Below are 144,179 nucleotides of genomic sequence, written 5' to 3'. Positions count from 1 at the left end.
AATATTATTTTAAGTTTTATTTATTTTTAATTTTTAAAATAAAATAAATTTATTTATTTTTTTCTTTTTTAATTATTTTATTTTAATTAATTAATTTATTTTTATATTTAAAATTCAATTTAATTTTTAAAAATTTTTTTAGTTTTATTTATTTTAACTTTTCTATTTTTTAAAAATAAATTGCCCCTTCCCTGTACCCCTCCCCTTCCCCTCCCCCTCCCCTGCCCCCCCTTCCCCTTGTTGCGTGCACAACAGGTGGGGGGTTAACCCCCCCTCCCCTCCCTCGTCCCCGCCCCTTCCCCTTTCCCTCCCCCCCACCCACCTGTCTCCCCTCCCTGCCTCCCTGCCTCCCCTCCCCCTCCCTGCCTCCCCTCCCCCTCGCCCTCCCTGCCTCCCCTCCCCTCCCTGCCTCCCCTCCCCCTCCCCTTCCCCCGCCCCTTCCTTGTACCCCCCCTCCCTGCCTCCCCTCCCCCTCCCCTTCCCCCGCCCCTTCCTTGTACCCCCTCCCTGCCTCCCCTCCCTGCCTCCCCTCCCCCTCCCCTTCCCTCGCCCCTTCCTTGTACCCCTCCCCTTCCTCTCCCGCTCCCGTGCCCCCCCTCCCCCCTGTTGCGTGCGCAACAGGTGGGTGGGGGGGGAATTTCCCCCTTAACCCCCCCTCCCCTCCCTTCCCCCTCCCGCGCCCCCTGCCCCTTCCCTTCTCGCGCCCCCGCCCCCCCTCCCCCCTATTGTATGTGTAAAGAATGAGGGAGAGAGATAGGAGACTCAAGTTCAGCTTTCTTCACAACACATAAAAGAGAGAGGACACAAGGTTGGAGGGTGAAGCCTTTCTTCACTTTTGCACACAACAACAATACAATAGAAGAGGGAAATACCCTATATGTCAAACCCTAGAATACGTGGTTCATATGTGAACCCAAACCAAAAACATACGTGGTAGTCTAACTACACCACGAGTACAACTGACATAGGCGGTGACATAAATGATAGTCATCCAGGAGATATATCGGGGATAGAGCTTGATATCTCAACACTCCCCCTCAAGCTCAAATCCATCTCACGTACACCAAGCAAGCTCCTAAATCTGCGAAGCTTCTCGGTACCCAATGCCTTCGTAAAAATATCAGCCACCTGCTCCTCAGTGCTGACATAGACAAGATCAATCTCACCAGCTAGAACCTTCTCTCTCACAAAGTGATAATGCACCTCAATGTGCTTCGTTCTAGCATGATAAACTGGGTTATTAGCAAGCATGATGTTGCTAATGTTGTCACAATGAATGACAACTGCTGCATGAATTGACTGTCCCATATCTGCAAGTAGCTTCCGTAACCAAGCTACCTCACATGCAGCCATTGCTGCACCCCTGTACTCAGCCTCTGTGCTCGACAAGGCAACTGTTGGCTGCTTCTTGCTGCTCCAACTGATGGCACCACTCCCAAGGGAAAACATAAAACCACTAGTAGATCTCCTGTCTGAGACACTACTAGCCCAGTCAGCATCTGTGTATCCATGTACCTGTAATGCACACCCAGCTTCATAAAACAGTCCATAATGCAATGTGGACTTCACATACCGTAGTATGCGCCTAGCCGCATCCAAATGTGGCTTCCTCGGTGCCTGCATAAACTGACTCACCAGCCCCACAACATAGCTCAAATCTGGTCTGGTTATAGTCATGTAAATCAAGCTACCTACTATGCGCCTGTACATAGTAATATCTTCAAGAAGCTCACCTGTCTCTGCATTGAGCTTCACATTCTGCTCCAATGGAACAGAAATAGGCTTACAGCCTGTCATCCCATATTTGGACAGCATGTCCAAACCATATTGCCTTTGCAACAGCCATATCCCACTCGGGGATCTAATAACCTCAATGCCCAAGAAGTAACGCAGCTCTCCCAAATCCTTCATCTCAAATTTCTGCTTCAACAGCAGCTTCACTTCATTAATGTCTGCATCACTATCACCTGTAATAATCAAGTCATCAACATAGATGACTATAAGCACAATCCCTCTGTTTGTCCTTTTCACATAAAGTGAAAAATCTAAATTGGAAATCTGAAATCCAATAGTGACAAGATATTGCCCTATCTTGTCTGACCATGCTCTCGGCGCCTGTTTTAAGCCATACAAGGCTTTGCGCAACCTGCATACAAAATCGGGGTGTGAATTATCCTCATAACCTTCTGGCTGCATCATATAAACCTCTTCCTGCAAATCACCATGCAAGAAGGCATTTTTCACATCCATCTGATGCAAAGACCATCCCTTTGCAGCAGCCATAGCAATTACTGCTCTCACGGTTGCCATCCTTGCAACTGGGCTGAAAGTTTCCTCATAGTCAATTCCATATGTCTGCGCAAAACCTTTGGCAACCAATCTTGCCTTGTACCTGCTAACAGACCCATCAGCATTGTGCTTTACTTTGTAAACCCACTTGCAGCCAATAGCCTTCTTATCATGAGGCAAAGGCATCAAATCCCAAGTGTGGTTTGCATCCAAGGCAGCCATCTCTTCATCCATAGCTGCTTCCCAATTTTTATGCCCTGCTGCATCCTCAAAACATGTGGGCTCTGGCTCCTCTAGAACCTTGACCATATAAGCATAGTGATGTGCTGTATACCCATCATATCTCAGCCTGTCAACTGGATACTTAATATGAGTGGACCTCCATACAACTGGATCAGTTGCAGGAGTCTTTAAATCATGCCTGCTTTTCCTTGCACCAGGTGTAACAACTGAAGGAATCCCAAGTTCCTCATCAAGGCTCATTTCAGAGCCACTTGACTCTCCATCAACATGAGAGCTACCAGCAGACACATCAAACACTGGAGCATGGTCCACTTTTTCTTTTCCCTTATGTGATACCTGCACAACACTATCAGGGCTACCATGTGACGATTCACTAGATCTCAATCTCCCTGTCCATGCATTAGATCCACTAGTAGAGGACTCTCTGGGTCCACTCAAGGCTTGAGATTGCTGTTCTGCATTTATTGTAGCATTCCCATTTCCTGCATCTGCATCTCCTACCATAACAGTTGGTGCATACCAGCTGCTCATTTCATAAAAAACAACATCTCTGCTCACTTGCATTTTGCGGGTGGAAGGGTTATAACAGCGATACCCTTTCTGGTGCAGAGCATATCCAATAAAGATGCATTTTTCTGCCTTTGGATCCAGCTTTGTTCTCTTCTCATCAGGAACATGAACATAAGCTATGCAACCAAATACCTTCAAGTGAGAAATATCTGGTTTTTGGCCTGTATACATTTCTTCAGGCGTCATGCCATGGACAGCTGCAGTGGGGGTTCTGTTCATAATATAAACAGCAGTTGCTACTGCTTCAGCCCAAAAATAATCAGGCATGTTTTTCTCATTTAGGATCGCCCGTCCTACTTCTGCAATCTGCCTGTTCTTCCTTTCTGCAACCCCATTCTGCTGAGGGGTAGACCTGCATGAGTACTTCCTTTGAATTCCCTGTTCTTTCAGATATTCACAAAATTCTTCTGAAAAGTACTCTCCCCCTCCATCAGATCTTAGCACTTTAATATGCACACCTTTCTCTTTTTCAACCATGGCCTTAAAAGCCTTGAAATGGCTGAACACTTCACTTTTGTGCTTCATAAAATAAATCCACACCTTCCTAGTGTAGTCATCAATAAACGTCACATAATAATGGCATCCACCAATAGAAGCAGTTTTGGTTGTCCAAACATCTGAATGGATCACTTCCAAAGGTCTTCTGCTCACCTTAGCATTTTTGGGAAATGCATGTCTGGCCTGCTTACCCATTTGGCATGCTTCACATACCTTTTGCATTCCCTCAACTCTGAATTTAGGCAAACCTGCAACAATGTTTTTTGTTTGCATAGATTTCAGCCTTTGTATATTCACGTGCCCAATGCGCTTGTGCCATATCTCAATATCTGCAATGACACCTCTCCCATGCGCAAACATAGCAGCTTTCACCTCAGGCATATCAACATCCAAGGTGAACATTCTGCCATTTTTGTTGCCTTTCGCAACCAAGCGGCACTTATTTTTCAAGTCCTCAACAAAGCATCCATCAAGATTAAATCTAACCTGCAGACCTTGCTCAACCATCTGGCCTACTGAAACTAGGTTCTTAGTGATTTTTGGAACATGAAGTACATCTGCCAAGTACTTCGTTTTGCCATCCTGCATAGCCAATGGCACTTTACCAACCTGCGTAATTGGGTGCGCAGTATCATCACCTGTTTCAACATAACCTGGCTTATCCAAATTTCTAACATCATGAAACCACTCACCATGACTGGTCATGTGGTTAGAGGCACCTGAATCAACATACCAAACATCATTGTAAGCTGCAGCATCTCCTGACATGGAGTTAACCATATGCTGCATCACAAAAAGGTGCTCATTTCTGTCGTCACCATGCCCACTTGATGATGCATAGTTGCTTTGCTGCAACTTCCCACTTTTGATGTCATTCTGCTTTTTATAGCATGTATTCTCCTTGTGTCCAGGCTTTCCACAATAATAGCATTCTGTGCTGCTATTTACTTGCTGGTTCCTTTGCCATGAACCACGGCCTCTTTGGCTCCCCCTGCCTCTAGAACTACCACGTCCTCCTCCATAGGACTGGTTTTCCTGTTGTTGCTGTTGGTTCTGATTTCCTGCACGGCCACCAAAACGGCCTCTTCCTCTACCCCTGCCTCTACCTGTATTCGAGTAAAAAGCAGTCTCTTGAGAAGTTGAGGTGGCTGAACCACCATTCCTTTGCTCTTCACTCAGCAAGAGAGCAATAAGTTCCTGAAAATCAGGAAATTTTTCACGGACTCCAATGGATGTCCGAAACTGTGCATAATCTTTCCCAAGACCATTCAAGGTCACGGACACTAAGTCCTCATCATCAACAGGTGCTCCAATGGAGGCAAGAGAATCTGCAAGGCCTTTCACCTTCAAGGAATACTCATTTATATTCAGATTTTTCCTTTGCACATTGTGCAACTCCTGCTTTAGCTGCATCTTTCATGCTTTGGTATTTGTGCTATACAGCTTCACCAATGTATCCCATGCCTCCTTAGGCGTCTCTACATCCTGTATATGCACAATCATAGAATCTGAAATGCTAACAGACAGCCAATACAGGCATTTTCTGGCTTTTTCATGCCATTCTTTAAAGGCCTTCAATTCAGCAGGAGTGGGAGCAGCACCCAAAACTGGTTCTGCAGTTTCACCACTGATGTAATCCCAAACTCCCTTTCCCATAAGGAAGTTTGTCATCCTGAACTTCCATGCTTGGAAGTTGTTCTTGTCAAGCTTCTCACTGACAATGGTAGACAGATTCTCAGACATTTTACAAATCACGAATTGCAACAGCAACCTGTAAACACAGCAAATGCCTCACAAGGGCAAATAGCAAAACTTCTACAAAAAGCCTCACAGGGGCAGATCTGCAACACTGACGAAAGTGGTATTTCACCACACAGTCACTTCCTAGTGATGATTTTGCATCAATAGGCAACAGGCATGAATCTGCAACTCCCAATATCTCTGCACACAGGCATACGATGCAATTTCTGTGGCACCTTTTCACCGACTAGCCGCGGCAGTGGTCGCACAGCGAAAAACAGGGCCTTTTTCTGAGTGCCTGCGAAGAACTTGCGCCTTCAAAACGGGCCCCGAAACGGCCTCAAATCAAAAAAATAAAGTCACCAAGGGCTTCGCCCTATCCCGCAACATATACTGCGCTCTCGCCACATCGCGAAGGGCCTCTCAATCTGAAACAGTGCACTCCTGCACTTCTGGCTGTGCTACCTGCAGAGATTTGCTCCCAAACTCGAAATAGGAAAGCAACACTGGTCCTCTTACTAGGACACCACAAACTTGGCTTGCTTTCTTGAGCTCCTTACCACGAACAAGGCTCTGATACCATGTAAAGAATGAGGGAGAGAGATAGGAGACTCAAGTTCAGCTTTCTTCACAACACACAAAAGAGAGAGGACACAAGGTTGGAGGGTGAAGCCTTTCTTCACTTTTGCACACAACAACAATACAATAGAAGAGGGAAATACCCTATATGTCAAACCCTAGAATACGTGGTTCATATGTGAACCCAAACCAAAAACATACGTGGTAGTCTAACTACACCACGAGTACAACTAACATAGGCGGTGACATAAATGATAGTCATCCAGGAGATATATCGGGGATAGAGCTTGATATCTCAATAGTATGTGCAAGGCAACAGGTGGGGGGGTTAACCCCGCCTCGACCGCTCCCCCTCCCTCACCCCTTTCCCTCCCCCGCGCCCTTGCCCCCCCTCCCTGCGCCCCCCTCCCTTCCACCTCCCCTGTGCCCCTCGCCCTCCCCCCCTCCCCGCCTCCCCTCCCCCTCCCCTGCCCCTCCCCCCCTGCCCCCTCCCCCTCCCCCTCCCCTCCCCTCCCCCTCCCCCGCGCCCCTCCCCTCCCCCCCCTCCTCGTCGTCTCACCCTCCCTCGTGCTCCTCGCCCTCCCCTCCCTCCCCCCTATTGCCCCCCCCACCTGTTGCACATGCAATAGGGGGGGCCCCCTCCTCGCCCCGCCCCCTCCCCCACCCTGCCCCGCCCCCTCCTGCTCCTCGTGCCCTCCCCCTCCCCCCGCCCCTTTCCCTCCCCCTCCCCTGTGCCCCTCCCCTCCCCCCCCTCCCCCGTGCCCCTCGCCCTCCCCTCCCTCCCCCCTGTTGCGCATGCAACAGGGGGGGCCCCCCCCTCCCCCTCCCCCTCCCCCTCCCCCTCCCCGCGCCCCTGCCCCTGCCCCCTCCCCTTCCCTTACCCCTGCCCCTCCCCCATGCCCCTCCCCTCCCTCCCCGTTGGCTTGACAGGGAGGGACGCAGGGGAGGAGAAGAGCCAACGGGGAGGGGGGGGAGGGGAGGGGCGCGGGGGAGGGGAAGGGGGCAGGGGAGAGGGAGGGGGGGCACGGGGGAGAGGAAGGGGGCGGGGCAAGGGCGGGGCAGGGCGGGGGAGGGGGAGGGGGAGGGGGGCACGGGGGAGGGAAAGGGGGCAGGGCAGGGGAGGGGGAGGGGAGGCGCGGGGGAGGGAAAAGGGGCGGGAAGGGAGGGACGGTGGGGAAAGGGAGCGAGGGGCCGTGGGGAGGGGGAGGGGGAGGGACGACAGGGAGGGAGGGGCCTGCGGGGAGGGGGAGGCGAAGGGAGAGGAAGGGAGGGGGAAGGGCCGACGGGGAGGGAGAGGGGAAGGGGAGGAGAGAAAGCCGAAGGAGGGAGGGGAGAAGCGGGAGGAGAGGGAAAGGGAGGGGGAGAGAGGAAGCGGGAGAAGAAGGGGGAGGAGAGGGGAAGGGAGGGGGAGGGGAGGGCAAGGGAGGGGAGGGAGGAGAGGGGAAGGGAGGGGAGAGAGGAAGCGGGAGAAGAGAGGATGGGAAGCAAGAGGGGACGGACGAGAGGGAGGGAGGGAGTACCTGGGTGGAGAGGTGGTGGAGCTCGAGGAAAGTTGTGAGAGAGAATGAGGAGAGTTGTGAGAGAGAATGAGGAGAAGTAGAGTTTTATAGGAAATGGGTATCTTTTAGGTCAAGTCAGCTTTTTTTAGTTTTTAAGGTTTTTGTAGTTCTTTTAGGTTTACTATAAGTAGAACATTCTTCATTCTCTCTTTCATTCAAAGATTATTCGTTTACACTCCATGCTTCTCAGGATTCTCAAAAATTTTCAAAATGTTGCAAGAGGTGAGTTCATTTCTAACCTATTGCGTACGCAAGAACTTCTAAGAATCAAGTTTTTATAAATTTGAATTTTTTTTCAAATCCGATCCTTTTCTCAAAAACTTGTGTGTACGCAACAACTTCAAAAAACCATTTTTGCATTAAATCTTTTTTTCCACAAATTTTCCTCTTTACCTCAAACTCTCACAACCTATTTTCAGAAATTTCTCTCCTAACCTATTATATTACAAATTTCTCTCTCAACCTCAAAATCACTCAAACCTCCCTACCTATTGCATACGCAACAACTTCAAAACAAAATTTAATCATAAATCTCTCCAAAAAACTCATTTAAAAAAAAAAAATCTATTACAAATTTCTCTCTCAACCTCAAAACCACTCAAACCCTACCTATTGCATACGCAACAACTTCAAAATAAAATTTAATCATAAATCTCTCCAAAAAGCTCATTTAAAAAAAAAAACAATCTATTACAAATTTCTCTCTCAACCTCAAAACCACTCAAACCTCCCTACCTATTGCGTATGCAACAACTTCAAAACAAAATTTAATCATAAATCTCTCCAAAAAACTCCTTTAAAAAAAAAACAATCTATTACACATTTCTCTCACAACCTCAAAACCACTCAAACCTCCCTACCTATTGCGTACGCAACAACTTCAAAATAAAAATTAATCATAAATCTCTCCAAAAAACTCTTCTCACGACACTTTATTACAAATTTCTCTCTCAATCTCAAAACCACTCAAACGTCCCTACCTATTGTGTACGCAACAACTTCAAAACAAAATTTAATCATAAATCTTTCCAAAAAACTCTTCTCACGACACTTTATTAAATAAGAAATCCATTTATAATATTTTTCCTCCATAATATAATAAATTTTTATTAACTAATGTTAAAATATAATTTTGCTAAAAATATATATTATTAATCTATAAATTAATATAAATATTATATAATTATTCTATATATAAATATATTTATTAAAAAAATATAACTTGAAAGGGAGGTCTTCTAGCATATGTGCTTTATATAATACTTATTCTTAAAACAATAAAGAATTACTGAATATATTGCTATTCTATACATTATTAACTTAAAAACTAATATAAATATAAATTAATTATTATATAAATTTAAATAAATATATAAATAATTAATATTATACATTAATAGCATTTAAAATTATGTAGATTATATACTAATAACCTTTTAATTTTAAAAAGTAGTCAATAAAAGAATTTAATTAATTTAAAAAATAAGAAAATATTAAATTTTACACACTTACTTTTAGCATGTATGCTTTTATTCCATGTGTATAATACTTGTTAGTTAGTCGAAGAATGAAAAATTAGATAATGTATTTATAAGGTAGGTATTTAAAACCATAGGATCTAGAAGAGGTTTAGCATACTTACTTATCTTTATTACTATGTGTAATACTTTGCAAAAACCTTAAACAAAGTTTAAGGCTTTGCACAAATCTACAGTATCATTGCATCTATATCATTTTTTTAGTTTAGCAACCACCAGATATCCATGGTATCCATGATATGGAATACATATTTCTTCTGAATATTTCTTATCACATACTTTTTCATTTCTTCTGATACACCATGCAGCATGAATGTAAGAAAATATGAATCGGTGTGCTTTTAGCCTATGTACTTGTCCCTAATCAGTAGGATACTTTGACTAGGTAGACTTATAACTACTTAAAGTAAAGCCTTTGCAAAGGATCGTACCTTCTGATACACCATGCAGCATGAATGTAAGAAAATATGAATCGGTGTGCTTTTAGCCTATGTGCTTGTCCCTAATCAGTAGGATACTTTGACTAGGTAGACTTATACTTACTTAAAGTAAAGCCTTTGCAAAGGATCGTACCTATAAACAAAACACTTTGGAAAGCATATAACATATAGTCTATATATATCTAAACTAAATACTTTAGAATGCATATTTTATATAGTCTATATATCTTAAATCTTACACCCTAAATCTTCAATCCTAAAGTTCCCTAAATCTTAGGTTGTACAATCTAAGCTCTTAAACTTATATAATAGTTATAATCCCTAAACCTTAAACCCTAACCCCTATAACTTAAATTCTAAAACCTAATTTTTAATTCTAAACCCTAGATTCTAGACTCTAAGCTCATGATCTTATATACTAAACCCTAAAACCTAAAACTAAATCCTAAATCCTAAACCCTAAAACAATAATCATAAACCCTAAATGCTAAATCCTAAACCCTAAACCCTAGATTTTAAACCCTAAACCCTAAACCCTAAAAACATAATCATAAACATGAAACCCTAAACACTAAATCTTAAATTCTAAGCCCTAAATCCTTAACCCTAAATACTAAACCCTAAACCCTAACCCTAAAATACAATCAAAATTTTATGATTTTTTTCAATTTGTGTAATAGGTTTGATATATCCTCCAAACTGTTGCAAGTCGAATAGGTTAATGGTGCACTCAACCTATTGCAAATATCAAGGAATTTTCTTGATTTGTGCAATAGGTTGGATATACCTCCCAACCTGTTGCTCAAATCGAGAATTTTTTTGATCATGTTGGGAGGTATATCCAACCTGTTGCACAAATCGAGAATTTTTTTGATTCGAGCAATAGGTTAGTGGTATATCCAACCTTGCACAAATCAAGAAAACTCCAGGGGGGTATATCCAACCTTGCACAAATCAAGAAAATTCTTGAGTTATAGGTTGGATATATTCCCCAACTGTATATCAAATTGTTGCACAAATAAGAAAAATTCTTGATTTGTGCAACAGGCTGGATATATCCCCCAACCTGTTGCTTGATATATCCAACCTGTTGCTCAAGCAACAGGTTGGGGGATATATCCAACCTGTTGCACAAATTAAAAAAATTCATTAAATTTTGGTAGTATTTTAGGGTTAAGGTTTAGGGTTTAGGATTTAAGATTTAGGGTTTAGGATTTAGAGTTTAGGGTTTAAGGTTTAGGATTTATTGTTTAGGAGTTTAGGATTTAGGGTTTAGGGTTTAGGAATTAAATGTTTAAAGTTTAGGATTTACAGTGGCTAAGATGTTTTGGTATTAATTATTTAAAGTTTAGGATGTAGGGTTTAGGTTTAATGCCTTCTCTGCTAGTTTTGATATAGAAGTTATTAAGTAATAATAAGCTCAATGATTATTTATTATGTTCATTTTGAGTTGCTAATCTATTTTTGTACATAAAACAGGTATTCACCCTAACAGAGGGTATGGATGTGGTGTTATATAAGAAGAATGAAGTGGTGGCTTTTGGACGAATTCATAGTCTTGATCCTATGAATGTGTGTCATTTCCAACGTTGTGGTGAGAGAAGATGTGTAGTGATAATCACCAACGTTGTAAATCCTGAAGTGCATTTAAAATATCCACATGGAGACTTTGAAACATTGGGAGATATCTTACAATGTGACATATTTGATATGCAAGCACACAGAATACTCTGGGACCAAGATGAAATTGTTCCAAAGACATACTTTCAAGATATCAAGAAAACTTATTTTGAGGGGGGAAAAAGTAGAGATGTTATCTTGCTCCGGAGAAGTTTTAGCAATTGGCAACTTTAAGGGCTATGCTCAGAGTTTTCTCTGTATAGTGGAGATCATTAAGTTGACTAGTGCAGGTGTCATTCAAAATGCAATGGATAGTACTTCACATTTAGATGTCCATAATACTACGTCTCAACTACAAGTTCATAGTACTTGTAAATGGGGGTTAGCTTTCTTGAAATCAAGTTTGCCCAAGACAGTTTCCTTCAATGTCATGGAAGACACAACGGAATATTATCAGAAGAAAAAAACTATAACACAAATGGGATCTAAATTGATAAGAAGCTATAGTAGTAATCAAGAGTATCATAGTGGCATGCTCACAGGTATTGAGGACATTATAGTAACAGATGTTGATGTAGAAAAGGTTTCTTGTGTTGCAAGTGACTCAAATATACTCACTGGTATAGAAGACTTGTCTTGTGTTGCAAGTGACTCGAATAGGCTCACTGGTATAGAAGACTTGTCATGTGTTGCAAGTGACTCGAACAGGCTCACTGGTATAGAAGACTTGTCCTGTGTTGCAAGTGACTCGAACAGACTCACTGGTATAGAAGACTTGTCTTGTGCTGCAAGTGACTCAAACATGCTTATTGATATAGAAGACTTGTCTTGTGTTGAGAATAATAAGATGGGACCACAAAGAAAAATACATGCAAAGATCGATGGGATAAGTGATGCAATAACAGGAATTGATGATATTAGTAACAATGATCATGATGTTACCACTCGAACACAAGGCAAAAGGAGCAGAGAATCTGAGACTTATCATGTTGTTTGTAATATGAACATGTCTACCAGATTGCCATTTCTAAGATATTATAAGGTATCAAATAATTCTCAAGCCCACACAGCATTTGATTATAAAGATGAAGATTCAAGGGAAATGTATTCGAGGTTTGATGGTCTTACAACTAGAAAACGCAAGACACTATTTACAAAAAGAAAGTATGTGAGTGTGAAGAGGCAAAGAATCATGGCATCAATTCCAGAACCAAAGAGACATGTAATGCTATCCAAGGAGAATATGGAAAGGATGCTTATGTGAGTTTGTTGCAAGAGACTTTGCATTAGAAAAGTTGGGAAAGATGATTGTGCACCCATACGCCTTGGTATTTGGAGTAAAACAGCGCCTAATAGACATAGCTATCTTCTTCAAGAGTTTTCATGCTTTCTTCATCAAGGCACTAATCAAGATTTGAGCACAAGACACTGTAAACCTAGATTGAAACCCATGGTTAATGGGAGACCCATTTGCAATCGAGGATATCAATGGTTAACTGGACTATCACATGGCACATACTGGACCATCTGGGTAGAGGTGAAAGAAAAAGTTATTCATACAATTCATGGAAATACTTACAAGCTTAAATGCCATGGAAGCATTGTAAATGCAACCGCAACATTAAAGCAAGTTCTCGAAGACCATGCATTACCGCAGCCTCATCTTCAACAAACAATGCTAGATGGATGTGTCGAATGCCAACAACATCTTCCTCTGGGAATGACAAAGAAGGTCGTCCTAGAAACTATCAATAAAACTTTACAAGACAGAGATGAGAGCATGATTTCACGATCAACCTTGTACAAAATTTGGCGTAGAGATTTTTGCCATGTCAAGACACCATCAAAGCAAAGGATGTCAAAATGTAAGACATGTGATGAATTAAAAAATGCCATTGAACATAGTAAATGTGAGCAGCAACGAGGAAGATATATTAAATGGCGATCAATCCATTTATGTCATGTGCAGGATGCTCGAACGTTGTATGCTTCTTGGAGAGAGGAAGCTATTTCACATGTCGATAAGTCCATGTGCATCACCATTGACGGCATGGACCAGAATACAACCACTTTGCCATGATATAGACGTATCCCACTGGCATTGGAGGGCAAATGTGGACTAAAAACACACTTGTGTGGAGTATTAGTACATGGATACCGAATCTTTTGTGATGTATGGATTGATAGTTTGCATGACCATGATAGTAACCAGGTTGTTACATCAATCATGAAAGCAATAAGAAAGGTCAGAGATGCTCACGGATGTTTGCCTCACATTGCGAATACAAGCTGATAATTGTTGGAGAGAGAAAAAGAATAAATATATATTTGCTTTATGCTCTATGCTGGTTGGTTTGAAAATATTTGAAGAAGTGGAAGTTGGCTTTCTTCTTATCGACCATACACATGAAGACATAGATCAAATCTTCAACGTTATCTTTGGTGAGTTGAAGGCAATGGATGTTTGACAATGGAGGATATGCTATTTCAAATTGGGAAAAAATTTGGAGGTTCTCGCAAGGAAGAATCAGAAGTGGCTATCTTAGAGAGGATGGTAGATTGGAGAGCATTCATAGAGCCACATTTACAAACAGGAGATGATGCCCTAATAGGACACACAAATCCACACTACTTTCGGTTTCACATGCATAACAATATTCCAGTGATGCAATGGAAGCACTACTCAGTAGATGGAGATCATTTATGGAGTGAGTCATATGCTTTATTACAACGAATAATTCCATTGGAGGAAACTAGATTTGTTCTTGCAAAAAACAAATCACTTGACATAGATGAAATGAAAGGCTTGAGAGCCTTCATTAGACATCTTTAAAGTATGATGCAGAAATATCCTGAGCAATCAACTAAGAATTTGGAGACAATTAAATCAACTGAAGCACTTATCCAATCTTTAGAAAGACAAGAAAACTTAATGAGCATTGAATACTATGAATCCTTTTGGCCGGAACAAGCTAGGTCACCAAGTTTTCCTTTGGATATAAATATGTTAATAGATATGGAGGAAGCAAAGGAATGCCTTTTACCTCGAAAATATTGTGGCAAGAAGGGAGACAAACCCTTACTAGAGTTTATACCATCTAATGAGATTGAAGAGGGTCTATTTGTTGCAGTTTGGGCATCTGATCCAGGTTCAGAGTTGGATGACCAAGGTGGCCCAATTTGGGTTGCAAAGGTTACTAAGATAGAAAGGGATGACAAGGGAACTCCTATAACATTTACAGCTTTATGGTATGAACCAAAGCCATTGAAAAATCTCCCGAGAAGATATACAATAAAACAACTCTATGAGGGATGCTTGTAAAAGAAACGTGAATGGGTTCCAAATAATGAGGGATTAACAAAGGTGGAAGTCAGTAGCATTATTCATTGCTGGAAATCGAGGACACGAAGTTTTAAAAAGAAGCATGGATATAATGTTGAAAAATGTATCACAATCCCTGATCCAAGTCGTGTCCATATTAAACATCATTTGGCAAGATTTGACCCATCAAGCGCAAATACATTACATGAATCTGATGACTCTGAACGAGATTCAGATGCATAAGATAAGGTTTTGTATGCTTTTTTCCATACAAATGGTGTATCTATACACCACCAATAAGATAATTTATTGTATGGTTTATTTTTCAAAAAAAGGGTGTATCTATACACCACTTATATATTGAATTCAACAAACTCTTTTTTTTCAAAAAAATATTGTATTTATACACCACTTATATGTTGAATTCAACAAACTCTTTTCATATGGTGTCATATTTTCACTTCATAGTATTAAAATTGAACTTGAGTTATGAGACTACTATTATTATTATTATAGTTATTGGATGGGGGCACCATGCATGAGTTTGGGAATTATAGCTTCACTGAGCCTTTTTTTTTTAAATTAGAGGTCACCACTTGACTTTTTAGCTTAATAAGGCCATATTTGTATATAAGTGACCCATTTAGTGCTCTAAAAAACCCAAATTTTTAGCTCACTAAAAGTGAAGTTGAGTGGAGAGGATATGCTCCAAAAAAAAGTCCAAACCAAGAGAGAAAGTCCAAAAATTTTGAATAGTGTGTTTAGTGTCTCAATCCTACTCAATGAGTAAATGAAAAGTAAGTAAATAAAAATATCACTCCTCTCTAACCAGTCAGTTGAGGGTAGCCAAAATTCCATAGTCATGGAAGAGTCCTTAGACCAATAGGTCAGGGACATTCGTAGAGTGTATTAAGTGCAAAATACTCGACTAGTTGGTCGAGGATATCAATCTCGAGTATCGAAAGAACAATCTTCTTATGAGAATAAACACTTCGAGCTTTTAACTAGATGATCTCTCCTAAATGGAGACTAATTGTGTAAATATCATATATGTGAAGAGGAACTACATCCTCTTGTAGACTTTCCATATCATGGGCAAGGGATGCGTACAATAATTTGATGTTGGTCCAAGCATCACGGCCTAGCAACCAAGGGAAGGGGTTGGTCCCATGGTCCCCGTGCCACAATCAGACCTAGAACTTAAATCAGTCGACCCAAGTATAGCCATTAGTCATAAGATTTTTCTTGTCTTACAATGGCCATACTAGTGTGTGTTTGTCCTATCAAACAACTATCCTACTATAGTACTAGACCCATTTTCAATGTCAAAATAAATCAATTGCAAACATCAGCTCTTGCCCTTTTCAAACACTTAATGAAAGTAATCCATTATTAACCAATCTCTTAGTACTGCCTAAGTGAGAATCATACCGTTCCTTCTAACAAAGTTACAAAGTAAAAGTCAATCTTTATACTCACATTCATGTCAAAACATTGCAAAAAGTACAACAATATTGATGGCTAGTGTCCAATAGAATGTTCAATCTTATTTAATAGTACTTGGAGATAATCCACTGTAGAGTATGCTTAGAAGTTGCCAACACCGTCTTCATGTCTTAGAATTTTCAATGCAAATCTGATGGAGAGGTATGCTGACTCACCTGCATCCATCCACAAACATAACACGTTAGAACATGTACACGATGAATTGTGGGACTGCAGGCTTCAATGCCAGCACACAGTTGTTATCCGTGTCACTCGACCTAGATTAGCATAATCAAATCCTGGCATTTTACTATTCAATAGTAATCAAAGGTGGGCAATTAAAGATATGAAGAAATGTATATAAAATGTTGGTGAAATCCAAGTAATAAGTGGGAATCTCGAATAAACCATAAATATGGGAGTTCCAACCAAGTCCAAGGGAATTCCCAAGGTCAAAAAATCCAAATATAACCTCCGTATACTTATACCTTTTCTTGATTCTCTCTCTCTCTCTCTCTCTCTCTCTCTCTCTCACTCACTCTCTCTTCTCGCTATCTCTCTCTCTCTCTCTCTCTCATCTCCCCCCCCCCTCACCTCTCTCTCTCTCTCTCTCCCCTTCTCCCTCCCCCCCCTCTCTCTCTCTCTCTCTCTCTCTCTCTCTCTTCTCTGTCCCCCCCTTCTCTCTCTCTCCCCCCGCTCTCTCTACTTCTCTCTCTCTCTCTCTCTCTCTCTCTCTCTCTCTCTCTCTCTCTCTCTCTCTCTCTCTCTCTCTCTCCCCCCCCATTGAACCCCCATCTCTCTGTGGATCCACAATGCTGTCTAGTCCCTGCGAGCCTGCCATGTGGTGTTCTTTTCCGTGCTTCTCTGTCTCTTCGTCGCGTTGCCATGTCACCTTCCGCGCCCACGTTCTGCCTTTGTGCCGTGTGGCGGACTGTCCCATCCCACCTACTAAAGACAATGCGTCTCGATCCCCGTGCATGACACGTGGCACGACGGGTAGTTTGCTTATCAGTCGTGGCACCACGTCACCATCGTTACGCCACCCACGTTGGGCCACATCATTGTCGTGATGGCTTGACAGTACTCTGCTATCGCTGACACATCGAAGGAAAATCAATAAAGATTCCTTCGTGCGTGACTACGCTCTCCCCTCCGGGGATCGGATTTGAATGGCATGTGCGATCGCGACACGTGGTGCGGTGTACGATGGCGCACCCTGCATTTATAATCTGAGCTAGCGGGCAACATCTGCGCAACACGTGGCGGAGGTCTACCCTTTGTGCCTGCTGGTCCGCCATCATTGCTTCCCGTCCGCGATCAATGTTGGTGCGCTGCTGAGTTTGGACTCTACTGAGCTCTTGGCCCATCTCCTACGCCCCTCACTGACGGTGCCCCCAGTGTACGCTCGTTCTGTGAGCCGTTATCACGTGTACTACCACATGGCAATTCGCCACTCGCCTCGAGAGGAAAGAACTTGTGTGTACCTTGATGAGCGAGCTTATGGAAAGACCCAACAAAAGGCATATGTAAAGGAAGACGCCCATACTAGAATATCTCCCGGACAAAAACCGAGATATAACAAAACCTAGAACCAAAAGGGCACTCGCTCAAAGAAGGATAAAGACGAATAAAGAAGGCCACTCACTCAAAGAAGGATAAAGATGAGTAGACGCTTGATCCACTAAATCAATCCATGTAAGCCACAAACTTAGAGTGTAAGTTCCACGAGCTTTGACAACTACTTGAAAGACCATAAGGACCAAGCACCACAACACCACTTCTAAGAGAAAGAAGTATCGCCTGCAATGTCAGATGTTCAAAACATTCGTCAAAATGGCTTAGAGGATATAGAGTCGTGTATCAACCGGAGCAACCAAGCAACCCAAATCAATAGAAAGGAATAGGAGTAGACATGGCATTTTTTGGAAGGAACAACTTAGCCATGATAGTCTAGAAGGAATCTTCATGCCCAACCTGCTCCCCTCCATGAACATCGGTCGTTGGCAAAGAGCTCAAACTTGGTGAAGCAAGGAAACTACACCCGACAAAAGGAGAAGCAAAAGAAGATATCCCACTACACTGAGAAGAGAGGGGAGCTTGAGCTAGCCCCACTGGAGCTACCACTTGTGGTGGACAAGAGAACACAAAGCATAGGTAGGGAATCCCCAAGCTCGACCACAGCAGATAGCTCCTCTTGATGATGGTTTCAACTACTTTTTTTGGTAAAAATAGACAAACACCTTGAGCAAAAGCATAGCAAACAAGACAACCGAGAAAACAAACACCAGCTGACAGTACATTAGGAAAAAAGGGAGCTCATTTTGGGGCCCTGTAAGAAATTCACTATTTTCTCTTTTCTCTCTCTACAAAAGCAAGAAAATATGGATACTTGCATGAGAAATGTCAATGTGAAAAGGAATAAATATATTCTTTCACATGCTTTACATTCAATGTTCATATAAGAGCAATACTTTTCTGTGCAAATTTCAAAAGTGCCAAATCGCATTTTGCTGCAAATCTCACTTTTCGGCCTTTTTTGGCCGTTTCTGGGCCTCCGGATGTCCGATTCCAGCGTTTCCAGTGCCGTTCTTGGGGTTTTGGGCCGTTCCGGACGCGTTTGCGGTGTCAGAATCTCTGAATTCTGCATAGAAAATAAATTTTTCAAAGATTCAAATCAGATCACCTCATTAATGTGACATGCTTCTACGAACATATAGTACTATTTCTTTTTCTTATTTTCATCTTCTTTTGTTGAATTTTCAACGTTACGTTGGCCCACTCCTGATTGGTTGAGAGCCTATTTTCTCTCTCTTCTAAAAGGCCCCAAAATGAGCTCCCTTTTTTCCTAATGAAACAATTGGGAGGAACAAAACATATCCACAAAGCTACTCTAATGGGGATGTATGCTCTAGGAAGCGCTGCCATGTAATAAGCTTCTACCACTCTTACATTATTTCTACCTACACCATTAAGCCTCCAAGCCTAAAACGTCTCAAATTAAGAAATATTTTTACCAATTTAAATGTTTAAATTAGTTCTTATACGCTTTGACCATTGATTAAAGTGAGATAACTTGAAAGAGCACAAAGAAGGTTAAATTAGACTCATATATACAAACATACTCATAAAAATAAACATAAAACCCAACCGCCGCACACACACATACTATCCCACTATCATTTATATGGCATGCCAAACCATAAGAGCATAAGTATATAAATCCCTAACCATATATAGATAAGAACATATATTTTTTTTTAATTTTTTTATTTATTTATTTATCCATACATAGCTATAATAAACAAGTAGAGCCACCTTAGCTTAAGAAAACCATTAAAAAATGGCTAACTTTTTGAGAAAACTATTAGAACTCTATCCACTGCGTTACATGCACACTCACCTATAAAATACAAAGATATGCACTTTGTATTCCCGATAACATCTATTGGACGCGTTTCATCTTTGTCCCATGCAATAAAACTTTTAATCATATATCATAAACCCTAGATCCTCAACCCTAACCCTAATCCTAACCCATAAACCCTTAAACCCTAAATCCTATCTAAACCCTAAACCCTTAATCATAAATCATAAACTCTAAATTACATACATGTATGTATATATATATATATATATATATATGTAACGTAAAGAGATCAAAACAAATCCGAATGGTATACTATGGATCAGGACTATGTTTTGTAGATGTATGCTCATCAAAATTGTAGTCGATATGTGATCCACCTTAATTTTTTCATGGAATAAGCAAGAAGAATTTGTTCATGATGGATCTTATGAGCAATCTATCTATCGTTAAGGTAGTAAGCATGAAAGTCCATTGAACTTTGCAAAAATTTTTATGGTGGAGTCTGATCAAGTCACAAACAAAAAATTTATCTAAATATGTGTGTGTGTGTGTGTGTGTGTGTGTGTGTGTGTAGACACACACACAACCATTTATTATATTTATATAAAGTTGCATATATAAAACTCTAACACACCTTAGAAAAAAGAAGATGGCCAAATGAAAGAGGAAGTAGCTATAAGCTTAAACCAAAATCAGATATACATTCTCCTACACACACACACACATATGTATGTATGTATGTATTAAAATAACGTAAAAGAAAGAAAAAATAATCCTTTATCTATAACATTTTTAAGAATACAAATTTAATTTAAAAATTTTGAAATACCATCTAGTTTGTTTACTCTACATCACAACAAATATGTAAATAAATAACTATCATCAAATATAAAAAATATCTATAATAAGAAACTCAATATATACTTAGATTTAACCAAAGAAATAATGAAATTCCATGCTAAATCCAAACAAAAACCATCAAGAGGCATATTTCTCGACCAAAAATACAAGCCCTTTAAGACACTAGAACAAAAATATAAATTAAATTATACATCTATATATATATATATATATATATATATATATATTTTTTTTTTTTTTTTTTTTTTTGAGCATGAAAGAGAAGCAAAAATAATGGAAGCAATGAATAAAGAAAATTCAACCCAAATAAAAGCAACCAAAAGAGAAACAACCATTAAAAACATCAACACGCCCCACTCACAAGGGAATTTTAAAGACGAGAAACCAACTAGATCAAGAACACACCAAGAACAAGCCCAAGCAGCATGCAAACCAAAGAAAGAGAGAGCAGAGGGAGAGCGGCTAGAAAGTGCAATTGGAAATGAGAGACATCCATACTAACTGCACATCTAAGTGCAGACGCAGCAAGAACCGCCTCCAAGAATAAAGGAACAAACGTGATCACCCTTGCTAAACATCAAACTTACAATACCAAAACAAAAAGCTGAAGACTGATCAGGTGATAGCAGAGACATGATATGCACTAAAGAAAAGTCCATGAAAAGAAAGAACTCATTTGTACCCTAACGAGCGAGCTCATGGAAAGACCCGACAAAAGGCATATGTAAAGGATGACTCCCACACTAGAATATCTCCTGTAGAAGCTAGAACCAAAAGGACACTCACCTGAACAAGCATGAAGATGAGTAGACGCATGATCCACCGAAGCCATCTATGTAAGCCACAAACGTAGAGTGAAGTGTCACAAGCTTTGACAAATACTTGAAACACCATAAGGGCCAAGCATCGCAACACCACCTCTAAGAGAGAGAAGGATCGGATGCAATGTTAGACTCTCCAAAACACTCACCAAAATGACTTGGAGGATATACAGTCGTGTATCAGCTAGAGCAACCAAGCACCCCAGATCAATAAAAAGGAATAGAAGTAGACATGGATTTACTGGAAGGAAAAACTTAGCCATGATAGTTTAAAAGGAAGCTTCATGCCTAACATGCTCCCCTCTATGACCATCACTGGCAAAGAGCTCAAATGTGGTGAAGGAAGGAAACTACACCCGACAAAAGGAGAAGCGAAAGAAGATATCCCACTACACCGAGAAGAGAGGGAGCTTGAGCTAGCCCCACTGGAGCTACCACTTGTGGTGGACAAGAGAACACAAAGCACTAGTAGGGAATGGCCAAGCTCGACCACAACAAAAAGCTCCTCTTGATGGTTTCAGCTGCCTTTGTCGATAATAATAGACGAATAGCTTGAGCAAAAGCAGACAACCGAGAAGACGAGCACCAGCTAACAGCAAAACAATCGGGAGGAATAGAACAAACAAGATCTGTATCCACAAAGTTACTCCAATGCGGATGTATGCTCTAGGACATGGTGCCATGCAATAAGCTTCTACCACCCTTACCACCCTTACATTATTTCTACCTACACCATTAAGCCTCCAAGCCTAAAACGTCTCAAATTAGGAAATATTTTTACTAATTTAAATGTTTAAATTAGTCCTTATACGCTTTGACCATTGATTAAAGTGAGATAACTTGAAAGAGCACAAAGAAGGTCAAATTAGACTCATATATACAAACATACTCATAAAAATAAACATAAAACTCAACCACCCAACACACACATACTATCCCACTATCAATTATATGGCATGCCAAACTATAAGAGCATAAGTAAATAAATCCCTAACCATATATACATAAGAACATATATATATATATATATCTAAACAAGTAGAGCCACCTTAGCTTAAGAAAACCATAAAAAAACGGCTAACTTTTTGAAAAAACCACTAGAACTCTATCCACCACTATACACACACACACACACCTATACATACATACATCCATATGTGTGTGTGTGTGTGTGTGTGTGTGTGTGTGTGTATACACACACACACACATACATACATATACATATATGTATATGTATATGTATGTATGTGTGTGTGTATACACACACACACACACACACACACACATATGTATATATACAAAATGTAAAGAGATCAAAACAAATTCGAATCGCATACTATCGGTTAGTATGACGGATAAGGACTATGTTTTGTAGATGTATGCTCATCAAAATTGTAGTCGATATGTGATCCACCTTAATTGTTTTGTGGAATAAGCAAGAAGAATTTGTTCAAGATGGATCTTATGAGTAATGTATCTATCGTTGAGGTAGTAAGCATGAAAGTCTATTGAACTTTGCAAAAATTCATAGGGTGGAGTCTGATCCATCACATGCTATGACACACATATGGTCGAGGTGGTCGTTTGTAGTTGCATTGCAGTCTCCACATTTTTTCTACATACCTTTTTGACGTTAGTACTAGCATGGTATGTGTTTTCAATTTTGATCTTGGCTTATGTGTGTGTGTATGGGGGGGGGGGGGAGGGGGGGCACGCGCGTGCATGCGTGATACATGCTTGCATGCCCGCCATCCATCCCTCATAATAGGCTACTTCAATTAGTTTGTATGTGTTGTGTTACATCATAATTTAACCACTTTAGGTGTCATTAGTGTCTACCTAATTCATGGTTATCCTGATGAGCCCCTATTTGCTTATTTAGTCTTGCTTTTGTTTTTTGTGGACTGGCGATGGTAAATTTCTCCAATCTTGATTTTTTCACTTTTTTTATCATTAAGTCTTAAGGATCCTTTGTGTATATTGGATTCCTTTGCCATCCACCCAAGGAAAGAGATTTGCGTTTTGGTCTCAACAAGGATTTTTTTGTCCTTGTTTTATGAATTCTTAGAACTGTACACATATTTTTGATGCCTTGACTAATGGTCTTGCATCATTCAAAAACCATATGATTAACGTCAACATTTTGATTTTTAAGGACTCGCAATCGATACGGGAATCTAGTTCATTTAACAAGAACCATGCTACGCGATCAAACCATAGACTGTATGATTTGCATGGGCATTGATGAGAAGCATATGGCTTCAAGAAAATATCTTCAAATAGCCCATACAAAACCTCACCTATGGTGAAAACAAAATAGTTAAGATGAATTGGTTACAGACAAGGTGGCTTCATGAATCTTATCTAATAGTGAGTACCAACTATTGAAGGAAAGAATGGTAGCCATAAGAACAATACTGGATATGGAGCATCCTTTTGAGACTTGTTCGATAATGATAACTTATTTGGTTTAAAGAGCCACAATTGGCATAATATATTTTTAATGGTATTATAATGTATGAATCATGTGAATATTATTGGGTCACCCTCATATTATTAGTTTTATCTCACCTACTTTTTTTTTGGTTACATATGGCAACATATTTTACCATTGGCCATCGAAGATTGCTTGAATGATGGTTCATATGAAGTCATTTATCAACTAGGAGCAATTGCAAGGTAAGTAAACATGCGTATACATTCGTATATTGTTTGCTTGTCTTACATTGATATATTCTACATTCATATATCATATTGGCTAACGTGCAAGTATTTGCATTGTACAAATGGGCAATTTTAAATGAATTAAGTCCACCTGAGTTTTGGAAAACGAGGCTGAACTGTATAGAGCTTTTATGGAGATAGAATTACCAACCAATTTGAGCACATACTAGTGCATCTTTTGGATGAGATGTCCCTTGTAGGCGTCGTTACTTGTCGTTGGATGTTCTTTTTTGAGAGACTTATGAAAGTCATCAAGGGATTTGTTCATCAAAGAGCACAACAGAAAGGGTCTACGACACAAGTACAGCTTGCTCATAAGTCTCTATTTTATGTCATTCTGATATCTGATCAATATAGGTCCTGAGATCTCCGTAAATATGAAATGATGAGGATGGCAAGAAGATAATAGGTGAGGTGTTGCAAGGTGACAAAATAGATATAAGATTATCTCATGAAAATCTTGAGAATATTTCCACATTTATATTATATACTTTGGAGAATATGCAAAGATGGATAGAGATAGGTTGTAGGAGAGAAAAAGCCTTAAATAAAGTTCGCAAAAGGGGTTGAAAGAAAGTAAGATATCCTTTAGACTTTGAGATACTTCCATGAAATTATTCTCTAGATTGGTCTCAAGATGTTATAAGCAAGGCATACTCTAAAAAACTAGAGATATCACTCAAATATGATTGGCATGTAAGTGAAATCACTTCTCTATCCATCCTTAATTTATTTGCATTCCATCTTGGAACTTACATTCACAAGAATTTTGATTGTCTTTGTACTATTACAAGTATGGGTCTATGGTGGTATATGGACCTACGATCATCACTTTCATTTCAATAATAAAGTGTTGCTAGTGTAAGAGATACAAATATAACTGGTGATTAGGTTAACTATGTTGGAGTATTGGAGCAAATAATTTAAGTGAACTATAGGCTTTTCAAGATGGTGCTACTAAAAGCACCATAGTCCAAGTGAACCGCAAGGGTCCCAATGCAATTGTTAGAAGGGGGAAAATGGTCTTTACGTTATTTATTCTTCAAAAATGCTTTGCTCATCTAATGGACCATTTGTGTTGCCTAAGCATTGTCAGCAAGCATTTTTCCACAAGGATCCACGTGTGGGTCTCTGGTCTGCCATGTGCACCTAGGATGGAGATGGCTTCATATTCTTTACTTTTAGCGGCTTCACTCAAGGTCTCAAAATTGGTATTCACTCCTAAGTTGCCATCCATAATATCTCCTAGAAAAGGTATCTATGGAATCCCATTTGTCCATTCACTTGGGTGACTTTTTCTTCAGAAAGTCCCTTCTCTCCAGTACCTGAAGAAGAGGGGCAATCTCAAAAGCCAAAGCCTAATCTGAAGTCTCTTATTTGGATATTTAAGCAGGAATGCAACCTGCCCCTAACCATGTGATTTAGCGCTACTAAACTTTCGCTTTTTGATGGTCCCCACTTCACATCCTTGTCAAGAGCACAAAGTAGTGGGTGAACATGGAAAGAAACGTCTCTTCTTCAAGGATTCTTTGCCAGAAGTAGTGTTTGGCCACGCATCGCCAAACACAGGTGAACCCCTGTATCAAGTGGCACCCTCTATTGAACAGCTGCACCTGAGTGCCAGCCCTCCACTGAACAGCTGCATCTGAGAATCCGTCACCTGTTCACATCACAGGTAATCTTTGAGAAGAGATGGGCAGACTGCAGCAGAGAGGACAGAGGGCAGGTGAAAGTTTGCAGAACTCACCAGAAGTTGCCACAACAGCTGCAACATCCTTTTTTATGAGGCTGCACCATAGACTGCCTAAGCATGCATCTTTTCCCCAAAAAGAATGAAAGAACCCCTTTGTGAGTGCATCAGTCCCCTGACATATAACCAATCTCTTGCATGCTCACATACCTGTCGCTTCCTTCTCAAAAGAACCAGGTTTCAAGACTAGATCTAGATTTGGCACATGCCCTTCCTGCTTCATGCGTGAACTAAAGATTTCAAGCATCTCTGAAATATCCTTACTTTGCTTGTTACCCACCACAAAATCACACAACTTGTTGTTCACCTCTATCAAAGCACTTGCAGGCTTTTTCTTTGCCCCTGCAAGCTTTCTCAGCTCATCTATTCTATATGCATCGTTCCACCTGCCAGTACTTGCATAAATGTTTGTCATGAGAACATATGAAGCAGCAGACTCTGGAATCATCTGAACAAGCTGCTGAAAGCATCTAAGTCCTAGTTCTACTTCCCCATAAGTTTTGCAGGCACTGAGCAAAGCTCTCCAGGCCTCTTCAGATGGAGGATGCCGCATCATTTCAAGAACTCTCTCTGCTTGATGCAAATCTCCTGATCGTGCAAGGAGATCAACCATGCAAATATAGTGATCTACTGTCGGTGCAATGCCATGTTCCTCTCTCATTGCCTTGAAATACTCTTGACCCTCAAATAACATGTGGGTATGGCTGCATGCAGTAAGAAGACACATGAATGTCTTGGCATCTGGCTTCACACCCTCTTCTTGCATGTCCTTAAAACACTGAACTACCATGTTTCCCTCATGGTTCATGCCATATCCTATTATCATTGCATTCCATGAGACAACGTCTCGATTTCGTAGCTTATAAAAGACTTCCTGTGCCTCTAAAATTGAGCCACATTTGGCATACATGTCAATCAAACTGCTGCTGATAAAAACATCTCTTTCAAATCCTTTTCCTGCAATCTCCATGTGTATTTGTCGCCCATTATCTATGGCTCCTATACTGCCACAAGCTTTCAAGACGCAAAGAAATGTGATACTGTTTGGAAAAACGCCTTCCAACTGCATCTGCTCAAAACATTTAAGCGCTTCCTGCCCAGGACCATGCTCCACATATCCTGCAATTAGTGCAGCCCATGACACAACATCTCGAATTGCTGACAGTGTGTTGAAGACTTCCTGTGCCTCTGAAAGTGAGCCACATTTGGCATACATGTCCACCAGCGTGTTACATACAAAAAGATCTCTTTCAAAGCCCTTTTGTGCAATTTCAGCATGTATTGCTCGGCCATTGTCTACCATTTTCAAGCTGCCACAAGCTTTCAAGATCCAAACAAAGGTGATAGCATCTGGAGGGATGCCCTCAAGTTGCATCTGCTCAAGACACTTCAGGGCTTCCTCACAAGGTCCATGTTCAGCAAATCCTGCAATTAGTGCAGTCCACAACACAACATCTCGGACTGGCAGCTTGTCAAACACTTCCCATGCAAGTGAAGGTGAGGCACATTTGGCATACATGTCAACCAAATTGCTGCCAACAGAAAGATCACTTTCCCATCCATTTTGTGCAATCGCAGCATGCATTTCCTGGCCCTGGCCTATAGCTCCTGTGCTGCCACAAGCTTTCAAGACAGAAACAAATGTAACAGCATTAGGAGAGACGCCCTCCAGTTGCATTTGCTCAAAACATTTCAACACTTCCTCCACAGGTCCATGTTCAGCACATCCAGCAATTAGTGCAGCCCATGATACAACATCCCGAACTGGCAGCTTGTCAAAGACCTCCCTTGCCTCCAAAAGTGAACCACATTTACCATACATGTCAACCAATGTGTTCCCAACAAAGAGATCACTTTCAAATCCCTTTTGAATAATCTCAGCATGCACTCCTCTGCCCTCACCTATGGCTCCTATGCTGCCACAAGCTTTCAAGACACAAAAACATGTGACAGCATTTGGAGAGATGTCTTCCATGTGCATCTGTTCAAAACAATTCAGTGCTTCCTCAGCAGGTCCATGTTCAGCATATCCTGCAATAAGCACATCCCATGACACAACGTCCCGAACTGGCTGCTTTTCAAAGACTTCTTGTGCCTCTGAAAGTGAGCCCCATTTGGCATACATGTTGACCAACATGTTTGCAACATAAAGATCCCTTTCCAATCCCTTTTGTGCAATCTCAGCATGTATTTCTCTGCCCTTGCCTATTGCTCCGATGCTGCAACAAGCTTTCAAGACACAAACAAACGTGACCGCATCAGGAGAGATGCCCTCCTGCTGCATCTGTTCAAGACATTTCAGTGCTTCCTCCCCAGGCCCATGTTCAGCATATCCAGTTATTAGTGCAGTCCATGTCACAGCATGTCGCACTGGCAGCTTGTAGAAAACTTCCCAAGCCTCTGAAAGTGAGCCACATTTTGCATACATGTCCACCAAAGCACTGCCAACAGAAAGCTCTCTTTGTAATCCTTTTCGTTCAATTTCAGTATGTATTTCTCGGCCCTTGCCTATGGCTCCTATGCTGCAACAAGCTTTCAAGAGACAAACAAATGTAAATGTATTTGGAGAGATGCGCTCCAGATGCATCTCTTCAAAACATTTCAGTGCTTCCTGACCAGGTCCACATTCAGCATATCCTGCAATTAATGCAGCCCACGACACATCATCTCGAACTGGCAGTTTGTCAAACACTTCCCGAGCCTCTGAAAGTGCACCACATTTGGCATACATGTTAACCAAAGTGTTGCCAACGTAACAATCCCTCTCAAATCCCTTTTGAACTATCACAGTATGTAGTTCTCGACCCTTATCTATGGCTCCTGTGCTGCCACAAGCTTTCAAGACACACAGAAACGTGACAGCATCTGGAGAGATGCCCTCAAGTTGCATCTGTTCTAGGCATTCCAGTGCTTCCTTACCAGGTCCATGATCAGCATACCCTGCAATTAGTGAATTCCATGGCACAAGATGGCGAACTGGCAGCTTACCAAAGACTTCTCGTGCCTCTGCAAGTGAGCCACATTTAGCATACATGTCAACCAAAGTTCCACCAACAAAAAGATATTTATCAAAACCCTTTTGTGCAATCTCAACATGAATCTCTCGGCCTCTTTTCACATCTTTGAGCCTAGCATAGGCCTTTAAGAGGGCCATAAGCGTATACCTGCTAGGATGTACACTGTCCTCTTGCATAATATGGTACAGGCTGACAGCATGCTGCATTTGTCCCGATTCTATGTACCCCAATATAAGAGAAGTCCATGAATGCTCATTCCGATAAACTAACCTGTTAAAGACCTGCTGAGCATCAGCCACACTTCCACATTCCACAAACATTGGTACAACGTAGTTCCCAAGAGCTCTATGAGCTTCCAGCCCAAATTTACAAATGTGTGCATGCACACGCCTGGCGTAAGATAGGTTTTTCTGCTTTCTGCACTCCTGCAAGATGCGGATGAAGTTCTCAACCAAAGGCAGGTCAGCCATGCGGTCCAATATTCTGAGCCTCCTGCAAGCTCAACATCTCCCAATCATTGCCATGTCCACTCACTAGTATTCAGCCTTGCACATGTGGGCGGACCCTGGCAGCTCTGCCAAGGCAGAGTCTCCAGACGGCTGTTCTTGTTTGCATGGCAGACAGACGGGCTTTCCCCCTTTTGAGCCTCCGTTGCTCGGGTTGCTTTCCTCCGTACTTTGATACCTTAAATCTGGAGCCTCTGGGTTTGTCTCTCCAAACTCTAAATTCCAGTTTAAGGCCCTGATCCAGAGGTTTACACATGTGAAACATTTCATTAGTTATTTATTAACGCCCATTTATTAAAGTCGTTACTGCCATGTAATTATTTACGTGATTCCAACCACTGAGATGAATTCGTGAAGTACCCTCGTAACAAATGATCTACTACATCTCCCTATCTGCAAGAAGAAGCACAATGAAAACCAACAGTGCTGTGGGCTAGGTTAAAAGTTTGATGACGACAAGGAATATGTATTCTGACCAGAAGCCGTTGCGCTTGAGGCAGTTCAAAAAGGGATAGCCGAAGGGTCCTACACCACATGACTCTTCTGCGCTGACCACCAGTTTGAGGATCAAGAACTTCGCGTGGTGACGAATTTATGATGCACTCCGTGGTACAATTCCGGCCCGCAAGCGAGACCTGTGCCCGTAAACATGAAGGAAGAGGCGAGATAATAGCGAAGGCGTACTCTGGGGGTCTCATCTTGAAACTGCAAGTCTAGAGAATGCGCAAATGCATTCCCTATGCTGCACGCTCCTGTGTTGCCTCAATGTGCCAGGGAGCTCGAAGTCCTGCCATTAGCTGTGGTAACCACAGAGCTACGGGAGCTCAGGCCTGCTGGTGTGTGTGCGCGTGTGAGTTCAACCCTGGCTACGTCCTGCCGCACCGCAATACCAAAAAAAAAAAAGATTAAATCATTCATAAGGCCTGCGTAAGATCAAAAAAGTAAACGAAAAGGAATCCACCGAAAATGGTGTGAAGGAAGAGCAGATAAAGGGGAGAGAGAGAACGGGGGTGTGGGAGAGAAGGTGGAGATGTGTGTAGGAGATAAAGAAGGGAAGAGAGAGAGAGAGAAAGTCAACCACTTTAAAGTCTCCATTCAAGTCCAATGAAGAAGAGCCAATAGGAAAAATGCACTTCAAGAAATGCCTAATTTCTGCTTTGCCAAAATCTCATTGTTGCTAAGGCTACCCTGAGGGCAGACCAAAAAACCAATTGAATTACGCGTGCTGAAGTTGTGCAAGTAGACCAATATGCATTCAGTGTTCCAGCAAAGCGTTTTTGAGGGAATGTGTTTGTCCAAATATGATCCAATGTGGATCTATGTATTGTAGTTGGGTCATGTATTAGTTGTTGCATGTTTTGATGCTCCATTACGTTCATTAGTTTTTGCATATTTGTTTATTTTATTCTATAGTCTATGTTAAAGTCTCCGACAATGTATGTGTGAAGGTTCAAGTATTTGAAAATGTGCTCTAGTAAGTTTGTAAGTGTGTTTGTATTTGCTTTTGGTGACTTATAAATATTTACTATAGCTGTTGTTTCGAAGAGTGGAGACTGGAAAATTGTTAGCAAGCATTCGATGCATTCTTGGAAGTAGAATTAATTGTCTATGAGGTCTAAGTCACTCTTGTAGTAAGTTGAGATTCCAAGACCTTTTTTCCCTACAATTTGTTTGAAGTTAGGAATGTTACTATTATCGTGTTGTTGCCCATGTATTTCTTGCAAGCATAGAGCTTTTGACACAATCAAATTTGTATTTGAAAGTATGTATTCTTTTTGCCTTTGGAATGTTCTTGTGTTCAAGGATGATGTTGTGCATGGTGTTGAGAAAGGTTTAAGTAGCCAAAGTTCCAAGCGGAAGTTGATTTCAGCCTTTCCATCTCCTATAGAACAGTTCTGTCAAGCTTTATGTATTTCATTTCCAATGGTTGGGTCATATAGAGATTGGCTGGGTCTCGAATACGTGACAAGGCTGTGTAAGCGAGACCATGCAATTTAATGCCAGTGGGGTCGAATCCCAAGGAGTCCATAGAAAGGCCTTGGGAACGATGAATTGTTCCTGCAACAGCAAAGGGAATTGATGTCTACAAATAGTGTTTAGTTGATTTTTCCCTATTTGGAGCTCGCGAGTGACTTGGAAGATTGGTCAGTTGCATTTGAGTAGAATGTTTGGTTCTCAACTCTAGTTTTTGCACCTATTTTTGAGTTTCTGAAGCGCACCCACATGATGTATGGTTTTTCATTTGTGCTTGAGTTCATGAATATTGTGTCTGCACCATTCACCATTATAAATGTTAAGGTTTCCTGAATAAAGTTTAACTATTGTACCAAGTTTTAATCGTAGTTTAGCATGTAGGCCACCTATGTTTTTTGGGTCACTTAGATTGTCTTACTACAAGTTTTATGCTTAATGTCAGTGGCCTTAAGAAAGTGTGGTTGAGCTTTCAGCAAATCGAAAACCTCTTTGTTGTGCTTGTCTTTCGCTGCATTTGTATAGAATAGGTGCGGGACTTCATGTTTGTTTGCTAAGAAATAGTGGTAGAGTGCATTTAAGTATGTTAAATCTTCTTGAGTGTGATTGGCAGTTCTGATGCGGTTCAAAATTTCAAGGAATTTGTTGTCATTTTGTCACATAGATGTCTTCAGTTCATAGTACTTTACGTGATCTTTCCATATGCAAGGTACCATGGACAACATAGTGGCCTTGTCAGAGGAGATCCACGCATCCTTCGTTGGGCTTGCTTGGCACAAATCCCTACAAAGAAGGACATCCATGCCGCCAAAAGGCTGCATGTGATTATGCTTTATTTCATGCATACGCATGTCAACAACAATGAAAGTGTTTTGCCCAATGAGGGAAACCTCATCAAAAACTATCAAGTCCAAGTTTTTGTAAAGTGTTGAGAGTTTTTGCAGAGTTTCAGCTACTTCCTCTTATTTTACATGTTTTCTTGTATTTGTGGGACTGAATTTCAAGTTTTGCAAGGTGGAGCCTTGACAAATCACAACATATGTGTTTGTCGACGAACTCCTCTATTTTGATGTTTGATGAAACTCGATATATTGGGGCTTCATTAATCCAAAGAAACCCATGATCATGTTGGCTACCGTGCTTTTGGAACTCTGACACGAAGTAAAATTCCAGTACTTTCCCCAGAAGTGAGGCATCTTGCTTCAGGATGTGCTTGAGAGCTTGGAATCTGTGGATATAGTATTGGGCTATTATTACAGGGACTTGACAGATTAAGTTCCTTTGTTTCAGGGCCTCATTGTAGTTTTGTTCTTCTAGCGAGTTATGTTTCACTTCTCCCAAACATTTCAACAGCAGCTCCCATAGTTTCTCTGCTACAGATAATGTTATAAAGAAAGTAGGAGGCAAAGAGTTTTTTTTTTGTTTCAAGTAGCATGCAAAGTCACGGTAGCCAATGTTAGAACGAAGAATTCTCTCCACATTAGTATTTTCCAATCTGTTCTTTGCTTTTAATGTTCACCCATGCAATTCGGCTTTTCGCATGTGCACCCATGTGGAAGATAAAATTTGACGCACTACTATTTTCCTTGTTTTGAAGAAGATATTTTCTATTGGCATGGCAAAGCGATGATCCTCATTAGTTAGTTCCCAACGTGCAACTTCTTGGTAGGGAATACGTTCCAGGATCTTGTAACAGTGTGGATGGCCATAGAAGATAGTAGAAAATGCTAGTTCCTTGCAGTGCTTGTCCTTGAAGATGCTTAATGTTGAGAATCGCTCAGAAGGAGCCATGCAATTACTTGATGTGCTGTGTAGATGCCATGCACTAGTGTGTCAGTCTCTGGCTCATCATACATTCCATTTGCAGTAGAGGATGCAACAGGTACTTCTTTTAATGGTTCCTTTTGCAAGTTTTCAATGTGTTCAATCCAAATGGAATTCAGTTGGACGTTGTTTTCCTTGTATAGAGGAGCTTGCAATAGCTCTTTTAATGCACGCATTTCAAGTGTAGGCCTTACTAACCCGCTCATGTAATTATGTGTGTATTCTAATTTTCTCTTAATGGAGACTATGGTTGTGGCACCATCAATGAGATGAATCTTGGTAGGACACGTTGCGCTCTATCAACATCAGCGAAAACATTCACATGCTACTGCTTAGGCCGTACTGGCCGTCGAAGCTAAGTTCTTGTAGTTGTCCATATGGAATTCTTATTGAGACAAGTTGTGCTTCAATATCATTCAATGTACTGATGAATTTTGTTTTTTGTGGTGGTAAAGTCATGTTCAAATGGCAATATATGGGGATGACATTGTTTTTTATATGTTTGAAGCACAAGGGACATAAACATTTTTGCCTTTGAGGGATCTTTTCTTGAGTAATGTTGTTCTCAAACAAAAAAGCGAACATAGTAGGATTTAGGGTTTTCAACTTCGAGAGAAATGTCAAAGTGTTGCAGCTCACACAAGCATGATGTGGTGAGTCATGTATTGCTTGCATGTACTTCTTCAAAGGTGTGGAAGTATCTAGGTAATGACAATGTCTGCCTATGTTCTCCATTAAAGCATCTTCCACTAGGAGGGATGTTCTTTTCTTAGTTTTGTTATGTGCTTCTCTAATTGTAGTTCCTTGGCTCGACTTTGAATCCAACATTTCTTGTGGAGGAGATACTTCTTTTTCAACGAGGAGGTCACATGTGTCATTTGCCTTTACAATATTGGCTTCTTTCATTCTATATACCTTCCTCACGATTGATTGAATGGGATAACATCCATTGCCGTTTGTCGCAATGGATATTGTTGCAATCTCTCTAGCACTTGCATTTGGGTTCTTTTGAAGAAGTAGGCAAAGGGCCATCTCATCATTCTTTTCCCAAGTGATATACGTTCTCTTACCAAGAAGTTGTAGCAAAGGAGATATTTGCATTGGAATGGTTATTTCATCGAGAGGATTGAATGGGTTGATATATTTTATAGAGGCACGACATGAAAGATTTTGTACATATTGGTTGATGTGCGACAAATTACTTGAAAAGAACAATACAATTGCTTTTATAGTTCAATCAAAGAACTATATATCAATGCTCTTGAAGTAGACACATTAGAAATCATTTTTGCAATGTTTTTTTTCCAAGAACTTTGATTATCTCAATCCACATCAATATCTTTTAAGGCGTTCCTTGGGCAATTGCTTGAGTAATTATTCCTTCCAATGCTTTTTATGAGCCTGTGAAGTATGGCTGTATTGTGTGGATTTTTAATGAGGAATTTCTCACTTGCAAGGATGCCTAAAGTGTTTACATTGAGGACCTCCTCTTTTTGAAAGGAGATTTCCATTGCAAATATGTTGTCGAACACAAAATTGAAGTACTTTTTTGGGTAACAAATTTCAACGAAGAGATTGCAATTTCTAAGTCTACAAAAGAAAAAAGCAACTTACTGCATTTCTAAGAAAATTGACAACAACTCAAATGATGCAAAAGAAATTATCTATTTTTCTTCAAGTACAAGCCTATTGGCTAACATCACATATTTGCCTCAAAGCCAATAATGTGTCCTGAAATGTTAACAGAGTGAAGGTTCTAGTACGTTTGCTGCAATGGAGCATAGAGCAAATACATAGAGTGCTTTCATTATGAAGCACTAAGAATGGAGCATCCAATGCTAGCACGCTGTCCACATGGCTGCCTCAAAGAAAAACAATGACCTACCATAGGATACTATCTTCCCGATCAAAGCTGGAGTCTGAGAAATAGGTTGCGCACAGTGGCAAGTGTAACAGAAAGGGCGACGATGGTCTCAACTCACGCGTGTACCAATGCAAACCTCACAAGAGTACTTCGCAAGCTGGGAGTTGAGGTTTGTGAATTCAAGTAGCCCAATAACCTACAAAAGAATATCAAAGGATTAGCAATGAACTAAAAAAGAAAATTTTCTTGGATAATGGAACACAACTTACCATATGCCCATAGCCAAGATTGCCAACTTGGGCAACAAACACTTGTGTAAGATCCTCCTTCTTGGGGCCGTCTGGTACGTTTGCTAAAATAGTGATGTAAGAAACATTCTTTAGCGTGTACATCACGATACCCTCCTCATTGTATTCTTCCACAAGGTGTGTGAAGAGGCCCTTTCGCTCAAACACAAAAGTAAGCTGCAAAAGAAGAAGTTTTAAAATTCGGTTTGGGCCATGAAAATAAAACTCCATGAAAAACTTATAGTACTTTACTTATTGCGGCTCGATCCTCGTTCCTTGGGCCATCCGTGATAATCAATTGATCGGCAATGCCACCATCCATGTCTATTTTGATGATCACGAATGATATAGTACCCATAGCCATATTAATTTGTTTTAATGACTTGCAATTCTTTGATGAAAGGCACATACTTTGCGAGCTTGTGGTCACTGAGAAGTGTGATGGTTCCCTCGAATGGCTTGCCTTCAAGACACTTGTTGTTGCATCTAAATGAATAGAATAGCAAGAGGTTCCTCCTTCACCGATGTTCTGCGTAAGGACAATGGCACCTTCTATCCTATAGAATCCATCCACTTCTAGTTTATCTTTGAATTGATCAACATAGGATTGTGGGACAACAAATGCCATTGTGTCGCAATTGTGCCTATTTGTGAAGTCCACCCTTAAGAAAATTGTGTACTCCGGATCCTTGGCTTTGTATGTCCCATATTTACCAGGAGTTTTCCTTCAAAAGCAAACCTATGGCTTATGCAGTCTGTAAGTCGCTATGTGTAGAGTAGTGGAAGTGAATTTGCTTGCTCAACACCATGTTTTTTGGCTTGTACTATGGCTTGCAAGTTTTGCTTGTCGTAATTAAATGGCAAGGGTTTCTCTTGGGTTGCCGATGCCACAACCATGGAATTTGCTTCATCTTCATTACTCTTCTTGCAAATTGATGACACTTTACTCGCTGCAATAGGTTTTAAAATGTCTCTTAAGTACAGGCTTGTGGATGTCTCGCATAATTAATTTATTGTAACACATAAATTTTTTTGTATTGATGTTGTCTTCTATTTGCATAGAATGCTTTGCATTTTAACTCACTATTCTATTTAAAAACTCATGGATGGGAAGTTTCTTTTAAAATGAAATTATGATTAACGAATTCTAAACTTAAACTTCTTTAAACTTTTACAAAACATTGTTTCTTTTCATAGTGAAAGCGCACAACAATAACTTTTAATTCATTGTACATGGGTAGCAAACAATTATCTAGAAGGTCAACCAATATGCTATACTCTAACCCTTACACAATGACTTAAGCATGACTATTCTTGCATAAAGAATTCACAAACATGTCACGAAATGCAAGACAAATATTTGAAGTAGATTATGTCGGCTCAATTATTGAGCGTACACGCAATATACAGAAACAAAACGCGATCGTCCTTCAAAACAACGTACTTGGAGCAAACATTATCGAGGTTGATTAGGCGAGTAACAGCAGACGGCCAAAATTATAACAGATGAATTGAAGACACGCTACTTGCCTTCTGACTCACCCTCCGTGGACGAACCTTGCGGAGGAACCCTTAGGTTTTCGGGGCATTGGATTCTCATCAATGTTTGCGTTACTCAAGCTAACATTCTCGCTTCCGCTTCATCCACACCTGCTCGCGCTGATGCTTCTCCCTAGAACGGAACGCCTGCTTGGCAGCATGGAAGGGCTTTTGGAGAGATCTTTAGCAAATTTGCTAATTGTGGATTGGGCCTGTAAGTGCGTCTATTTTGGGGCTTTTCCTGCAGCAGTAACCATAAGAGGAGTTGCATATGAAACGGCAAATTTCACACGGTCAAGACTCGCAGATTGGACTTGACGACTGTGCAAATGCAAATCATTAGGTAATCACACTAAACATGCACGACGCTCTGAAATGCAAAGCATCAGGCAATGAAACTAAAAACATGGACGCTAAAATAGGATAGACAGCATGTGGACGACTCTGAAATGCGAAGCGTCAAGCAATGAGACTAAAAACACGAACGCTAAAATAGGGCAGACAGCATGTTCATCTTTACTAACGTACCATCGAAAACTGTCTCGTCTACCTCTACCGTCCACTTCTTTTTCCTTTCCATACCATTTTTCCAATTCTCTTGAAACGATGGAAGAAAGTCAGAAGAGCAAGTATGACGACGAATTTAACAGGCTTCTAATCAAATAACACATGCTGGAGCTTAACAAAAGCAGAGCCAGCGATTTGTATCCCCATGCAAACATCTGTCTATCAGATTGCTTCTGGAAGCTTAAGAAACCTTGCAACAGAGCGCCTTTCATTCTATGCAAACGCAAAGAGAAGAGCACAAATCACGACGAATATCAAAAGTAGCAGAAGTAGAAACGGAAGTTGAAGTAGTAAGTTAGCACACCTCTGTCGAACGTATTGGTCTCCATATCCATGGCCTCTGGTATAGAATCGATATCTGCCATCGCAAAGAAGAAAAAAACATGCAGGGCAAACAAACAACGCAGGTTACCAACAAAAGACCTCGCTTTATAGCGATTTCCAGAGCCATCTACACTATGCCTCACGACGATAAAGATCAATACAATAGCTTTTGCCTTCAATGCAAAATCAATGCAAGAGAGGCTCAACCATGCAATTCTCTTCTCTGCGCCATCACAAACAGGCGCCACTATTGAAATACTCTACCAATTCCTTCAATATCAACCGCTCTGCATCCAAGAACGTACAAATTCGTCAACAAATTCTTTAATTCAATGAAGGAAGGGGCCCCTTCCACTTGGGTGAGTATTCGACTAAGGGCCCTTCTACAGGAGGCACCAATAACTTATTTACAAGTCATTGGGCAGCCAAATAATCAAAAATAACATGTTTTACCTTTCAAGAAAAGAACCATCACTATACCCTTCCCACAGTGAGGGGAGGCCAAAAACGAGAGCTCGTTGCTATCTGTCACCATGGATGGTCGTGTGTGTGCGTGAGGAATGTCAATGTGGCACACATCTTTATCTTTTCTTTTTTATCTTTAATAAGAGGACATGTGGCAGCTTAGAGAACAAAAGCTTGCCACATGTCACAAAGAAGGAGCTCCTAGATGGAGGCTTTGAGAACCGAGAGGAGATAGAAAGACAAGAGGCACGTTTTGGGTGGGGAGGAGGTGGAAAGACAAGGAAAATTTGGGAGGAAGAAGGATATGGAAGGTCAGGAAGGAGATGGGAGGTCTCACAGCCTTGGGCTAAGACTTAGCGAAAATTTCAAAAGCCAATCCAAGTTTTTGACGATTGATCACGATGAAATGAAATCTTGGAGATGATGCCAATCAATGTATGTACCAAAAGGAGTTTCAAATATTTCAAATATGCATTTGTTTAAAATGTGTTCTGAGAATATCTTTTAAGTTCTAATTCAAATAAAAATTTGAGATTAAAATCAAGGTATAAAGACTTCAAATCATAGAAAATAAATTCTAAATATAAGAATACCTTGCATCTCTTTCCTTGGGATTTATCACTTCTTTGCACGGTCTTCTGTTCTAAGTGATCTCTCATTTTTTCACTCACCTATGAATGATAAACAACAAGTAGTGTTGATGCCATTCGAAAGAATTATGTAAAGAATACAAGCATACAAAGTACTTGCTTTACTTTTAAAGGGTATTGCATAAACGAACACTTTTACCTTTCTCTTTCGTTCACTTTTTCTAGATATTTCATTCGTAGAATCAATCACATTCGATATTGGATCCTAAAAATATGACAAAATTAAATTAAAACTTGTCTAAAAAGAAGATGCTGATCACAATTGAATCAAAGAAAATAGCTTCAATCATAAGCATATCTAAAAGATAAAGGCAATTCATACCTTATCTTCATTTGTAGTGATGCCACCGTGAAGCATCTTAGAAAATGTCATCTCATTCATATCAGCATTCACTTCACCATAAGAATCCTGATATAATAATACTTTTTCATAATAGAAGAAAACTCATGATTGAAACTTACACACCTGATCAGAGTGATAATACTCAAACCCTTCGAATCTCTTCACCATGAACTTATCTATCTACACAAAAGAACATATGATTTTATTAAAGAAAACATTTTATATTCTTTATAAATGTAAAAACATATCTTTTATTGGAAATGCTTCAACAACCTCAGATGTTGGACATCCTTGTCCATAAAATTCTCCTCCAATAGAAACTGAATTTCCAATAGACTGCCAATGAATTGAATAATCCAAGTAAGATGTCACATAAATTACATGAAAAAGTATAATTTTTTACTAAAAGTAGAGAACCATTCAAGGTATTAATATAAACATACCTTCTCTGAAATTGGATTACGTGGAGACTCGTCAATACAAGGAGTAGTTGCTTGAGGCTCCATATATCTCTAAAAAGTTTCAAATAGACATACAAAATGTTATTAAACTCTTATATATCACTTTAAAATCCAAAGGAATGAGAACTTAGTTCAATTGGTATATGATATTCTTATTTTTTCTTGGAAAAACATATCTTTCAAATGCGTCAACAACCTGAGATATTGAATATCCTTGTTCATGAAATTCCCCTCTAATAGAAATAGAATCTCCAATAGACTGCTAAAGAGTTAAATAATCGAAGTAAGAAGTGGCATCTGTTTTCGAATTCCTTGAATGATGTTAACTTCATGTATCCTAGCTACATGCCTAAGATTGCCACATGATAGGAACTATCTTGGCTTTGCCCTGAACTACCATGTTCTTTGTCTTGATAACATTCCACGTCTCTTTGACAGACACACAAAACCACCAATCCTTCCATTCGTTGTCTTCCATCGAGACCTTCCATCTCTTTTCCTCAGGGTGAACCAGCTTTAGCCATGCTACTTTAACTTGATTTTGCGTGTGATCCACATCTCTGACAACGGCATACTTGAGATCATTTGGTGAGCATATTGTATCAAGATCAGACTTCAATAAAACAATATCATTCTCCTCTAGCCAAGGAGGAATACATCCAATGCAACCAGGCTAGATTAAACGTGTTCTCAATCCTATATCTTTTGTCTCATATGCAATGATACCACCTCCATGCTGTAGAGGAATAAACTTATGCAATAAAGAACTAATTGGCCTTATACAATTCTAGGTGTATGGCAAATATGCATTTTGTAGGACACTCATGCCAGTGGTGCCATCAACATCTAATCTTTCATATCCTCTTTCAACAACAATGCGTTGCCTATAGTAGTGTGCTCCAAAGAATAGTTACATGTCACCATTATGCTGAAACGAAAAAAACGATGCTATACACGCTTTCCAGTGTCCCACACTAGAGACTAATGTTGCATCCTCTTCAGACTTTACGATAACCTTATCTTCAATCTTATAAACCTCACCCTTGAACATAATTTTCTTGTATTTTGTTACTCTCTCAATCCCGAATTGAAGATTTTGCTCTACATACCTTCTTTCCTCACTTGTTGCGTATCTAACTTTTGGCTTCTTTCTTGCTATTACAATACCCTTTTGGGCAACGACTCTTTGGCAAGGATAGTCTTTCGCATGCAATGTGGCTAAACTCCATAAATGTTTTGCTTTTTCAATGGATGATACATGTATCAATCCTAATGAATGCCATTGAGGACAGTCATAACATCCATGTTTATCCACTAAATATCCATCTGGGACTGAAAGAACTCCATGAAACTCTTTCAACATACTTTGATGAGGAGACAACCTATCAGCATCTTGTTGAATATGTAGAAAGACCCATGTGAAAAATTTCCTTCGATGATAGTTTGCATATGAAATCTCATTGTCCTTATTGTTTGTTTTGATGCTAGCATATGTTGAGACCATACGCTCATATATGTAGCTCCAAAACCCATCGTGGTTGCCATGTCGCAAAATATCATCAAGAAATTCTCTGAAACCTACAACATGCTCTAATGGAGCTGAGTTTCTTCCAATCCACTCTTCTGATCTTACTCTCCAAGAAGCAAGCAATGCCCTCATAGTGTTTATGTCTTCTTGAGACCAGCCATTACTTCTAGTATAGTTATAAAAGGCATGAGCAATATCTATGATCAAGAGACCCAAATCATAGAATTTCTTAGGAATACCTTGGACTTCACTCAGGACATAAGGAAGACACCATTGTACGAACTTTTGTGTTTCCTCTGCCTTGTAACTCTCAAAATACTTGCTAGGAAACCTTGGCCATCGACCATATCGGATGGAATAAGATGTGGCCAATGTCATTCTATGAGTTGCTTCATCGATTTCTTTCTTCACTCTATTATCGATATCTCTCATTAAAGAGCTCATGTACTTTGAAAACATATTCAATGCTAGTATGTGCATACAATCGTACACAAGATCAAGAGATAAATCAAACCCATAAAGATCATATAATCTCCATAGACATGATCTACTTGAAAGACCAGCCTCTTTGAGAATGTCTTCACGTTGCATTTGAGTGCTTGCTCGCTCTGCAAGAAGCAATTCTCTCAACATATCTTTTGTGGACCTCTTGGCTGGAGCATATCTGAATTGGAATCTATTTTGGTCATAAAGGTATCGACTTGATCCTTCACATTCTAAAGTAGCTATAGGTTTATCTCTACGACAAAAAGCTTGGCCACCATCTTTAAAAGCTCCAATCTTACATTGAGCTGGATGATCACCAGTCACCATCATAAGCATAGCATGTGCTTTGAAGGTTTGGGAAAAAGAGCTATCATGCCCAAAAATTAAAGGCATTGGATAATTGAAATCTATATCAATTCCATCTATGAACAAACTTTCTAATTCATCTATCAAAGGTTTCATAAAAACATGAAACAGTTTGCTTGAGCTTCCTATAATTTTTTTGCAACTAAATGGAATGAACAAGACTGGTATTGCTCCAATTATGGACTTCTTTCCACAATTGAGAACCTTTATCTCGACGACGCCACAATTCTTCTGCGTTTTTCTTGATGTTTGGAACCCATCCCAGTGCAATAAGAGAGCAAAATTCCGTGGATCTCCCTATATATGTAAACAAAGACACATTTAGAGTACAACATTACGTGTAATCCTCGAACATAAATTAATGAGAGACCACACATAGTATAAATTAGGAAGATTTACCTTACAGAGTCTTTGGGGACCTTGTATCAGCTCGACAAGCCTTGCAAACAAATTTGTAAATTTTCTCACATTCTTTCCAACTCTCCAAAAGTGCTTCCAATTTAAGTGAAGATGGCCATGCTATGTAAGCTTGTTTGCAATACCCCTTCTCACATACCAATGGCAACTCAAACTCCGATTCTGGATCCCAAAACTCTTTAACACTTTTTCATTTACTGCCATCCCAAAACTCATCAATTCTAATATTTTCATTAGAATTGTTCGATACCAGCCATTTGTCTTTATTTTGCCACATTTCCAATAATTCGTGGCATAAAGATCTACTTTTCGTAAGTAGTTTCAATTGTTCACCAATCGAAATGTAGTCAAAACATAACATTTCCTTTCTAGGCACTGCACATTTCTCACACTTCTCACAACATGCTAAACAATCGCGCTTTAATTTTCTCTTTCTAGTAACATTTCTATTGCATTGGCATTCAACAATGTTACCACTATAAGCATCCTCTTTGCTTGGTAGATAGAGTATTGGAGCATGTATGGAATCCTCTTTCCCTTGACATATTCTATCTCTCTTTGATTCAACCATTCCAAGCCTTGTCAACATAGTAGTTAATTGCTCCCAACATGTGGGAACAGTTATTCCATTTAGACTTCCATCCCATGTTTCTGGAAGTTGGACCAATAGTTTACTCAGACTCGATCTTTTTATGCCTTCATGTGTTGTAGACCTAGGACCACCCATATCTCCAAATAGAATTTTAAGCATACTATCTTGAAACTCCACTGAAGCTTGATGTCCATCCCAAAGAGCTTGCAACTCAATCAATCTTTGTATGATTTTATCAGCGAGAGATAAATGGCTATCCTCTCCTAAAGCATCCATGTTATCCTCTTCATCATCCAACCTATCCTCTCCTAAAGCATCCATGTTATCCTCTTCATCATCCAACCTATCATGTTCATGCAAACCAAGATTTTCTGCAATAGTTTCAAATCGCTCATCAACTTGCATATGCCTTGCATAAGTTGACGGAGCGACCAAGCGACCACCATGGCAATAAGTTTCACATCTACACCATACCTACCTCTGTCGATTAGATGATTCAATGAGTTCTTCATTCACTACAGTATCATTGTCAATAGAGTTCTCCTCATTCACATTCCTCAAAATTGATGCGTGTAAGTTTCCAATGGAGTCTTGTTGCAAATGCACATAATACGTTCTCCAGCTCACATCTTGATAGCCAAGAGGTGAATGCCTACACCTATAATTGCATCTACATCTCCGTAGGCTATCATCTGTTGCCATCTGGAATAAGGCACATGAAATCATAAATAAAACACCCTAGAGAACAAACACTTACATAAGCTCAACAAAGTCCATCACAAGCATAGAGACATAGCATTTATAAGCATGTATAAACACATTTAAAATAAACACACATAGTAGGGTCCTAAGTATGGGCAACTAGTGCCAGTCGTATAGACGGCCTCCCAACAGATATCATCAAAGCAGCCTCATCCATGGTAAAACCGTAGGTAAGCCATTGTTGGCCATGCAAATGCACACCCTAGCAATGATTCCATGGATAAAGAAGGACTATACCCGTGAGATTTTGTCACTTCTGGTACTTAGCTCCCACACATAGGACCATAGATACGTGTCAGGCATAGCATAAGTGCATAGCATATCATAACATTTATAAACATGTATAAACACACATAAAATAAAAACACATAGAAGCATAAATAAAAGCATAAAGATTTTAAACATGAGCTTTATATTATACATTTAAAAACAAAAGCATTGTAACAATCGTAGAATTAAACACGAGCTTTATATTTATATACATTTTAAAACTAAATCTGTTCCAATCTACTTTGAAATTACATGCCTATTTTAAAATTACTTTAAAATTAAGGAAAAGTAAAGGCACACATGTAATTGCAAAGGTTTACTTTAGCATGAAGGCATAGAAGCATAGGCATGCCTTCACATAAGCATAATTTCCAAACAAGCATAGGCATATAAGCATTCACATTGGCATAGAAACATAGGCATAGAAGCATAGGCATGCCTTCACATAAGCATAATTTCTAGACAAGCATAGGCATATAAGCATTCACATTGGCATAGAAACATAGACATGCATAGGCAAATAGGCATTCACATAAAGCATGTAGAGACATAAGCAAATATAGGCATAGGCACACATGTAATTGCAAAGGTTTACTTTAGCATGATAGGCAAACAAGCATAGGCATATAAGCATTCACATTGGCATAGAAACATAGGCATAGAAGCATAGGCATGCCTTCACATAAGCATAATTTCCAGACAAGCACAGGCATATAAGCATTCACATTGGCATAGAAACATAGACATGCATAGGCAAATAGAAGCATAGGCAAATAGGCATTCACATAAAGCATGTAGAGACATAAGCAAATATAGGCATAGGCATACATAAACTTAAAGAATAGGCATACATAAAGCATAGACATAGGCATACATAAACTTAAAGAATAGGCATAAAGCAAATATGCATAGGCATAGGCAAATAGGCAAATAGGCATAGGCATTCACATAGGCATAGGCAAATAGGCATTCACATAGGTACTAAATTAAGGAAAAGTAAAGGCACGCATGTAATTGCAAAGGTTTACTTTAGCATGATAGGCATAGAAGCATAGGCATGCCTTCACATAAGCATAATTTCCAGACAAGCATAGGCATATAAGCATTCACATTGGCATAGAAACATAGGCAAATAGGCATTCACATAAAGCATGTAGAGACATAAGCAAGCGTAGACTAGCACATATAGAAACATAGGCAATGGCATTCACATAAAGCATAAAGAAAATAGAAGCATAGGCAAATATAAGGCATAGGCATAAAGCATATAGACATATAGAAGCATAGGCAAATAGGCATAAAGCATAAAGTAGGCATTCACATAAGCATATAGACATATAGAAGCATAGACATAGGCATACATAAACTTAAAGAATAGGCATAAAGCAAATATGCATAGGCAAATAGGCATAGGCATAGGCAAATAGGCAAATAGGCATAGGCATTCACATAGGCATAGGCAAATATGCATAGGCAAATAGGCATAGGCATAGGCATTCACATAGGCATAGGCAAATAGGCAAATAGGCATAGGCATTCACATATGTACTAAATTAAGGAAAAGTAAAGGCACGCATGTAATTGCAAAGGTTTACTTTAGCATGATAGGCATAGAAGCATAGGCATGCCTACACATAGAAACATAATGCAAAGATATAGAAGCATATAGAATTATATAAATATAGAAGAATAAAAATGTACAAGCATATTATAGAAATATTGAAGCATACACATAGGCAAAACATGATTAAGCATATACAAATTTATGGCAACATCTTTGACAGGATTTGTGGCATGGGAGGCATATATATTAAGAGATAGGATTACTTTACGATAGAAATTAAAATGGGGGTTAATGCTAGAACATTCCTTGGTAAATGGATCGAATTAGTGTATACTAACCTGGAAATTGCTGCCCAAGGTGTGTCGCAATCGACCTGTTGGGAGTTGACCTGAGAATGTATACGAACGTACGCCCCGGCCGTGAGCTGCTTCGAATGGTGCACAGCAGCTAGTATACACATGTACAGATATATCACCCTTTTAAATTAAGCCTTCATGCCCAATCGAGTGTAGTGTATAATCTCAAAAAACGACACGGTATACTAGCTAGCCTTAGTGGACGAAAAACAACTAGCTCTGAGTAGGGACTTCTTACCTTCAAATTAATTAAGCCTCGATGCCCAATCGACTAGTGTACTGTATAATCTCGAGCTCAAGCAGTCCACGTCATACAGCAGCAATTTAATAATACATATGGCGCACAGATGCAGCGAGGAGTCGACTAGATCGACATCTATAGTAGCGTATAATTATAATTATAGCTGGCTACGCATATGCTACAGGACTAGGGCGTGCGCAAATCGAGATATCGATTCGAGCACATGGACAAATTAGCAATCATGGAAAAATAGCTGCAAAATGGATATGCCTCAAGGAAATAGCGAAATATGAAGGTGCGTGGACGGCGGCGCAGGCGCAGGCGCAGTACAATATCGATATCAATTTCTGAAGTGATATATATCCGGTCCAGTCCACGAGACAGTGCCATGCCTTTGTCGATTGATGGGCCAGAGGAGTACCGGACCGTACCTTGCAGTCGCGCGCACGTCGATCGATTGATGGACTAGCAGCTGCTATAGCTAGCGCTATAGTAGTCGACCTAATTGCAGACGTACTTGTGATCATCGATGTTCATGACTCCGAAACTGTGCGCACAGAGATATCCATATATATTCACTTCAAAGTTTAGCGCTTGATTAATTTGATCAAGGACCTTAAGCTTGCACGCACAGTTGATGCGAGATGAGGCGGCTCAGGAATCGAAGGTACAGGGAATGTAGAGGTAAGGCCGGATATGGTAAGCTCGAGTCGTGAGCAGGTAGGGGTTAGCTGCTATTACTGTTGTGAGTGTAGAATGAGCCATTTGGGATAGGTTTGGGGGAAATCTCTTTCCCCCTATTTTCCCGCTTCCCTCTTTCCTCTTCCCTCTCAAATTTTTGGGCCCTCTCCCTCTCAAAATTTTGGGCCTTGCACCTTCCATGCTCAATGCTTGCACCTTTCATGCTTCTTAACTTCTATTCTTGTTTAAGTCGAATGGCCTATGTTAAAGCCCATCAAATTTTGAGTATTCTTGAGCTTAGGAGTCCTTAAGAAACTATGAGTATTCTCTCTCGGATTGGCTTCCCAGTCTAAACTCTATTAATTAATTAGTCATTCTTCCTACGATGGCTCAATTAACATAACCTTAAGCACTTAATTCACATTAATATTAACGTAATTAACCTTAATATTAACCTTTTTAACTTGATTAAGGTTAACACTTTCAATTCACCATAGCACTTACACCTCATAATCTTAGAGTTTACATTAACCCATTAAAATTTCTAGTATGACGTTGCAAATATATATATATATATATGAGTTGCCTTTTATATTATTTGTATTGCAAAACCACCGGTTTACATCATATTCCAAACCATACGAAATCTACAACCTTCATACAAAATTTTAACCAAAAGTTTCAAGCTATGTGTATGCCGTTTTTGGATTTGGTGACTAACAACAGATAATCTGGCATGCGAGTGCTGCTACTTTGATTTTGTGCTCCTTGCCATAGTCCATATTAACTACCCTTGAAAGGGGCTCTACAAGGTGATGTTGATGGCATCCTTGTGGTGTTAAGTGTCAAGGTTTCTTTGTGGAAATGAGATTTGAGCTTCAACTTCCATTTGGTATTTGGTGGAGTTTTCCTTTCAACCTCGATCAACCAAAGCTTATCAACCTTGGTCGCTAAGAGCCTTTGCACCTTGCCTAAGTATCTTCCTTTGAATTCACAAGATCTAGCTGGGCACAGTCCACTAGCCTTTACTCATCACCAACTACTCCCATGCATCCTTTTTTTGACTTGAGATAGACAAAGTTGGGTGAGACCGATCTAGCTCATTGGTTGTGAAGTTCCAATCCCGCTTGACTATCCAGTGAATCAAGTACCATGCAATCCTCCAAGCGTTCCCAACAATTGATCCTATCTTGCATAGAATTTAGTCCATACACTGAAGCAACCCTAAGCACAAAGCCATCCTACATGCAACAACTGCAACAATTGAGCCTTTGTTATCTCTGTAGATTCCTTGGGGCTGAGGCTACTCTGCAACAAGGTTGTCGTGCCACCCTTACCCCGATGTGGACAATTAGCAAAGAATTCAAAACCAAGCCTACAATTAGAAGCGGATTGGATTGGTGCACCTCTTGCATGAATCTGATGGTAAAGAGACCTTGTCCGCTCGTGCGAGGGCCATGCTAGTTGGCCTCTCCAGACATTCCTTGGCAAAATGACTTGTCTACTTACAAATGAAGCAGGATCCGAGAATGGCACAAATTTGACTTGTTGAGAAAACAAAAGCCTACTTGGGTGTTTAACCTAAATAAAATACAAAACTGGCTGGGCACGATCCCAGAGGATCTAGGCCCTCTTATGACCAAAAGGAGAGCATGTAGTCCAAGGAATAAGCAACACTTTCACCAATGTTGTAGCAATCTTATCGATGGACTCACCCAACCAAGGTGGGAGATTCACAAAATCCATCCACACTGCCAGAACACTATATTAGAGAATTTGGGAATTTCCCAAGTCCCAATTTTAAATAGGGTTGAAGATTTGACCATGTGGCTAAAATTTTAACCCCTTATTTGAAAGTGGGACTTGTAGGGATTCCTAAATATAATGCTTAGTGTAGATTACAATTTCAAGTAAGGGCTTCAGGTTTGACCATGTGGCCAAATCTTTACCTTTTGGGAATTCCCAAACTATTTGAAAATTCCCAAATTCCCTAATATAGTGTTCTGGACAGTTGTGGCATAGAAATTCATCCACAAATAAGTCACACTCCAAGGAATAACAAGCATAAAACCACCAGCAAACATGAAGGACCTACCCAAAGTATTATTGCAAAGAGATCTTGGGACAAATCGCACAATAAAAAAGCCTTTACCAATTAATTTTGCCATATAGGCCAAGGATGGAATATCACATTCAAAAACCAAGAACTGTTGGAGCTCCTCCAAAGTTAGTAGTCTGTCTCTAAAGAAGAAGTATGCACTTCCTCTTGCCAACCGCTCAAGCTTAGGCCTAATGTCTTCAACTTGAAACTCACAATGTGCAACATGCTTCTGACCTGCTTCGTACCACCCTTTGGTGGCAACTTCCATGGCACGTCGAGCAACCTCTGCTTATAGGATCTCTTTGCTTCTTCCAAATCCAACGGAGTGAAGCCAGCTTGGAGATTTTTTGCAAGTTCTTCCATGTAAGAAATCAATTCTCCATCCTCCTCAAGCTGTTGGCCTAAAGCCCCAACGGTAGAGATCACATCATTTGTGGCACTGCTCTCCAACTGTTTCAAGGTACTTCCATCCTCACCACACACCACACTCATTGGTTTCGCATACTCGATGGCTGTTGAATCGCTTCTCCATCTTTTCAAGGAGCCTCTACTCCCTAGCACCACATAGGGACGGGTGGAGACCCAGTTGAAAATTTGTGCACTAGAGGATATCAACATCTCATTTACAATTAATTTAATCAACTTAATAAATCTATTGGAAAAATATATTTATCTAATACTCAAGAGAATTTATTTTGAGTATCATTCAGATTAACATTAGATAACTAATTTTTATACCAAAACATTTCATTTGACATGACACATTGTGCTTTATCATGGCTTAAGGAATTATTTGTCCTTTATTGGCAACCTTTTTCTTTGAAAACCTTAGACAATTAAGACTTTCATCTGAATATCAGTTCCACATTGTGCAGTTACTTTTAATCGACACTTGTATTTGAAACATCAATTTGATATTACATACCATTTTTTAATTATTTACACATTTGACACTTTACATTGACAATATTGTATCTTGCACTTACAAATAGATATAATATTATATATTGCACTTAGAATAGATAAAACTTCATTTCACATTCATTTGAAATTTTTGGATAATATGAGAGTTTTAAAATGAGAAAATTTATAATTAGCCTGTAGAGCATCTTATTAAAATTACAATTAAACAAGCTTGTTATATATATGCTCGTTTTTAATATAAAAAGTTTTTTCTACATGGATAATCCAATATTCTTTTTTGCATATTAAACAACTCATTTCAATGCAGGTAATTTAAATCACCACATAGAAAAGATACATTCTTGCTAATTACCTATATAGGAAACTTTGATTCTCCACATAAAAACTCACATTTCTTAGAGAAGACGTCATTTCCTATATAGGAAACTTAAAATCCACTTCATTCACCATATAGAAAGTGACATTTCCTAGAGTTCTATATAGGAAATATAATTTCCTATATACAGAACACCTCATTTCCTATATAGATAACATTGATTCTCCATATTAAAGTCAAATTCCCTAGAAAGCACTACCTGGTCTATATAGGAAATAGAATTTCCTAGATAGAGAGTATAAAATCCCTCTTCCTATCTAGGAAATATGATGAAATTTCCTAGTTACCTAGCAATTTCCTAAATAGGGATTGGGCCAAAGTCCCTTGTGGAATACCACCATTGACAGGGTATACTATGTACCTGCACTAACACGAAACCTTCTTTCTGTTAGTGAAGCAACAAAAAATGGCTCCTTCATTGAATTCCACCATCAGCACTGCATCTTTCACTTCGTATTGACCACAGGACAAACCATCCAACTTACCTGTCAGCAACGAGGATGCCTTTACCCACTCGGAGTTGCAACAGGACCTGCACAAGCAAACAATGCTATTGCTCATACCAATTCCCAAATTGAAACACTCCGGTGGCACTACAGACTTGGTCATCCTCATATTAATTCTATTCGAAACATGCCCAGTTACATTTCTTCAGTTGAAGTTTCAAATTATTGGCCTGGAGCCGCTTGAGTACTTCTTCAAGGATCTGCAAATGTTGCTCCCATGTGGATGTGTGAATCAAAATGTCATCAATATAGACGACAAGTACTTGCTGCTGGATTAAATCATTGAATAGGTTGTTCACCATGCGCTGGAAAGTACTGGCAGCATCTGACAAACCCAAAAGGCATTACCTCGAACTGATACAATCCAGTAGGTGTGCGAAATGCTGTTTTCTCTGCATCCATTGGATCCACAGGGATCTGCCAGTAACCAGCTGCTAGGTCTAGAGAAGTGAAAAACTTAGAAGAGCCCAATTGATCTAATAGGTCTCTAAATGCGGGAATGGGTACACATCATGGATTGTGACTGCATTAAGAGGACGGAAGTCGATATAAAATCGAAGATCTCCATTTGCTTTTCTGGTGAGGTGTGGTTCAGCTGCCCACGGGCTTGTTGAAAGTCTAATGACTTTCTTCTACAGCATTTTCAACGACTGCCTCATTGATGCACTGCTTTTGTTTTGGCGACCTGCGATGAACTGCCATTTTAATCGGATGGGTTTCCCTTGTCTTGATATGGTGAAAAACTAGTGCAATTGTTCTACTAGGAAGGGAAAGATCTGCTGTGTTTTTTGGATATCACTTGAGTAATACTTGATTCTGCTTTGGCTTGTTCAATTGGAGAGACTAAAGCATCAACCTGTGAACACGTTACCTCTGAGTAATTCCCTCGTCTGATCCATGGAATTTGTACATCTCCCTTTACTGTCAGGGCATGCTTTTCGAAATTCAAGATAGCTTGATTTTTTTCTAACCAGTCACAACCCAAAGTCAATGGAAACCATTGTTTCAGTAGCCAATACACATTGTGTGTGAAATCCTGGTTGCCACAACTGAATTGAATCTGTACCACCATCTTGGAACTATACAAAGTTTGATGGTCTCCAAATAATACCTGGATCTCTCTTCCTTGATGAACAGGAAGCTGCAATTGACTCAACAACTCGGGACTGATGGAAGAGATTGTACTGCCTGTGTCAATCAGAACTGAAAATGAATGTCCTCCTATTGTAGCTGAGATTACACATACCTGCCTTGAATGAGCAGTAGAGGCCTGCCAATGCGATTGATCTGCCTCCAACACCTTTGGGCTTCGACAATACTTTGCAACATGACCATACTTGTTACAATTGAAACAGCGGGGGCGTCGTCTTTCATGTCGTTCGGGGAGTTTATTTTTTGTATCACGATTATACCTGCGTGGCTGAAATTGTCTTGCGACATTCTGTACATCCACATCCATCGGGACGACTGTCTACCCGATGATCTGTCCTCGAACTCTGAGTTGTAGGATTATGGAAAGAAGTGAGGATCTGCATCAACGCTTGGTTGGTCTGCGAGAGCTGGTGCATCAAGGCGATGACATGCTCGTTGGCGACTGTGGATTGCTGATGCTGCATCTCCTGCTCTGCCATATGGAGTTCGGGATTTCGCTCCATGAGGGAAAGACCCGGCGCCTCCACCAAGATGTGAAAAGCCTCGATCTCAGCTGGGAACTGCTCTCCTCGAAAACGGATTCCAGCTCTGTCTTAATCCTTCGTCCCCTTCCCAACAGTTACAACCGTCAACGGCATGGCCACGTCGGACTACCACGTCACAGTATTAACGATGCTTTCCTGCGCTTTCATTGGTTGGAGGATGCACGATTGATTGCGAGCCATCTCTTTTCTCCCCGCTTACCTTTTTTTTTCTGCTCTGAATCATCGTGGCAGACCTCATGTGGTGAGGGATCACGGGCGTCGTTGTGATTTGAACCGAGCAAATTCGCATTTTTGTCCTACCCTCGGTTGCTTCTTTGGGTGATGTTTTGTATTGCTTCAACTTAATAGGTTGTGGATTCTGGAAGTTAATTGCGATATCCTACTCAGCTTGCGAATGTCAGGTTTATTCAGCATTGTTTCGTCTTTTGTAAATGAAAACGGTCTGCATGTTTAATGGCGAATATTTTAAAACATTCATGCGGGTGTATTTGTTATGGGTTTTCCTTCTTCCTCTCATCTCTAGTTTAGGCTATATAAACACTATGTTTCGAGCAAGTACGTGTTCAACTCTCTCTTTGTTCAATCTTCAGCATTTTGAGAATAGCTGGTATGGAGAGCTCAACTGAATATATGGATACAGATAGTGGTGCCTTCGTTAAAAGTGTTGGACCATGAAACACTTGACTTCTCTTCACTTCGATCATCCTTCTTTCCTTAATGATTTGTTTGAGTTTTCTCTGATCGTATTCGTTGTTTGTAGGTCTTGCCAAAGTATGTCCTCAAGTAATCGATTCGCCTGTCACTCCACTCTCGGGTAAAGATGTTGTTGTGGAACGAATGGAGAATGTTGGGAATGATAAGAACGTTGTAGATGGTAAAGGCAACTTTTTCTCGTTTGTTGCATCTTCTGTTCGTTTGCAGTTTGACTTTTGTAAGAGACGACTTGAATGGGTGATTATTGAATACGCACATCCGTCGCTTTTCTTGAGAAATCACAACTTTTCCCGTCGTTCCTCCCCTGCTCTGCTTTCCAACAATTCCGTCAGTGATTCACTCTAGCAAATCCGGCACTTCTCCACAAGAACTGTGTTGGAATTGCATTCATGCAATGATGACAGCAAATAATCATGTATCACCTCACATACGATATCGATTGCAGCATATTGATTTACCAACACAAATCCAAGGATAGACAAAGCAGATTGTGACGCATCAGAATATCATCTGTTACAGACCAGAAGGGACAAAACTCCTTGACTCTAATAGCCTCACCACTGCTGTGGATTGTTGGCTTTACAATATCTTGTAAACCGACTCGACTATGGACCCTACATGGCGTGACTGAGGAGCAGTTGCTCTATTACAAGAGACTACAAGACCGACATACAACTCTCATAGAGTAAATGGACAAAAGGACAAAAAAAGACACAAATCTTCATCTCCATGCACATATATAGCCTCGTTGCTGCCTTGATCACCGCCACGCTCAATCTTGAGAAACCGTCAAGCAACGTCAGTTCCAGAAGAGTCGCCATCCATCAAATCCTCCGCACTAGCGACGTGACTTACCATGCAAAGGTAACCAATCATCTCGTGTGCCTTGCATGGTCCAATCACAAAGCTTCTATCAACTTATGCGACCAATCAATGTATGAATCAGTCCCCCTCCAAACCTTAGTCTGCCTCTACATGGGGAAGACTAAGAAATCATTCAATGATTTCCAACAATCCCCCCCGTGTCTACAAAAGACCCGAGCCAATATGTCTACAAAAGACCAAAGCAACAATTGTTGGAAAATGCTTACAAAAAGCCAGTCGACATGATCTCCTACAAAAGGACCTAACACAAATGTCCACAAAGGACCAAGCAAATCTAGAAGGCCTAGTTTACATCCTTGAATTCGACTAAGGCTGCGCTTTCTTCCACTGCATGAAATTTCTCCTTACCCTTCTCTACTTTTATTGCCTCTGCTCTTCTTGCGTGTCCAAGAAATAAGAGAATCTTGATTTGTTCTGGTAAGTCTTTATCTAGTTATCCTCGAAAGACTATTGATCTTCATGTTGTTGCTATATGGTAGAAAATGCTTGATACTGTCGTGTATCCCTCAAACGAAGTGGAGTCACCAAAAAGATGCCGAAGAATCAATTGATCTTGAAAATTCTCACCTCCAAGCTGGACCAAAACACTGGTCTGGGCACCTGTAGTAGTAGGATAGAACTATCTCTTCTTCCAAAAAACGAGGAGAGACCAATGAACCACAATTGCACGCATCAACAAGCTGCCACAAGGAGAAAAGACAGATAAAAAAACTCGAGCAAAACTGCTGCATATGAGATTCTTTGCAAGAAACCCGAATGATAGAACAATAAACTTCAAGCTGTGAGATCGACCAATTCTTCTTAGACCATATGACCTTGAACAATCAAGAACTTCCCAATTGATGTGCACAAACGACAACCCTCAAAAACACTCATGGTGCTCAGACTCGATCAGCTTTCAATAAATTCTTTCAATTGTGAACAATAGCAATTTGGACAATCAGGCTCTTAGACCTTCCACGGACCCTCATCTGACTCTGATACCAATTTTTGGAATTGCATTCATGGAATGATGACAACGAGTAATCATGTATCACCTCACACATGATATTGATTGCAGCATATTGATTTACCAACACAAATCCAAGGATAGACGAAGCAGATTGTGATGCATCAGAATATCATCTATTATAGATTCGAAGGGACGAAACTCCTTGACTTTGATAGCCTCACCACTACTGTGGATTGTTGGCTTTATAATAACTTGTAAACTGACTTGACTATGGACACTAGATGCTAACTAAGGAGCTATTACAAGAGACTACAAGACTACTGACATGCGACTCTCATAGACTCAAATGGACAAATCTTCATCTCCATGCACATCTATAGCTTCGTTGCCTTGATCACCGCCACGATCAATCTCAAGAAACCATCAAGCAACGTCAGTTTCAGAAGCGTCACCTTGCATCAAAGCCTCACTAGCCACATGACTTACCATGCAAAGGTAACCAATCATCTCGCATGCCTGCATGGTCCAATCACAAAGATTCTACCATCTTATATGACCAATCAAAGTATGAATCACTCCCCCTCCAAAACTTAGTCTACCTCTAAGTCACCCCATGAGGAAGACCAAGAAATCATTCAATGATTTTCAACAAACTACATCTATCGCCCCATTAATCTACCCATTGTTTGAATAGAAGGTGGTTGAGATTGAGGTTAAAATTGCAATTCAATCGCATATCGAAATACAAGTTGCTTAAGGTTTATTGGAAGCTTAGAGCCTAGATAAAGGAACAAGTCAGATTGAGTGATGGTGAACCAGCTGTCATCTCTGAGGTGCTGTGGTCAATTCATGGAGATTGGTTATATAACCCTATCCCAACGTTAGACTGGAGAATTAATCTGAAATGGAATGTGGGTGCATCATTAAAGAAAAATTTGGCTAAAAATTATTTAGAAATCTGGTCAAGGGGATCTCCATCTATGACCACCTGAATAACAATTGGGATTTCCGTAGATCCCCTAAATGGTGGGAGGAGAGGTTGAAGGAGGTATGAAGGGACTGCAAAGTAGGAAAGTGTAGTTTTTTACTATGGAAAGTATTGTTCAAGTGGCTACCTTTGCGGGGGAGAATTGCTAAATGGAAGGAGGTGAATGTGAACTATCCTCTCTGTGGACATGTGTCGAAAAGTGTAATGCACCTCCTCTAGTCTTGTGAGGTGGCAAAGAGGATCTTGGGGAAGTTTAATCTGTACGTCAAATGGCAGTTGATCTTGTTGGTCTTATAGAAGGGCCACTGTGATCTGTGGTATTTCAAGTGTCTGGAACAAAGTCACCTTTGAGACAGTGGTAGCTAGGGGTACAAAGTCAATGCTATGTGGGGGGAAACGAAGACGATCGATGCTTGCTCATTTAGGTGCCACCTTGGAAGACGATGTGGTGGGAAATTGTTTGTATGAGATGAGTCAAGTGGGGTGAGGTATGTCATCTGCTGTTGGATACTATGGGCCATGGGTAGTTAGCCCCCAAACTCTACCAACTTTTGTATATTTTCCTCATTTTTCCTCAATATTTAAACCGATTTGTTCTCCTTTTTTGAAAAAAAACTTTGGGTCACGTTCATGTAATATATCAAATCTAATGGGGACATAATAGCTCATGTTTATTCCTTTATTTGTTTTGGCCTATAGAGGCTAATTGACTATGTTTGTGCATAGTTCAATCTATTCTAAGCATAGGTTAATCTTTTACACTAATGTTTAGGAGGTTTAATTTTGGTTTTAAAATCCACATTCAATGTTGATGGGGGAGGGGAGAAGGAAGCACATTATTCCCCGAAAGTTTCAAGATTCAAGAAAAGAATCCAACCCTTGATATTCTATTTCACACATGAACTATACCACTAAGCTGGAAATCATTATAATAGACCTATTGGGAACCATACTATTCATAAGTCACCCCTCCCCAATCACATGTAACCTCCCTCTTTAATGTCCCTTTTATTAATGTACCCTCCATTATTCCCCGCTCTTCGTTCATAATTGGCACACCTCCCCCCCTCTCTATTACACCGAGTCCCCCTTAGTTTAGTGATGCAATCTCCCTCTTCCTTTTCACCCCCCTTATTTTCTCCACAACTAATATCCATTGAACTTTCATTTATCATTCCAAGGGGGTGCACACTAGTTTTGGAAATTGATTAATAAATAGCCCATAAACCAATGTACTTTGATAAATCCAATCTTTTTACATATTTCACAAGAAAAATTGATGGTTTACTAATTAATCCATAAACTAAGTTACACACAGACTCCTTGATTTTGATCCTTATGAAGTGCCTTTTGTGAACCTTTTGGTCAGGTGGGAGGTAGGGACATTTATCTTATTCTTACATAGATAATCTTCAGGGTCAGGTTGCTAATAGTCTTTTCCTTATCAGGATTAGTTTCATATGCATTACACACACACACACACACACACACACACACACACACATACACACATGCACGCACAAAGCACGCATGCATGTGCATGCACCTACGCACACACGCATGCACATGCGCATGCACCTATGCACACACAAACATGCATGCATGTACCCGCACACATACACAAATGTATGTATGGATGCATGCATGCATTTTGACACATGCTTATACATAGGCATGCACACTTGTGTGCAGGCACACCCACGTCCCCACACATGCACGCATGTGCGTGCACACACCCCCGTGCACACACACACATGCCAAGTTCTCATCAATACCCCCTACCCCTTTTGTACCTCTGTGTGTGTGTGCACGCGTGCATGCGTGTGTGCGTGTGTGTGTGTTTGTGTGGTAGACATTTACAACACCCCTTTCCATAGTGAAGAGTAAACAAATTTGGAGTAGGAAAGAAAAATGTTTAATAGATAAACTTTGCAGTAAACATTTAAAAAAAAGCGAAGTAGCACCATTAAAGGATTAACAATTTTTTCTAAAAGAGAAAATGTGAGCAGTGAAGCTTTGATAAGTCGTTTGGCAGCATCACTTTTATTCAAGAGGGGAGTCTGCCTACCTGCCACCATCCAACAAGCAAAATAGTGAGAACTAGTTTCAACTTTGGTTGGGAAGATAGGAGTCATCAACACCCCTCCCTTGTTATTGGAGTCACAATAAAAAATCAATGATTTTGCCTACACACTTATCAAGCTTAAGTAGAGAAGATAATGAAATTTTGTACAAAAGTTTTAGTTAAATGAGGAGCAATGTTTAGCACTATCAACCAAAGGTTTATGAATAAAAAATAATGCACATTTATATTTAAAAAGTTAGTGCAAATTGAAAAAAGAGTGAGAGAGAAAGGGTTGAGAGAGGGGGAGAGAGAGAGAGAGAGAGAGAGAGAGCATTTTAAAGCAGGGGGTCTTATGAGGGAGTATAGAAAAGCCTAAAGAGATTAATAAAACATTAAGGTGCCATGGAAAGAAAAGAGGTAGAGAGGCACAAGGTGAGGAGTCTTTAGTTATAAACAGAGAGGTTAATGTAAAAAAGGGAGGAAGAAATTTAATGTATAAGGAAAGAAGGGGGGGTTATTAAAATTAGTGGATAGAAAAGAAGGGGGGGGGGGGGGGGGGAGGAGGGTTTAATGAAAAATAATGTGAAAAGAGTTATAAGACCTGTGTTAATAAAAAATAACGTGGAAAATATATCAAAAACCTAAGTCAAGGGGGGAAGTACGTGCGACCATCCATGGACCAGTCACCAAATAACCGTAGCGTGCATGGCGGGCTGACACCATAGTAACTACTGACAGTGCTAAGTAGCAACGGTGAAGGGCAGTACAGGGAGGTGCCAGGAGCCAAACTGGCAGGGACCGAGGAGCACAATAGATGGGAATCAAGGGAGAACTAGAGTACTGGAGGTAGATAGGACTCAGGTCGCACAGGCAGGCAATGGGTGTTTCTAGTACTTGGAGGTACATAAGTCACATGGCGAAGCGTAGACTATAGGGGTGGCCGTAGCAATCTATAGCAGTGTTTGAGGAGAAGCAAGGCTGCGGTAGTAGAAGTAGGGGGCGATGTATGTAGAGGTGAGGCAGTGCGGGGGTGTGGGTAGAGGAGTTTAGAGCGGGGGTAGTAAGTATTAGGATAGGTTTTATAGGCCAAGGGTCAGAGAGGGTTGGGAAAATAGAGGGTCATGGAAATAGAGCATTAGGTTAACGGGCAGTCTAGGTAGTAAATAGGATTAGGGGTTTTTTTTTAATAAAGGGTTCTGTTAAAGGGGTTTAGGAAAAGATAAGGAGGGAGAAAGGGTAGAGAGAGATAGAGAGGAATTTGGAGAGAGAGAGAGAGAGAGAGAGAGAGAGAGAGAGAGAGAAAGAGAGAGAGAGAGAGAGAGAGAGAGAGAGAGAGAGAGAGAGAGAGAAGGGGGGGTTAGAAAATTAGGTAAAATAAAAAAGAAAATTAGGACAAAGTTAGAGTAAAAAATAAGATAAATTTTGGAAAAAAAAAGGGTAGGGAGATAATAATGGAAAGATATAAATAAAAAATATATAAAAAATAGGGAAAATTAGAGATAAATTAGGAAATGTAAGAAAAAGGAAAATCAAGGAGGAGGTGTAGGAAAAGGTGGGAAAGTTTTAAGGGGACTTTAAGGAGAGAATAGTGTAGAAAATTTTCAAAAGGCTTTTAAGAAAAATGAAGAGATAAGAAAAGATTAAGGAAAAAGAAAATATTAGGGAAATTTAAGAAAGGGGGAAAAAAGGGGGGCGGGGGGGAACTAATTAAGGGGAGAAAAAGGGAGTTTGGGGGAAAAGAAATTAGGGAAATTAAGGGGGGTTGTCGAGGGGAGCTCTAATGAGCAAGTGGTAAAACCAATGGAGGAAGGGATAGTAAGTGTGTGTGTGTGTGTGTGTGTGTGTGTGTGTGTGTGTGTGTGTGTGTGTATGTGTGTGTGTGTTTGTGTACCCACCTTTGCCCCAGTAGGATACAACACACTAGGTGAGATAGTAGGTCATCACCTACTGTGATGACCTACTATCTACCCGAAGAGAATAAGAAGTAAATGAGAAGTGTAATTTAAAGTAATGGAAATGGAAGAGAAGTAATTGAGTGAGGTAGGTGAAATTATGGAAGCAAAGAGGAAAACCAAGTTAGATCAGGGAGTCAAAAAGGCAAAAAACGGCCTTGATGACTTAAAGGTCCTATGTGCAACCATCCAAAGTTACAGGGGAAAGCGTGTGTGTGTAGTAGACATTTACAACACCCCTTTCCATAGTCGAGAGTAGACAAATTTGGAGTAGGAAAGAGAAATGTTTAATAGATCAACTTTGCACTAAACATCACAAAAAAACGAAGTAGCACCATTAAAGGATTAGTGAAGCTTTGATAAGTCGTTGGCAGGATCACTTTTATTGAAGAGGGGAGTCTGCCTACCTGCCACCATCAAACAAGCAAAATAGTGAGAACTAGTTTTAACTTTGGTTGGGAAGACAGGTGTCATCAACACCCCTCCCTTGTTATTGGAGTCACAATAAAAAATCGATGCTTTTGCCTACACACTTATCAAGCTTAAGTAGAGAAGATAATGAAATTTTGTAAAAAAGTTTTAGGTAAATAAGGAGCAATGCTTAGCACTATCAACCAAAGGTTTATGAAGAAAAAATAATGCACTTTTATATTTAAAAAGTTAGTGCAAATTGAAAAAAGAGTGAGAGAGAAAGGGTTTAATTAAAGGGAATTTCGATAAGATGGAGGTGGCTTGAGGGGGTGAGAAAAAGAAAGAAGTGTAAGCAAGAGGGAGGAATTGGGAGAAGAAAAAAGGAGTAATTGTTGTAAGAGAGAGGGGGAGAGAGAGAGAGAGAGGGTTTTAAAGCAAGGTCTTATGTAGGAGTATAGAAAAACCTAAAGAGATTAATCAAACATTAAGGTGCCATGGAAAGAAAAGAGGTAGAGAGGCACAAGGTGAGGAGTCTTTAGTTATAAAGAGAGAGGTTAATGTAAAAAAGGGAGGGGGAAATTTAATGTATAAAAAAAGGAGGGAGGGGGGGGGCATTTATTAAAATAGAAGTGGAGATTATTAAAATAGAAGGGGAAAGTTTTAGTAAAAAGAAAAGAAGGGGGGGGAAGGGGGGGTTTAATGAAAAATAACGTGAAAAAAGTAATAAGACCTGTGTTAATAAAAAATAACGTGGAAAATATATCAAAAACCTATGAGTCAAGGAGGGAAGTACGAGGCACAGCCATCCATGGACCAGTCACCAAATAACCGTAGCATGCACGGGGGGCAAACACCACAGTAACTACTAACAGTGCCAACTAGCAATGGTGAAGGGCAGTACAGTGAGTCGAGGGAGTTGTGCTAGGAGCCAGACTACCGCACAAGGATCGGGGAGCACAATAGATGGGAATCAAGGGAGAATTAGAGTACTGGAGGTAGATAGGACTGAGGTCGCACGGGTGGGCAATGGGTGTTTCTAGTACTTGAAGATACATAAGTCACACGACCGGAGCGTAAACTGCGGGGGTGGCCACAGTAGTCTGTAGTAGTGTTTAGGGAGAAAGGCTACGGTAGTAGAAGTAGGGGGCGACGTATGTAGAGGTGACGCAGTGCGTAGGGGGTTGGGTAGAGGAGTTTAGAGCAGGGGTAGTAAGTATTAGGATAGTTTTTATAGGACAAGGGTCAGAGAGGGTTGGGAAAATAGAGGGTCGGGGAAATAGAGCATTAGGTTGGCGGGCAGTTTAAGTAGTAAATAGGATTAGGGGTTTTTTTTAATAAAGGGTTTTGTTAAAGGGGTTTAGGAAAAGATAAGGAGGGAGAAAGGGTAAAGAGAGATAGAGAGGAATAGCGAGAGAGAGAGAGAGAGAGAGAGAGAGAGAGAGAGAGAGAGAGGGGGGGGGGGGAAGGGGGGGTTTAGAAAATTAGGTAAAATAAAAAAGAAAATTAGGACAAAGTTAGAGTAAAAAATAAGGAAAAAATTGGATAAAAAAGGGGGGTTAGAGAAATAAAAAGGGGGAGGAAATAAGGGACAAGATAGGGAGATAATTAGGGAAAAATATTTAAAATTTTTTTAAAAAAATACAAAATACAAAATTAGATAAAAAATAGGAAATTTTAGAAATAAATTAGGAAACTTAAGAAAAAGGAAAATCAGGGAGGAGGTGTAGGAAAAGGTGGGAAAGTTTTAAGGGGATTTTAAGGAGAGAACAGGGTAGAAATTTTTCAAAAGGCTTTTAAGAAAAATGAAGAGAGATAAGAAAAGATTAAAGAAAAAGAAAATATTAAGGAAATTTAAGAAAGGGGGGAAAAGGGGGGGGGGACTAATTAAGGGGAGAAAAAAGGAGTTTGAGGGAAAAGAAATTAGGTAAATTAAAGGGGGTTGTCGAGGGGAGCTCTAATGAGCAAGCGGTAAAACCAATGGAGGAAGGGATAGTAAGTGTGTGTGTGTGTTTGTGTGTGTGTGGGTGTCGGTGTGTGTGTGTCTCAAATGCACCGCATAGGCAAGGTAGCTTTCAAGAAGCTTTTCAATGGGCTTTTGAATATGATCTTCATACACATATCCCATACAAGGGGGGGGGTAACCCATTTTATTTGGATGCATCAATATATAACCCTTGGATGTGAGGGATTGACACATTATTGTATCCTATTTTGGGACAACATGAACCAACATAGTATACAACCCTAGTACATTTGTGCATTAGCCTATAAGACATTTTGAACATTCTCCATGAGAAGAGTTTCATCTAAGCTCTTGATGTGCCTTAAGGGATGTGTTTGGCGTGTGCACTTGCAAGCTGCTATGCAACTGATAGTAGGAGAGATTTGTGAGCCTAGCTTTCAGACAATCACCTTGAGGTAGAGATTTATGAGCCTAGGTTTCAAGCAATCATATTGAGAATGGTGGATGACAATGGATTTATGTTTTTTCCTTGCTTAGAGAGGTGTCCTTAGTGATATATCGTATGTAAATGGACTTTAAAGTATGCAAAACATCCAGTTAACCATCAACTTGATATTTTGCATTAAGTTGAAGGCTCAATGATACGGCCTTCTCCTTGCCTTTTGTGCTTTTGTGAGAAGGTGTGATTGGCTTTTCATGCAGCTCCCCTTTTTTTAGGTGCCATATATCACATGTTACTTGATGGAAAATCACAGCACCAAGGCTTGTCCTCAATATAAAGTTGCAAGAAAGTCGAGAACATGAAAGGCAAGTCAAAGCCCTTTACATTGGGTGCTAGTTGCCTGAATGTTTAGCAAAATGACTTTGAAGTTCCTTACATTTAAAGTTTATGGTACCCAGAAGTCAAACAATATTAAGAAACGCAAAATGCAAGAAAGTTGGTCGACAAAAAGCAGAACTAAGATTTCGCTAGGATTGCAATTGTTGGGTGCACATGCTCGAGACTTCAAAAATTCCATAAAGTTGAAAGCTCGGAAGAATAGAGTAGCTTTAAGCTTCTTGCAATCCGCTCACAACAAGCCCAATGCATCCTCAAATCTTTGTAGCACAGCCTCCAACAGCTAGCTATGTTGATGAGACCAGTAGATCAACCCTAAAATGCCTTTATAGCCTAACCAACAATCACATTTAAAAAAATCACGACATGCCGACAAGTAGTAGGGTAGTACTGAATGCATGTGGGATAGACAATAACTTGAGGTACTAGGAGTAGGCTAATAAGTTCTATCCAGATCGGTTTGTGGAGAGCATTGACATATTCATGGCATGCTACCATTTGGGTTGGAGTGAAGAGTGGCTTCATGGGTTCTACTGGATGGTATTGATGATAGGCAAGCTTGTGCTTATGTACAGTGCAATAGGCTAGCAATATCACTAACTTTGAACATGGTGAGTCTAGTGAAAACCAAACTCTTAGTGAACTGTGGACTTTGAGACACATTTCTTGCCATCAAGCTACCCTTGGAAGATCTCTCTCTCTCTCTCTCTCTCCCCCTCTCTCTCTCTCTCTCTCTCTCTCTCTCTCTCTCTCTGATTGTTTTCTGCTATCATTACACGCTCTTCATTCTTCTTTCTTCTACAAGGGCAATGTTTTTCTAGTGCTTGACTACTTTTGGATTGGTACTTTTCTATGCCTTCATCAAGAGGTCGAACCATGAGTTGTTGCCTTATATGACTATCCAATGCCCTTATATATAATGCATTGTTGCTATTTTGGAGGAGTCATGATAAGACAACAAGGCATTAAAATAAGTGAAAAGGCCTTTTTTTATTGAATGCTCTTATTTGCTAGAACCCCAAAAATAGTGATTTTTTAATACTGCATTTTTTGCATGCAAGAGAGAGATATTTTAGTGGCTAGTTTTAGAGTCTCTTTTATTACATTGTCTACTATTTATTTCAAAAAATTTAAAAGAATTTAAAAATAAGCACTTTTTACAATAAACAAATTTGATTTTTAGCACACTTTGAAAAATAATCCATTCTTCAAATATTTTCAAGGGAATCTTTAAGGAGAAACATTTGCAATTACCCAAACAATCTGCAATAGTGTTAACATGCAAAGTATAAAATATAAAGTAACACCCTTGCGATTGACAAAAATAGTTAAGGTAAAACTTTTAGTAAAAATTTATTGAAGAATAATGTGTACATGAAGGCATACAACAAATTCTGCCATTTACTATAAGATAAATAGTAGTGGGAGGTCCAAGCCATGAGGACACAGCTTGAGCATTGATTGGGTGTAATGTTGAACCTCTTGAATAGAGACATAGGGCTTCAACAAAGGCCCAAAGAAAATGAACGAAGGTCAAACACTAAATGAACATAAGTAAAAGAAGTTTATGAATGTTTCACATTTAAACCCCTTATGTGAAGGAGGTTTCACCTCATAGTAGGATCTCACCTAACAATGCGTACGATGCATTAAAAACAAGTACTTGTAGTCAAAATTCATTGAAAGACAAAAATTCATGCTTTTGTTCAATTGATCTCGTTGCCCTAAGCATTCAATTATCCTATAAAAGGACTATGTGGTCATTATTAAAAGTGATTATGGCCAACAATTTAATGGGCAATTTGAGGATTTTCCTACTATGCAAGGTATTGCATGAGTTTTTCAAGGATACATTGACCTTATAAGTTTGGCCTTTTGACACATTTGCACTAAACAGAATGGTTATTTTCGTGCGACCCTCATTCAGTGTCTATTACACTTAATGTTCCACCAAACTTGCTTTGTTTATTCGTAAGTTGACCTTCTAAGATTGGCATGTTGACATACTTGCATTGAATTGAATGATGGGAACCTTATTCATCTCCATGACACTTTATGCTCCACTGACTTGCTCCTTTGGGACCTAGGTCCCCTCTCCACTCTCTCAAACTCTATGCATATTAATACCTAGTCATAAAATCGTTATAATGGTTTGACTACCTTGTTTTGTAGGACTTTAGAAGTGAGCCTCAATGTATGTGACAACTGGATGAGAGATTGCACCATGAAACACTAGATTCTTTGCCAAATTGAATGCTAGTCATATTGAATAGAGCACTATTGGTTCTCCAAAAGGACTTTCAATTTTTTTTAAAAAAATTTAGAACCAAATTTCTATATTCTTGTATTCTACTTTTGTTGATGATAAGGCAACTATTTGTTGCTTCTTGTTTTGCTAACACAAAGCTATTGAACCAAGACTAAAAATTATATGCACTTGACATATTTCTATCGTCTACACTAACTACCTATCAGATCTTAGATATGTGTTCTCTTCATACTTTAGTCCATAATCATATGCACATACATGTTTTAGCTGCTAGGGGATGAGTCTCTGGGTGTGCTCACTTGCTCACCCTCACTACTTATGCCTTGCCCACAACCTTACTAGTAAGTGTAGCCCCCTCTAGGAAAAAAAAGGCTAACATACAATTATGATAGTAGTACTTGATAGGTGACACCTTTTTGGAGATGAGGACAACATGCTTCTCGTCCAAGAGGGGTCCTAGTTGTTTAGAATTAAGGCTGGTTTTAAAATTCCTCAAATGTCATGCTTTCATGGGTTTTACATGGGATTGGAAAATCTTACTATATTTTCATATGAGCCCTTGTAATTCAAGAAGTCCATACAATACCCATCATCAAGAAAGTGACATTTTAATTTAATGATATGACCATCCTAGTGAGATATAGGTCATGCATGCATCGAGGCAAGATTAATGCAGGTACCTTGTCAAGTCCAAATACTATTTGGCACTTGATGCCAAGTGGGTAGATATAGAATTCTTCTCAGGAATCTCCTCAAAATTTACAGTTGTACCAATAATGTCATTGCAGTGAGCATGTGTTTAATGATTGTATGATACTATGTAATCTGGCTTTGAGGTTGTAATCTGCATTTAGTTCTACAGAATGTGATTGTAGCAAGCATGTGTTTTTTCATGGAGCATCCATGTAGTTGGAAAAACTCAAGGCTGCTTTAAAGTGGGTAACCTCTACTTAACCCAATTTTGTAGTTTGAGAGTTGATGGGTGCCACTTTGATGTTGTGAATGGTGTATTGGTTCTTAATGTGTAAGAAGAGGAATATAATATTTCATTATGCTAGTCATTATTCACATTGTGAGCATCCATGTAGTTGGAAAAACTCAAGGCTGCTTTAAAGTTGGTAACCTCTACTTAACCCAATTTTGTAGTTTGAGAGTTGATGGGTGCCACTTTGATGTTGTGAATGGTGTATTGGTTCTTAATGTATAAGAAGAGGACCATCAGATGAATATAATATTTCATTATGCTAGTCATTATTCACATTGTTGCATGGATTGATTCGAGTGAGAAAAGTCATTATTCGAGTGAGAAAAGTCTGCCTGCGGCTCTCCGAAACTTAGCAAATACCTCCCAAATAGAAATTGTAGCCCTTCCTTGCTTCTGGCGCACCCATAAATACCTTTTAATTCCCTTGTTCTATGGAATCAATCAATTTGGGTGCACCCCGTGGTACTCAAAAGATTTACTAACTTTTATTCTTCCTTGTCATGGGCTAACCCTCCCAAGCAATATAAAGGCCTTTAGCACTTGTTTACTAGTGATAGCAAAAGAATGCCATGAAGTAATGTGAAACATAGCAACCCATTTCACATCATTGCTCTGCCATGACGATGTCATCTTCGTCAATGTAAATTAGATATTAGCATGCATATAGAAAGAATGCAAAGTTTCGTGTATCCTTCATATTCTCACAAACTATTTATTTACAGACATTACAATTCTGGAAATGTGTATTTTTCCCAAATTCGAGGCCTTACTACTAGCATATCGTGAGTCCTAATATCACTTATATACGAGCATGATGCGAACTATAAGATCTCCACTGGCCAATCACGGCATACGACTTCAATGGACATAAGTCGCTCGAACTCAAAATGATATGGGTCACAACCCACACTTTGATTTGCATTTACTAGGTGGGCTAAAGTTACAACCAGTCTACTGTGTCTCAACAGACTTTAATATTGGACTGATGGACTTCTGAAATCAGAGAGGCATGTCTTCAATGGCAATCGCATGTGACCATAAATCGCAATATAATTGCTCGTGAGGTACCATGGTGGCTACGTAAAAAACGAATCCCCATTGCCATCGTCAATGTCAGGTCACATCATCTCAATGATTACAATCTAGCAATTAATCATTTATACTTGCCAGTGTGAAACCTGTGGCAAGCCACGAAATACTATTTTTTGAGTTGAAGCTCAAATCGATGTCGATCATGAAAGAATTGCTCATAATCATTGGCCGGCAGACTTGCATGCATAAATCTCTTCCTAAAACCAACAAGTGTGAAAGCATCTTGAACATATCAATGTTGGATCAACGTTTGCTCGAGGCCAATATCAACACATTGCTTTGGAAGGAATTGGAGAATCATAATCGAGCATGGGAAAGTGTCATAGACCATGGTTGTGGGCATTGAAGAATGTGAGCTCACATTACTAGAATCGAGTGACCAAATATGTAGAAATTAGACAACTCAAGACATGCGATGTCCATTCCTTTGGAGTATCTTGGGTCTCCACAGGAAGAGTGTTGTTTACATGGATCACCTATTCCTAAAGAAATGAAAGTCATACGACATTATCAAAATTGAAATCAATGCAATGACGGACATGCTTCTCTTGACTTGGTGGTATCCAACATGAACGAGCTCACATTATCGATCCCATGTGCATGGATAGAACGACAATCGAAAAGCAAACCAAGAGGCTACAAATTTCATGAGCCGATTGCCCCTCTATTTCATGAAGCCCATGTTGTATTCAATATCTTATCCATGACAATTGAAAGGTAGGCCAAGAGGCTGTGAATTTCATGAGCCCGCATTGTATCCAGTATCTTATCCACAAACACGAGGAGGCCCCTCGGAGGGGCTCAGACCATTCCAATGCTTCCAAAATGGATCGATTCATCGTGAAATGAGAGAAGCGACCTAAGGGCATGATCTGATTGAATGCCAAGTGTGCATCTTAATTTCTTTAGAACTGGGTGGAATAGGCTGTTGTCATCAACAACGCTAACCACTTGTGTTGCCTAGAGTATCATCAACGAAGTGTTATTACAGGGGCAATAGAGAAATTTGGGCTTGTTGTACAGACAGACATGGATTTGGGTGCTTTGTTCTTTTTTTCCTTTGTTATAGGGGTCGCTTTCTATGGCACAGAGCTCCATCTAGCCCATGTGCTTATCAGGTTTCAAATACGTGGCTTGTTATGGTAAAGTCTGTACCCTCCTCAATGATTCGTTCTGCTATTCTTCGGGCGTTAAATGGTGGCTCGATGGGCAACAGATCGGGTGCATGAGTTGTGGATACTGGGATCTCCATTGGGTTGGCCGCAATGCCTATACCATAGATAAAGCTTTTTGCCTACCACCATAGCGTAGATATAGATCTATTTCTTAGTGTTTTGTCTCCGGAAGATGGATTTTCTACACACTGACGTGTAGAAATAGGGTCTGTATTGCACTAGCGATGCGAATGTCCAACATCAAACAAACTTATTGCTAAACCCTCCAATGCTTCTAGAGACTAAGTGATTAAGGATACGTTGGGAGTCATATTCTAGGAAGACATGTTTGATGATGAGCAAATTTTGTCCATGGTTGAACTTGCTAAGGGTCATACACCATGCCTCTTAGTCTATGAGCAATTCAAGTTGTCAGACGAATGAGGAGACATGCATCAATTCTCATTCCATGTCTTTGAAGTATGAGCAATTCAAGTTGTCAAAAGAATGAGAAGAGAGGCATCAATGGTCAGGAGTAGTTCATGCCGTCTAGAAACTGCTCGCTAGAATCAACCTGCGAGGATTTATGAGATAATTGACTGATCATGCTTACATATCGTTGCCATTCTCCCTAACAAACAAGGAAAATTCGAACAGAAGTTCACGTAGGCTGGGGTTGTCAGGAGAAAGAGTTATGAGTGAACACTACACAAAGGTCTTAGGCGAAGAAACGAAACAAAACGATGATTCATCAAACTACTCCCCGGGCACAACAATTGCAATATTCGTCATAACCATGTAGTCCTCGTGCAAAAAGACATCAATGGCCCATATTCCTTATGTCTAATCGAACAATGGAGGATTCTCCAATCGCCCTAAGTCGAGTAACCAAAACCTCTCCTTAATAGATAGTATAGATGTAGATCAGAAGAAAATTCATACCAATTCCTTCCTAAAACCTCTTCAATGTTGTAGCCGGTGACGAACACAGAATTCACGTAAATGACGAGCTGATTGGGATAAAGGGCATCTACCACTATCAAGCCACACAAACTTGATTGAAGCTGCATTCCCACCTGCAAAGGGTAAAGACAACTCTCTCTGGTAAACAATAGCTCTCGAGTATGTTCACCACCATTGAACTCAACCACCTCCTCACCCTCCTCTTAAGCAGAGTAGTCGCTGTCACTATCCCAAGTCCCCATATGCGCAAAGCCCCAAAAACCTGAATTTTGTGAAACGGGTGTCAGCTGTCTGCCTATGATAATAGCACCTGCTTCTGTTATCAACCCTTCTCTTGTTAATTAGCTTATCCATGGCGATTCTAATACAACATAGAGTACTTACTCGCTTGGGTTCTTGAATCACCTCCCGTAATCTTCCAACGGGTTTTTACTAGTCATCTCGGTTAGTCTGCAGAAGTCAAAGGACATGGGTCATCCTGAATTTCTTGGCTTGTAAAAGACGGAGCATGTATGTCTATAGCTCGGAAATAGACCGTCTATTGCTGTGGTAACTCCCCCGGGGACCTTAGAGCATGGATGAGGGTGAGGAAAACATTGTCCATGGGTGGCAGCAGTGCAAGCGATGATAGCAAAGGTCAAGGAATTGTGGAAGGTAGATGAAAAGCGAGGTTGGGGGAAGTAGACATGGAAATAGAGGGAGAAGCTGTGCGATGGAGCTAGAAAAAGCTCATGGAAGCTAAAAGGGGAGTTCACTCACCCAAAAGTAGAGCTTGGGAATTTCAAAAATTCCCTCCAAAAAATGAATAATCACAAAACTTCACCCCAACTGAATCCTTCCTTAAGCACTATCTCTAGGAGAGCCAGTGCTAACAAAAATCATAAGCAAAGTGACTTTCCCACTTTACACCCTTAAGTTAAACACGTATTTTCTAAATTTTAACATGTATCCCTTCTTATAAGGTCTTTAATGTACCTTTTTTAAGGTGGGGGTTGATTTTTCGAGAATATTTAACATTGGGGGCTCTTCTATACCACATGTTAAAAAATTATCGAGTTAGCCATTCATGTTGCTTGGACAATGTTGGGCGGGCACTTTTTTATATTGAGGGCCTGTGGAGTGCCTAGAAAGGAAATGTTATGTTTTGACTACATTTCGATCAGTGAACAATTGAAACTAAAAGGAGGGTGGACAAAGTTGGGTAGCCAAGACCAAGAGCATCGGGGAGGGTTTTACATAGTTGAAGGCATTTATCTCATCGGGGTTTGAACCTAAAATACCTTGCCGCATACTTTGTAAGGGCTTGGGCGGTGTGTAATGATCCTCGCCCACCAAAAGGCCAAAAATAGAGGCTTTCTATTAAGGCGTAATTGGATACGAGATTCTTATGAGAGGTTACATGATGACGGGTCCAAATCATCACTCTTGTCCTCGATCACATTGTGCTTGCTTGCTTCCTCAATCTCCCGCATTCGTCCACTTCCAACGCACCGGGCTCGCCAGGAGCTTCTGCACGTCCGTCTCGCGCCCAGAAGACGTATCGACGGACAGCCCCCTCATTTTATATCTTTTCTGTCCAATCGGTCGAACTCCTCAGTCTTGCATCAATTGTTGTACAGCACTTGGGCCGATTTCGCACCAGCTTTGTCCTCTTCATCGGTTCCGGTGCTGCTCTGCCCACGGATGATCGAGAACATTTGTTGCCGTTTATTTGAAGCCTTGAATTGCTCCTTATCAATCCATTTTGTGTTGCCATATCAGTTGTGCGCCAAGTGATCAGAGAGCACTTCTCACGGCCTTGATTTGTCGAAACTTCTGCAGTTTAGGTCCGACAGCGATAGATTACTCCCGTGAGATTCTAGATTGTTACGTTCTTCAAGTTTTTTTTTCGTGGACCATAAATTCCACAAACTTAGGACTGTTACCTTCCGATTTTTCGACAAAGTTGAGTATTTTCGAATACCTTCGTCGCACAAGGAAGGCGATAAGAGTATGTCATCAGTTGGCGACAAGATGGATCGACAGCTTGCAAGGAAAAACGAACCATCTACCTTTTTTGTTAAGTTTGATCTAGGCTTGTTTTTCAGAGGATTTCCTCTGGGCCGCCAGTCTTCCAGGACGAGCGATAACGCATTTGTGCCCAGCGCCGGAATTGATGCTCGCGTCGGAAGGAGACGTGTGCGGTCCAATTGCAAACTTGATAATGAAAATACTGACATTCCGGCACTCTGGATTGATAGAGTCTGGAGAACCGTTTCAGGTGCAGTGTCACAGATATGGTTTCCGATGCAGCTTCCCGCGAAAAGGAAATTTGACGCTGAAAAGAACGTTCCAAGGCGAAGGCTTCGCCCAAGGGCCAAGCTCAGAGAGAGGTCTTACCTGGAGAATCATCTCCTACTGCTTATGTTAAATCAATCCCCTGTGAAACATCACGGGTCGGTGGACAAAGATACGGACGAAACGTTGTGTAATTGCTGTGACACCATAGAAGCAGCAGGGACTCTTGGGAATGCTTCAGAAATGCGCGCCTTTTCTGTGGGTGTTTTCCCGCAAACTCACCATGTAGAAAAGTCTAAGCTAGCGCGTAGTCTGAGTAGAGAAAACAAAAAGCTGGGCCGTCGCAACCAAAGTACCCTTGGATTTGCACGTTTACAGGGTGAACCACAGATAATTTGCCCCACCTCCTTTGACCCTCAGGTTCATACGGAAGGCGTACAAACACAGGAGAATCAACTCTCTGGGAAGCGGCAACTAGTCCCGTTTGTGCCATTGCATGGAGTCAATTTGACGGCATTGATGGAGCTTCTTCCACAGGTTCAAGGCGTTCAGCAGCAGCAGGCTTTCCCGGACAAACAAAAGCTGAGTTCAGTGCAAGACTTCTTCCTCTATACGGAAAATGAAGGTGCGCATTGTAGACCCTGTGATTTTATACAGATTCAGGAACATTCTCTGGTCTTCTCCTAGATGTGGATATGGTATTTTCTTTAGTCATGGCAATCCAGTTTGTTGACGGCTACTTAAGTGTTCAAAGACACTGTGATGCTGCGATGTGAAATCTGGTGAGGGTAATTGTAAGGGGGTGGGGCTGCTGGTTAAGCCATGCTCGTCTTACGCTCCGTTCTTAGCAATGCTGAAATGCCTGGCGCATACCATAGGCACCCTGTTTAGTCGAGCTGTGTGCGTAGTGGGACGATTGTGCATGGTGGCAGTGGAGCTAGCTAGGAGCTGCTGGATCATCTTGTAACAGAACTACTATAGCTTTATGAAGCATGCGTTTATGCTGTCAGGTTGAATTCGAAGGGCACCTTTTTGTGACATCATGGGACTTGGCTGAATCTGCTCTTCACCTCCGGAGTGCTGACAGGAACTGCGAAGACCTTTGCATAAATTTTAATGGATGCCCATGCGAATGTGGGTGTGTGGATGTGTGAGAGCTAGGCTTATACAATGCTCTACACCCCTCATTGGGCTCTGATGACGTTGGTGGGACGTCATAGTATCTAGTCCTGCAATGCACTATAGAGTTTATGGGTTTTAACTTTGTAGGGGACTGTCATGAGGCTAAAATTGCACTAATGTGCTTTGTTTACAGTGGATGAGTTTGCTGGATTCTATTAAAAATGGCAGCGGAAGATGCAAACAAACTGAAGCTACAAAACCACACAGAGAACACTAGAGACAACAAGATGTGCCACAAACAGATCTGCTGTAACTCAGCCCATAAACCAGGGCAGCAACTGAAATACAAGGTATCCTGAACAGGATAAGAAACAGGAGCTGCAGGAGGGGCTGAACTGAAGTAGAGGAAAGGGGGGGCACAAGGAGGCTGCAGAAGGGGCTGAACTGAAGCAGAAGAAAGGGGCACAAGGAGACTGCAGCCTGAGAGCACGGAGGCTGGAGAAGCCTGAAGCGAAGAGGCAGGGGCCTGGGAGCGAAGAGGCTAGAGGAGCCTGAACCGAGGAGGCAGGAGCCTAGAAATGAGGAGGCTGAAGGAGCCTGGGCGAAGAGGCAGGAACCTTGGAACGAGGGGAACTGTAGAAGCCTGGAGCGAGGAGGCAGGACCCCGAAAGAGGAGGGATCTGCTGAGGGAGCGTGGGCAGCCAACAGAACAGCTGAGGGGAGGCTCCGGTGGGGATGGCCAGGAGCAGGCTGAAGACAAGAGCCTTGAGGAGCTGCTGGAAGAAGTGAAGGAGATGAGGAAGGGGGAAGACCCTTTTATAGGGAAGGCCAAGAGGGTCGGCCAGATGGCCTAGACCGACCAGCCTGGTCGGTCAGCCAACTGGGCCGACCAGCTGGTCGGCCAGAGCCTACCGGCCAGGGGCTGGTCGGCCAGCCTACCCCCTCTGGCCCCCCTGCTGCGTGGGAGCTGGTCGGCCAGCCTACCCTGGAGATGTCAGTCTCAACAGATTCATCTAGATACATAAGGTGTTAGGAGTGTCCCTAGATCTAGGGGGAAAAGGGTTATGTAGCCCAGGAACTCATTGTGTATTTATTGGAATCCAAGACTTCTTTCCTTAGTGTGTACTTAGCGTGGATGTGCAGCAAATAAATGGACAATGCACAGGAGAGATGTAGAACCAATAAAACTTATATTTCCAACCAAGATTGACGAATATAAAATCAATGTACAGCGTCTCACCTCTAGTAACAGAGGGCTATCTAGATATGAACCCCTGTACATAAACAACAGTTGTTCTCTTACGTTCCTGGCATTCCCAAAACACTTGGTTGGCATGCCCTCTATGAGCTTAGGTGTTGCCTCCTCGTTGTGCTCCACAAACACACCTTCAAGCTGACCCTCTTAGAGAGCCACAAGTGTGCTTTACCTCTTGCTGCTCCGAAACGCAGCCAATTCGTGAGGCCCAAGCTCCCCCTTAGATCTGTCCTCTTGCTCCTCTGATAAACAGCCAAGGGTGAGGGAACAACCTAGAGCTTTGTCTTCTACACTCAGCCTGATCCTTCGCTGCTCCAAGTCTTCCTGGATGTAGCCCAAATCTTGGCTGAGGTGCTGGTCCAACCTGATGAGCCCAAGGGGTTGGCTTTTATAGGCCCCAAGCGCCCCCAAAACCAACTGATCCAGACAGGCTGACCCTCAGTGTGTGGGGCCGACCTACTGGTCTGTGGGTACAAAGATCTGAAGTTTAGAATCCAAAAGGTAATTGCTGAAGTTTTTAAGTTGAGATGTGACAAAGATAGATGCAAAGTGCTAAAAGTTGAGAACACAGCTTTATGTTTTGACTTTTTGTGGCTAAATAACAAAGATCATGACATTGATTCTAAAAAGAAAAGATACACAAAGGTTGTAAGTGTTAAAGATGTCTGCTCTTGGATAGATTTTCTTTTAGATAATCTTTACATCACAATAGGTGATTCATTTTTCAGATTTTGGCGAAATATGGAGTCATTTCTTCACAATTCCATAGATTTTCCCGCCTTTGTACAACTAAAGATTATTTTATCACTCAATGTAGTAATTTGATCACTTTACTAATACACAAGAGGTATAATCCAAGAAAAATAATGAAAATTTACGCACAACCTTAGATATGAAGTCTTTTATCTCTAGTCTATCGGCCTCAGGCATGTTTAGAATGATTGAACATACGTGGAAAATAAATAAGCGGGGAGCTGAACACCCGTTTTTCTTTTAGTTTCAAAAGAGAGTTTGATAGAGTATGCACATGCTTTCTAAGTTAGGAATGTAATTCTGCATCTTTGTAGGAAGCGGTACATAAATGTAAGAGGTTCATTTAGTTTTTTATGTTTTAAATAATTCATTTATTCTGTAATTTCTTTCTTTCATTCCTACATGAGAGAGAGAGAGAGAGAGAGAGAGAGAGAGAGAGACATTTTATTTGTCTTTGGGGCAATTTTTTTCTTTATTTTTGCTTAGTCACCTTCTACCTTTCTTCTTTATTTCTTGTTATCTTTCTCTTTTGTTTATTTGACGTGTTTTAGCAAGCACTGGGTTTTCCCTAGAGACTCTGCGGGTCTTTAGAAACCCAATAGAGCTGCTTATGCTTGGGCATTGATGACGAGGTAAGCGTTGCTTTGCTTGATAAGTATGTGTACCTTTTGTTTTTCCATTTTTGTACAGAGGTGCCTTCAATCTTGCACACCTCTTGCTTGATCCCGGTCTGCAGACGCCTTGTTTCAGGCCCTTTAAGGCCTTCAATACTGCGCAAATCTGTTCCTTGATGCTCCTTCTTGGCACGTGTCTGCTCCGTACAGATGCTGTCCAGCAGGACCCCACCAAGTAGCCAGGTACTTTTCTAACGGTGCTGCCCACATGGCAGTCTATGTGCTGCCCATGTGGCAGCCGCTTTTGCTCTTTGTTTTGTGAATGATTGCTGCCCACATTGTGAAGTTTTCGTCCATGTTGCGGCCTGCTGGTATTGCGATAATTCTTTCTATCTTAAATGGTGAGTTGCCCTATGAAACCAGCCTCAAGGCTAACAAGAGGGTGGTAAAACACTAACCAAACAAAAGCCTTCACAAAAAAATACTCAGCAAACACTCAACAGACAAATAGGGGGAGCTAGAGCGCTCCTGCTCAAATACAAAGACACAGACTGGCCTTAAAGCCTTGGCGCCCCTTTCGGTATTTCTTTATTAATTGAAGAGTGCCACAAAGAGATTACACAGTGAGTACCAACTCACACACATTCAATGCTCTTCCTTGACTCAAAGGCATCAATATCACTACACATTAGCCCTATGGGTGAGTTGCCCTATGAAAATAGCCTCAAGGCTAACAAGAGGGTGGTAAAACACTAACCAAACAAAAGCCTTCACAAAAGAATACTCAGCAAACACTCAACAGACAAATAGGGGGAGCTAGAGTGCTCCTGCTTAAATACAAAGACACAGACTGGCCTTAAAGCCTTGGCACCCCTTTCGGTATTTCTTTATTAATTGAAATGTGCCACAAAGAGATTACACAGTGAGTACCAACTCACACGATTCAATGCTCTTCCTTGACTCATAGGCACCAATATCACTACACATTAGTCCTGCGGGGCTCTGCTATCACACCCATGTGACCATAGGCATCCATACTCAGTGCAAAAACCTGCTTTTAACATGGGAGCCATTATTTACTGCCCCATCAAGGCCACACGCTCCCCAATTAAACACAAGTGTTCATTGATCCACTAGGATACCCAAACAATGGGGTGGAAGCACAACTGAGCTGCCCCTGGTGCTCAGAAGCACAAACCATATCTGCAAGCATTCACTGTGATCACTCTGCCAAGCAAGTCTCTTCAAAAACACGGCCCTCTACTCTCAGGCAATCACTAGAGAGCATGTGTGAACCCTTTTCTAGCCCAAAGTTCATCTCAAGCTGTTGCACGAGCCAATGCAATTCTTTGCTAGCTTTCTGTTCACGTGACTAGGTAGCGGGCTACCCCCAGTTCCTTGGATCCTAAATGCTTGTACACGCAGCCTGAAGCCACCACAAATAGCTCACATGAGCTGTGAAGTAGCCCAACACCAGCCCCTTCACCAGCCCGTACAAAGTGTACGGCTGATTTGTGCATAAGAGTCCAACTTTGTCAAGAAAACCCAAGGTGTAACAGCCAAGACCTTCGTATTCAAGCCTTGAGAATTCGAACTATAAACCAAGCATGCTTTCTACTGCAACAACGAAAGACTGGATCGTATGGTAGACCGTACCAACTACTATACGATTCCGTATCAGTAGCAACCGATGGACGTGTACGGCTGCACATAGCTTGTAGATCCCTTCTGTACCATCGTACGACCACAACCTTCATTTTGCCGTGCGAAAAAGCTTGTCTCATCTTGTTGCCCGTGCATGATTATCCTGTGCCATTTTTCTCCAGTCAACTCTCTTGCCCAAGGCCTTCCTTGAGCTTCCTTTCCAAAAGGGGCTGCATGGGCTTGCCACGTGGCAGCCCATGCCTGGGGTTGGCCCTTGGGGGCCTCATTTGCCCCTAGGCCCTCCTCTAGTGGGGCCTTTTTAAAAGCTCACCAATGACCAACCTTAGTTCTAAGGTTCTTTGGGCCCCTCTTGGCCCTAGAACTTGCATTTGCCCCCAAGGCACAATTTCCTAGGGGGAAACTTGCACACCCCCATCCCGTGACCTCGCCACTTGATTCCCGAGGTCGAGGCCACATGCGAGCATTAAAACTCACACCCTCGTGACATACCCCTCTCTTTAAACATGGCAAGCGACCTTGATTGCATCTGGATGTTACAAGGATATGCAATAACTGAAATACATGTGAATATACCATGATTCATCATGAAAGCATGTATTACCATGGAAAAACAGCATATATGATTGTTCAGAACCTAGGATAGCAATCCATATAAATGCAAAAACCCACTCATAGTGACTAGTACACTGATCATAGAAGTCCCAAGGCAGATATACTGTCAGCAAGTAGTACCTCGGGTGAAACAAACAATGTCACCAAGCGACCTCTAGATATCTGAGCCTGTTTGTAACATAGAGACAGAGGTACTACCCCTCTCTTGAGCATCAGGCAATGCTCTAGACCTATGCTCTGCTGAGCCTGAAGGAGCCGCAACCAAAGTCGGCTCTAGCTGAAAAGCATCTAGATAGAGCTGTAATAACTGAGGTGTATGTGCCAGATCATCCTCTTCCAACCACTTTGCATGTAATGGAGAATAATTTCTGAATTTTACCAAGTAGTGGCGGGAAACTCTACCTTTGATCTCCCTTTCCTTATGTGCCAAAATCTGCTCTGGAACTAGGATCTCATCCAATTCCTCAACCTCTGGTTGGATCTCATCAGGCATATCCTCGGGCACATCACCCTTGAAAGGCTTGAAGAGACTCACATGGAAAGCATTGTGAATCCTCTAGTGATCTGGTAGCTGTAACTTGTAAGCTACATCACTTAGCTTCTCTGAATCTTGAAAAGGCCCATAATATCTCATGCTGAGTTTGGGAAACAACCGGTCTTTGCCCCTTTTCTTTTTCAGCCTTGCCTTTTCAAAGCACAAAAGAACCCAATCACCTTCATTAAATATCAATTCACGACAGTGACGATCAGCTGCCTTCTTTTGCTTTGCTTGAGCCTTCTGGAGAGCCTACTTCACCTTCTTATATGCCACATCCATGCTTTCAACATACCTATCAGCTTCAAAAATCTTATCCTTTGTATGCAAGATAGGTGGAACTTTCCTGCCTCCTTCCACATTTCAAAAGGAGCTTTCCCAGTGGAAGTATGCATAGTATTGTTGTAAGCAAATTCTACTAAGGGTAGAAACTGCTCCCATTGTGTCTTACGCTCAGACACATAGCATTTCAGCTAATCAAGAGCAGTCAAATTAGCCTCTTCAGACTGCCCATCTGACTGAGGATGAAAAGAAGATGAAAATCTCAGCGTAGTCCTCTCCAAAAGAGACTCGTCATGCACGGATCTTTGTCAGTTACGATAGATTGAGGCATGGGGCATCCCATGGTATTTGAAAATGTTCTTTATGAACAACTTTGTCATGTAATCCGCTGTAATTTTCTTCCTTACTTGGAATGAAGTGTGCCTACTTACTGAACAGGCATATAATAGTCCAGAGGCCATCATTCCTCGTAGGCGTCCTAGGAAGATCAAATATAAAATCCATGGCAATGCTCTCCCACGGTCTATCTGGGAGTGGCAATGACTGCAATAATCCAGGTGTCTTCTGCCTGTCAAACTTGACCTTCTAGCAGATGATGCATGTTCTGACAAAGGCATACACGTCCCATCTCAAAGCTGGCCAATAGAAAAAGTGTTCCACTGCTTTAACCGTAGCATCAGCATAAAGAATTCACTTTTCTTTGCATTTACAATCAGCCTATGCTTGCTGAGTTCTGCAAACACAATTGCCAGATGCTTCCTGTGCTCTGCCTCATCTTTTGAGTGCACAATCATGTCATCAAAGAAAGTGCCCACAAAAGTCCTATGCTTACGGAAGATTCTATCCATCATCCGATTAAAAGTGGCAGGAGCATACGTAAGCCCAAATGGCATAACTAAGAACTCATACAACCCAAAGCTAGTCTTGAAAGCTGTCTTGGACACATCCTCTGGACGAATGCGTATCTGATGATACCCACTCTTGAAATCTATGCGACTGAAAATGGCTGACCCTTCCAATCTATCCAGGATATCATCCTTGGAATTGGAAATCTGTGTTTTATGGTTATCTTGTTGAGTGCACGATAATCAATGCACATTCTCCAAGAACCATCGCTCTTTTGCACCAACAAAACCGGTGAACAGTAAGGGGAAGAACTGGGCTGAATCAGCCCCTTATCCAAAAGGTCCTTCACCTGGCTCATGATTTCATCTTGCTGAGCTGCACTCACCCTATAAGGTGTGCCCTGCTTGGTGGACTATTGCTTGGCTCTATATCAATTACATGATCCTCAGGCCTCTTAGGTGGAAGTTCACCCGGCAACGAGTCAGGAAAAATTATCTAAACTGATTTAGGAAACCTGTCCGCTCTTTGTCAAGCTTAGAGATTACAAATTGTGGATCATTAGACTTAGTATCCTTTGCAAAAACTAAGTACGCAGAAATATGATGTTTCAATACTGAACATATAGGTGAAGCAAATACAACAGGGACCGACTCTCCCTTTAGTTTGACATCCAAAACATGCTTCTTCCCTCTTTGTTCCAGGGAGATCTTCCGATTAAACGTGTCCACCAAAGCATGTACCCTGTGACACCAAGGCATTCCCAACAGAGCATCACAGCCCTCAAGAGGCATTATATAAAATTCCTTGCTGTCCACAAAGCTCTGTATATGCAATCGGAGCTTTCCAATGATAGGGGTAACCGAAGTGCTAAAGCCAGGACAAGCCAATCCTGCTTCACTCATAGGCCCCATCTCCTCTGCTTGGATTCCAAGTTTGCCTGCCAATTCAGGAGAAATAAAATTTGGATGAGCACTTGGGTCAAAGAAAATCAATGTCACCCGATCCTTGACTTTGCCCCATGCCCTACAAAGCTCTGTAGCATCATCATTAGGCCGCTCACTGATAACATCAGGCATTAACCCTGTAGATAGTTAGGCTTCTTGCCTTTTTGCTCTTCCCTATCATCCACTTTCCCTTTTGGATGCGTTTTGGGCAATCTCGTGCCATATGACCCTCTTCTTTACAGTGAAAGCATTTATTAGCCTCCATCAAGGCTTTCCTAGGTGGAAACTCCCTTACAAGCTCTCCCCGTGGCCCTTTCTTCCCCTGGGACCTTGGAAAATGCGCTTCGCGGTTTCCCGAAGTCCACAGGAAGTGGCTGAAAAGTGTAGTCTGGTAAAACTTGCTTGCCTGTTTGTTATCTCGTTTCGAAGGGCATGACAACTTGGGCATTGGCCAAGTGCTTTTCCATTGCTAGGTTCTTAAGAGGTAGGCAGGTGGTATGGGCCCTTTGACTTCTTTCCAGGGCTTTCCTCCCGCTGAGGATCTCGCCGGTGGTACCTGCAGATGGTTGGGACCATACATAAAAGAAAGGTCCTACGTTTTTGGCTAGGATGTCGTTCAGTCTTCCGTCCCCAATATATAGGTAATCCGCTCCCTTCCTCACATGACAGCGAATTAGAACGTGGCCTATCACGCTTCTTCCCTTTGTTAAAAGGAGGCTCGGAAGCATTCCCTGGCTTCCTTGCTTTCTTGAAACTCTCAAACTTACTGTTTTTATACCCGCTGGTTTTTCCCAACAATAATGTATCAGCTGTGGTAGCATTCTCAATGAGTTGAGACATGTCGGTAACCCCTGTTTTAGTACAGTAGTCCCTGATTTCCCTTGTGTCATGTGCACGGATTGGCATTTGACGTGTACTGGGTACACAAGACTAGCTCAGGTTGCCTGGGGAGGCTTAGAGCTAGGCAGGCTTGATTCTCGGGTTGAGTGGCAAGGGTACGAACTAGTTAGGGGTCTTCGCTATTTTTGGCGCTTGGGGCCCGAGTCTATATAAGGGGCCCAGAGGTTCAGTTCTCAGAGAGCCGATGGGAGCGAGTTTCGTTCCCAGGTGCTAGGTTTGATCCTGGATTGAGTCGCGGACGCGCGCCTGCATCTTAGCGTAGCCCAAGGCCCAGTAGCAGATCCCAGGCTTCACAGTGCCACCTGGTGGTATGGGACACCAGGCTGGTTTGGATCTGGTTGGGAGTTCGTGCCAGTAGCTCAGCTCGTGGCTCAGAGGGGACATCTCCTGATTCGGGATCATATCCCGTAGATGTCATGGTTGGGTGGTGAGCAGCCTGCTCAGTTTCTCACGTTGTGTGTGTGTGTGTTCTTGTGTTTGCTTGCAGATCAGAGGTTTCAGGAGTGCTAGGACGTGTCAGTTGGTATCAGAGCCAACTCCTGAGGTAGGAACTTCTGATGCGAAAATTTTGGACGATTTCTTCCTCCAGGTATGCCTAATTTCGAAATTTGTTGCTGCAAGATCTTGTTGGTTCATGGGTTATGGGAAGTGGTCAGGATGTAGGGAAAAGGTAGGAAGAAGGAGAGTCATGATTTCGAAATTACTGAAGGGAAAAGTGAGAGAGGGTTGAGGTGTAGCTAGGTGAGAGTGGAGATGAAGGGAGGAGAGGCGTGAGAAGAGCTGATTGGTAGGCGAGGGGATTCCGTTTGCTGGTCAGGGCTGCGCAGAGGTAGGTGACGCAGGTAGGAGGGGCTGAGTGGTGCGCCATAGGCTGGAGAGGAATTCGGCCAGGCAAGGAGGTGCGCCATAGGCTGGAGCAGGGTGCGGCCAGATTGTGGAGGAGCTGTTTTTTCGAAAAAAGCAGCAACCCTCCAAGGTTAGGAGGGGTTTGATGCTAAAAAAAGCATCAACGCTCCAAGATTGGGAGGGTGAGCTTTTCTAGAAAGCATAGCTTCCTAGATTAGCTGCACCATCTCCTTTATAGCCAGGCAGGATCCCAAGCTCAGCCACAGCCTAAGCTAGAGTGCGCAAGAAGACCTTCTTACCCTTCTACCAGATTTCGCCATCTAGGAACGGTCACAGCCTGCGTCAGGTTTCCGTACAGCCTGCGTCAGATTCCGTACAGCCTGCGGCGGATTTCCGTACAGTACGGCCTGCAGCAGACTTCCGTACACAGCAGCCTGCAGCGAAACCAGCAAAGGGAGACCTTGGGATCACCTACGCCAGCTGATCGTCAGCTTCCAGCATCTTCTTTTCGGCCAGCTCCTCTTCTTTCATCACATCCTCTTGGGACGGTTTTTCTCTGCTCCACTCTCCTTCCAGCTTCGATTCCCCCAGTTATTTCTCTCAGTTTGCTACTCTTTTCAGATCAGAAGCCTAAAGGGAGGAACCACCCCTCTTCAAGAAAGGAACAAGAAGGGCAAAGGATGCAACAAGGGAGCTCAAATTCAGACATGGCTGATTCTGTAAATCCTGAGTTTGCCATGGAGATCAGGATTTGGACTACCCTGCTGAGGAAGACCAGGGTCTTTACGACGATCTGATTATGAAGAAAGCCTTAAGTGAATTCACCACTGCTCTAGATGGAAAATTTGAGCAGGTTAATGCGAATCAAACAGGGTTGACACAGCAACTCCAAGGGATTCAGACTACTCTCACTCTTCTGACTAGCACTGTTCAGGCGCTCACACATGTGGATGCCATGGCTTCAGTGTTAGGTCCGAACATAACTCTAGATCCTTTTCCCGGAGATCAGAAGCCTCGAACCAAGGAGGTTGTTGACACTTGGTTGCACAAGTGGCAAGTACACTTCCAGTTCCACCCGTACCCAAATGACAAGAAAATACAGCTTGCAGCCGGCTTCATGTCAGGAAAGGCTTTGTTATGGTGGAAGGAACTCCAACCTAAGCCGGTAACATGGATAGATTTCGAAGGCGTCTTCAGGAAGGAGTTCCTGAAGAAGGAGGACGACTATGATATCGTAGGCAAGCTTAAAGCCCTCGATATGTCTAAGCTGAACTTGACGTTTGAAGTTTATCTTCAAAGGTTTCGAGATCTGCAAACCAGGGCCACAAAGATGGATCCAGTGACCTTGTTAGGTTTCTTTGTGGATGGTTTGCCAGATTCGTACAAGTTGCAGATCAAGAACAACAAATGTACCACGTTGCAAGAGGCCATGAATTACACGCGTATTTATGATGATACCATGGCCAGTGCAAAGGGAACCACAGTTTCCGACACGAGTGGGAAGAACAAACGGAAGTTCTTCCAGTCTACGACTGGTACCGGGGAGACGAAGTCTATAGACAACGCCTCCAAGAAACACTTGACTCAGGCGAAGAATGGTCGAGCCCGTTTCCTTTGTACCTTGAAGCTTAAGAAGGAAGGACGTTGCTTCTACTGCGAGGAGCGGAGCCACACCAAGAATGAGTGTCCAAAGCGCAAGAATCAAAAGCAAGCGCTAGGACCGAAGCTCCAGGCGGGTCCGGGTACCAAAGCCAAGGGAGCGAACCAGGTTTCGATGACAGGTATTTCTGTAAATGTCATTACCTGCCCACTTTCTTGTAATTGCACTTTTAATACATCGTTATTTGGTTCCCATGATCTTTTCCGAGTTTATGGAGAAGTTAGGGACCAAAGAGGTCACATTCTCTTTGACCCGGGCAGCTCTCACAACTTTGTTAATTACAAATTTGTACAGAAGATGGGGCTGTCGATGATACCTAGCGATCACACCTATGAGGTGCAGCTTCCAGCTGGGAAGCAGTTTTGGGATCGCAAGATTGAAGCGCTTCCTATCATGTTTTAGAGGCCGATGCGAGTGATTTTGCGATTGGGGCAGCTCTATTTCAAGAGGGCAGACCTGTAGCTTTCGAGAGTAAGAAGCTAGACGACACCCAATATCGTTGGCCCACACTAGAAAAGGAACTTTATGCTGTAGTATATGCCCTTAAGGTTTGGAGACACTACTTGTATGGTTCGAAGTTTCTTGTATTGACTGATCATCGGTCAATTAAGTATGTGTGTGATGTGTCTGAATTGAGGGGACGGAAAGCTAGATGGGCAGAATTAATGCAAGATTTTGATTTTGAGATACGTTATCGAAAGGGTTCGTTGAATAGTGTGGCGGATGCCTTAAGTCGAGTCAAGTTTGTAAATGCTATGTCATTTACGGAAATATCCTCAGACCTATTTCAATCCTTGAGAGGGCTATACGCAACTGATAGTCATTTCAGTTCTTATTGGCAGAGAGTCCAGGATGGGAGCTCCATGGTTGACCAGGACTCAGGGATTGTGCCACCTATGGTACAGGTGGCAGGAGGTCAGTGGATGATTAGGAACGGCTTGCTGTTCCGGAATGGAAAGATTTGTGTGCCAGATGTTCTGGACCTTAGATCCAAGATTCTCTGGGAGTGTCATGATGCTCCTAGTGCTGGACATCCGGGTATACATCGGACTTTGTCTCTTGTGAAGCATACCTTTTATTAGCCTAAGATGCGTGCATTTATTGAGAACTATGTAGTAGGTTGCTGGGTTTGTCAGGTTACTAAGGCAGAACGCCTTAGAAGCGCGGGTTTATTACAGCCATTACAGATTCCAGGTAATAAATGGGAAAGTATTTCCATGGATTTTATTACTGGTTTGCCTGGAACGCGCAAGGGTCATGACTCCATTTGGGTCATAGTCGACCGTTTGACAAAAATGGCTAGATTCTTACCTACTAGAACAACTATTTCAGCTGTTCAGCTGGCTCACGAGTTTGTGGACCACTTGTTTAAGTTGTATGGTTTGCCATCTGACATAGTCAATGACAGGGACTCGAAGTTTACAAGTAACTTTTGGACACTTGTTTTTGAGAAGTTAGAAACTACTCTAAGTATGAGTTCCTCAGATCATGCACAATCCGATGGCAGTACAGAGAAGGTTAACCAATTGGTTGAAGACATGCTTCGGGGATATGTACCTAAGAGACAGTCTTCATGGGAAGATTATCTACCTATGATAGAATTTGCTTACAACAGTGCAAAGCATTCCAGTACTGGTTACAGTCCTTTTATGCTTATGTACGGGTTTCAACCTAAGTCACCAGTTATGGTTGGGTTAAAAGGGATTCAAAATGATGCTGCAAAGAACTTCTTGCAAGACATGCAGGAAATGTTGTAGTGTGCCAAGGAGTCTATTAGAAGTGCCTAAGATCGGGACAGATTTTATGCTAATAGACATCGTTCACCTAGAGAGTTCTCTGAAGGAACGATGGTATATTTGCGAATTCCCAAGGAATCCAAGAGCCTAAGTACTGGTTTGGTTCCGAAATTATCCCCCAGATACCGTGGTCCGTTCAAGGTTATTAAAAGAATTGGACCAGTTGCATATCGACTAGAATTGCCTCCTAATGTTAAAGTACATCCAGTCTTTCATGTCAGTAGACTGAAAGAAGTCTTGGGTACGGATGATCAACTTGTTTCTCCTCAAGAGATAATAGAAGTTACAGATTTGACTTTTATTCCACACGAACCTGAGTGTATTCTTGAATTTCGTGACAGACAGATTCGTAATCGATCTATCACGGAATACAAGATCAAGTGGAAGGATCGTGTTGAGGAGGATGCAACATGGGAGACATTACAAAACCTCCAAAGAACATTTCCGGATTTTTTAGCGAACTCAGGAGTGAGTTCTTAGAGGAGGGGAAGTATGTCATGTGCACGGATTGGCATATGACGTGTACTGGGTACACAAGACTAGCTTAGGTAGCTTGGGGAGGCTTAGAGCTAGGTAGGCTTGATTCTCGGGTTGAGTGGCAAGGGTACGAACCAGTTAGGGGTCTTCGCTATTTTTGGCGCTTGGGGCCCGAGTCTATATAAGGGGCCCAGAGGTTCAGTTCTCAGAGAGCCGATGGGAGCAAGTTTCGTTCCCAGGTGCTAGGTCTGATCCTGGATTGAGTCGCGGACGCACGCCTGCATCTTAGCGTAGCCCAAGGCCCAGTAGCAGATCCCAGGCTTCACAGCGCCACCTGGTGGTATGGGACACCAGGCTGGTTTGGATCTGGTTGGGAGTTCGTGCCAGTAGCTCAGCTCGTGGCTCGGAGGGGACATCTCCTGATTTGGGATCATATCCCGTAGATGTCATGGTTGGGTGGTGAGCAGCCTGCTCAGTTTCTCACGTTGTGTGTGTGTGTGTTCTTGTGTTTGCTTGCAGATCAGAGGTTTCAGGAGTGCTGGGACGTGTCACCTTGGCAGCCCACAACACATGCCTATAAGAGCTGATTGGTAAGAGAGCTTTCCAAAACTTTTTGTTGTACTCTTCCAAGTTATGACAGTGAGCTGCATCGAACTTGTGACATGCTGTCATAACATCTACCTCAAAGGTAGTGGTCAACTAGGTAGCTGAAAACACTTGCTTAAACTGAACCCAACTCGTGGGTGCTCTATTTTGGAGCAGCAAATTTGTCCACCATTGTAGAGCATTCCCCTTCAAGAGGTGGCTGCCTTTCGCATTTTAGATGACTCAGTGAAGCTGCCTCTTGAGAAGGCTGCATCAAACTGTTGCATAAAAGTTAAAGCCTTTGGCCTGTCCTGAGCGCCATTAAAGGTCTCAAACTTCACTGCTGCACCGCCCTTTTTGTAATCTTTTACCTTTCCTTTGGGTGTCAGATTATCATACACAGGTGGCTGCAAAAATGGAGGTTGACTTGCATTCCCTCCAGCCTGTCCTGCGTTACCACTACCCATTAGAGGGTTTGTCAAACCAACCCCATGCATACCAAACATACCTGTAGGAGCTCCAAAGGTTCCTGCCCTTCCACTTTGCATTCCTGGCTGCATTCCAATATTGCCATACATCATGTTAGGCGTTGCGGGCTGCATTTCCCCAAATACATTGCCTTGCATCCCCCCTTGCATCCTAGGCTGTAAACCAACATGGTAATTTCCAAGCATTCTTTGACCATCATTAATTTGACCAGCCATTGCTTGAAATATTGAACCCCCACAAAAATACCCTAGATGCATAAAGGGTTGGGGAAGAGCTTGCTGCCGTTGATTTCGTTTCTGAAAATCAGCCCCTTGGCCATGCATAACCATATGAGGACCTTGAAAGGGCTGCTGCCCTGAAACTCCCTGTACATTTGGCATTACTGGAGGCTGTCCATCCAATGGATTCACTCCAAATGGCTGTTTTTGAACCCCACTAGGCTCCCTTGAATGAGAATGCTTCTTTCTCTCCTTGGACCTCAAAGGAGTATGCATAAACTCAAGGAACCTCAGGTCCTGCGTGCTGCGTGAGTGCTCCCACAGCGCTCACTAACCGTGTCTTAAAAATAGCATCGGCTTCCTCTGAATCCTCAGCCTCTTTTGACCCTTTTGACTCACTCACACCAAAAGGATTTACCACTTGCTGTGCCTCAACATTTTGGTCATTGTGGAAGGCTCCCTCATGCATAGATTGCTCTTCTTGCTCATCTTGGGATGACTGCCCCTCCATATCCCAATCATTATCTGTCAAAGACATATTTACTGATTTTCTTATCGCTGTAATCGAATTACAGCAAACAACACTTCACCAGAGACAATCACAGGCTCACCTCCTTAAGAAAGATGGTGATGTCCCGGCAACGGAACCATGAAACCAGCCTCAAGGCTAACAAGAGGGTACTAACCAAACAAAAGCCTTCACAAAAGAATACTCAGCAAACACTCCACGCATAGATAGGGGGAGCTAGAGCGCTTCTGCTCAAATACAAAGACACAAACTAGCCCCAAAGCCTTGGCGTCCCTTTTGGTATTTCTTTATTAATTGAAGAGTGCCACAAAGAGATTACAGAGTGAGTACCAACTCACACGCATTCAATGCTCTTCCTTGATTCAGAGGCATCAGTATCACTATACATTAGCCCTACAGGGCTCTGCTATCACATGGGACCATGGGCATCCATACTCAGTGCAAACACCTACATTTAACATGGGAGCCATTATTCACTGCCCCATCAAAGCCACACGCTCCCCTATCAAACACAAGTATTCACTGATCCACTAGGATACCCAAACAATGTGTGAATGCATAATTGAGCTACCCCCGGTGCTCAAAAGCACAAACCGTATCTGCAAGCATTCACTTTGATCATTTTGCCAAGCAAGTCTCTTAAAAAACATGGCCCTCTGCTCTCGAGCAATCACTAGAGAGCATGTGTGAACCCTTTTCCAGCTCTTGCACAAGCCAATGCACAACTCTTTGCTAGCTTTCTACTCACGTGACCACGTAGCGGGCTACCCCCAGCTCCTTGGATCCCAAATACTTGTACACACATCCCGAGGCCACCACAAATAGCTCACATGACCTGTGAAGTAGCCCAACACCAGCCCGTACAAACACCAGACCTGTGAAGTAGCTCACTGTACGGCTGATTTGTGCATAAGAGTGCAACTTTGTCAAGAAAACCCAAGGTGTAACAGCCAAGAGCTTCGTATTTAAGCCTTGAGAATTCGAAGTGTAAACCAAGCATGCTTTCTACTGCAACAACGAAAGACTGGATCGTACGACAGACTGTACGAACTGCCGTACGATTCCGTACCAGCAGCAATCGATGGATTTGCACGGCCACACATAGCTTGTAGATCCCTTTTGTACCATCGTATGGCCATAACCTTCGTTTTGCCGTGCGAAAAAGCCCATCTCATCTCGTTGCCCGTGCGTGATTATCGTGCGTCATTTTTCTCGTATCAACTCTCTTGCCCAAGGCCTTCCTGGGCTACTTTTCCAAAAGGGGCTGCATGGGCTTGCCACTTGGCAGCCCATGCCTTGGGTTGTCCCCAAGGGCCTCATTTGTCCCTAGGCCCCCCTCTAGTGGGGCCTTAATAAAAGCACACCAATGACCAACCTTAGTTCTAAGGTTCTTTGGGCCCCTCTTGGCCCTAGAACTTGTATTTGCCCCCAAGGCACAATTTTCTAGGGGGAAACTTGAACACCTCCATTCCGTGACCTCGCTACTTGATTCTCGGGGTCAAGGCCACATGCGAGCATTAAAACTTATGCCCTCGTGACACCCTATAAGCTAGATTTTGATGCTCGTTTGGGAGAGACTAAAATGAAATCATTTAGACTTTACAAGCATTTGTAGTTTGAATGAAGAGATTTTGGACTACTTTTTGATTAGCCTTCTCCTTTAGTGCTAGCCTTTGTCATGGCTGAGTTTGCCCTTGACGTCCGGAGTGCTGACAGAAGCTCAGTACGAAGACTTTGTATAATTGGATGCTTAAGTATGTGTGGGTGTGTAGATTTGTATGTGTAAGAGCATATGTTTATACTATGGTCTACACCCACTGTTGGGCACTGATGACGTTAGTGGGAATGTCATAGTAGCTAGTTCCTGCTATGCGTGATGGAGTTTATGGTTTTCAACCTTATGAGTGACTATCATGAGATTGAAACTGCATTATGTTGTGTTTTCACAGGATGTGTTTGGGAATGTTCCTGGATTCATCATGGTATATGATTGCTGCCCACATGCCAACCAATGTGCTGCCCATGTGGCAGCCCTAAATCCCTTGGCAGACCAGCCCTTGTGGCAGTCTGAAATACTGCCCACATATCCAACAATCACTGGTCCACCTCCCCTTTGCTATATCGGGGCTTACAAATGGGGAGGTGACCACTTAATATGCAGCACCCCCTTTCACCAACCTGTTGGGGCCCAATCCCAACTTGTCAATGTAGATACTCCATTAGCTCCCATCACAATGCCCTATGGATCATCCAGAGTAGTCGTCAGTTCCTGGTCTTTCAACCAATGGTTTCTATTCCTCTAGCTCCCCACAAAAGAACCACCTTGGTACACACGTCCAATCCATATAGAATTCCACAATACTTAAACCATGATCTCCCAATGAGCTAAAAAACAAGTACTACTGTGGCTTCAGCACACTCTGTCTTCCCGTAAGTGTCCCTGTCTCCACCGCTGAGGCTTCTATAGGTCCCACCCTGCTTCTGGGCTTCATAGATGCACCGAGACTTCCCCCGCTGACTTCTAGGAAAGCATACACCTTCCAATCTCTCATCACCTGAGAAATTCAAAGCACAGAATCTGCCCAAAACAAGTTATCAAGGCACAAATCACTATACAAGGAATGTACATACCAGATGATCCACTTGCTTGCCCTAAAAGCAAACCATGCACCTCATGGAGGCACACCCAACCACAGTGTGTAATGCTGTAATGCCCTCTTCAATCTCACAGCTCTTATCCAACTCTAAATTAATAGATCCCTTTGAAGAATCCTCCCTCATCTCAGTGCTATAAGCCAAGCGCCCATAGCAAGCCAAGCACTCCATGCTGTCCTTCACCTTCACAAATGTTTGTGACTTTTCTTTTGTCCGCATCTCAAAGTTATGAGTGACTATCGTGAGATTGAAACTACACTATGTTGTGTTTTTAGAGGTTGAGTTTGGGAATGCTCCTGGATTCATCTAGTATATGCTTCTGCCGTATTAGCGGACATGCAAATTTCACCTTGTGAAGTTTTCGTCCAAGTTGCAGCCTGCTGGTATTGCAATAATTCTTTCTATCTTAATGGTGCGTTGCCCTATCAGCTAGATTTAGATGCTCATTTGGGAGAGACTAAAATTAAATCGTTTAGACTTCACAAGCAGTTGTATCTTGAATGAAGAGATTTTGGACTACTTTTTGATTAGCCTTCTCCTTTAGTGCTAGCCTTCGTCATGGCTGAGTCTGCCCCTCACCTTCAAAGTGGCGACAGAAACTCAGTACGAAGACTTTGTATAAATGGATGCTCAAGTATGTGTGGGTGTGTGGATCTGTATGTGTGAGAGCATATTTTTATACTATGGTCTACTCCCATTGTTGGGCGCCGATGACGTCAGTAGGGATGTCATAGTAGCTAGTGAGACGGGTCCCATAGGTCATTTTTGGCCCCCCGAGGACGCTAATAAACTCTCTTTCTTTCTTTCTTTCTCTCTCTCTCTCCCCTCCCCTTTTTTTCTTCTTTCCTCATTCCTTACTTCTATTTTTAAATCTTCCCCTTGCCCATTGGAAGGTTCAAGGCCATTTCCTCGGCTTGAAGCTCACTTCCTTCAATTTATCCCATTTAATTGAAGCTGATTGATTAGCTCTAGAAGCGGGTTTTGCAATTGTTTCCAGTTGACTCCACAGGGGTTCAAGATTATGGAGTTGATTTTTCATGTATTTGGAGATGTGCCTCCTCCCCTTCATATGTGTACATGTATCGATCTACATCCTTTTCCTCCAAGATACTTGGGTCTTGTGTTCTGACACGGGTCATCTTAGTCTATAGGGCTGCGATTTTTGCAAGTTGTGCTTATTAGTTTTCTCGTTAGGTTACTTTGGCATAGTTGATTACGTTTGCTAAGGTTGCGAGGTATGCGAAATGCAGGTAGGAGCTTGCTTGTGCAAAGGCTGCTATCACAATAATGTTAGAAATGAAGGTTTGACCACTTGGAAATTCTCAATGTCATGAATTTTCAGATAACATGAATGAAAATTGCCTAGCTGGTTCAGTTCTATGCTATGGCATACGAATAGGAAATTTTCAGATAGGAAACTTTCTTAGATGGTGGTGTCCCATGTGTAGCATGCCCCATATCATTATATTTTGACAGGGATTCCAAATTCACCAATCACTTTTGGAGAGCCCTGTTCGACAACTTTGGTACCAAATTTAGTTTCTCCAATAGTATTCATCTGCAAGTAGACGGTGAGTCAAAATTCTACCGCCAACTATCATTCGACATTCTAAGAGCCCGTTCCCGCTCGGCACCAACTGGTCATAATTGCTATTTTTTGCTAAGGTTTGGCATGCTCCCACTCGCTGCCCCGGTTGTCATGCTGCCAAGATTTGGCATTTCTACACCCCGCGGGAGATGGAAAAAAAGGTCTCTCCACCTGGGCATTTTGGGGCCAAGCTCCATACAGCCAATTTCCTTCAGGTTTTCTTGTCAATTGTAGGTTTTCTCGTCAGTTGCAGGTTTTTCTGGCCGATTGGAACATTGCACTTCATGGGAATGACTTTTCCCAAATGCTCGATAATGCTGAAGGAATACTTGGAGGGCTCATATCACACTCTTCAAAGCAAAAGAAAGGGGGCTTTCTGAGGCAAAAGAAAGCTGGTATACCACAGTAAATCCTCTGGGAAGAAAAGGCGAAAATATGCGTCAGGTCGCCTTCACCTTCTTGAACAAAGTCGACTGGTTTTTCTCTGTTTTCTCCTTCAATATGCAGCCATTGTTGCTCAGATTTCAGCACAAGGTAGCTCTAGGTATGGAGAAGCTTGCCCTGGAAGAAATTAGACAAAGACAGAGCAGGCGCAGAGAACTTGCAGGAAGAAGGATTGACGATTTTCGTGCAATGGCGACCAGCAACGCGTATTATACTTCAATTGCTTGCAGCCGTAAACTCGCCCCAACAAGAGGGATCTCCAGCAGAAAGGGCGTGGAAAATGGGTGAGAATCAGAGGAGAACAAGCTCAAGCAAATTTTTGGAAGAAGAGGGAGAGATGGTGAAGAAGAAGAAGAAGATGATGATGATGATGTGGCAAAAATGGGCTCAAGGGGGATCAAATGGCTCTGATACCATGTTGGAAAACTGAAAGGAAAGCAAAGAGTGGACACAAAATCAGAATACTTGTATATAGAATGAAGAAGAAAGAGGTCCTTAAGTAGGCACCTCATACAAGGTCACTGACATCACTGATGACCTCAAAGCTCCACAATCATCTCCTCAATCTGCTCCTAGATTCACTCAATCATCCTATGTGGCTTTTCCACCACCTAACTGTGCTTGTGGGCACCTAACTGTGCCTCTAGCACTCACACATAGAAACATAAGGTGTGCCTGAGGCATACACCTTGAGATATCCCAACATGTGGCTGAGGTAGTTGAGCGTGAGTAGATCTTGCTTCATCAGTTCAAGAGAGGGATAGGCAATTGACAACGCTTGTATGTAGTGAAGTTCAAGCACAGGGGCTCCCACGAGGCACCATGGGTGACAGAGGATTTCTCACGGATTATCCAGACCTCCTCGTAGCGTACAAGGAGGCCTTTTCACGGACATCCACGGCCCACGGCATGCTGCCTACGAGCTGTAGTGCCATCAAATACCGCTAACTTTTTGGTTAACATTGACTTTTGACCGAACTGCTCAACGGTCGGCATTGACCAGCCGACCTCGGTCAACCTGCCCTAAAAGCCTATATAAGGCAAGCCCTCAGCAGCAGCAGCTCCAAAGATTAGGATCAGGGCAGGAGAGTCTACAGCAGCCCAGCAGTTTAGTTAGTTCTCGGCCTGGTTTAGTCTGGGATATCAGTCTCTAGTTCTCTTTTGTATTGAGGGTTCTCCCTCCATACAGTACTTGTTCTTTACAGTTGTATTCAGCCCTTTGGGCTTGTATAGTTATTATTTCCCTCTTTGTAGGCCCACTATATTCTCTCCCTGTGATTCTCATACTCACTCCATAGTTCCACTTGTGCAAAGAGAATGATCAGGAGAGAGAGTGAGTAGGCTATCTCCCTGTTACAAAAAAGCACTCTATCTTATCCCTCTCACTCACCCGCCCCTCCTCCCCCTCTTACTTCTCGTTCTCACTCGCTCCTCCTATTGTTCTCCAGCCCTTTTCCCTTCTCTTTCCCCCCCCTTCTCTATTCTTGCCCCTCTCATTCTTTTGGGCGATGAATTTGGCTTTGTACTTGTCAATTCCTCCATTTGAGTTGAGTTTGACTTTGTATATATGTGATGTGAAGCCAAATGGAAGAGCTTTTGATTTAAGATGTGGAGATTTGCATATTGACCAAAGACCACTTTTTTTCCCACATGATATTTTATTTTGACATACTCCTGCCAGTTTTTGAGAGGGTTATAACAGCTGTTGATTGATGACGTATTGTTTCTAACATCGAGTCAATGTGTCAATTATTTAATGTGATCAAATCTGCCCCAGGTAGACAAGTGTTTCAGGAGCTTGACAGGGACAAGGATGGGCAAATAACATTGGATGATCTGAAAGTGGCAATGCACAAGATGAGACTACCATCCTTTTATGCACGGAGGTTTTTGCGCAGCACGAATACACTGTGGTTAGCAAAATCATTTGGATGGTCAGAGTTTTCCTCGTTGATACAGCAGAAAGAACCCATAATGATTCGTCTTTTCAACTCTATTGGTGTAAGTAAATCTGGTACAGTCCAAAGAACACACGTGAAGGATTTGCTAGGGAATGCTGGCCTGCCTGCGACAGAAGCCAATGCGATGGCTATGATGTCATTTCTAGGAGTAGACACAGATGGATCTGTGAAGTATGGTCAATTTCGAAAGTTCATGTTGCTTATTCCATCAGAACACCTTGTCTTGGATCCTTGGTACAATGTTTCTCTATGCCTTGAATCTTTTGTGTGTGTTTTTCCCTGAAATGTTTCTAGTGCTGAAATATTCTGGCAAAATGAGAGAGCATAAAATTAGGCCTTGAACATTTAGGCATAAGGTGGTAAAGACAAGGGACCTCTAAGCTCACCTGTGTGGGGTATCTTCTTGGTCACTAATCCATGGTATATATGAGGGCAGGAGTGTTTGGTTCAAAGCTGCCACATCGAGACCTGAAACATCAAATAGAGACTTTCCCCACTCTGCTTTAAAGAGCGCCAACTTATTTTGCAGAAGGCTTGTACATCAAAGTGAGGCTACAAAGGTAAAATTCTGGTTCTCTGGACACTGTTTAGGAAGTGACTCTGTATCCGATGTGAGGTGCCTTTATTGTCAATTTCATTGAAGAAATTGCTAAGACCCATGTTCAATCACGCTCTCCTGTATATCTCAACTGTAGACTGTAGAGTATTCTTTTTTGAAAGATGAAACATGCTGCGACTTTATGCAACCTCTTCTTAGTCACATAGAACCATTGGGTCTTTTATGATTTCGTCCTGTAACTTCATATTCCTGTTCAAACTTTGGAGAAAAACTTAAATAGTTCATGCAACATTGAACACATTTTTATTGTAGCCCATTGAGGGTCTCATCAGTGTGTTTTACTTTTGGCTATAATTGAGAATAAGAAATGGATTTTAATAAGGAAAAATCTTTGAATATAATTAGTAGATGCTTAACCTTCACTTGTAGCTCAGCTTGTCTGAGATCCCCCTTTTCTACTTTTCTTTGGGTTTTGGGCGTGATTATGCATCGATGAACATAAATGGACTTTGGGTGAGGTCTGCCTCTTCTTATCAAGTGTTCAGCACAGTAGTGCCTGGTTTTCTTTGCTTGAATCTGTTAGCGGTCTATTGTTCTTCTGACTGTGTGCTAATGTTTCAGTTTTCACAAGCCATTAAAAAAAAAAATAGAGCCAGGGCAAATGCAGAGAAATGACGGATTGTATGTATGGGCCTTGCCATACCTTACTTTAATAGAGTTATCTGCAGATTTTGTTGTTCTTCTCAATATAAACCGGTTGTATCACTTGATTTGATGTCTAGAACCGGTCAATGATGATATGCAACCAGTCAATGATGACAGATATGGAGTTCTGTGAGAACTTTGCACTGATTCTGCTAGCAAAAAGAACACACAGCTGCTAGCCAAAAAGAAACACACACACACACACACACACACACACGCACGCACGCACACGCGCACGTGCACGCGCGCACTCTCACACACACACACTTACACTTTTTGTGTGAAACCGGCCTCTAATCACTCAGAGGGCAGTGGAACTAAACCTTTAATCACTTCAGCACTTATTTACAGCTCACAAAGCATATATCACAACCATTAACCATTGCATGATCACCATTTGGCATTTACCCATTTGTTCACAAACAAAACCACTGAAAAAGGGATGGAGGCTAGAATGCCCCTGCTCAACAGACATGGACAAGTGCACCCGATTGGCCCCAAACACCGTGGCGCCCCTTTCGGTATTTCTTTATATTTCACAGTGAAATGATTACAAGTTGCATCTGGGAGACCTTCCCTGCAACTGAGCACGCAGCCCCAATTCACTAAGCCTTCGCAAGGCTTTCAAGCATATAACACCATCACATAAGTGCACTTAACCCGTAGGCTCAACCCAAAGGCATTCTCTTTTTCGAGTGCAATTCCATTGGCTGTCCAGATGCAATCACACTGCACCCCAGCTGCACTCTCCTTGAGTGGTTTCCAGATGGCATTCACAAAGCTTTTCAAAGCTCCGAAATAAAATCAGCAAAGTACCCAACCGAAGAATGACTCATGTAGCACTGCCTGGGCACCTGTGAGCCAAGAAAGAGGCGGCACACGAGGCCAACCAATAGCTTATGACAAAAAGAAATTGCAGTAGCAAAATCACAACTCACCAAGCCCTGAAGACTCGAACCAAGTCCTCAATCGCCAAGAGGACATAGTAGCCAATGCCCAATTGCATTCTCAGCCAAAGAGGAGTGCAAAGGCATGAAGAAAGAGCATTTACAAGAGCCGACCAGCAAGAATTCCACTGAAAAATGCGAAAAGAAACACTTCTGTCGCGAAGAAGTGGGAGTTCTTGGGCTCAAAAGAAGCGTGCTTCAGAGAGGAATGCATTGAGAAGGTTTTGGAGAATTTCATCGCCGGAAAGTCCTCCAAAACTGAGAAAAACCAGTCAACCAGCACGTCGGACCACTCGAAATTCAACAGAAAGCTGTAGCTTTGCAAGAGGAGAGGCCCAGGAGGCGGTAGAAGCAAAAAGGTCCAGAAAAAGCCACTTTTGCAAATTCGTCCAGCAAAAGAAGTGCTCAGCTCTGCCCGTTCTATCAAACGCACGGAGGGAAAAGCATATCACTACGAAGGGGAGGCAGAGGGGAAGCCATCGGGCCAAACGGAAGTCGAGGAATCCAAACGGGTGAGGAGTTATGAAGAAAAACGGAATTCAGCTGAAGGAGGCTGAAAAACCAGTCCAAAATCTCAACAAAGGGAGAAGATGAGAGAGAAAACCACACATGTGAAGTTTAGAAGGCCCAGGAAGGTCCAGGAATGGCAAAGGAGCATGTAGAAGGCACTAGAGCCACCTGGAACTCTAGGGGGGCCACTGAAGGTACATGGCCCTCTAGGGGGCCCATTAAAAATGCCACGTCATCATTTCCCAACAACCACTCTTTTAATTCCTTGGAATGCCTTTGGGCCTAGGGATTAATTACGCTTATGTGCTAGGCACCATGCCGCGTTTAATTACACATTATTAAGCCCACGCTTGGACTTTTAAAACCAAAGTTGTCACGGTCTTGTAGTACATTAAAGTACCTAGAATTTCACGCCCCCGTGACATACCCCTCTCTTGAAACAGCAAACCACAGTTTGCTGCCCCAAAACACAGGAGCGAGCATGAAATATAGCATAAAAGAGTATACAAGAAAGCCGCAGTTATAGTATACAGAGACAGTGAAAATATGGCTAGGAGAGGCATGCATCCATCCATATATACTGCTCAAAATCTATGTGATCCTCGGCGATCAATAGTGAAGATGCATCAATATCATGAAGTCTCACAGCAGAAATACTGTCAGCTCAGTATCTCAGATGAAACATACAGTGTCATCAAGCGACCTCATGAAATCACGGTGAGCCCGTCTGTACTGAGGGAGTGGAGGTGCTACCCCCCTCTCGAACATCAGGTAATGCTCCAGACGCTCGCTCTGCTGAACTACCTGTAGGAGCCCGGACCGCAGTCGGCTCTAATTGGAAAGCATCAAGGTAAAGCTGCAATATCCCAGGTGAATCTGCCAGTTCACCTTCCTCCATCCATTTCGCATCAAGTGATGGGTAATTTTGAAATTTTACCAAGTAGCGACGGATAACTTTACCCTTGAGCTTTCTATCTCTGTGTGCCAGAATCTGCTCTGGGACCAGAAGTTCATCCTGTTCTTCCACTTCAGGCTGCACCTCATCAGGTACATCCTCGGGAATATCTCCATGATATTGCTTTAATAAGCTCACATGAAAGGCATTATGTATCTTCCAATGCGGAGGCAACTTCAGCCTGTAAGCTACCTCGTTTATCTTTTCAGAAACCTGGAAAGGACCATAGTAACGCATGTTCAGCTTTGTGTACAACCTTTCCTTGCCTTTCTTATTTTTCAGCCTTGCCTTCTGAAAACGCAGCAAAACCCAATCACCTTCTGTGAATACCAATTCCCTGCGGTGCTTATCTGCTGCTCTTTTCTGCTTGTCTTGACTTCTTTGCAAGGCATATTTGATCTTCTTGTAAGCCTCTTCAAGGCTTTCCACAAAACGATCAGCTTCGAAGATTTTCTCTTTTGTATGCAAAATGGGAGGTATCTTCCTGGCACCTTCCACTATTTCAAAAGGTGCTTTACCTGTGGATGTGTGCACCGTATTATTGTAAGCATATTCCAGCAAAGGCAAATAATGCTCCCATTTGCTTTTGTGGTCTGAGACATAGCATTTAAACATATCCAAGATGGTAGAGTTTTCCTGCTCCGATTGTCCATCAGACTGAGGGTGAAAAGATGACGAAAAATTCAGCGTAGTGCCCATATTTTCAAACAGTCCTCTCCAAAAGAGGCTGGTCATCCTCGGATCTCTATCACTGATTATGGATTCAGGCATCCCATGATACTTGAAGACATGCTGCAAAAACAATCTGGCCATTTGATCTGCTGTAATTTTCTTTCTTACTGGCACAAAGTGGGCTTGTTTGCTAAACCTGCAAATTATTGTCCACAATCCATCATGTCCAGTAGGAGTACGTGGAAGATCAAACACAAAATCCATAGCTATGCTTTGCCATGGTCTATCAGGAATTGGCAAAGGGTGTAACAACCCAGGTGCCTTCTGCCTGTCAAACTTTACTTTCTGACAAACCATGCATGTTCTCACATATTCTTCCACATCTTTCCTCAAAGATGGCCAATAAAAGTATTGCTCCACTGCTGTAATTGTTGCTGTAATTCCCCTATGTCCTGCATATGGAGGAGCATGACTTTCCATTATGACTTTCTGTCGCATCTGATCAGTGACACAAAGTCGTCCATGCATCAAAATGAAACCCTCTTTCAACATATAGTGATCATGCCTTTGACCATCAGAAAGCTGATCATAAATAGTTGAAAAATCAGCATCATTAACATACTGATCTTTCATCACATCTAACACATTGTTGTAAGCAATGCTCACTGCTGAAACACTGGGTTTCTTGGAGACTGCTTCAGGCTGTGGTTTCCTGGAAAGTGCATCAGCCACGACATTTTTGTTACCCGGCACATGTACAATTTGAAAATGAAACATTGAGAGGAAGTTAGCCCATCTCATGTGCTTTTCAGATAATTTTCTCTGCGTGAGAAAATATCTAAGTGACTGATGATCTGTTTGCACATAAAAATCAGCTCCAAGAAGGTAATGTTTCCATGTGGTCAAAGCATGTATCACTGCTAACATTTCCTTCTCGTATGTCTGCAAGTACAATTCAGCATCTTTGAGAACTCTACTCTCATATGCAACCACTCTGCCATCCTGCATCAAAGTGCCTCCTATGCTGTTTCCACATGCATCACAAGTTACAGCAAAGGGTTTTGCAAGATCTGGCAAGATAATAACGGGTTCAGAACACAATTTTTGCTTCAGCTCTTCAAAAGCTGCATTTTCCTTTGGTCCCCACCGAAACGGTACAGCTTTCTTTTGTAAAGCATGCAAGGGAGAAGCAATTTCTGCAAAGTACTTTATAAACCTCCGATAGTATGAACACAACCCAAGAAAGCTTCTGACTTCATGCAGATTTTTCAAAATTGGCCAACTCCTTATGGCCTCAACTTTTGCAGGATCCATCTTGACTCCATCCTTTGACACTATATGACCGAGAAAATGAATCTCATGCATAAAGAATTCACTTTTCTTGGTGTTTATTAATAGCTTGTGTCTTTTCAACTCTTGAAACACAATAGTGAGGTGTTTCCTGTGCTCCTGCTCATTTTTAGAGAACACAATGATGTCATCAAAGAAAGTGCCCACAAACTTTCTGTGTGCTCTAAAAATTCTGTCCATCATTCTATTGAAAGTGGCAGGTGCATTAGTCAAACCAAAAGGCATCACAAGGAACTCATATAAGCCAAATGAAGTGCGGAAGGCAGTCTTGTAGACATCTTCAGGCCGTATCCTTATCTGATGGTATCCACTTTTAAGGTCAATACGACTGAACATTGAAGAACCTTCCAACCGATCCAATATATCATCAATGCGTGGAATTGGAAAACGGTTCTTAATTGTGACTTTATTCAAAGCCCTATAATCAATACACATTCTCCAACTGCCATCCTTCTTTTGTACAAGCAACACAGGGGAACAGTAAGGAGAATTACTTGGCTGTATTAATTCCTTTTCCAAGAGTTCCTTCACTTGTGACATTATCTCTTCCTGTTGTGCCTTACTGACACGATAGGGAGGTATATTAGGCGGTGAGCTTCCTGGAATTATATCAATTTGATGATCCTCGGGCCTCTTGGGAGGTAATTCTTGAGGAAGTGCATCTGAGAAACAATCTTGAAAATCTGAAATAAAAGCAGCCCTTTCTCTATCTAAAGCAGAAAGAGTAGAGCCTTCTTGAAGTGGTTGGCTGTCCTCTTTGACAAAAATCAAGTACGCTGAAATATGACGCTTTATTACATTGGAAATACAAGAAGCTGAAACTACAGGGATGGACTCCCCTTTCAACTTTACATCAAGTACATGATTTTTGCCTCTATGAGTTAAAGAAATCTTCTTGTTTCTCATCTGCACATCAGCCCCCACCCTGTACATCCAAGGCATCCCAAGCAAAGCATCACACTCTGGCAAAGGCATAATGTAGAAGTCCTCTGCATCCTGATATCCCTGGATATGCATCCTCAACTTGCCAATGATAGGAGTGACAGGTGTGTTGAGTTCAGGGTTGGCCATATCACACATGTCGGATGGCCCCATTTCCTCAGGCTCGATGCCAAGCCTTCCTGCCATATCAGGAGTTATGAAATTTGCCTTTGCCCCAGAATCAAAGAAAAACAAACAATTCTGATTTCTGATTTTTCCCCATGCTCTGCACATCTCAGTCTTTTTCATTTCCTCTTCATCATGTGCATGTGGCAAACTCCCAATCACATCTGGAAGAAGTCCTGCAGAAGGTTTAGGCTTTTTGCCCTTCCGATCAGCCTGTTTATCACCATTCTTATCATCATCTGACCTGTCTCTTTTCTTGAATGGGCAATCATAAGAGCGGTGTCCCTCTTCTTTGCATATAAAACATTTGTTTTGCTCCATGAGTGACTTTTTCTCTTCATCAGATAACTTGGTACGGGGCTGTTTATTAGGCTGTCCACGCCTTTGACCAGCTTTGAATTGGGCTTTTCCTCCCTTTTGAAACGGTCGTTTGCCATAATTTTTATTTTCAGATTTGATGTCCTTATCCTGGTGTTTGGCAGCCCGTTTGTTGTCTTCTTTCTTGCTGTCCATAAAGCCCAAATTCTTCTCCTGCATCCATGCATATGCTGTCCTTGCATTCTCAATTAATTGAGTCATAGAACCCACCTTGGTTTTGATGCAATAATCACGTAGCTCACTAGGCAATCCACAACAGTACCTCTCTATTTGCTCTTTCAAAGAAACATGCCTGTAAGAGCTCAATGGCAGCAAAACATCCCAAAACCTCTGGGTGTAATCATCTAGATTCTTGCAAAGTTTGTATGACAAGTCATGCCAGTGTGAAAGTACTTCAACTTCAAAAGTTGGAGTAAGCCAAGTAGAAGAGAACACTTGCTTAAATTCCAGCCAAGTAGCAGGTGCATCTCCATGAAGCATAAGGTTAGTGTACCACTTAAGTGCATTGCCTTTCAAAAATGTGGCAACCTTCCTCATCTTGGATGCTTCTGTAAACAAACCCCCAAGAAATGCAGCATCAAACTGTTGAAGGAATGTGAGGGCTTTGTACCTGTCCTGTACTCCATTATATGTATCAAACTTGACATGAGAACCACCATCCTTAAATTCTTTATATACATTTGATATTGGCTGTCCCAAAGATGGCTGTATATTTGCAGCATTCCCTTCACTAGGGAGAGCCATGCTTGGCTGAACATTAGGCATGGGAGCATATGCTGTGGCTTGCATGCCTGGCTGCATTCCCACATTGTCATACATGGCTTGTTTTCTATGCCCAATTGGCGGTGAAATCAACATAGCATCAAAAATAGAATCTGTACCAAAATATTCAGGTTGCTGCCTCAAATATGGCTGAGGTGGTTGAGCCACATTTATGGACTGCACATTATTATTTTGAGGAGTAGAAATACCCAAACCAAGGCCTTGTGCTGGCTGCTCATACTGTTGCACTGGATGTACTTTTTGTACCTCTTTCTCAAGTGCTCTTTTGGGCGATTCCTCTCTCTTGGAAGTCACTTTCTGAGTCATTTTTGATGGTTGTCCCTCATGGGAAACTGATGCATGAGTGTGCGGTCCGCCATGAGAAGCTGATGCATGTGTGTACTCACTCTTTCCGTGCTTGTGCTTTCTTGATTTCTTCTTCTTCTTGGCATTTGTTTGCACAATCTGAGCCAAATTTTGAGTCAGCTGAGTCAAAGCAGTCACTGCACTTGCAAGCTGTGCATTCAACATAGTAGCATCATCTGACTCACTGCTAGAACTAGTATCACCGTTGAGCTCAGTTGTAGATTCATGTGTGGCCTGCTCAAAAGGCATTTGTTGTGCTTCCTGCAGCTGTACACTAGCTGGATCATTAAGGCTTTCCTGCCTTCTCCTTTGAGGAGTTGTGGAGCTCTCTTGCTCATGGGTACTCACCATGTTTATGGTTGTAATATTCAGCTGTCAAAAAGTGCAGCAAAGATATCCTTCCACCAAACTACCGAGGCCCACCTCTTGAGAAAGAGTGTGTGGTATCCCGGCAATGGAACCAATGAAACCGGCCTCTAATCACTCAGAGGGCAGTGGAACTAAACCTTTAATCACTTCAGCACTTATTTACAGCTCACAAAGCATATATCACAACCATTAACCATTGCATGATCACCATTTGGCATTTACCCATTTGTTCACAAACAAAACCACTGAAAAAGGGATGGAGGCTAGAATGCCCCTGCTCAACAGACATGGACAAGTGCACCCGATTGGCCCCAAACACCGTGGCGCCCCTTTCGGTATTTCTTTATATTTCACAGTGAAATGATTACAAGTTGCATCTGGGAGACCTTCCCTGCAACTGAGCACGCAGCCCCAATTCACTAAGCCTTCGCAAGGCTTTCAAGCATATAACACCATCACATAAGTGCACTTAACCCGTAGGCTCAACCCAAAGGCATTCTCTTTTTCGAGTGCAATTCCATTGGCTGTCCAGATGCAATCACACTGCACCCCAGCTGCACTCTCCTTGAGTGGTTTCCAGATGGCATTCACAAAGCTTTTCAAAGCTCCGAAATAAAATCAGCAAAGTACCCAACCGAAGAATGACTCATGTAGCACTGCCTGGGCACCTGTGAGCCAAGAAAGAGGCGGCACACGAGGCCAACCAATAGCTTATGACAAAAAGAAATTGCAGTAGCAAAATCACAACTCACCAAGCCCTGAAGACTCGAACCAAGTCCTCAATCGCCAAGAGGACATAGTAGCCAATGCCCAATTGCATTCTCAGCCAAAGAGGAGTGCAAAGGCATGAAGAAAGAGCATTTACAAGAGCCGACCAGCAAGAATTCCACTGAAAAATGCGAAAAGAAACACTTCTGTCGCGAAGAAGTGGGAGTTCTTGGGCTCAAAAGAAGCGTGCTTCAGAGAGGAATGCATTGAGAAGGTTTTGGAGAAGTTTCATCGCCGGAAAGTCCTCCAAAACTGAGAAAAACCAGTCAACCAGCACGTCGGACCACTCGAAATTCAACAGAAAGCTGTAGCTTTGCAAGAGGAGAGGCCCAGGAGGCGGTAGAAGCAAAAAGGTCCAGAAAAAGCCACTTTTGCAAATTCGTCCAGCAAAAGAAGTGCTCAGCTCTGCCCGTTCTACCAAACGCACGGAGGGAAAAGCATATCACTACGAAGGGGAGGCAGAGGGGAAGCCATCGGGCCAAACGGAAGTCGAGGAATCCAAACGGGTGAGGAGTTATGAAGAAAAACGGAATTCAGCTGAAGGAGGCTGAAAAACCAGTCCAAAATCTCAACAAAGGGAGAAGATGAGAGAGAAAACCACACATGTGAAGTTTAGAAGGCCCAGGAAGGTCCAGGAATGGCAAAGGAGCATGTAGAAGGCACTAGAGCCACCTGGAACTCTAGGGGGGCCACTGAAGGTACATGGCCCTCTAGGGGGCCCATTAAAAATGCCACGTCATCATTTCCCAACAACCACTCTTTTAATTCCTTGGAATGCCTTTGGGCCTAGGGATTAATTACGCTTATGTGCTAGGCACCATGCCGCGTTTAATTACACATTATTAAGCCCACGCTTGGACTTTTAAAACCAAAGTTGTCACGGTCTTGTAGTACATTAAAGTACCTAGAATTTCACGCCCCCGTGACATTGTGTGTGTGGTGAAATCCCTCTGTCACTATATTACAAAAAACAGTCCCATGAAAAGGCCCGTGAAGACTGACATTGTCGACAAGTGGCCGGAGCAATATGACGACGAGCTAGAAGCTGTCCGAATGGGAGAACGCCACAAGAAGAACTTTTGCCGAAGAGGAAGTTTGGAAGCCCAAATGTACTGCAATCTTTGGTGCCACCACCGAGAGGAGCATGTGACAGACTGGCTTGAAGAGAAATCCATGGGGGAGGCAGCAAGACCTTATAAACAGATGCAACCATGATATTTGCCAATGGTAGTGGATGGCAAACACTATCATTTGATTGTAGAACGCAGTCTTTAAGGCTGTCCATCATCTTAAGATGGGGTATGGGCAGATAATGCAACATCTATGACAATAGGGACCAAAGAGGCCTATAATGCTACCCCAATGCATATTGTCTGACAGCTATAGGAAAAGAGATAACCATACCAGCTGCATCAATCATATCTTCCACACATTCCTTGGGTCCAAAGAACACAAGAGCGGTGGTCCTGCAATGCTAATGGAGGCGAGAACATTTTCAACCAATGAAGGCTTTCAGCATGCAAGGAGTCATTTGCAAGAGTATCTTCAGATGAGAGAGTATATGCTTCCCATCAGAAAGCATATGAGAAACAAAAGGGCATCCCTTTATTTTGCCATTGATACATCCCAAAAGAACATCCCTGTGAGAGGGCTGCCACCTACCAAAAGCTATTGCAAAATCAAGTGCCGCATCATAAATATCTTTTGTATACTCAATGTCAAAATTATATGATTAAATTGCAACCAACACCTCTTTTGCTTATATGACAAATTTGGTTGAGTGAGGAAGAATCTGAGTGTCCTATGACTGTTTTTCACCGTAATCTTGCTCCCGTACAAATAGTGGTGCTATTTCTTGAAAACATGCAAGATAGCCAACATCTCGTGATCATAAACATGGTAATTGAGTTCCTTGGCATTTAACTTTCTACTTTCAAAGGCTATTACCCCCTGTTCCTGCCTCAAAACAGCCCCCATACTTTACCACTGGCATCTGCCTCCCTCGTGGCTTGGCATCAAGATATCTGTAGGGCTTGGCATACTGCATCTTGCCGTTTGATACAGTAGGAAATTTGGGGAATGGTGCTGTAGCAGATTTCTTGTCATGCCAATCAGCCTTTTCAGAATTATATGAAGTCCCATGACTACTGCCCAGTGTATCCTTATATCTGCTGGCATACTTAGGCTCAAATACCTCTGTGAGTTGGGCAGCTCGCTCAATGGTCTGAGGGATATGTGCCCTCACATATGCAGTCAAAGGACGGTGCAGTCTGTGTATAAAACTCAGCAATTTGCCCTTTGCAGATATGTCCTGCACAAACAAAGAGAGCCTCCAAAACGCTGAAAATACTCCTGGACCGTTCCGCTCTAATACGAGTGATGATACAAACGTAGTTATCATGATTTCTTTGAATCCCTTCCATGTGGTTGGCTTCTGAGGTGAATCCCTCGTATAGCGCCATCACGTGTGAGCACAATCTTGCATATGCATGCCAGCAAAAATGATGCCAGCAAACTTGGGGTAGAGGTAGAAATAATCTTCCAGCTTCGTGAGCCACTCCTCCAACTCATTTGGAGTGCGCGTGTCATCTTGAACTTATGCATAGTGAGCTTATCCTTGAAATCTTTTGCTACATAGTTTTTGCTCTGGCCACTCCCAATTGCATGGGCCTCATCACGCTTAAGGTTCACGTAATGATGAAATGGCATCTGCTCATGGATGGGCACAGGTAAAGCACGGTAAGAGGGCAATGCCTCGGACAACATATCATCAATCCCGGGCTGTTGTCCATAGTCAACACTTTGATAAGATGTAGAGCCAAAACTCTGATGCATGGCTGCGTATGGTTGTAAGTACTCATCGATGGTGGAATGGGAGCATGAATCCCGCCAAATGCATCTCGCTACAGGGACTGCATACCAAAGGGCTGAGAGGAGGATTGACCTCTCTCCCACTGCTGTGGATTTCCAAGCGAACCCAAAACAAATCTAGGTATCGTGGCTGGTGTGGTGAAAAGGCTAACTGTACTCATAAGAGCATCATCGAATGCACACGAGCTTGGGGCGGCCCAAAATAGATTGCTCCATCTACAAAGGTGCAGAGAGCTGTAAACTGAAGGATGGCCTCAAGTCCGATACAAGTGTTGCTGCAGAGAATGCGTCCTCAACGCCTCGATAATCTCCATACTAGGTGCTCATACTACTGGGACTGACTAAAGGGCTGAACTCCAGTTGAGAATCAGGCATCTGCCTTAAAACCCCGGCTGTCCGAACTGGGACATAGGCTGCTTGCTCTTGTTAGACAGTGCGCCAAGCTGCTGGCCAATCCGTTGAGAGATCTGCTCACTAAATTGTTGCCCCACTGAAGAAATGCATCATGTGGAGGATAATGCTTCCAAGACCTGTGCTTGCGCATCCTCAGATGCCAGAGAAAGAGGTTGAGTAGTAGGAACATCTATGCCACCAGTGGGTGCGCCTGTTGTGGAAGGCAAATGCTCATGCTAAGCAACCTCATCTCACTATCATGTAGCGATTTCTCAACACAAGAGGCACGCTTGGGTGCCATGGTAAACTATCATGAGAGTGTGGAATCGGAATGCACCAAATGCAACAGATAGGGTTGCCCTACAAACAAGTATGAACATGGTGCAAGAAAGAAGCAGCTCAATGAGATATACAGAAGTAAATGCACCTGATGCTGTTTGCAACACACTGGAAATCTCGAGAGGAAGCTCATGAAGATTCTTTGAAACAGAGCCCAAAGGAGTCTGATCGAGGCTGTGAAAGGCTTGAAAAGAGTTGATAAAAAAGGTCTCACATTTTTTTTTGGGGGGGGGTTGTGAAATCACCTAAGACACTTAAGGCTCCTAACCTAAAACTGCTAAGACAATTAGGACTCCTAGGACACCCTTGGTTAGTATAAATCAACCCAAACTAGGGCTTAATCTAACCTTGGTTGAGTTAACCCAACTAACCTTACCAAGCCTATCTAATCAAACCCAACCCAAGCTAAATAACCTTACTCAACTGCCTAACGTAATTCTAACCCAACTAACCTAGGTTACACTAACCTAACAATTAATTAATGTAAGAGGCTAAGGTTTGGCTGCAAGGACCCGATGGTGACGGACGGCGATGACGATGGTGGCACAGCACGGGAGGCATGAAAGCAATGGATGGCACTAGGGCGACGGGGCATGAAATCGACGGACGGTTGCCTATGTGCGTAGTCGCTTGTAAGTTGTGTCACATCAGTTGCTTGTGCAACTGGCTCGTCAACGTTGAGAGTCGAAAGGGAGCAGACTATTAGTCACACATCTGTTTGCTCAAGGTAATGGGAATGGGTGATGTTGCATCTCTCTTCTCTTGCCATGGCTGAATCGTCGGCGTAGAGCACAACCAATTGTATGCAGTCGGTCGGAGACTGGTCTGGCTTAGATGGCATTACTTGGTCTTGCGTGCCATCTCTGGAAGGTTGGAGCTACTCGATTCGTAGTCTGATTGTGCAAGCTCCACGTCAGGTTGAGCGTCGAGCGTTGCAGTCCGAATTGTTCCGACAATCCACAGATATTTGTCGCAGAGTGTGTAGTTCTTCTTCGGTTCTATCAAGCAAGAGTTGCCAAACCACCACTGTTGCTATAATCAAGGATGAAGGGGAGAAGCCGAACCAAGGTGCCAAGATACGAGCTTTGATACCAATGTAGAAAAAGGGGTAGAGGGAAGATTAGAGAGCGGGGCAGTAGAAGGGAGAGAGAATGAGGGGGAGAAGGAAGGAGAAGGGGTAGGAGAAAGAGAGAGGAGACTCTGATCTATACTACCTCTTATGTCTTCTATCCTCTCTTTTACAGCCTTTCTCTTTCTTCCTCTTCCTCTCTCCCCTTTTGCTTCCTCTTCTTTGTATTCTTCATTCTCCTCTTCTTGCATCCTCTCAATCCTCGTGAATCCGATAGGGCGCAATTTCTTTCCTTTCTCTGTAGGACTTCTTTTCTCTCGTGTTTTTCCTTGTCTTTGTCTACAACTGCTTCTTGTTTTGCTCTCGTCTCTCTATGTTTGATATAGACTTTTTAAAAAAGTTTTTGCCTTGTATTGGATCTTGTACACATTAGTTGTATTGAGCTCAGCCTTACAAGCATTAGAACCTGAAATAATCTTGAGGATTCCTTATCCTTAACATGTTCCTTGGTTTTGCTGTTTCAAAGTAATCCAACTTGTTGTTGGACTCAACATCTTCATCTTGTCATATATAGAAGGAGCTGTTTCCCCTTTGTAGGAGCTATTTTCTTTCATGGAAGGGCTGGTTCTTGAGACCCCTCTGTCCACCGTGTTGAGATTTAGGAAAATATTGAATGTGAAGTAGCTCTAACAATTAGGAGCACATTAAACCTAGGCTTGACCTAAGGCTATTTTCCAAGAACTAATCAAATTATTCAAGTTAAAAAGTAAGCTATGATATTTGTTAGAGTCGTGCTTATGCAACAACACGATTTCTACTGGATTTCTTAATTAAAACTTGAAATTTAAAAGCTATGAAATCAATAAATTGAAAACTTCAAATCTTAACAAAAACCAAGTTTAGAGAGAAACTAAATAAGGAAATAGAGAAACACCGCATGGGCTGTGAAGAGGACCACCCCTTACTAAGAATATCACCTTGGTATATCTTTTAGTTCGTTAATACTTAACTTGAATAGAATAACTTTTTCATAGTTCATGCAAGACTAGTCTAGAGGACTTATCTGAAATTTAAAGGATTGCTCCATAAAAACAATAGCCCAATAATAACATTGACAAGGAGGTTCTTTGTGAATAGTCTTCAAGAAGAGCAAGAGTCTAAATCCTATAAAAACTTGTATTCGGCAAAACTGAGCAAGAAATAAGAGGTGAGTGATAGATTCTCAACTAACTCGAAGCAATCGGTCACATAAGCACTGCCATCGACATTTTGCTGTTAACAACCGCAACATCAAATGCTTTAATGTTGGAAAGCAACTTCAAACAAAACTATAGAGCCAAATGTCCCACTCCAAATGCTTTACATGCAATTATAGGAAGAGAATAGATGGCTAGATCAAACCACATCGTGGACGTGGTGCAGGAAAAATATCAGCTTGAAAGATGCCGTGGGTTATTCAATCCCTCTTGTACTAGCTTTCAACATCTTGTCAATTGGTGATTGATTGAATACTATACGAAGCGTCAAATGTTGGCTATCCTGTTGTCTGGGGTGCTACCACCATAGCATAAAACAACTTGCTAAAAACCATGATAAGTGATGCCAGTAATTGATGATGACCAATCATTGGATTTTGCTAATGTAGGTGACTAGCCGGTATGAGACCATATAAAAAGCACTCGTAGTTATGTTTACAAAACATGTGCATAGAAATAATAGAAATGAACATGGATATATCCGTGGAATATATGTGTGTGTTAAAAATGGATAAACATAAATAGATTTTTTGCATGAGTAGAAAGAAAGAAAGAAAGAAATAAAGAAGGATATATTCACGTCTGCAGGAGGCCTCGCGGGCCTATGACACAAAGTGCAAAGTATACCAAAATAGAAAGAAACTCATACAAGCCACAAAGGGCTGGAGCAAAGGGCACGCTAAGACCCTTGCTGAGTACTATGCTGAAATAAAGAGCTCAATAGCTCAAGCATAATCAAGTACAAAACATATATAAAATAGATCATGTGCTATCTGGGGTAGGTTGAGAGCTGGAGTTGTAACTCAGAATCCGAAACCCGGCACTGGGTGACTCATCTATGAGCGGTGAAAATGTCTCGGATCTGTGTCTGTCGGATTGTCTGCCACGAGGGCGTGAGTTTTGTACTTACATGTGGGCAGGACCCCGAAAAACTAGGGAGCAAGGCTTTGGGATGTGGGTGTGCTAGTTTTCCCCCTAGGGATTGGTGCCTTGGGGGTGAATTTGTGTTTAAGTCCAAAGAGGGAGAAAAATAAACTTAGGACATAAGTTTGTCATTGGTTTGGTCCCACTAGGGGGGGCAAAGGACAAATTAAAGCCCTTGGGGGAAAAATGAAGGCATGGGCAGCAAGCCACATGGCATGCCCATGCAGATCATTTTGGAAAGGAAGGCCTTGGAAGGCCCCAGGGAAGAAAAACGTCGGGATGGTCACGTAGAGAAACAATGGGATCTCGCGGGGAGTAGAAAGGCTACACAGGATGGATGATTGTGGTTGGACGCCTGTACGGAACACCCTTTGTTGCTGTCGTACGACTGTACGGGGTCATTAATTGTTGTTGGTACGGAGAGGTATGACTGTTGGTACGGGATGTCGTACGGGGCATTAAATGCTACTGAAAGGTGTACGGCTGTGTACGGACTGTGGCGCATCCATCTACGCCCGTGTGTACGGTTGCTCAGTGTACGGGCTGGCACATGGGGAGCCGGATTGCTGTACAGCAGTATGGACTGTACAGGACAGTCTGTACGCGGCAATGAATTTATGCTTAATATGGGCTGTATGGAATGGGATTTGCACGACTGTGTACGGAAAGACAATCGATCTAGCGAGCGATGTCGAGCAAGCAGGACCAAATTAGCGAGCGAAGCAGAAATGTTTGGGCTACCAACACATAATCTCATTGTACATATGTACTCATCATTATAGTGCTTCCTCGGTATTGAACATGATTATAACATAATACTGCAAGTACACATTAGTAATAGTGTTCTATATTCCCATGAGGGCTATCAACAACAGGTACTATATAGTTGAAGTACATCACTTGAGAAAAACATAACCTCACTATATGTGAGTACCCATCATTAATAAAGCTTTATAGTATCACCACAATTTTGAAGATGATTATAACATAAGCTTGCAAGTCTACGTTATTGATAGTGTTATTTATTCTCATGAGATGAACTTGCATGGAAATGCTTCGGCTACCAACAAGTAGTATATAGCTGAAGTGCATCATTCAATAAAAGCATCAACATTGAACATGATCATAACATGTTATTGAAAGTCTACCTTGGTAAAAGCGTTCTATATATTTTCATTATAAGAACTTGCATAGAAAATATTTGATTGTTTTTGTCCCAATGTATGGATAGAGTTCTAACATGCTTCCTATCACGAGCAGCCTTGCTCTAAAGCCGGTGCAAGAAACTGCTAAAAAATTCATTAAATTCACATTTTGATGTATGGATCTTTACTAAATTCACATTTTGATGTCATAGTAGCTAGTCCCTGCTATGCATGATGGAGTTAATGGTTTTCAACCTTGTGAGTGACTATCATGAGATTGAAACTGCACTATGTTGTGTTTTTAGAGGATGAGTTTGGGAATGTTCCTGGATTCATCTAGGTATATGCTTCTGCCGTATTAGCGGACATGCAAATTTCACCTTGTGAAGTTTTCGTCCAAGTTGCGGCCTGCTGGTATTGTGATAATTCTTTCTATCTTAAGTGGTGCGTTGCCCTATCAGCTAGATTTAGATTTAGATTTAGATGCTCGTTGGGGAGAGACTAAAATGAAACTGTTTAGACTTCACAAGCAGTTGTAGCTTGAATGAAGAGATTTTGGACTACCTTTTGATTAGCCTTCTCCTTTAGTGCTAGCCTTCATCATGGCTGAGTCTGCCCTTCACCTCCGGAGTGCCGACAGAAACTCAGTACGAAGACTTTGTATAAATGGATGCTCAAGTATGTGTGGGTGTGTGGATTTGTATGTGTGAGAGCATATTTTTATACTATGGTCTACACCCACTGTTGGGCGCTGATGACGTCAGTGGGGATGTCATAGTAGCTAGTCCCTGCTATGCATGATGGAGTTAATGGTTTTCAACCTTGTGAGTGACTATCATGAGATTGAAACTGCACTATGTTGTGTTTTTAGAGGATGAGTTTGGGAATGTTCCTGGATTCATCTAGGTATATGGATCTTTACTAAATGGTGAAAAAGGTCATGATAATCATGCATCAAAAGGTGAATTAATTAAAAATTTAGCCGATTTATTGCATTAGATCTAAGGAAAGTTTACCTAATTGGGACCATGTCAATATGTTGTCTATTTTGACTTCTACTATTGATTTCTATATAGCAAAGATTGATTTGTTGGAATTTAATTCATTTTCAAGAAAGGGATGTACTTACTCTTTAGATTTTGTTGGATTGGTGGGATGTAAGAGTGAGTCATTAGGGAGGGATGTTTTGCAAACACAAAAACATGGGTTTTGTTCCAAGAGTGAATAGAGTTTAAAAAACCAAGCATTTGCACATGCATGTAATGTGGACTATTCATTCAAGGAGTCCTAGGAAACTTTTGACTTGTGTGGAAGATCTCACTTACGTTGGTGGAGAGAGAGAACTTGATTATGGAGGATTACAAAAAAGCGAACGAGAAAAAGTGAGCGAAGTTAGGGTATGTCTTTACTAATGATGCCTTGGCAATGACATAGGTCCAACTCTCTCATAGACTTTTGAAGAACTTGGATAATTTTGCTACTTAAAAAGAGGATTTGTCAATCTATTATTGTTTTGTTTTGATTGTGTTTTTTTGCTCGCTCGCTTTTTCTTGCTCGCTTTTTTGAGATAGGTTAGACTTCAATAGAGTGTGCTCTGAGCACTCTCCGTGTCGCGGGTGGCCTCTGCAGCCCTCGATCGGTAATCCAGACTGCTTGCATATCAGCTAGCTCCTCCTCCTCCACCCCACTGTGTCCTGAAGTTGACTCAAATGCATAGTAATTTGTGACTCACCACTGTGTCTGGTCAGCCTCTATATCCTATGGTCTGGTCGCCTCCTGTTGCTCTTTGATCTGTCGTAGCAAGGTCTTCCTGTGTCGACGCATCTCAAGCAGGTAGAGCCCAATGCAGACCTAGTCATGGAAGTGGATCAATTGTGATGGTGGGCTGAAGCCACTCCCATCCTGATAGAGACAGTGGTATCGCCCCCAGATCTCGTAGGAGGCTGGGCAGGCTAAGAGAAAGTGCTCCTCTGTCTCAATCATTCCCAACGTGCATAGCATGCAGATCCGCTGCTCTATGGCTATACGTGCTGCTCTCCCTGTCTCAATCCTCAAGTGATGGGATGAAACCTGTATTTGTCCGATAGCGATCCTTAGTGCATGTGACATTCCTCTGTCCTCCAGATACTGGGGTCTGATGATGAATCCCTCCTCCAAGAGGCTTAGGAAGTGGTCACGGTAGAAGTGGGTCTTGGTGGGGAGCTCGTGATCTCCCCCTAAGTCCGAGACGTGTGGAGATGGAGGAGAGCTAACCGTATGATATGGTTAATCTCATCTTGTGGGATCGACTCAAGGGGTGCATTCATACTGTATTGAAAGGAGGGAGCCTATCCATCTGGATCCCGTTTCTAGCAAACCATGTGGATATACGTGCATACCATGTGTCCGCCCCGCTCTCGGCTAGTCTCTGGATGACTCCAGGGCCAGCCTCGGTAGTCTCTAGTGGGGTCCCCAGACTCTATGAATGAATGTCACTGTCTGGAAGATGGCATCAGTGTGTAGTGGTGTCATGGCGAACTCTGCTTGTACTATCTCATGCGGGACTGAGGGCTTGCTCCGAATCATCCAAGATCCCATAGTCACTTGTAGCCGCTCAAATCTCCTCTACTCTGCTATCGGTAGATCACAACCCCAGAAGGTTGCTACATACATGTTAGTCGGTCGCACTTAGTGAAAAGGAGTCCTGTGAAGACTGGTCCCAAATATGTGTAGGACTGCACTATCTTCACTGGCTAGTCTCGATAGGTGACACTGAGTCGACGAAGCACTGCATGTGAGGTGTTGAAGACCATAACCGTGGTCTTCCCAAGGTTGACTGTCAGGTCTCTTTCTGTGCAGAATACCTCTAGGGCCACCAAATGTCTTTGCAGCCCCTCCACCGAGGATGAGATAAGGACTATGTCATCAATGTATAGCAATATCTGTATCACAATGGTGATCCTTCGCCTCCTAGGCGGTCTATGAAGGAGGTGATCTCATCAATGTAAAGCCCAGAAAGGGCCAATGAGAGGGGGCAGCCCTACTTCACTTCGATCGTACTCTGGTGTCTAGATCTCGCCTCCTCATTGATAGCCCTCAGAGTGAAGATGTGATCTAGGGTAGAATGTTGTCTTTGGAATCCTGCCTGTCCTAGTGCCCACTGCCCGCGAGCCTCTGTATGACTGCTGAGCTCCCTCTCTAAGAGTGATTCATAAATACTGGCCAGAGTATGGCCAATCATGAGGGTACGGTAGCCTAGTCTCCATAAGGTCCCCGGCTTTGTGTATCGGTACAATAGTGGTGGTGCTCCAAGTAGGTGGGAAGTTGTGACACACAGCCTAGTTGAACATCTATGATAGGACCGGAGCTAGGACGTCCTGTCCATGTGCAAAGTGCTCAATTCGTAGGTCCTCATGGTCCTACGCTCTACGATTTTGTAATCGACGAAGTGCAGCCCATACGTTCTGTGTGGTGAATAGGTGACAAGTGGTGGGCTTGGGCATAGAGGACATATCCAGCTGTGTCTGCATTTGGGCATCATAGAGGGAACATGCATATGTGTGCCACACATTTGGGTCAGTGATGGGAATAGGTGGCTTCCCCTCTGATAGAAACCCCCATCCAGTGGTCGGGTCTCCTCCTCGGAAAGATCTGATAATCTCATCCATCCTATGTGTGAGAAAGGCCCGCCTCTTATGACTTGTTAATTGTCGGAAGATCTTATGTGCCTCAGGTGACGTGAGGTGACCCAAAGCTCGCTTTTGTGTGAGGTGGGCTCTCGCCTCTCTGCACTCGTCGTCATCGAACCAAGGGTTTTGAGGCATCTTCCCATCTCAAATCCGCATGGATCGGGTCATGGGAGAGGATCGGGTAGTAGCATCTTGTACCACTGAGACAAGGGTGTCGGAGGCGCTGGTGAGGTCTATATCATCTCCAAGTAGCCCTGGTTAGGTGACTCACGTACACTGGGTCAAGGGCACGGTCAAAGTGGATCTGAATGCGTGTGGGGCGCTCTCCCTATGGTTGGTGGCATGGTAACAAAGATATGAAAGGCCAAGTATGAGTGGTCAACTTCGAGTGTGGGGGGGGGGGTATGGCGAAGTCGTTTATCCGTGAGACAAAAGTCTAGTGGGCCTAGTAGATAGTTCACTATACTAGACCCACCACCATGCGGGAAGCAAGTGAGTCTTCCAGAGGATGGCCATCTATGAAGACCATTATAGATGATCAAGTCGTGGATATCTCCCAGCTCAAGCAGATGTCTTCATATCCTGTCACTTGTGGAGCATCTGTAGAGTGCCTCAATATCTCGAGCTCAGTTGCATCTAGCTCCGGGACTATGTGTGGATCTCTGTCGTCTGTGAAGTCAAGCAGGCCCACCTGTCTATTTTCTGCCCGTGTATTGAAATCCCCCAGTAGGAGAATGTCTCCCTATCTGGAGAACTCCGTGGTGTCATCATGGATCGTCTCATATGGGATGTGTCCATTTGTAGTGACCTTTCGTGCATAGGATGACGTGTCTGGAGGGAAATAGCATACCGCAATGAAGATAGGTCGAGCATCTGGAAGCTGAATTCGTATCCACATGTGTCGTGCATGCTCCTCTCTCCGCACCACAGAATAAAGCACAAGCTAGGCCTAGATGATAAAAAGAAGAGCCCATGAGCTCCAAGTTGTATTTGAGAATTGTACTCAGCCTAATGCTCCCTTTGTACAAGGTTATTCTTTTGCAATGAAGTCCTTCAAGGGGTTCCAACCCTTATTTTTGGGCCCTAGTGCTGTGTTTTCTCTCTTCCTCTCTCCCTCCCACACTCTCTCTTCATAGCGAATTGTATTCCAGGCCAATCGCTGAGTTCTCCACCTGACAGAATTCCTTCAAGTGCGATTTGTTCCAGAGTGCTGCAGATGGTTCTTCATGCCGCAATTTGTTTGGTTAAGGTTTCAGCCCCTATCTTCTAGAAGTCATAATGTATTCTATGTCTCACTCTTGAAGAAGTACTTGGGACCTTTGGAACAAGCACTTGAGGAATTACCCCTCCCATACGGATGAGGAAGGACAGAATCAGAGACTGTGTACAGAACTAAGCCATATGTGGAATGCTACATCAAATGGAGGGCCCTCCTGATGATGAATCCTTTTGGCAGACCTCATAGGGATGATCCGGTGCCATCAATTATTCTCAATAGTCAAAACTTTGAATCTGGCACCAAATAAATTCTGTCCTTGGACCACAAAAGCCCATTATGCAGCTTAAATTCAGCATGCCCCGGGCTCAATGGCCTCTGTAACTCCATAAATATGGAAGCTGCCTTAGAATCCTGCATGTATTCTTCCTGAATACCATGAATCCACTCCTGGTAGATGGTAGAAATGGCAGACAAACTGCAAGTCCACATACGAGATAAGGCATCTGCAACCACGTTTTCTTTCCCTTTCCTGTACTCGATGTCAAAATCATAAGATTGAACCTTAGCCAGCCACCTCTTCTGCTTCATTGACAAGTTGGGTTGCGTAAGGAAATACCTGAGTGTCCTATGATCTGTCTTAACCTTGATTTTGCTACCGTACAGGTAATGGTGCCATTTTTCGAAAGCATGGAGGATAGCCAACATTTCCTGATCATACACATGATAATCTAGTTCCTTGGCATCCAATTTCCTGCTTTCAAAAGAAATTACCCTGTGTTCCTAGCTTAGCACAGCCCCTAATCCTTTGCCATTGGCATCTGTCTCCACAATGAAAGTACGTGAAAAATCAGGGCATACCAACACAGGAGCATGAGTGAGGGTGAAGTTCAAGTCTTCAAAGCTGCACTGTGCATCTGTAGACCACATAAAAGCATCCTTCTTCAAAAGGTCTATCAGAGGGGCTACCCTCTTGGCAAACTTGCGAATAAAGCACCTGTAGAAGGAAGCAAGACCTAGAAATCCCCTCAACACAGTAGGGTTGCGTGGCTGCGGCCAATCCTCAATGCATTTCACCTTTGCAGGATCCACTTGAATGCCATCCTTGCTCACAATGTGACCAAGATACTCAACCTCTTGTGCCGTAAAAGTGCATTTGTTGGCTTTAGCATAAAGTTGATGCAACCTCAAAATTTCCAGCACTTGCTTGACATGTCTGATGTGCTCCTGCTTATCCTTGCTGTAAATGAGGATGTCATCAAAAAATACCAGCACATATTTGAAAAGGAGAGGCTGCAAAATCTTGTTCATGAGTGCCTGGAAGGCAGCTAGTGCATTGGTCAATCCAAAAGGCATCACCTTGAACTCATACAGTTCCCTCTTTGTGCGAAAGGCTGTCTTGTGCTCATCCCCAGCTTTCATTCTAATCTGATGATAGCCGGACCTCAAATCAATCTTAGTGAAAAACTGAGCACCCTTGAGTTCATCCAACAGGTCATCTATCCTAGGGATTGGAAACCTGTTCTTGATGGTGACCTTATTCAAGTCTCTGTAGTCAATGCACATACGGTAAGAACCATGCTTATTTTTCACCAGGAGCACAGGGGATGCAAAAGGAGAAGTGCTATGAGTGATGAAACTCTTCTGAAGTAAGTCCCTCACTTGAGTTGTTGCCACTTCCTCCCGTTCTACCTTAGAGAGTCGGTATGGGGGCTTATTGATTGGCTTACTGCCAGGTTCCAAGACTATGGCATGATCTACATCTTTTCCGGAGGCAACTGTGATGGCAAATCAGCAAACACATCTGCAAACTCTGAGAGCAATCTCTGCATATCACAATCATCAACACGGGGAGTGCCACCCTCTTTAGTTACTGACACATTTAATGCATATATGGCGCTGCCCCTCTTGAGCTCTCTAGCCAACTGCCTTGCTGAAATGACCTGCAATTTAGGAGCTGCAATACCATGCAATGTAACTTATCCATCCCTGTGGACAAAGCTGAGTGTGAAGGCATTGAAATCGATGCTGATTTTGCCCAGTGATTGCAACCAATCACAGCCCAGGACAACATCTATTGGGCCCATGTCAAGTGCCAAGAGATCACCTGCAAATGTATAGTCATCAGAGAACTTAATCCTTGCATCTTGACAACAAGATCTACTGATCATATGCTGTCCATTGGCCACTTCTACTCTCAGCCCATGGGCTATCTCAGTAGCAATCAGTCCCACCCTCTGTAAGGTCTTGCAGTTAACAAGACTGTGGGTGCTACCTCTGTCCACCAACACATGCACAATCGTGCCATTAATCATCCTTGTTAATCTGATAGTATCAGCACTTTTGGCACCTATCAGAGCATGCATGGAAATAGTATAAAGTGTTGGCTGGGCATCCCAATAAACCTCATCCTTGTTCACAGGAGCACTACCACCTGCATCTTCACGTGCATAAAAAGGTATCGCATCGTGATGCTCCACAGAAAAGAGTGTGGGCCTACGGCCTCTCATGCCACCAGTGGCAGAATCTCATACGAATGCGAAGCATGAGTGTCATGCGTAGTAGCACCACCAAGATCAAAAGGAAAGTCAGTGCCCTTCGTGACTCCAGTGTTAGGAGCCTCATCTGCATCATGTGTATTTGCCATCTCATCCTGAGACGTATCTAAAGAACCATGGGCATCAAACAATTTCTCGTCATCTAAGAGGTCAATGATCATGCTGAGCTTGGCAGTACCACTGTTGCGCATCTTGCACACATTCCTATGCTCAGGAGTCCATTTCTCGCCACATTTAAAACATAAGTTATCCTTCTTTTTGCTGTCCATTATTGCCGGTGTATGTGGTTTTATCTCAGCCTGCTCATTTCCAGCAGTAGGCTTTCCTCCAAGCTTGGCATCAGGACATTTGTAAGGCCTTGCATACGGCATCTTACTACCCGAGACAGTAGGAAAGTGAGGAAATGGTGCTGCTGCAGATTTCTTGTCAGTCCACTCAGCAAATTTAGGCTTCGACTCAGTGTTATACCCCGTAGCATGTGAGCTTCCCATGGCATTTCTGTGCTTGCCAGTGTATTTACACTCGAATACTTCTGCAAGCTGAGCTGCCCTCTCAATTGTTTGAGGGTTATGTGCCTTCACATCTGCAGCGAGAGAAGAGTTTAACCCATGGATGAAACGCAACAACTTTCCCTTTTCAGATACGTCCTGCACAAATAGGGAAAGCCTCCAAAAGCGCTGCAAGTACTCTTGGTTCGTACCGGTCTGTGACAAGACATAAAATTCAGCCAAGTATTGATCCAATACAAGTGGAGATACAAATGTAGTGACCATCAATTCTTTGAAACCCCTCCAAGTGGTTGGTCTCTGAGGCGAATCCCTCGTGTATCGCCACCATGTGTGGGCATAGTCCTACATATGCATACCTGCAAAAATGATGCACTCCTCCTCAGACTTGGGGTAGAAGCGGAAATAGTCTTCCAGCTTTGTGAGCCACTCCTCCAACTCATTGGGAGTGCGAGTATCCCCTTTAAACTTATGCACTGTGAGTTTGTCCTTGATATCCTTGGCTGCATAATTCTTGTGTGTGTAACCTTCAGAAGTGCGGGCATCATCACGCTTGAGGTTCACATAATCGGAGAAGGGCATCTCAAGTTTGATGGCCTTAGGTAGGGCACTGTATGAACGCAAAGAATGTGCCAACATGTCATCAAAAGTCGCTTGCTGCCCACCACCAACCCCCTGCTGCGTAGAGGCTGCTGCCATCTGATGCACTGGCTGCATGTGGCTATATGTGCTCGCTGGAGGAGCGATAGGTGCATGAACCCCGGGCTGGGTCTCTCTGCCAAATGCATCTCTCCGAAATGATGGCATACCAAAGGGCTGAGAAGAGGGCTGACCTCTCTCCAAGGGTGTGGGCTGCCATATAAACCCAAGCCAACTCTAGGCATACTCTCTGGTGCGGTGAAAGGAGCACTAGTTGGATGCACACCAACGAGTTGGCCCAAAAGAGACGGCTCATCCTGCATAGATGCAGAAAGCTGAGAGCCAAAAGATGGCCTGACATCCTGCAAGAAGGTGCTCTGTGGCACATAAAATGCGTCATCTATGTCCAGATAATCCCTAAGCTGGGGTACATGCAATGGTCCAGAAGGCTGGTGCTCATAGGCATGACGGGCATCTGCCATAAAATCCCTACGTGGAGCAGACAAAACATCCTGACTGTCTGAATGGTCCCCGTGCTGGGGTGCGGGCTGCTTACCCTTATCCTGCATAACAATGGCAGATGCGATCTGCTGACCAATCCGCTGTCCCATTTGGACAAGGGCCATATCCTGCATAGCCATGGTTGTGGTAAGCTGCTAGCTGAACTCCTGTCCTATCTGGCGGAAAGCACCCTGGAGCATAGAGGAAAGGGCATCCAGAAACTGCGTCTGCGCTGCCTGCACTTCACGAGATGCAGGAGAGAGAGGCTGAGTGGAAGGAACCACTGCACCACCAGTGGGTGCAACCACTGTGGCAAGCACTTGCTCATACTGAGCAGCCTCATCAGTGTCATGCGATATATCACGAGGGACATTCTTCGGTGCCATGGTGATTGGCCCTGGAGAGAGGAGCTCGAATGTAGGCAAGGAGAAATGGATAACAAAACCCTACTGTAATGAGCACCTGAGATAGTGTGTGGAAAACACGAAAATGTCGATGGAGAGGCTCAGAAGAAAGGTTGTCAAAGAAGCTTCGAAACGGAGCCAAAATGGCTCCAAACAGGCTCTGAAAGGCCCCTAAAAAGAGGCTGAAAGTGAACTATTTACCCTCTTCTTCTTTTTTCCTTTTTTTTTGGGGGGGGGGGGTTCCCTAAGTCACCTAAGATTGGTAAGACAGCTAGGACACTGACTCAGCCCAAACTAACCCTCCTTTTAACCCAAGTTAGCACCTAGATCCAAACTAACCAAACCTAAACCCAACCTACTAACTAGTTAGACCGAACCAGACCTAAACCACACCCTAACTACTAGTCTAACCAACCAACCAACTAAACCTAATGAGCCTAACGTGACCTACCTTAGTCAGGACCTTAGACTAAGGTCTAAGGTGAAAAGAAAGCAGACGACGGCGTAGGTGCAACAGGAGGAGGCATGGCAACGTGAGGTCAACGGTCAAGAGGCGACATGAGCAGCTTGTAGGCATGTGAACGACGCGAGCAGGTCAAGACGTGAGGCGACACGAGTAGGTCACGACTCGAGGCGATGTGAGGCGACATGAGCAGGTCGGAACTAACGGAATTTGTCGGGTTAGGCTGACGATTCAGCCATTTAGGAATCCGTGTGGCAGGACTATTGTGAACTCGTTTGATTGCGAACTCGTTTGAGGTGAATCCATTAGGCGCGGGTTGTTGCCATCTGTTATACTCGAGCTAAGGAGGAGATCTCCAAACGGTTTGTGGGCTTCTTCTACGCCTTCAAGCGTCGTCAAATTCATGGGCTTGTACAGCTCGTGCCTAAGTCCTTGATGAGGGTGGATAGGCTTGGGCATGTAGTCGCTGGTGTTGTTTGGCCTTGCGTCAGTTAGCCTATGAGCCGGTCTCGATTGACCTAGGAGCTTGGTATGTTGCTGTGCCTGTAGGCATTGTAGGCGTCTTAGATGTTGATGTAATGTTGGGCGAAAGCCAATGGAAGCAAGGTACCAAAGAGCGGAGCTCTGATACCAATATAGAGAAGGGGAAAGGGGCAGATTTGGAGATGGGGAGAGAATAGCAGAATGAAGGGAGGAGAAGAGGGGAGAAGGGGAAGGAGAGAGGAAGAGAGAGAAGGATGAGGGAATAGAGAGAGAGAGAGATAGGGAGGAGAGAGAGAGTGTGAGTGTAGGCAGTAGGAAGGAGGGGGGAGAGTAGATAGGATTAGATGTCACATCCAAAAAAGGTACATAGTAGGGGGTGGATGGAGACTTATATAGTCCCTCCACATTTTCCACCTAAAGGGCCTCTAACTTGGCCTCTTTTTCCCCTTCATTACAAGGGGGTCCACCTTGACGAGTCGATCTGAAGCCTCCTGCCAATCCCTGTGGTGTAGGTAAAGAAGGGCACCTCATCCACTTGCTCGGCTAGGCCACCCTTGGAGGGTTAGAACCACTTTCCCAGATCCCACTGGACCTCCCTCAGGGGTCTACCCTCCCACAACCAAAGGCGCCATCTAGGGGCGTCCTGCTCTGAGATACTAGGAGGGTCAATGTGCCACTCCTTCTCCAAACGTCCCACCACTCTGATCATCTACCAGTGAATCCCATCAAGACTCTCATCCATCTTGGGGTCTCTCACAGTGAGTGGTTGGAGTAGGCCTCCAGGTCCTACACGGAAGAAGCCGAGGTGTGTGCTGCCTCACTGCATCAACATCCTCAAAGGAACACCAATATGGGAAAACTGCCCCAACCATCTGCTGTCTCTCCAAACGCGAAGTCCTTACCACCAGGACTCAGGAATGGTTAAGTCAATCTTGCCCATCCGCTGCCCTGCCCCTCGCAGATGTGCTAGGGCGTCAAGCCTCGCCTCTGCCTCCATGGGTAATGTGCTCCAACGGCCAAAGGACCCTGTCGGACTAGTGTCCACTGTGCCCAACCAATGTGAGTCCGCTGTCCTAGCATACATCCCTCCTGATCTCTGATCTCTGAGTGCCACATGACGGGCTGGCGCTCAAACTCCTCTCTGCATCTGGGCAGAGCACGGATGAGACTCCCTACTAGACCCTGTGAAGGCTCCTCATCAAGGGGGAACCCTTCCCCGTAAGGGGGTTCTCTGAGAAGATCCATCTATGTGAAGGCTGCCACTGTCCCCCAGTGCATGGGGTGTCCCTTAGAAGCCCTCGCTGTAAGAGGAGCTTCCAAGGCTCTGCACCTGGGGTGAGGCCACAAACCACCAGCTTGCCCAGAAGGGCTCTACTCTGCATCTCGAGATCAATGATGCCCAAGCCTCCCAGTGCCTGCATGATCACCGTCTACCAAAGCTACTCGAGCTCTAGTGTTCCTCGTACCGTTTGAACCTACCCAAAGGAAGTTCCGTACCTACCGTCGGAGCTGCCCAATGCATCTTTTGTGGAAGCACTAGCAAGAGGCGATATACCAGGCCGTGGCAAGGACCTGGTTTGCCACTAAGGCGCGACCTGCTAGGGAGAGTTTGGTCGAGCTCCAGTAGAGGAGTTTGCGTCGAACACTCTCAAGGACCGGGGCAACCTGCTGGTCCCGCGGTATCCATCTGAAGCCAAAGTCACTCCCCTACTCACGGATCTCCCATGTCTCCTCAAAGCCTGTGAAGAAACCTATGGATTTTGTCCATCTGATCCGTGCACCCAAGGCCTCACAGTAAATAGCCAAGGCACCCCAGACTCTCTCCAGACTCGCTGTGGTGCCCTCAACATACAAGGCCGTGTCATCTGCAAACTCCGAGTCAAGTAGCTCCTCCTGTTTGATTGGGAGCCTCAGCCCTGTGAGACTTGTTACTTGTGACCTCAAGTAGTAGCCCAAAGCCCCCGCCACAAACAGGAAGAGGAAGGGAGCGAGTGGCCAGCCCTGGCGGACCGAGTGAGAGAGAGGAAAGGCCTCGCCCGTGTGTCCTCCGATAAGCATCTGACTAGAGCTCCTTGCATATAGCGCTGAAACTCCTCAGACCCATTTGTCTGAGAAGCCCAATCTCCGCATCGTGCCCTCCATGAAGGACCACTCCACCCTATCATAGGCCTTCTCAAAGTCCAAGAGAAGGACGGCGAGCGGTTATGACTCTTCCCTGGACCAATCCACAACCTCCCAGAACGTGAAGATGTTGTCCAGGATGCTGTGCTCCTGGACGAACCCAGTCTGTGTGTCGTGGATGATGTCGGTAAGATGGGGCCGTAACGGCAAACTCAACTCAAGACCTTGGCGAGGATCTTGTATGCAGTATCAAGCAGAGTGATCGGTCTCCACTCTCGGATGTCTGACCTATCTCCCCCTTTCGGGATCAAACAAAACCACCCCCTGCTCAAGGATTGAGGGAGAAAGCCTGTGTCAAATATCTCCTGGCAAGCTAAACGGAAAGGGGTGGAGATAATTTCCAAGAATTTCAGAAGAAGGCCGGAGTCAAGCCATCCTCACCTAGGCACTTCTGGGTTGGGAGAGCCTTGAGGGCTTCCCCGAGCTCCTCATCTGTGAAAGGCTCCTCAAGTTTGCTGCATAAATCCTGCGAGACTACTATCGGAAGGTGATCCTAGACTACATCCCGGGCCACAAGACCAACTGGGGTCATCCTCTCCGTCTGAAAGAGCTGGCTGTAAAAACCGGTGGTCAGGTCTAGAATCTCTTGTGGGTCAATGTGTATGATGCCCTGCGAATCCCAGAGACGCTGCAGTTGTGTGCCTGCCGATCGGGGCCTAGTGGTCTAAAAGAACTGCTTCGTCATCCTGTCCCCTTGCTACACCCACCGGGCCCGGGAGGAGTGGTAGGAGAACTCAGCTCACCGCAACTCCGTGTCCTGAAGCTCAAGACAAGCGCTCTCGAATCTATCGCTAAGCCATTGAGAACCTAGGTCTTGCTCCGTGAGCCTCTCGATGGAGGTGAGGTCTCTCCTCAAAGCTTGCTCACGCTCCTGAAGGGTCCTCCTCCGCCTAAGGGTGTGAGCCTGCAGCTCCTCACTGCTCCTCTAAATCACATCGGCCACCCATGTAGCCCAGCCCTCACACGGTGTCATCTATGACTGCTCCCAAATCCCTACTAGATCTCCTCGTCCTACAGGAGGTCCTTTGGAATGCGGACCCCCTTCTGGGGGAGACCTCGGCGGGGCTGATCCAAGTGAAGAACCACTAGAGAGTGGTCTGACATCGTGGTACCTGCCAGAAACCCGATAGATCCGCCTCTGTATAGTGCCCAGTCCCCAACATAGAAACGGTCTAATCTCTCTAGCAATCCATCATGTCTCCTCTGTCCAAAGGAGAATAGGAGGTTGCCAGGTGTCCTGCTCAAATATGGCTCTCTCCACGGGTCTCTGCCAAACTGATCATGAAAATGAAGTGCCTCCAACAATCCAAGAGTCTACATCCGGAAGACACTCTGACAGCCTCCTCCAAAAGGCCGGGCGGTGTTGTCTACACGTTGGGGGGTACACGTTCAAGATCCCAATCTTGGACTCTCTCGTCCGAACTCCCATCCAAACTACCTGTCCTGGAATGAGCTCACCTTGATCGTAGACCTTTGGAGCCAAAGACTGTGAGACTGAGACCCCTCCGCTCCGTCCTATTGTGGGGGACCACTCCTCTGGACTTCTCCCTAGGAGAAGGTGATGACGTCGTCTGATGTTTGCAGCTGAAAACATGTGCTATTGAATCATAAGGATATCCACTACCCGTCCTACCACTGCCCTCTGCAACTCCTGCCAGAGTATTGCCGGCTGGCTACGAACACGGTCGTGGAGCCCGTGTACGTTCGAGGGGGTGCCTGTCTTAGAAAGACTATCTTTTGTGACTTTGTTGGGGGTTTGGAGGGCACGTAGTCAGTGTTTGTGCGGCGACGTACTAGGGTGGATACTGGCTCAATACCAATCTTCCATGCCCACTTCATCATGAAGGAGGCTTCCACCCCGAACAACTCCGCACACTTCTGGAGGGGCCAGAAGTATGCCTGCTCCACCTTTGCCTTCAGCGGCAATTTGATAACTCTTGTCGCCAAACCACACATCGGCTCCTCGCGTGTGAAGCTCAGCTGAAAGTTCACCTCCGCGCCATGGGCGTACCAAGGGTCCAGTCCTTGTGGCCCCATCCACTCGTCCATCATGCATGTAATCTGCTCACCCATGACAGCATCAAACACCTTTGGGGACCACTTCTCCAACCCTGTGGAGGCAAACTGGAATCTCCAAACAGGGTGTGTCTGAGATCCGACTGCACTGATCAAAGCCCCCTTCCGAGGCTGGAGGACCATGAGCATTACCTCCAGTGGTAGAGGATATGAGTCTGAAATCTCCAGATAGTTCCAGGGTCCTAACCTCCAAAAGTCCCGCGGTAAGGGACGCCCAGGCTGAAGGTTGGGAGCTGCTGATCGGGAGGATGAGCCTTGTCCCTCAAGATCCCTCCCTGAATGGACCGGCTGCTGCAATGAGGAAGTAGGAGGCGTCATCTTTCCCTTGCCTGCTGGCAGGGGTGTCGAGGTGGATGAACCTGCTGTGGAGGTGGAGAGGGGGGCAGTGGAGGAAGGAGGGGTAGGGGTGTGGGGGACTGAGGGGGGGGGGAGGAGGCGGAGGGAACCTTGGAGGGGGCGGGGGAGGTGTAGAGGAAGAGGGGTCTGTGAGGGGGAGGTGGAAGGGGGGGAGGAGGGATAAGGATGACCGCAGGCCCCCCCTGATCAAGCTCGCCGAGGCTTTGGATCCGCTCCTCTGCAGCCGCTGTCGGACTAATATCCGCAGCTTTTGCCATCGCCGCATCTGAAGCTCCTGGGGCTCGCTGCTGCTGCGAGGGTGAGTGCGGAGGCTGAACTTCGAAGCGGGAGGAACAATTGGAGGTGGCCCTTGTCGCTGGAGGAGGTGGCTCCTGCTGTTCCTCCTTCGAGGCCTCTCGGTCAACCCTGTCCCTCTCTCTGCGATTGGCCCTCTACCTGCGGCGCTTGCGGACCTGTTTGCTTGGTTTCTTTTTCTTTTTAACCTGGGTCAAGTCCCCTTCTGAGGGGGTAACCCAGGGGATTTGAGACTCCTACTGCTCGTGCTGGAGAGGGCGCTGGACTCGGGCCTATTGACTCTGCCTGCTTTGTGGGGGTTGGGGGGGAGGCACTCAGCCATTGCCATGGGGGAAATCTCTAGCAAGGTGACCCATCAGTCTGCAACGAAGACACTGGTGTGGTAACCCAAAAATCTCCACTCACTGGCGAAGTGTACCCCCTTCCAGGGTCTCTAGAAGAATGTACTCCTTTGGGAGCCCTGGGAAGGGAAGTGTAACCGGGAAGCGGGGAACATGGTGTGTGTCCATGTCTTGCACTGTAAATCCATGGTACCACGGAAAGAGGTACACCAGATGCGGGCCAAGGAGGATGGGGCTTTGCTCCACCAGTGTCAAGGCTGTATCGGGAGAGCTCAACTGGATGAGGAAAACGCCTCTCCCATAGATAGTGACCTCCTGAATGTGGTTGCCCTCTAGTGCCAAGCTCGCCTAGATCCACTCTCGCACTTGTCGCCTTGTGGGTGTGAGGCCCACAATTCTGCCCACAATCGCCTTGTCTTGAAGGGACTGAACTGCTTGCTGAACCTGTTGTTTGTCGGCTGGAGAAAGAAGGACCTTAATGGCTGTGGGATTCGAGGGTGCTGCTATAGAGCCCCTCTGGCCAAACCAAAGGTCACCCCCAAGATCCTGTTTCTTCTGCCGAACCCAAAAGCTCCTGCTGCTGGTGAAGAAAGGACGGAGAGGGGGCGAGGGGGAATGGGAATGGGCAATGCGGGAGGACGAAGGTGAAGAAGGGAGAAGGAGGGAAGTGGGCAAGACGGAGAAGTAGCAGGGGGTCACGAAGGGGGCGGACGGGAGGTGGAGGGGGATGGGAGCACGGGGGAAAGAAGAGGTGGCAAGAGGGGGCGAAGAGGAATGCGGGGGTGAAGGGGCGGGAGGGTCGTGAAGAGGGGGTGGGGGAGGAGATGGCGGGCGGGCTGAGGCGGGTGGCGGGCGAGGAGGGAGGTAGAGCGGGAGGCGGAAGGGCGGCGAGGGGGCAGATGGGCTAAGGAAGGATAGGCGGAGAGGAGACGGGCAGAGGCTGGAGTGGGGCGGAATGTCAAGGCGAGGCGGAGGATGGGGAGGAGGTTAGGGGCGGAAAGGAGGCGAGGCAGCGAGGAGGCTAGGCGGAGAGTAGGGGCGGGATGGCGATGATGGGCAGGCAAGAGCCAGGTCCGTGAGCAGCAGCTCTCACCCTCTGAGCCTGGAGGAACAGGTGGATGTGGAGGAATGCTTGTAGAGCTTGTAGCGCTTTTTGGCCCTTCGAAAGGCAGTGCGATCGGCATCCCCGGCCTGGGCATCCACGTAACCCATGTTACGAAGACACAGCTGGCGCCACCAGCAGTGTTTCGAGAGAGGCTGCGTCTGAGGGGAGAAAATGTGCAGGCCAGTACTTAAAGATGTTAGAAGATGCATGTGGCAGTTTTGGGGTATTATCCCATATACACAGTTGTAAAACAGCCTGCCTTAATTCGATAGAAGGTCTGGCTGTCCCATTTGTACTCAGCTTTTGATCTAAACTCTTATATAATGCGATAGAAGGTCTGGCTGTCCCATTTGTACTCAGCTTTTGATCTAAACTCTTATATAATGCTAAATTGGATTTGTACATTGGATTTGTACAGTAGAGCTCTTGGCTCAAGCTGAAATTCTACAAGGAATTAACCTTGACAGTCCTGGTGGAGCCCCTTAAAAGTCACTGCTGTAAGTCCAGCCCCCGACTTACTCTTTTCCCAAATCTAAAAGGTACCTCCCTGCTCATTTCAGAATTCTGATTTTAAGCTACTGAATGGAAGTGATCTAGCTTAGGCATGTTTGAATTTATTCATTCCTGCTCTATGGTCTAGACTAGGACTATACAGTCAGCCAGAATGAGTTAGAGCTAGCTAGAGGTAGGGTTAGTTCTGTTACAAGAATCTTGGCTATGCTATCTCAGGTGGTATCAGAACAAAGGATTTAGGGTAAACTGGGGAAGTAGTCCAGTCATTGTGAAAATGTGAGCAATCTTTCATATGTCTATTGCCAATCTCTACATAACAAGTCATCACAAAGTATGAGTGTATACATTTACTGTTAGAAGCACAAGTCCTCTTTCTGCAGAGGCTATTTACATTGCCTTTATATGGAACAGATGCTCCAGGGTGTTTTATATCCTTTATTTATCAATATGTAAGACTGAGCTTGCAAATTTTGTTGATTGTCAGCAGGCTATGGCAGCTGTGCGTCCCATGGGAAGTGTAGGAGATATTTCTAACTTTATACGGCCAGGGGTCAAGAAGATGATATTTGAACCAGCCTCAAGGTGAGTATATTTGTCTTGCATTTCTGAGCCTGGGCTGATTGAAGTATGGCCAAATTGTACTTAAGAATATTAGTGGCAGTTACATGGGCTGGATTGGCTTGCCCTCTCTTTCTAATTTCATCCATTCTTTCTTTGCAAGCTCAGGGTGGGGGCTGACGTTTTGGTACTTGGTAGGATGCTACTGAACAGTGCAGTTGCAGAAGTATCTGAGGTTCAGGTACTGAGTATGAGATGAAAAGTCCAATGGTAAATTTTTATTGTAAAGTTACTGATCTTATTTCTCTTCAGTAACTGTCAATATTTTTGTTCTTGCCTGATCAGCCCTTCAGGTCCTTCAGCAGCAATGTTATTGGGTCACTAAGAAAGCACCATTATGGAAATGAAGAGGTAAATCATTCCAACTTCTATGAAAACAAGGACAATGCTGCCCAGCAGTCATATCTTGGAGGGCTCACCCATGAGGCTCCTGAAGAGCCAAGCTATGAAAATCGGTGAACCTAACATGTAAAATACACAAAATATAGTAGTTTGGGCCGGTTCAAAAATCTTCAGATTTTGGAGAATGTTTGAATGTCACACGTTGTACAGATGAGGTGGAGGTTTATAATTGAGATATTTGAGTTCCTACTAAATCATGCAGTTTGTTGAGCAGATGCAGATGTCTCATATCATCGCTCTTTCTTTATGCTTCTGAGCGGTACATATCACCCTGTCTCCTTTCCCTCAGCAACGCGTATCCTTTGAACGCATGTAGACCTAATCTTCCTTATTAGTTGTTTACTGTGTTCTCCTGAAGCTGTTGAGCCGGTGTCTCATAGCATCTCCCTTTCTTGACAGTCAGTTGTTTTCTGTGTTCTCCTTTTCAAATGTATTTGGAAGAGCAATGCATATAGGAGTCCTTTTCTTGCAAGAGTGGGGTGATTTGTATGCTTCTTCCACTTGTGGAATTCATAGAGGTCTACTTGTCGGCTATGTCGGCTATGTGGGATGTTAATATTAGAGAGAGAGAGAGAGAGAGAGAGAGAGAGAGAGAGAGATCTATCAACACTAGTTTGGTAGGACAGAAAAATATCTGAGGACACTTTTATGTCCTGTTAACTTAGCCACTTCCTAGAATTATTCAAAGACATTGATAAGGGGGGTAGTGATTATCGACCATATGAAAATATTATGTTCACACCTATGACATTGAGTTTCACCTAAAGTTTCAAGGTCGCACTGTTAGTGAATTTTCAAGCTGTTTTCTCAACTTCTAGATCTTTATTCCTCCTATTTGTTTTGGCCCATGGAGGCTAATTAACCTATGTTTATCCATGGGTTAATTTATTTTATGTATAGTTAATCTTTTAAGACTATGTCTAAGAGGGGTGCATATTATATTTGAAATTCAAGTGGGGATTCTAACCCATAAGCTTGTATTTCACACAAGTGAGCTCTACCACTAAGCTATAGAGTATATAACATCTCCTATGATAACTATCATACTATCAATGGTCCCTCCTCCCCCTCCCCCTTTAGCACATCCCTTCCGCTTTAATGCTCTCTTCATAAGTGATCCCTCCCCTCCTCCACAATCTTACATGGCTCCCTCTTCAATGCCCCCTATCCTCCATTATTCTTTAATTGAAACTCTTCCCCTCCTTCCGTTATCCCTTAGTTTAATCATGTCCTTTCCCTCTTCCTTTTCATCCCTTTTCCCCTGCAACTAATTAATAGGAATTTTCATTTTTTTCACATCGTGGTGACATACTGGTCATACTCTTAGATAGAATGCATTTTTTCATATTTTTGTTATGTCCCGATAGTCTAGTAATAACTATAATATACATGTCTAGATTGCTTTTGGAGTTAGATAATTATACTTACTATCGTTTGTGGGCTTAAAATTAAAATTTGTAAATATTGATAGTTAGCCAAATTTTGTATTTTGTACATTATTTGACATATATAAAAAGCTTCAAATTCAACCATACTTTGTATATGTCTTCAATATGATACTATGGAGTAGCATAAGTGTTTAGGGGACTTAATATGATGTGAAATATTTTGATTATTGGTTATGCATCAATTTATGCCAACTTCATGATATCATAGGAACCTTCAAAGGACTAAATTATGTGGCTTTAGTCATAAATTAGTGATACTAAAAAAAAAAGCTCATATGTAGAATACTTATGGATACTTCAACTTTAAAAGTGAGACTTGCTATGAACTTTGTTTTCAATCCTACTTGGGTAAAAATCTATGTTACTATTCTTTTGTGGGCACTTTGTAATCATGTGTGATCCTTTTTTAAGTTTCTTATATGTTTTCTTAAATTAATCTTATGAGTCTACCTTAAGCTCGCGAGAAGGAATTCTCAAAAAATATATCTAGATTAAGTTGTGATTTTTTTGGCCAAAACATTGAATGACACTTTATGTCATGTTTTGTTAGCATTGCCTTGTAGGGCAGTGCTCTCCTGAGACTTTTGCAAAAAAGGAATTATCTAGATCAAGTTGTGAAATTTTTTGCCAAAACATTGGACACTTTTATGTCATGTTTTGTTAGCACTACCTTGCAAGGCAGAGCTCTGAGAGTTTTGCAAAAAAGTGTCCTTCCAATAGTTTTTTGGACACCTCCTGCCTTGCTTAACTACTTTCTATTCTAGTCTCTCTCTCTCTCTCCTCCCCCCTCTCTCTCCCTCTTTCCATTTTTCCCAATCAACTCTCTCTCTCTCTCTCTCTCTCTCTCTCTCTCTCCACTTCCCCCAATCAACTCTCTCTCTCTCTCTCTCTCTCTCTCTCTCTCTCAACTCTCCCCCCCCCCCAAAATCAACTCATCAACATTATCTCCCTATCGAGATACTCCAATGCTCCATAAAACTTAAGATTTTAAAATAATAAAGACAGTCACATACGTATGCACACACATACACAGAGTGTGCACATCACTTTGCATTTGTAGGCTGTTGCATTATAGCACTCTCAAACTTTCCAATGGTTCTACAAATAGGCTTCCATCTAAGTGCTACAAAGTAATCATCCATTCATCTTCACGATCATTTGCATTTTGCAAAACTTAAGGCAGTGCTTTCATGTACGTCGTGTACTCACTTGTTAGTAAAGTAGTGTTAATATCTTCGGAAGGCCTCATGGACCTATGAGTCAAAGTACACACAAGAAAAGAGTAGCTACTACATGTAACAATATTAGAGAGTTTAGGAGTTCACATGGACTCTCGGCTTGAAGCTATCATAGCAGAGATTCATATTTTAATTTTATTATAAAGTTGCCTCCATTGCCTCTTTTTAAGAGTGTGTCTTTGGGTTTCAATTTGAAATCCCTAATTAATGATTGTTTATCTTAGTAGCCCATTTGTTGAGTTTACATGCATCCTTCACTCTAGTGAGTTCAATGTTTCTTTTTTTGAGCTAGATCAGATTGAGATCTTTAAAAAATAATTTTTTTTTTTGGACAATGCCTTGCCAAATAAGTCTTTTAGTTACTTTAGACACATTCCACACTATTTGATCATTAGAGAAGATATGATAGCTATTAGGGTCATCACTAGGTGACTCTAGGGCGAGATAGCTTCCTTGTGTGCATCTGCTACCTCATCCATGGATTCATACATGTGCTTGAACTTTGATAATATGAATTTGAATGGAAAAGTGTATGGGATCTTGAATGACACCTCTTATTGTTTTTGTTAGATCAAGTTCAAGGTGGTCACATAAGCAAGAGAGGTGCACCAACATTTTGAGAAATGAGGTATGACTATTAGAGCATATGTCGGTATGCGGCCAATTTGTAGGAAGACATTCTACTACGATTAAGATCATTTGCAACTTTGCTCCTAGGATAATTTGGGGTCCATTGATGTAGGAAGAGACAAATATTGGAGAGATACAAAGTAAAATCCATAGCCTAGTTGACAATGAATTAGAGAGTCATTTGTAGAGACAAGGTTTTTAATTGATGTAGTACAAGATAGGACATTGTTAAGGGGGATTTGGGTAGGGTGAGAGAGACTTGCATTAGGCCAATTATTGTTAGGGTGTGTTATGTCATAGGGTTTGATATTACTTAGAATATGAGAATGGCGTGATGAGGAAGGCTTTTAGTAAATATTGGTACTAGCTCGAGGAAAGAAGTGTGAAAGAAGGAAGCCATGGTACAGTCCACATTATGAACACAAACAAGACTCATTGCATGCTCATCAAAAGACTTTAAAAATAGTGGTATAGAGTCGCATGGTATAGTATGATTAGCTCCTTGGTCCAGTTTCTAAGAGTATCAATTCCATGTGAGATACCTCTAGGGAAGTATTTTCAAATCACATGCGTTGGGATGAAAGAACATAGTGAAAATGCCTGGATCAAAGGAAGCTACAATATGGGCTTGGCACATGGCTTCATTTATTCTAGCATCAAGAGGAGGAAAGAGAGAGGGGGTGGAGGGGGGGCAGGGTAAGTGCACTGAGTCCACTTGTGACTAGTGGCATCACTTGTGCCCCAAAAGCATAATTTTGGGCAAAGAAGTAGCCGTAGCTGTGACAAGTGATGGGACAGATTAGGGGGCTAGATTAGCAAAAGAAATTTAAATTTTCTTAAATTTTTAGGGTGTTTCTTGGGTAGAGGCCAAAGATAGCATTCCAGTAACTAGGCTACCTCATTTTCAAAGCTTTGCATAAGGGGCTCAAGGGGAGGATTAGAATTAGTATGAATTTTTTTCTAGCGCCATTGTAAATGAGAAGTAGGTAGTGTTCCTAAATATGTGGCCTTTAGGTTTGTAAAAATGAGCAAGTTAGGTTGAGAGTTATTGATAGTGATTCCAAGCTCGTAATATCCCAATGGTCCTTGTCATTGGGAAATTTTGGAGAGTGACTTTGTAAGGGTCTAAAAGAGGTCTAATAGTTCTTTCTAAGGCATGCAAGGGTCTAAAAGAGGTTCAGTAGTTTTTTTCCAAGGCATGCAAGAGGCCCAATAGTTTTTTCCAAGGCATGCAAGAGGTTTCTTGTGGTTCTTCCTATTTGACCATGATCATTGAGATTGTTGTGAAGCTTTGTAGCAAGAGGTTTCTTGTGGTTCTTCCTAGTCAACCATGATCATTGAGATTTTTGTGAAGCTTTGTAGCAAGAGTGCTTGCATAGCCTACTAAAAGCCCCTATCCAACTCTGTAAACATGTTCGGGGGCCTGAATGATTATGGCTACTAGTGGGTAGGCGAAAGATCCTTTTGGTTATAGATATATATTTTTTGTCCAAGAGGCACCATTTTGTAATAAAATAGGGGGATGTGACATCTGAGCACTCAATAAGAGGAGAATAATAGTTTGGAGCATGTGCAAAATTTTATATTTTGCTAGTATGTGGGTGGACTAGTCTATTGAAATTTGAGTGGATTTTCATTAAGATGAATGCATCCTGAGAGTTCCAAGAAGTTTGCAGTTAGTTGAATGCCAAGGTAGTATATGTTGTACTATTAGAAATCATGGGAAATGGTTTTTCTGTGAAGTAAAGCTATCAACACCAATTGTACTATTATGTGTAGTTCATGTGGAATATGTTTCTTGCAAATGAGGAAATGCAGAAGATTGATACAGTGTACCTAGACATTGATTGCAATCTAAAAGAGGATTTCAGCTATCAAGTTGACCAAGCAGATCAAGATCCTTGGTATATCGACAGGGGTGCATCATCTCACATGACAAATCATCAGGAATGGTTCACAGAGATGAAACCATTAGAAGGTCAAAAGAATGTCATCTACACAGTAGATAATACACCAAATCCAGTTCAAGGGACATGCATTATCCCTATGAATAATTTCACTGGTACAAAAGATTGGTGAAAGATGTACTCTACGTTCTGAAGCTCAGCAAGAACCTCTTGTCAGTAGGTCAAATGATAGAACACAACTACTGAGTCATCTTGGACGGAGACGAATGCACTATCAAAGACAAATGTAGAAGATTTTAGCTAGTAGGAAAAGGTGTCAAGGAAAGATGCTTATACAGAATGCTAGCTAAGTTACAGACATCTTTACCAAACCACTTGGTAAAGAGCTTTTCAAGAAACACCGACTAGTCTTGGTTTGACACAGAGGAAGGACATTCCCACCATTAAAGGGGTGTGATGGAATGTAATGCTAAGTCCTTCTTCAATTCCCTAGAATCATCATCGATTCCCCAGAATCATCATCTTGATGGGAGGCCTACTTCATGATGTTGATCTTGAGGAAAGGTGTTGAGAGATCATGCTCAACATCATGTGATCATATGTGCATAGCACTAACCCAATAGAGTGCTATAAAGGAAATGGTTAGATGCCCTAACCCTAACCCTAAATGGGTTTGTGTATATTCTACATTTTCAACTAAATCTAGTGTATAATTAGTCATTTGTGGTGTGCTCTCTAGTTGTGCCCTCTCTCCTCATCTCCACTCTTCTCCTCTCCCCTCTTCATATTTTGTCAAAATGTTTCAAGAGATCTAAGGGAAGGAAATCATTAGAAGTAGGCCTTAGAATGTCCATATTTCCCTCTACTTTTGAGTCTCACCATTGAGGAGTGAAAAGGCTACGCATGTGCAAGTTGAGGATGACAAATTTTATGTGCCTTGCCTTTATGACCTTCACTCTACATGTCCCCTGAAGGAGGTGAGGGATCCTTTTACAGGTGTATTCACCTTCCTTTTATAGGTGCATTCACCTTCTTTCACACTTTTGCATTTGACTAGTGTATATAGATGGGATGTCACCATCAATGTCCTTTTTGGTTACTTTTGCCATGTGCCCCTTTCAAAATATCCTATCCCCATTTGTATATCTTCATGCAGACACGTCTTCTCACACAAAGGGTTGGAACATAAGCACTTGCCACATCATTGCCTCATAAAGACTTAAGTATTAGCACTTGGAGTGTTTGTACATCAAATCCTTGCCTCCTTGTGTCAAAGTCATTTTAGCCCTCCCTACGCATATTATTTATTATCACACACCATGCACACAACTTGTTCTTCACTGAGGTGAATCAACAAAAATAGAAGGATGGTCTAGGTTCAACAATTCAAAAGATTATGCTCAAAGTTTCAAAAAGAATGACTTGGTTCTATACTTTGATGGGACACTTGAGCATTAGCTTGACAAGAAATTCTTGCCCACTTAGACTCGGCACTACAAGGTGGGTGAAGAAGCAAGAGAATAGTTAAGAATTGGTGGATGAAATGAATTAGCCTCATGGCCCAAAGTTCTTTAACAAGATACATCTCAAGCCATTCGATTTTCAGACATGCGCAAGTTAGGGATGTCAGATTGACTTTGTCCCATAAACTAGCTCAAATGGTGCATGACTCGTGGAAACTTTGAGGGTAATGCTATAGGCCCCCACATTGCTTTAGCTACTTTTTGATCCCAATGTCCCTATGGTCTAGCAACCATCTTACCAATTTATTTGCACATAACACTCTCTACTTAACCATTAGCAGTTGGATAGAACATAATCAATGTGCAATGCCTAATGCATATGCATTCCATGTTGAGATTTTGAACGATGTATTGAGGATGCCCCAACCCTCAGCCACCTAGCCATTCCAAGGAGCCTCACCACCAAAAGTGATCCAAGGTAATGAGTTCTCTCCTACTCAAGGCATTATATGCCTTCCACATTGCCCCCCACTTGATATGTGTGATTAAGCCATTGTACCATTTCCCATATGTCGTTTTACCTTGTCACCTATGAACACTTACACCATCCATGCACTCATGACTATACACATTTCAATAGCCCCACTTAATAACGAGTGGGGTTATAACTTGCCATCAATTTGTCCTCACACGATCCATTTTGCAATCTATGGGCTCCAATTTGTCATCGGCTTCATGGTGTGTGGCTCTTACCTTGAACATGGTCTATTCTCCAAGGCATGTGGCTTATTGGTCCTTTCTTAGATTCATTTTGGTGTGTGAGTTTTCCTTTTGGTTGCATGTGTATTAATCATTGTTACACTTCTTACATGGGCATTAGGCTTCTTCTTTGGAGAAATTCCATGTCTCCTTTTTTAAAATTTGTCTCCATCAAATTACCATGGATTTCCTACATCTTACTATTTCCATGTGTTTGGTTACTTTTTTTTAATGTCCGCATATGTTAGTCTATTAGTTTCCATTGTAGCCACCTGCCGCTATATAAGAGTATGCATCTTATTGGTCAATCAACTCTATTTGTTGCTATCCAGCTTGTTAGAAGTATGCCCATTGATTCTAGTCTTTTCTCAGTGTTATGCACACAACAGTTTGGTATTGCCTACACTCTATGTGTTTGTTGTAGCTCCCTATCTAGGTTGCAATTTTTTGCTTGGTTGCTTGTCAGCTATCATGTGCCAAATGTTATTAGTACTACGAACTACTCCACAATCAATTTACACTAATGCTCCATCAATTTGCCATGTCAACACCATTACACATCTTGCAATCTAAGTTGCTCTAGGTTTGTTATTCGTTTGTTATAGCCTTCTCTACCCATTTGGTCCTCGATGTAGTGATTTGTTGCATCAATCTTTCATTGTCCTATGTGTGTGTCAGCTACAGTTAGTCCTACTTGTTCACATCATTTTGTTCATTGTCTCTCCACTGCATCACTTTTGTGTGCCTTTGCTACTCATCTTCATGCAATCACCACATCGTGCATGGGCTTTTTTGATGGCCACATATTTTTTGTTGTTAGAGAGAGATTAAGAAGTTCCTAGATATCAATCTCATGTAGCATATTTTCTTCTTAATCATTACCCTACTACCACATGGTTCTCTCATGCCCACTCATGGACAAGTAGTGCATGTGGCTTTGCTACCATGTTGAGATTTTAGCATGGCATTATTTGGTGGAGCCGTGTACTAAGGGTGCCCCATCCCTTAGCCACCTAGCTACTCTAAGGAGCCTCACCCCCAAACGTGGATCCAAGTCAGTAAGGTCTCTACTACTCAAGGCAATATATGCCTTCCATAGTAGGCCCCCATTGTGTATATGGGACTAAGCCATTGTACCATTTTCCAAATCCTTCAAAGGTGAAGTTCTATTTTAGTCCTATCCCCAATTAACACTTGCACCATCCATGCTTTCATGATTGTGACATTTGAATGTTTGATTAATAAATCCATGGCATCATTTAAGAAATGAGACCCATGGTCTGTGACAATCTCTATAGGTAAACCAAACCTAGTGCAAAGCCTTTCAAAGATGAAATCACACAACTGTTCCATTGGCAAGAAGGTATGGCTATTTCTTCAACCCATTTTTGTAACATATTGTGTGGCACCTTCATTTAGACTATTATAGGTATGGGACCTACAAAGTCCATTCCACATTTCTAGAAGGGGTATGTAGCCTGCATCATGTAGGAACTTTGTGATGGTATAGTTTGCCACATCGTGTCCTTATAAACTACATCATGGTAGTAACACAATATATTAATCCTCCTCAACATCAATGGCTCTTAGCAGCACACCATTAGTTCTTTACTAATACAAAATTCCATCAATCACCATGTATCACCAAGTATTCATCCTGATCTCCTTTTTGTCATGGCTAGTGGGATCATGTGGAAAAGAGTAAGAAGTGACAAATTGGATGATTTCACTATACCATGGATATTTGGAGGTCACAGCTGAAAGAAAATGTACCTCAAATACTTCCTCTAGGTGAATGAGATAAATTTTTAGATTAGAGCACTCCCCCTATTACAATTCTGAAAGAAAAATCAAACTCTTGTAATGTCCCCAGCCACTTGGCCAACCTCCCTAAAGAGTATGAACAATGAAGCACTTGTTAGGCTAGCCCATCACTTGTCATGAAGTGAACCAAATTGGGTACATGAATCTAGATATCTTTGCCTTGCTACTAAATAATCCCTATGAGTGGTTGTATACCAACATATCAGTTGATGAAGAAAGCTTTATCTCATCTGTTATTGTGTAGAGTAGGAGTTGATGACAATGCATACTTAATCTTTGTAAAGCCTTTATCATAATTACAATCCCATACAAAGTCCTTCCCATTCTAAAAAGAGAAATCGTGGGACTTGTCACTAAAGTATATTCAAGCATGAACTGGCACTAATAGGCAACAAAATTTATAAAATACCTCATCTACCTTTTAGTCTTGGGTGTTAGCAGCCTCACAATTGCTTCCACTTTTTAAGGATCAGGGTAGCTACGTTCCTTAGAGATAATGTGGCTGAAGAGTTGTCCTTCCATAGCTCCATTGTGCACTTCTCAATATTCAAGCTCCAATTAGCCTCATCCATCCTTTGAAAATCCAATCAAACTTTACCACATGTTCATCACTAGCTAATTAAATGCAACAATCACCGATGAATATCTCTAGGAACTTTCCCAAATACGGTGTGAAGACCATCTGCATGAAGTGTTAGAAGGTGGTTGGAAGCAGTGGTGGGCCAAAGGTCATGACACAAACGGCAAACATACCCTAGGGGTTTTGTAGGCCCTCTTTAGCACATCCTCTTGTGCAATTTATTCTCGATAGAAGCTTTAGTATCTATAATAAAAGCTATACATCTTGTGACTACTGATCTTCTCCAAAATATGATCTTAGAAGGGTAAAGGCAAGTGATCCTACTTGGTGGTAGCATTTAGCTTCTTATGATTAATGCACACTCTCCATTCATTGTTTTTTTAAAGGGTCACTACCATTGGAAGACTCATTTAGAATTCTTGACCAAACTGATGAAACCAGACTCAACAAGCTAATGAAACTCTATCTAGAGCACTCCCATATTAGGAAAGACCGAGTTGCTTGAATAGCTACTCTTTAAATCCCCTTCTTCATTTGTATCTTCTAAGCTACATATAAAGCAAGTTAAAAAACTTGAGTCAATAGTACAATATGGCACTTGATCACACTAGAATTTTTTGTTTAGAGTTACCAAATGACATGTGTCCAGTCCATGGATGATTTTTTCAAGTTAGTTTTATTAAGAAGCTAAACTTTTATATTGGCGTCGAAAGTTTGTATGCCCTAATAAAAATAAATCTTTGAAACATTCACCGGAATTTGAAACTTTTATGCAAAAAATTTTAAAGTTTCGCCAGGATTTAAATTTTTTCCTTCAAATTTCCAAAGAATATATATAAAAAAGTACTACATTCTACTAATATTGTGAAACTAAAAAAACAATCTTGAAAACTTTCGCCAAGATTTTATATTAATATATAAGCATAGCTTCGATAAAAACATCCATGGTCCAGTCCAAATGACATAGTTGATTGCATCACTTTTCTAGAGCCAAGGTTGACCTAAGATTATTAGGTAGTTCTTATGGTTAATCTCTATGCCAACTACATAAAAATTGAGAGAGGTTGTGATACACTTCATAGCTAGTAGGAGGTCCTCAATCACTCTAGTAAATGAAATTTTATGGCCATTTGCTACCTCGATTTTGATGGCTAATTTTCTAATACTATTCAATCATTTCATGATTTGGGGCACCATTACATTACATGTCGGCATTCCATTCTCACAAGGACCCTTAACTCTATGGTTATTAATTATAATATAACTGTATGAGGATACCTATCTATGTCTTTAGCAATGGAAACATTTCATGCACCATCTTGAAAGGTTTTGTTGGAGTTCCTTGCACATCCACAAGTTGAACAATAGGGTGATGTTGAGGATATTGTGGGAGAGATCATCCACCAATGAATGTTGAAGGGATTTGTTGGAGTTCCTTGCACATCCATAGGCTGAGCAATAAAAGTTGATGTAGGGTGATGATGAGGGTATTGTGGGACCTCCACAAGTAAAAAGTACTTTTGCCCCCATCTTCATGAAATTTTCGTTGGCTCAAGCTTCTTTTGATGTTATTGATGGGCCTTCTCTTTTAGGGGTCTCTATCATGGAATCATCTACTACTATGAGAGTCACTCTCTTCTTTGGCCTCCTAGGTCATCTTGTAGATGATTCACCTTCACAAAATCTCTTTTGTAGGTCCAAGAACTTAGTGTTGAAGTTGAACTCTACATCAAATTACCCAAGGAGACTAAGTTCAGGGGTATTGGGACATTCGAATTAGTAATGCATCTTCTTGTTACAACCATGAAAAGAAATATTGGACTTGTCTTGTGGAGAGTTGGCTACATTGGACTTCATATCCATCATTTCAAAGCATAGCTCATTAAGAGCATTGGTAATATCTTGGACCAAGGAATCAATAACCATAGGAGGAGGAAGAGGGTGGGTGTATGAGGAAAAAGGGTACCTGTTATGATATTAAAATAGGTTGAGGGGGTAGATGTTGCATCATGGTAGATGATTGAGCAACCCAAGTACTTGGAATAGTAGGGGATTTCATGGGGGCTGGAACTCAAGATTGCTAGTGCCCATTCCTTGGTTGTTGGTGTCTTCCATTTTAGCTTCCTTTAAAATTCATCTTGGTCTCCCTTGATCATGTGACTCAACACATATTGAGTCATCCCAATAGTAAACACTTCATTGTTTGACTACATGGCCTTTAAGTAATCAAGGATAACTCTTGCTTGATTGGTGTTCTATCTCTCCCTCCTTCTGCCTCATTTGGGCCACTTATAGATGCACACTTGTAGGTCTTCACTTCTACCAAAATGATCAATCTAGGTTGCAATCGATGGGGACCAATTTTTCTTGATCTCTTTAGTTTTATTTTCAAAATAGACCTTGGTTGGCCTAAGCTGTCAACACCACAATGCACTCTTCCTTTGTTATACAATGTCTTTTAAACTTTACAAGGTAATCTAGTGGAGTTTTGTCCATCCTACCACAACATGGGGATACCATCCATTTTGAGAGGAGAATGGAATGAGAAAATACAAGAAAATGGTGGAAAATCAATTTACTAGTTTTGTGAGCATGGTGGAAAATCAATTTACTAGTTTCATGAGCATGGTGTTACATAAAAATGTTCATCAAAGCAAACAATAATGATAAAGCCATAGGCAATAGGTGGAGGGCTTGGGTGTCACCCACTACCACCTCAATTTCTTGAAATTGCAAAGAAATATCCTCAAGAGCATCATGCATGCATTCTTTTCCAAGGAAATTGTTGCCACATCAATGGTCCTCAAGATGTGTCAAACCCTTAACTCCTCCACAGAAGGAGCCCAACAGGTAGCATAATTTTATGAAGCTTTTCTTGTGGCTTGGTTGCATTAACTCATCGACATTTGATGGTTGAAGAACGTTCTGCCCTCTTCCTTCTAAATCAACAATTTCAACCCCTTTCAAAATTGCGTTTCATAACCATCCCCTGCTTGAAGGTCTATTTCCAAGAAAGAATAGTTACTATTTTGGGAGCTAAGAAAATGGCACAAATATTGGCATCACCTCACCCCTTTATCTTTCCTTCTTGATTACCATGAACTTTGGGATGTTCACATCTTGGTTTTGTGGTAATCTGGTTTTTTAAAATTGGTGCCTATGTGGTTTTTTAAATTTGATGGATCCTTTAAGAGATCAATAGATTGGGCTATATCTAGAGTTGTTTTGTGGCCTCTACAAGGAGTATAAATGTAAATGATTCATTGAACATGACAAATAGATGCTATGCATGGAGAAAGGAAAGAGATGTGGAGAAGAGGCATGACTGCATCAAACTATGCACAAAGGAGGAGGAAGGAGAAATATGAAGTACACTAGATATGGATGAGAAGGTAAGAAGAGGGAAAAAGGCATGGGATGCATACTATGGGAGAGGGAAGGGAAGCAAAGGAAGGTGATGAGAGGTCATAGAGATGGGGGAATAATTGAATCTATATAAGAGTAGGATTACATTAAGAAGCTAATGACTAGTCCATGTCCCCTAAAGGAGGATGAGGGATCCTTTTATACATGCACTACCATATTCCTTCACCCTCAATGCAAAGGACAAGAAACTTCCCTCACACATGACTTCTAAAAGATGTGATACTCCTCCATACATATCCAAACTCAGCCAGCAGCCCCCGATGGCCATTCCCCATATTTATATATTTGATACACACATGACTTCTTAAACAACTACCACACCATTACCTTACGAACACTTAATTAATAATTACACACATTGATAACTGCACTTGGAGGGTTGGCACATTAAATCCTTGCCTTCTCATCCAAGAAATTTTAGCCTTCCCTATGCATATTATATATCACACACACCATGCACACAATTTAATTATGATTGGTCTTTTTTTACCTATTACCCCCCCACACACACACATGCATGGACATGCATGCACGCACATGCACACATAGGTGCACATGCATATGTATGCATGCACACATGCACATGCTTGCACATATACAAGTAAACATGCACACAAGCACACATGAGTGTGCACACATGTGTGCTCATGTGCACGCATGCACACACCACACACACATGGAAAAAACAAATTTAGACACTTTTTACATGGAAAATTAATAATGATGTTGAAGAATTGTCATTTTGGACAATGTTTTGGT

At 42.5% G+C, this 144,179-nt stretch overlaps 2 protein-coding genes and 1 pseudogene across 3 annotated transcripts; 1 reads left to right on the top strand and 2 right to left on the bottom strand.

Annotated features, from left to right (window-relative positions):
• Positions 1 to 25,463: 25,463 nt before the first annotated feature.
• LOC147893369 (pentatricopeptide repeat-containing protein At2g33680-like) lies at positions 25,464 to 29,718 on the bottom strand. Its single transcript, XM_087385918.1, has 2 exons — positions 29,406 to 29,718; positions 25,464 to 29,164 (listed from the first exon to the last, which is right to left on the bottom strand). Exon 2 carries the CDS (start codon positions 28,891 to 28,893, stop codon positions 25,549 to 25,551), a length of 3,345 nt encoding a protein of 1,114 aa, XP_087242044.1. The 5' UTR covers positions 28,894 to 29,164; positions 29,406 to 29,718; the 3' UTR covers positions 25,464 to 25,548.
• A 41,151-nt stretch (positions 29,719 to 70,869) lies between these two features.
• LOC147893367 (uncharacterized) lies at positions 70,870 to 130,280 on the top strand. Of its 2 annotated transcripts, none has more exons than XM_087386051.1 (6): positions 70,870 to 72,224; positions 94,192 to 94,609; positions 94,812 to 94,935; positions 129,613 to 129,707; positions 129,852 to 129,924; positions 130,029 to 130,280. In XM_087386051.1, the coding sequence occupies exons 1-6, from the start codon at positions 71,315 to 71,317 to the stop codon at positions 130,200 to 130,202; spliced, it is 1,794 nt and encodes a 597-aa protein (XP_087242177.1). In that variant the 5' UTR covers positions 70,870 to 71,314; the 3' UTR covers positions 130,203 to 130,280. The 2 variants fall into 2 exon arrangements, with proteins under 2 accessions (XP_087242177.1, XP_087242176.1); XM_087386050.1 differs by having other exon boundaries at positions 129,610 to 129,707.
• LOC147893368 (uncharacterized) lies at positions 77,775 to 78,437 on the bottom strand (annotated as a pseudogene).
• Positions 130,281 to 144,179: the final 13,899 nt, after the last annotated feature.

This window comes from Dipteris shenzhenensis, chromosome 15 (genome assembly GCF_047967505.1).
Source record: "Dipteris shenzhenensis isolate YYH24624 ecotype China chromosome 15, Dip_SZ_1.0, whole genome shotgun sequence".
Lineage (NCBI taxonomy): Eukaryota > Viridiplantae > Streptophyta > Polypodiopsida > Gleicheniales > Dipteridaceae > Dipteris > Dipteris shenzhenensis.
This window is presented reverse-complemented; position numbering and strand designations above follow the sequence as displayed.

Excerpts from the sequence above, each read along its gene's own strand:
- LOC147893369 (XM_087385918.1), bottom strand. The coding sequence starts at position 28,893 with ATGGCTGACCTGCCTTTGGTTGAGAACTTCATCCGCATCTTGCAGGAG.
- LOC147893367 (XM_087386050.1), top strand. The coding sequence starts at position 71,315 with ATGTCATCAGTTGGCGACAAGATGGATCGACAGCTTGCAAGGAAAAAC. Across the intron at positions 94,610-94,811 it reads CACCTTGTCTTGGATCCTTG|GAGTGTTTGGTTCAAAGCTG; the intron begins GTACAATGTTTC and ends ATATGAGGGCAG. Across the intron at positions 94,936-129,609 it reads ATCAAAGTGAGGCTACAAAG|CAGGCTATGGCAGCTGTGCG; the intron begins GTAAAATTCTGG and ends GTTGATTGTCAG.